Raw genomic sequence first — 101,448 nt, 5'->3', positions numbered from 1 at the left:
GGCTCCTTATCCAATGGTTAAAGAAATTAAAAGTGGCTCTGAAGGCGTATCTATCGTACAACAGCCCCAGGTAGATTTCTTTGCTTGGGGGTGCTCCTAAAGGCAGCCCTCTTGTTGGAAGCCCAAGAGGAGGGGAGGGGGTCCCAGACAGATAGCCCCTGAGCACTGTCCTCTGATAGGCAAACGCAGCTCTGGCCCTGCCCCTGACAGCAAAGGGTAACAGATGTGCTTCCCACCCAAACAGCCTGTCTGCTTCTGCGTCCCTCACTGACTACTTCCCCACCCAACCCCACTCCCGTCTGGTCTCAGCCTCGGCCCAGCCGCCAGTCTGGTTCTCATCACTTTGTTTCTGCCTGGATCCTGGCTTTTGGAGTCTTCCTAGTACCCCCATTAAGGCTGTGTTTGCTGACCGGTTGTCCCCACCCAACGTCCTGCCCCCGACTCTCACCCGAGGGGCTGGGGTCCTGTTGTCTATTGGTGAACTGCCCGCTGAAGCCCCTGTTGCTGTGCTTCTCCCCGATGGAATACCCCAGGACCTTGTCTCAGACTTCAGATGCCGACTTCTTGCCCAGGATACGGATTACTGTTGTGGCATCTTTTGGCTCTTGTGACCTGGCTGCAGGGCCGGGCCACCTCTCAGTGGCTGCGGGGGCACTTGTCCATCCTAATGGATGCATTTTAGTCCGGGTCCCGGCCCGTCTTGGTCACGCTCCTTTCTGCTTTAACAGGATCAAGATGACAACATTCCAAGTCCACTGACCAGGATTGCCTCTGACACCTTTCAGGCATTCAACAAACGTTTACTGAGCACCTACTGTGTGCCATTGTTCTAGGCCCCGGGGATACATAGGTGAACAAAATAAAATCCTACTCTCATAAAGGAGACAGACACTAAACAAGAAATGAGATATATAAATGAGATCGTTTGAGAGAGTGATAAGGACTCTAAGGGCCATAAAATGAGGTAAATGGACAGAAAGTGAGGGAGGTGGGGGGAGGGCAACATATTAGATAGAGTGGTCACAAGAGGCATCTTTGAAGAGAGAACATCTGAGCTGAAACCTAAATGAAAGAAAGCAACCAGCTGTGAGGGAAAAGAACCCCAAGCAGAGGAAACAGCAGATACCAAGGCCCTGAGGCAGGGGTAAAGTTGGTGCATTTGAGGAACAGAAAGGGGGCTGGTGGGGCTGAGCAAGCAGGGAGGAGAATGTCGGTTTATTTAAGTGCAGTGGGAAGCCAGTGGAAGGTCTTAGCATCATCTAGATTCAGTAACCTTTGGGAAGATTCAGCAGGTTTACTGACTGGCAAGAGGGAAAAGCCTCCAGTTTTCTTAGCTCCTCTGAGAGGAATAGGCAGCCTTCCTAGGTGTGTGGGCCTCAGGGCTGTCCCTTCCACACTGGCTGGTCCCCACCTTAAAATCCAGACTTGAAAACTGCCCCCAGACAATTATCTTTTGGTAATTAGTACCGCCAAGGCTCTGGTAGTTTTGCTGCTCAAAGCAGGCACTCACCAATCCTACCTGCCTGTATCTTCTGCAGCTCACCTGCCCAATCCCGTCCCTTCCTGTAGGATGACATTGCTCTCGCTCAGGCACCTGGGGACAGCCAAGAAGTCAGGGGGTTCCCCACTGTGGCCCCAGGAATCCTGAGAAGCTCTGGGCTCCATCCAGTCTCCCAGCCCCAGAACTTCCTGCTGGCAGCAGCAGGGTGGCGTGGTGGCGCCCAGGCCTCCCACAGACTGAGCAAGAGGACCTGGGAATGGGCTGTTCCCAGAGTGCACACTGAGGAAGGGGACTCAGGAGGCCAGAGAACGGTGACACTCTTGTTGCTGTGAGGGTGGTGAGGAGCGGGGGGCTTCAAGAGACGCAGGCTCCTCATTCAGCCTCAGTAAAGCTCTGCAACGATCCATGATGGCCAGTATCTCCCCTCTACAGCCCCCTTTTACTTTCCAGACCTGTACCCTTGAGTGTTCAACAGAGACAGGACCTGGAGAAATAACTACGAACATTTCAATGCCTAGTGGACACCAGACCCTGTGCTAAAACACTTTATATTTTTTCACTAGCTCATTTAATTTTCCTTCAACCCTGTGAGGTAGGGATAATACCTTCCATTTTACTGATAAGAATATGGGTGCTGACCTGTCCAAGGTAGTAAGTGGTGAAGGGAAATTTGTCTTACTTCAAGTCTAGGCTCTTTCTATGATACTATACTGTCTTTCCAGCTGGTTCCAAGCTCCAGGATTTCTCCCCTTGCAGGGATTGTGGGTTTACTCCAACCAGTCCCCCTGATCCACAGAGGCTTGACCAGGAGGCCACTCAATATCTGAGAGGCCAGACGGGGACATTCATCCCTGGATGGGACACCCCTAACCACATCCTCCAGGAAACCCAAGTGGCTGACAGAAGAAGTGTCAGCTCCGGGCCAAAGGAGTCCCCGAGATGTCCTTGGCTTGGACGATAGCTAGGAACCACACAGCCGGCCGGACTCCGCAGCTCAGCCTTTGGGGCCTGCAGGATACTGTTACTGGGACCCCCAGCACCACCCTTCCCCCAATATCGGAGCATTTGCTCAGGCCCCCGATTCAGCCTGAGGACTGGCTCTGGCTGAGTTCAGTGTGGCTGAGAACTGTCTCCGCAGGGTCCTTCAGTCAGAGAGACCAAGACCAAATGCTTCTCTGAGCACCGCCACCTGGAGCGGTGCTGGGGAGGGAGACCCAGGCCGGAATAGCTGGAGAAGCCCACCCCCCAAGTGTAGCTGACTGCAGCCCACCCTGTGTGCATGCGGGGCGGGGATGGAGGGCTTGGAGACGTGCTGAGAGCTCCCTGGAAAGCAAGGCTTAGCTTCTCCTGCAACTTTGAGTGGCAGATGCAGAGAGGGGTCAGTGATTATTCTGTTATAGCATCTGAGGGGACAGAGTTGCTGCCTTAACTTATAGAGACCTCCCTCCACCCACCATCCCTCATCCCCTCACTGGGAGGGGCCTTGCTCCCTCTGGAAGGGCTGGCCTAGGCCCCACTGGTTTCACACCTAGTTCTGACTCCATGACTGTCCATGTCCCTAAGGGCTGGAGCTGCAGCAGCAAGACTGAGATAGGAATGCCAGAGATTGCCCTAGATTAGCAGTTCCGAAACGCTGGTTCACATCTGACTGAATGAAATCCGTTGGCACCGTGTTAAAGTATAGATTCCTGGGGCACCACCCTGGACATTCTGATCTACTAGATCTGGGGGCAAGGCCCAGGAATTTATTTTTTTTTAAATATCCATAGTTGATTCTGACGTGCCTCCAGGTCTTTCTCTCTCCCCCGCCACCCCCAGGCTTCTTGATAAACCCTAAGATCTGCAACTACCTTTCCTGAGCCACGCCTTCAAAATTAGTGGTCTAGTTAACACGGAATCCAGCCTGGTGAGGTGGATCCTTTCCTAGGATAAATGAAACTGTTCCAGTCATACCAAACGTCCTTGGGCTGGGCGTCTGAAACTAGTAGGCAAGAGCCTCTTACCCATGAGAGGCCAATGAAGAACTAATTCGGAGCATAAATAGCTCTGCACTATGAGGACCACTCTGGACGCAAGGTTGATAATTCAATAGAAATTGCATGTCTGTTGTGCGCCCTCTGCTGGTAAAATTAGTGAAGGCTGGAAAGTGTTTACCGGTAGTTTCTTTTTTCTTTTTTCTTTTTTAAACATCTTTATTGGAGTATAATTGCTTTACAATGGTGTGTTAGTTTCTGCTTTATAACAAAGTGAGTCAGGGAAGCAGCTGCATAGCACAGGGAGATCAGCTCAGTGCTTTGTGACCACCTGGGGGGGGAGGAGATATGGAGGGTGGGAGGGAGGGAGACGCAAGAGGGAAGAGATATGGGGATATATGTATATGTATACCGGTAGTTTTTTTAATGGGTGCTGACCATGTCCTGGCAAGGAAGCCCATACAGAAGGAGCTAATCCTGGTCCCAGTTTGGGCACTTAAGACACTGGGAACTAGAAAGGTTACTAATTAAAAAAATATTGAGGTGGACTTCCCTGGTGGCACAGTGGTTAAGAATCCGCCTGCCAATGCAGGGGACACGGGTTCGAGCCCTGGTCTGGGAAGATCCCACATGCCGCGGAGCAACTAAGCCTGTGCGCAACAACTACTGAGCCTGCGCTCTAGAGCCCGCGAGCCACAACTACTGAAGCCCATGCGCCTAGAGCCCGTGCTCTGCAACAAGAGAAGCCACCGCAATGAGAAGCCCACACACCGCAACAAAGCCTGCTCGCCGCAACTAGAGAGAGCCTGCGTGCAGCAACGAAGACCCAACGCAGCCAAACAAATAAATAAATAATTTTAAAAAAATATTGACGTGTAATTGATATATAAAAACAACATATTGACTTTATACAATTTGATGAGTTTGGACATATGCACACACCCCGTGAAATCATCATCACAGTCAAGGTAATAAACATATCCATCACCTCCAAAAGTTTCTTTGTGCTTCACGCTTTTGTGTCAAGAACACTTAAAATTTGTTAAGAGGGTGGATGTCATGTTAATGGTTACTCTTATAAGTAAGCTACCTTCACTAAATCACTGGGGCTTAACTCTCCTAAGGGAAATCTGTGACCCCTGGTGAGAACTATGAGCCTGGCAGCAGAGAGGGAGGGGAGACATTGAGAAGCACCTCACCTGTCCAGGAAGATAGATTTTGAATCTATCCAAGGGAAGTAACCCTGGGAGCCTTAAGAGAGACCCCTGGGGTCACAGGGCGAGTCCCCTAAACCATGACACAGTTGAAGTAGACAGAAATGGATTTCATGACCTGAGCTGACTCTGTGGTTGGTCCTTAGTCTCTTCTCCAGTATTGTGACTGGCCGCGTTTAACCTTTTTTTTTTTTAACATCTTTATTGGAGTATAATTGCTTTACAATGGTGTGTTAGTTTCTGCTTTATCGCGTTTAATCTTAAAGTATTGGAGGAAGCGTCAGGTAAAAGCACAGATAGGAAACCTGGCTTATCTGATCCTTACTCGCCAATTCCAGGTGGAAACCTCGATGCTTCAGATAAAGGGGAAGTACACAGGTATAGTGGTCCTGCCTATCCTTCCAGGGGGATCATTCCATGGGAAGGATGATATCAGATCTAGCCTAATTTTCAATCTCTATACCTCCAACTCAAATAATGACAATTATTAATGGCAGCTAATCTTTATTGTTTACTCTGCACTGCTAAATACTCGGTTATGTGCTTAACATGGACTATCATGCTTGATCTTCACAGTAAACTCTGAGGCACAGAATGATCAAAGCAACTTGCCCAAACTCACACTGTTGCCCAGGGTCAGAGCAGGGGCTAACCCAGGTCTGTCTAACTGCGGAGCCAGAACCACAACGCTAACTTCTCTTATCTCTATTTCTTTCTTTCTTTTTTTTTTTTTTGCGGTAGGCGGGCCTCTCACTGATGTGGCCTCTCCTGTTGCGGAGCACAGGCTCCGGACGCGCAGGCCTAGCGGCCATGGCTCACGGCCCCAACCGCTCCGCGGCATGTGGGATCTTCCCGGACCGGGGCACGAACCCGTGTCCCCTGCATCGGCAGGCGGACTCTCAACCACTGAGCCACCAGGGAAGCCCTCTTATCTCTATTTCTTTCAAGCCTGGAAGGAAGCTGTGCTCCTGGGCCTGAGACTAATGGCTCTACTCCTGCTGCATTCAGGACTAAGTAGTAGATTAGTTGGGAGTTGATCCTAGATGCCAGGGCTTGATCTGGTGAAATCCCTCTTAGCCCAGGGGTAGGTCCAGAACCTGGGAGTAGGGGCTGAGTAGGTACCTGAGGATTGAACTGTCCTCCTAGGAAGAGAGGGCAGGGCAGGGGGATGGAAAGGCTAGGAATGGGCTGGCTCTAACAGTTGGAACTTTAAAAAAGAGATACTTTAGGAGAGCTTCTTGCACCATTTGAGAGATGGGAAGAAATTACTTTCATGAACCTTTCCAGTTCTCCATTCATATGGACAACATCAAGAATAGTGTGATTGTGCGCTAGCTTTTTTCGATGGCCGTACGCATTTTAAGCCAGCTATGAAGATAATGACGTTTTAGGCCTTTGGATAAGGGTTGCTTCCTTGTCTGCAGATCAGAAGTCTGCTTTGAAATTGTGCAGATCTTCCACTAGAGAAAATGTTCAGATTTGACCAAAGCTGGGGCAGGGAGGATGGTGCTTCCGAGTCAGTACTTCCTGATACCATTTTATTTTCAGAATAAGTAACCTGTTTGTTCCTCTGTAAAATGGGACTGAAAATCATCTTTACAGGGATTTTTGAAGATTTAAATAAGATAGCATGCGAAATGTAGTGTACGGGTAAACATTTGTATATTATACTTTATTCAATTCCCCTAATATAAAGGGCATTAGGAAGAAACAAAAATGGAAGACTATTCAGGTTTTTCCAGATCAGTTTTTAAAATAAAGCAGTATTGAATAAATTCTTCTCTTAAATTATTCAGAACTGAGGTAATTTGACCACAAAGCCACTTGAAAGTTACTGAGATAACTAAATCAAGTTTTTAAATTAATTAATTAATGTTTGGCTGTGTTGGGTCTTCGTTGCTGCACATGGGCTTTCTCTAGTTGTGGTGAGCGGGGGTTACTCTTCCTTACAGTGCGTGGGCTTCTCACTGTGGTGGCTTCTCTTGTTGTGGAGCATAGGCTCTAGGCGCGCAGGCTTCACTAGTTATGGCACCCAGGCTCAGCAGTTGTGGTTCACGGGCTCTAGAGCGCAGGCTCAGTAGCTGTGCTGCACGGGCTTAGTTGCTCTGCGGCATGTGGGATCTTCCTGGACCACAGCTCGAACCCGTGTCTCCTGCACTGGCAGGCGGATTCTTAACCACTGTGCCACCAGGAAAGTCCCTTAATCAACTTTTAAAGTCACTTCAAATTGTGGTCTTTAGGACATTCGAGTCGATCAGTAAATAGACAACTGGTTAAATAGCCTAATTTTCTAAGCTTGAGATATTTATTGATTTACCCAAGGATTCTTATGCTTTGAGGCTCTGAAGATTTGCTAGATAGAAATGCCCCATTCTGTTCTCAACATTTTATCAAGAAAGAGAAACTTGTACAACTTCAAATGTTCCTTCTGTTCTATGTTATAATTAATCTATTCAGGTAGATATACTGGAGAAAATGGAGGACAGGAAAGGAGATAAGGGGCAAACAGATGGAGCAATTCCCAGGTTGAATGAAAATATCCCTAACTTCTGAGAAAAGCAGGTACTTTTGAATCATTTCAAAGTCCTACTAAAGGAAAGGCCACTTTACTGCTGGTATTTACAATTATACTTTTTCATAAAATTACTGGTATTAGATAATAAGCTGAGATTACTGGAAATGAATTCCTGGTAATAATCATTTAAAAAATTCCTGTAAAGATGGGATTCTCTCAGCACAAAAGGAATGTTTTCCCCCAAAGCAAATTAGATTCTGTACTCATTTTTAACAAGGCAGTGTCTTTTCATTGTCTTGACAGGAAAAGCCAGAACTACCCTCATTTCCGACATTAGACAATTATACCACATGTAATTGAAGCATTGTGATAAGATGTCATCCACCCTGCAGTCTGGAGGAATGTACTGCAGGACATCTGGACTACAAGCCAAAGTTACGGATAACCACAGTGCTGACGGATTGCCTCTAAAGCTGTCAATGAGAAGATTCCACTGATGTGTAGTTCCCAGGGTCTCCTTCCAGCGGTAGCAATAGTAGTAACAGTAGTAGTAATAGTAGTAACAGCAATGAAAGCAATCACGGCAGGAGCAGCAGCAGGAATGGCCCTAATGTTAGTAGTACTAGGGTAAGCAATGGCATTTATCGAGGGCTTATTTTGTCAGGCCAGTGCCAAGTTATTTATATATATATATTATATAATACACACACACACACACACACACACACACACACACACACACACACTTTTCACTGATGAAGAACCTGAGGCGTGACAAGTTTAGGTAATTCACCCAAGGCTACACAGCTGGCTAGGTTCAAACCCAGGATTTAAACTTAGGACTGTCTTATTTCAAGCCTGAATTCCCTTCATACCACCATATATCCCAGTGGTATCGATAAATAGATATTTTTCAGTATGAAGGATTAAAAACAGTAGAAGAGGGGCACAGTAGCCTCTCCAAGCTGCTTGATGACAACAAGATTTTCCACGTGGTCGAACATCAAAGTGACAGGAGTGAGGCTATGGAAGGATCTCAAAATCAGAGAATCAAGGTGTGTGAATATGAGTATGAGGTGAACCATGGTGTGATCAAGTACAAGGCAGTGTAATTTAGGAGAAATACCCTAATACTATTTATCAAAGACAGTTATGACTCAAATGAACCTAGGAGCGTTCATACACGTTCCCTAAAAATAGAAGTCTGGTGAGCTTGAGACACCAAAAGCTAATGGTATGCCTACCTTTAGTACTCTGTGCTTCAGCCATGATTCTCAAGAGAGACATACTGGGTTAGGAAAAGAAAGTTAACAGAAATGATTGTGAAAGTGGTATTGGAAGGTGGGAATGAAAAATAGGGAGGAGGCTGGTGGGAATGTAAATTGATACAGCCACTATGGAGAACAGTATGGAGGTTCCTTGAAAAACTAAAAACAGAACTACCATATGACCCAGCAATCCCACTACTGGGCATATACCCTGAGAAAACCATAATTCAAAAAGAGTCATGTACCAAAATGTTCATTGCAGCTCTATTTACAATAGCCAGGAGATGGAAACAACCTAAGTGTCCATCATCGGATGAGTGGATAAAGAAGATGTGGCACATATATACAATGGAGTATGACTCAGCCATAAAAAGAAACGAAATTGAGATATTTGTAGTGAGGTGGATGGACCTACAGTCTGTCATTACAGAGTGAAGTAAGTCAGAAAGAGCAAAACAAATACCGTATGCTAACACATATATATGGAATCTAAAAAAAAAATGGTTCTGATGAACCTAGGGGCAGGACAGGAATAAAGACGCAGACGTAGAGAATGGACTTTAGGACGTGGGGAGGGGGAAGGGTAAGCTGGGAGGAAGTGAGAGAGTAGCATGGACATATATACACTACCAAATGTAAAATAGATAGCTAGTGGGAAGCAGCCGCATAGCACAGAGAGATCAGTTTGGTGCTTTGTAACCACCTAGAGGGGTGGGATAGGGAGGGTGGGAGGGAGATGCAAGAGGGAAGAGATATGGGGATATACGTATACGTATAGCTGATTCACTTTGTTGTACAGCAGAAACTAACACAACATTGTAAAGCAATTATATTCCAATAAAGATGTTAAAAGAAAAAAAATAGGGGGGAGATTAGGGTCATTCTATCTGAATAAAATGAAGGTAGAAATAAAATCAGGAAGTTTAGTAATAGACTAACAATAATAGTAACAAAGATGACTTACACTCCTGGGTGCCAGTCACTGTTCTAAGTGCTATATACATGTATTAACTCATTTAATTCCCTCAACCCTGTGAGTAGGTGATGTTATTTGCATTTTACAAATGAGGAAACTGAAGCACAGAGCCCAGAGTAAAATATCTAGTTGCTGGCGGGACAGGAACTCCAACCTAGGTAGTCTGCTGCAGGCCCTGGGCTCTTAGCCACCCCACCGAACTGCCCCTTTAAGGTACAGGGAGGCTTTACTATGCAGTTTGGGATCAAAGCTCGTAATCTTAGTATCAAGGAAAATCTCTTGAAGCTGTTTAAGTAGGAAATAAACTTTACAGCGTAAGAAACTCCTTAATAGATAAAAATTGGCTGAAAATAGTAATAGTTTCAAGAAAAGTAGGCAAATGTGTAGATTTGATAAGCATGAGTTACAGAGAGAAGTTAGACATAATTTCAATAAGAGTCTGAAGCCTCTTGAGTTTGAAACAATGTAAAGTGACCATATACTCCAACACAAATTACTAGTCTCTTCCAGTTATGTATTTCTTATACTTTACGACTACAATCATGAGCACACAAGTTTCTCCTGATATAATTTCCAAAACTATGAAAATGGATATTGCTAGCCTCCAGTTTCATACTCCATCTTACAAATGATTCATGAACGTGAATGAAATGTCTCGAAGTTCATCTTAGTCAACACTCTCACCCAACTATTTTTTATTTCCCAGTTCAGAAAATCTAATGATTATTCTAGGTCAGCATTCTCCATACTGTATCTTATGGAGATTAATGTTTAAAAGTTATTAAGTATTGGGGGTGAAATTCCAGAGTCAAATAAATGTCTGCTAATTTTTTTCTTAGAGAACCATAAACCACATGTAGCATGAAAAATCCCACAATAAAGAATCTATTTAACTGTAACCCAGCATTTCCTAAAATTATTTGACCATGGCACTTTTATTATGCAGATCATTTACAAATTATGGACAACTCTAGACCTAGATCCCTTCTTTTGCAGAAATGGACGAGTATTACTTTTACAAGAGTACATGTAGAGAGTTAACCATGACTAGGAATAATTGGGGTATTTCATTCTCTCAATGTATAAAAACTCTGTTTCTGCTATTGGGGAGAGTGGATGTGACATTCTGAATTCACTTTCTTCTAAGAACAAATTATAAGTGATGTTTAGGTATAACAAAAATACAATAATAAAATCCAAGAACTCCAGAACAAGTTAGTACCCACATTTTAGAAATAGGGCATCTGAGGTCAAGGATACTGCCACTTCCCTGGTGTTCTTCTCGCATCACTAGCCACGCCTCAGTCTCCTCTGCTGATTCCTTCTCATCTCTCTAACCGCTTATTGTTGGAATGCCCCAGGGCTTTATCTGTGGACCTTGTCCGTTCTCTATCTCTACTCTTTCCCTCGGAGATCTCATACCATCTTGTGACTTAAAAAAAAATTTAAATGTTGACAGCCTGGACCTCTCCCCTAAACTCCAAGCTCACACATGAGAATGTCCATGACATCCCCACTTGGATATCTAATAGGCATCTCAAATTCAAACATGTCCCAAATCAAAGTCCTCATCTTCCCTCCCAAATCTACTCCTCTTTTAGTCTTCTCCACCTCAGTTAATATCAACATTATCTTCCCAGGTGCTTAGGTTAATGACTGTGGTGTCCCCTACAACACTTTTTCTCTCACACCTCACATCCAACAAATTCTGTTGGCTCAACTTTCACGATATAGCCCCAGTTGAACCACTTATAAACGTACACTCTTACCATCCTACTCCAAATCCCTGTTATCTTCCACCTGGATTATTACAATAGCTTCGAGCTGATCTCCCTGATTCTGCCCTTGGTCCCCTGCATCTTATTCTCAAGTCAGCAGCTAGAGTGATCCTGTTCACTGTACTTAAGAATTTTTGTTTTTCACTGAGATATAAAACACTCCTGCATTCATCTGGAGAGGGTGTGGAGAAAAGGGAACCCTCCTACACTGTTGGTGCGAATGTAAATTGGTGCAGCCAGTATGGAGATTCCTTAAAAAACTAAAAATAGAGTTACCATACAATCCAGCAATCCCAGCCCTGGGCATATATCTGGAGAAAACTCTAACTCAAAAAGATACATGCACCCCAATGTTCACTGCAGCACTATTTACAATAGCCAAGACATGGAAGCAACCTAAATGTTTACTGACAGATGAATGGATAAAGAAGATGTGGGACACACACACACACACACACACACACACACAAATGGGATACTACTCAGCCATAAAAAAAAGAATGAAATAATGCCATCTGAAGCAACATGGATGGACCTAGAGATTATCATACTAACAGAAGTAAGTCAGAGAAAGACAAATATCATACTATATCACTTATATGTGGAATCTAAAAAAATGATACAAATGAACTTATTTACAAAACACAAATAGGACAGCCCTGGTGGTGCAGTGGTTAAGAATCTGCCTGCCAATGCAGGGGACACGGGTTCGAGCCCTGGTCCGGGAAGATCCCACATGCCGCGGAGCAACTAAGCCCCGTGCATCACAACTACTGAGCCTGCGCTCTAGAGCCCGTGTGCCACAACTACTGAAGCCCGCGTGCCTAGAGCCCACGCTCCGCAACAAGAGAAGCCACCGCAATGAGAAGTCCGCACGCCGCAATGAAGAGTAGCCCCTGCTCGCCGCAACTAGAAAAAGCCTGCACAAAGACCGAACGAAGACCCACGACAGCCAAAAATAAAATAAATAAAACTTTTAAAAATTAAATTAAATTAAATTAAAAAACAAAACAAAAACAGACTCACAGACATAGAAAACAAACTTCTGGCTACCAAAAGGGAAAGGGGGGAGGAGTGAATTTGGAATTTGAGATTAACAGATACACACTACTATATATAAAATAGACAAACAACAAGGATTTACTGTATAGCACAGGGAACTATATTCAATATCTTGTAATAACTTAGAGAATAAGTATATATGTATGTATAACTGAATCACCTTGCTGTACACCTGAAACACTGTAAATCAACTACACTTCAATAAAAAATAATAATTAAAAAATAAAAACCACAACACTCCTTTGTTCAAAATCCACTAATGGCCTCCTCTCCCAGAATAAACGCCAAATCTTCACAATTGCCTGTAAGACTCTATACTACATGGTCCACATTACCTCTCAGGCTCCATCTCCTACTGTCCCCCCTTCTCCCCAACTTTACTGCAGACCCATCAGTCTTGTTGCTATTCCTTGAGCCAGGCATGATCCTACTTCAGGGCCCTTCTTTTTCTTCCTCTCATTATGCTAGCTGTAGATTTTTATTAGGTTTAGGTTAGGTTAAGGAGGTTTCCTTCATATTCCTAGTTTGCTAAGGTTTTTTTTGTAGAAGATTCACATGCCATAGAATTAACCATTCTAAAGTGAACAATTCAGTTGCATTTAGTACATTCACAATGTTGTGCAACCATCTTCTGTCTAGTTCCTCAACACTGTCGTCACCCTGAAAAGAAAACTCTACCTATTAAGCAGTCGCTCCCCATTCCCCCAGCAAACACCGATCTGCTTTCTTTCTGTCTCTATAGATTTGCCTATTCTGTATATTCCATATGTCTAATTATACAATGTGACCTGTGATTTTTTTTCACTTAGCATCGTGTTTTTGAGGTTCATCCACATTGTAGCATGTATCATTACTTCATTCCTTTTCATGCCTAGATAATAGTCCATTTTATGAATATACTACAATTTATTTATCCCTTCATCTGTTTATGACATTTAGCCTGTTTCCCTCTTTTGACTATTGTGAATAGTGCTATGAACATGCATGTACAGGTATCTGAGTCCCTGCTTTCGAGGCTTTTGGATACATACCTTGGAGTGGAACTGCTGGGTCATGTGGTAATTCTGTTTTAACTTTTTGAGCAACCACCGAACTGTTTTTCACAGTGGCTGAACCATTTTGCATTACCATCAGCAACGAATGAGGATTCTAACTCCCCCTTCAGGGCTTTTGCCTTTGCTGTTGTCTCTTTGGAATGCTCTTCTGAGATACCCAAGTGGCTCACTTCCTTATCTCCAGGTCTTTAACTCAGTTGTCATCCTGTCATGGAGGCCTATTCGGATCACCAAATTTAAAACTGCAACCTCCCAACTACCAACCCGTACTCACTATCCTCCTTCCATACTTAATTTTTCTCAAGAGTATTGATCATCATCTAACATACTATACACTTTTCTTATTTTCTATTGTCTATGTTCCAACACTGAAAAATAACCTCCACAGGGGCAGAGATTTCAGTCTGTTTTGCCAGCACCTAGAAGAGCGTCAGGCACATAGTAAGTGCCCAATAAATATTTACTAAACAAATAAATGAGGTCCAAAGAGGTGTTTTGGCAAAGTTTGACAAAACAGAGTAAGAAACAGTCTTTGTAGTTCAGAGGTTATTTTTCTAATAATGGTGATGGATTGAAACTGAGCCAATCCCACTTTTTATTCAGCTGTAACCAAGAAGCATGCGTGTGTAAGATGGCTATTTCTAAATCAGGTGAAAGGACTATTTAGAATAGCCTGAAAGTAAAGAGATCAGACTGTCAAGCTAAAACTCATTAGCACCAATTAAAACTCAACTAACTGCCTATAATAAGTAAGCTTAGTACTCACTGAGATGTTTTATTTAAATGAAGTAAAAAAATGATGCTACGGGATACAGAATTTTAAGAGCATTATACTTTAAGAAAATGAACCTAATATATACTGTAAGTAATAGAATCCTATGGAAGAACACAAAGGTGCAACCCTGCCTAAAATATTCCTATAGCAAGAATGTGGTTTATCGTATTTGTGAACTATGACAGAGGCAGAGAAAATATCTGTACATAAAAAGAGACCCTATGTTAAAACCACAAAGAAGTTATTTCTGGGCAAAAGTTTAAAGCTTGGTGCAATTAATACTGATGAATTATTCACCTGAAAATGGTTAAAATGGTAAATTTTATGTTATATATTTTTACCACAATTTTTGAAAAGTAAAAAAAATGGATAGAAAGATGGTGAATGAAAAAACATCTCAGAGACAGATATGGAAATAAAGACTAGAAATATCGCCAAGTCCACTACTAAGAAACAAGCAACTTTTGGAAATTTTGGAAAATCATTTACAGCAGAAATCAGTCTGGAAAATTGAAACTAATAAATTCAACTCTTTTGACTATGAGTTACAAATAGACTACATAACAAGTGAGCCTTGAAATTGTCTTTCAATATGTTTCTGCTATAGGCTGAATATGTTTCCCCTCCCCCCAGCCAAATTCAAATGTTGAAACCTAATCCCCAATGTGATGGTATTTGGAGGTGAGGCATCATTAGGTGATTACGTCATGAGGGTGGAGCCCTCATGAAAGAGATTAATGCCCTTGTAAAAGAGACCACAGAGAACTCTCTTGCCCTTTCTACCATGTGAGGACACAGAGAGAAGACGACTGTCTATGAACCAGGAAGCAGGTCCTCAACAGACAATGAATCTGCCAGCACCTTGATCATGGACTTCCAGCCTCCAGAAAAATGAGGAATAAATTTCTATTGTTTATAAGCCACCCAATTCTGTTATAGCAGCCCAAACAGACTAAGTTTCAAAGTACAATTCAAGAAGTTCTAATGCTAAGAGGAAAAAAACCACTCATGATTGAGCCAAACAACTTCTGAGCCTGCCCACCTTTATGGTTATTAGGATTACAAAGGGACTCTTGCCACCCTTTAAAGTTCTAAAAATTAGTAAAGTATACACAGTGAGCTTTTAACTGCGCTGAAGCAAAAACCAGAAGATGGATTCAACAGATAAAGCTCTCAGTCTGTAGGCCAAGTAATCAGGCTTCCATGTAAGAAGTAAAGCAATGCTCCTAGTTGTATGACAAAATCTGCAGCTTTTTTTTTTTTTTTTTTTTTTTTGCGGTACGCGGGCCTCTCACTGTTGTGGCCTCTCCCGTTGCGGACGCGCAGGCTCAGTGGCCATGGCTCATGGGCCCAGCCGCTCCGTGGCATGTGGGATCTTCCCGGACCGGGGCACGAACCCGTGTTCCCTGCATCGGCAGGCGGACTCTAAACCACTGCGCCACCAGGGAAGCCCTAAAATCTACAGCTTTTATGCAAAGTTATTTATTAGAAAATAATTCCAGAGGCACTTTAACAGTACAAATTTTATTAAAAAAATAAGTAATAACATCAAAACTCTTCAGCAAATCTATATTCAATGTAACCAAAATAAACAAACACCAAATAAAAAAAAATATACATCTATATATATATGGGCAAGAAACAAGTGCAGTTTTTGGTCCCAATATTTTCTGGATATATTATCTTTATCCAAAGGAGTTACATTAATGGCTAAGAAGACATTATGTGTTAGATGTACAGAAAATGTAACTTTAAAATTTGTTTTAAGGTCTGTAGGAAGTGTTTTTTGCCAATTCTTTATGTCTTTGACCTCACAATCACTAAGATAATGTTAATGATAGTCCCAGGATAGACAGAGGATATAATAATGTCTAATGGTCTAAACAATTACCAAATTAAGAAGTCAATAGGTAGCTACATAAAATCTGTGGAGAATTGTAAGGATTTTTTGGGGAGTTACTAATGAAACAAAACAAACACAAAACAAGTTTTAAAGAAAAGAAATAAAAGAGGACATGACAAAACAGACATTAATAAATTTGGTGAAGACAACATAAAACCAAGATAACAAAATTAAATTAGACTTAAAAAAGTTGAATATTAGTATTGCTGAAAACTCCTAGGGTTTTTTAACACTGGATAAAACTTTAAATGACAGTAAAAATCACTAACTTTAGAAATTTGTTTTCCAAGAACATGGAAATAACCTTGGTTCCCTACATAACCAGTTTTTATATTCCTTGGACTGCATGCATGCTAGAGAAAGATTAAAGGGCAGCAGCCAAAATGATTAAACTTCAACTTGGATGTTGAAGCATTGATTTGATGGGCTTTTTTCTTGGTCAGAATCAACCCATAAGCTTAAGATCAAGAACCAAAGCCCCCAGGGGGAAGTTGTGCTCAATTTGGTGGGCCTTGAGGTCATCTCTGGCCACATTAGCATCAGTCTTATGGGAGGCCAGTCATGAAGGAAGGGACTCTCCCTAAGATCTGATTTCTTAAGGCCACAACCTAGAGGAGGTCTCACAGTCAAACAATTCACATTCCTTGGAAAGAGAGAACAGGCATCAGATGTGTCCATCGAAGGGGGACACTGACCAGGAGTACCCTGGACTTTTTTTGAAATTTCTGTGTTGCTTCTGCATCTGAAAAATACGAAAAATAGAACAATGACAGACAAGGAATGAGGAAAAAGACAGCTATCTGATCTAAAATTGTAAGACTTATAAGAAATTAACTAAGAAACCAGACAAAACAGACAAAAAAAGATGAACAGTCACATCTTTTGGAATGCAATATTCTGAAAGCAAGTATAGCAGAGAAAAACACAAATTATTTTAAGCAAAGCAAGAAAAGACCATAGCAACAAAAGTTATTTTTGAAGAGAGCCAACTGGAGAGAAAAACATATGTTAAGATATGTTAACCTGACACAAAGATAAGGTGGAATAAGACTCTAGTGCCATCTGAAAGCTGAAAAGAGCTGAATAATGAGAACTAGTGTCATGAACTTGGCTGTTTAACCGCCTTCGTATGAGAAAACACTTCAGAACTTTGAACTTAGGAAACTGCCTTTGTGTAAGAAAACACTTCAGAACTTTGAAAATTCCAACTTGTCTTGCACCAGGTTGCACGAGCTCCATAGAGCAGGAATCTATTTCAACAAGCGGCTTTAAAAACAAAAACAAAAACAAAATACTTTAATATTTTTCATTTCTATTAATGATACATTTAAAAAATGCAACAGTGCTAAAATCCATCAAAGAAAAATGCACTAAATGAATATTAAACTTACGCAGAAGTGGATCCAGAAGCTGAGATACTCCCAGGAACTGAAATTAGAAGAGTTTTACATTTAAAATAGAATATATGAGGAATGAAAAGGGGAAAGGGAGGAAGGGATAAATTAGGAGTTTGGGATTAGCAGATACAAACTACTATATATAAAACAGATAAACAACAAGGTCCCACTGTATAGCACAGGGAACTATATTCAATATCTTGTAATAAACTATAGTGGAAAAGAATCTATGTGTATAACTGAATCACTTTGCTGTACACCAGAGACTAACACAACACTGTAAATCAACTATACTTCAATAAAAAAAATTCTTAAAGAATATATGAGGAATGAAACTGTCATTTTAATATGTAAGAGCCGTATTGTGGCTGATCAAAAACACTGGAATAAGTATCAGAAATCCAAAGTAACACAATTATATACGTACCATTCTCTATTATAACTTGGCAAGTATGAGTTTTACGTTGACTTAAGTGTTTAGCCATAAGATCTAAACCAGAAGAATCAGTTAGGAAATCACATTTAAGGCACACCAGAGTAATGCCCCTATGAAAAAAAGAAGACAGAAAGAAAAGGTTTTTATCTTTTATGAAAATCCATATACAAGTTCAATCATTATTTTTCCATGTAATAACTTGACTTGTTTTTTATGTGTCATGATCACCATTTGCAAATTTTGTTATATAAACCCGATATATATGAAATGGTATAACCATGTCTCTAGAAAATGGCATAGCCATGTCTAAATTATGCTAGCATTTAGTGCTCTATAAGCTTGTTCCCTCTGATGCCGGTTTCCAAAAGATATGAGTGAAGAGAACTAAAGCCCAGTCATGACTCCACTAACTTATATAACTTGTGCAAGGTACAATCTTTCCATGCCTTTGCCCACCTGCAAAGCAAGGCTACAATATTCATCCATTCAATACACATTTTCTGAGAACCTTCGTTACATACTCTGTACTACTAGGTCTTATGGATACAAGAGTGAACAAAAAAGGATACACTCTGTGAAGTCTACAATCTAATGTCCTATTTAATTGATGATGAAGTCAGAAAAGAAAGGAGGCCTTAAAAATAAATCATGCAGGGAGTTTCAAGATGGCGGAAGAGTAAGAAGTGGAGATCACCTTCCTCCCCACAAATACATCAGAAATACATCTACATGTGGAACAACTCCTACAGAACACCTACTGAACGCTGGCAGAAGACCTCAGACCTCCCAAAAGGCAAAAAACTCCCCACGTACCTGGGTAGGGCAAAAGAAAAAAGAAAAAACAGGGACAAAAGAATAGGGACTGGACCTGCACCAGTGGGAGGGAGCTGTGAAGGAGGAAAGGTGTCCACACACTAGAAGCCCCTTCGCGGGCGGAGACTGCGGGTGGCGGAGAGGGGAAGCTTCAGAGCCACGGAGGAGAGCGCAGCAACAGGGGTGCAGAGGGCAAAGCGGAGAGATTCCCGCACAGAGGATCGGTGCCGCACCAGCCCGAGAGGCTTGTCTGCTCACCCGCCGGGGTGGGCGGGGCTGGGAGCTGAGGCTCAGGCTTTGGTTGGAGCGCAGGGAGAGGACTGGGGTTGGTGGCGTGAACACAGCCTGAAGGGGGCTAGTGCACCACGGCTAGCTGGGAGGGAGTCCGGGAAAACGTCTGGATCTGTCTCTTTTTGAATTATAGTTTTCTCAGGGTATATGCCCAGTAGTGGGATTGCTGGATCGTATGTTAGTTCTATTTGTAGTTTTTTAAGGAGCCTTCATACTGTTCTCCATAGTGGCTGTATCAATTTACATTCCCACCAACAATTCAAGAGGGTTCCCTTTCAGAGCCCATATTCTTAAATGTGACATGACACCACCTCGCCACCTTAACCCAGGTTATCTTATTAAATCAGTGTTAACTACTGCAATAGTCTTAACCAGTCTATGTGCCTCATGTAGCTACAACTCACCTTGTATACCCCTCCAAATTGATCTTCTTTCAGTACCCTTGATTCTACACAAAACCGCAATGGCTTTCCCAACATCCTCAAATTAAAATTACGTCCAAATTCCCCAGCCTTTTTCAAGGATTCCACAATCTGCATCTCAGCTCAAAACCATTTCCCCAGACTCTGAACTTAATGCTATGTTACATGAACTTCATGCTCCATTCAAACTGTACTACTTGCCATTCATTGTGTATGTCTTCTGCTTTTTTCCTGTCTGCATTTTTATTCATGCTATTTCTTCCAACTAAAATGCCCCGTGCCTCTTCTTCTAAGTAGAAAACTTTCTTTCTTTTGAAATCAGTAACTCTCATTGCACTTATTACAAACCTCTTTGCATTAATTTCTGTAGTTATTTATGTTCACACCTTACTGTAAATGGTACATTCCTTGAAGGTTGGTACCAAGCCTTCTTCATCACTGTCATCTTTATAGGACTTGCTACACTGTGTTATACATAATAGATGTACAATAAACAGTTAAAGAATGAACACTGCATTTTAACAAAATATTAATTACAAAATTTATTTTGTAAAATTACAAGTATGAAACCTCCCATACACAGAAAATAACCAATTTTCTGTTTAAATTTGAGATCCACCCAAGGTAAGAAAAAAGCACCTCAGATCTTTAAAGTCATACAGTTAATTTAAGAATCAAGCACACAACTGTGTTTGGCAATAGTGAGGTAAAAATCAAATTAAATTCTCATCTTTACAAATCCTTTTCATTACTATAAAAATTTTTAGTACAGGTTAATACCTAAATATAGTTTATTAGAATCTTCTAATGCCCTGAATTTAGTAATATTTTAAAAATAGCACTAATATATTTTAAAAATGGAATCAAACTTTCCTCTGCCTATGAGCTATTTGTCTATCGTCCACATACTCCACATATGTCACTTTCAATATTAATTTACTCAACAAATATTTATGGAATGCCTATCATGTGCCAGGCACTATTCAATGCCCAGCAAATGTCTGGCATAGCTCAGTATCTGAACTACACACATTCTAGTGAGAAGATATAGACAATAAACAAGAGGGTGAAATACACAATATACAATACATTGAACAGTAAAAAGCTGCCATGAAGTAAAAACAAAGCAAGAAAGGGAAGAGAGGGAGTGCTGGGGGTGGGGCCTGGGGAAAGGATGCTACTTTATTATTATTATTTTTTATTTTTATTTTATTTTTTGCAGTACACGGGCCTCTCACTGTTGTGGCCTCTCCCGTTGCGGAGCACAGGCTCCAGACACACAGGCTCAGTGGCCATGGCTCACAGGCCTAGCCGCTCTGCGGCATGGGGGATCCTCCCAGACTGGGGCACGAACCCGTGTCCCCTGCATCGGCAGGTGGACTCTCAACCACTGCGCCACCAGGGAAGGCCGTATGCTACTTTAAATGGGGCGGTCCAGGTAAGGCTCACTCATTGGAGGAGAGACCTAAAGGTAGCTACCATGGGAGCTAGCTACCCATACAGATATCTGGGGAAGAGGAAATGAGGCAAAAGGAATAATAAAACACAAAGGTCCTGAGACACAGCATTCCCTCTTCTACTTTTCCACTAACCCAAAGCATCAAAACAACTATTGGCTAAACTTAAGTCTATGTCTTAGCCTCCTGCTACAAAGATCTTGACACTGGTATTTCAAATAGCAATGAGAACACGAACAAAATAATTAAACAAAGGAATATAGAGTGAAAAGGAATTAGAAGAATGTGAAAAAATGGTTCTTAGTGGATTCTGAGCTAAGTGTGTGTGGTATAACCAAAATGAATTATCAATGCCTTTAGAAATGTTTACAATTCCTCTGAACAGTAAACAAGTTGTGTACTTTTATTTCAAAAATAAAAAAGCCCCAAGGATTATGAAGGCTATATACTGATCACAACCAAAGTAGTGTTAGTCACTTTACTAGGTATCTTAAAAGTCTTAAATTTTCAAATATTGCTGGAGAGCCTTATTTTTTTAATTTTATAATGCAAATTCATGAAAGTTTCACCTTAATGCCTGACATCACTGAAACAAGTTTAGCTAGAGAATACAGGCAATCCCCTCTTTGAGGTAAGGATATAAAGTACAGAACTCTATTATGTCTAGTAGCAATCACTTCATTTTCCAAACTAGGCACTCCAGCATCAGGTTAAAAAGCTACTATAATTTTTCAGTAGAGAGAATGAAAAAAGATCGAGTAGGGCTTCCCTGGTGGCGCAGTGGTTGAGAGTCCGCCTGCCGATGCAGGGGACACGGGTTCGTGCTCTGGTCCGGGAAGATCCCACAAGCTGCGGAGCGGCTGGGCCCATGAGCCATGGCCGCTGAGCCTGCGCATCCAGAGCCTGTGCTCCGCAACGGGAGAGGCCACAACAGTGAGAGGCCCGCGTACCGCAAAAAAAAGATCGAGTAGTTACCTGAGAGTTCCAGAATGCTTCTTAAAAAGATAAAACCGTTTAGTTGGCTGGTTGCTATGAGAGCTGGAGAGACAAAAGACAAATGAGATTTTATTATACAATAAGTCATTAATTTTATGATCAGTTTTCAAGCCTATGCTTAGTTTTGAATAAAAGACCATGATTTAAATTATAAAACTCTATTAGCATCTCTGTTTAATTCAAGATTTTTATCTTACATTTCATTTTCCCTGTGTGTTTTCGAACAACATATTTCCCTGAGAATAATCTTAAATGATCATACCTCACCATTATAAAAAAAAAACCTTTAGAGTTAAAAATGCAAAGAGCATCAAGTTAAGTTTTTCAACTGTTAAGAGTTGAGAACAACTTAAAAGGTATTGGCTAATAATGTATTTTGCTATAATATAAATTGTTATGAATAATAATTATTACTTTCTAATCTTGATATACTTAGCCCAGGGGACCAATCTGAATGATCTTGGAAGTAAATGTTTCTTGGGCTAAATGACATTACTTACCATCAGTAAAATGAAACATTTAAAGAATCTTTTGCAATTACTAGGAGAGCTTTTAAAGAACGCGAATTAAAAACAGAGCTCATGAGTTAAAACAATACTTTCTCTCCGCACAGAACAGAAAACCACTAACCAAATTTTGCAGCCAATGCTAATAGCTTTTATACCCCCTTTTAAACTGATAAGGAAAGCTTTCCTGTATTAGAAAGTCAGGCAGAATTAGCTGGGATTAGTGTAGCACAGTATTACTCAAACTGTGGTCCATAGACCAGCAGCATCCGTATCACCTGGGAGCTTATTAGGAATACAAAGTCAGCTCCCACTCCAGACTTACTGAATTAATCTCTGGTGGTGGAGCCCAGAAATCATTTTCAACAAGTTTTTCAGATGATTCTTATGCAAGATAAAGTCTGAAAAGTACTAGCCCTAGCTTGCACTGACAGACCCAAACCAGACAACACATCAAGTCAATGGTTACCCTTAGACACACAGTAACTATCATCAGCATACCATGTATACATGGGAAAAGAATGGCTACCTATAATGCCAAGAAAAAAATCCTCAGAATAGGTGCTATGGTGAATACAAAGAACTGCTCTCTCAAGTAGGTAAGACAGACATGTATTTAATATGAGGCAGAATAGCTGAGTAGTACAGAACTCAAAGAAACAACTGATTCCTACGAGTGGCTGTGGTGATCAGATACTTCACAGAAGGTAAAATGAAAGGGAAGGAGAAGGGCATTCCAAAGAATTAAGGAAAAGTCACTTTAGATATTGAATATGGGACAAACTATACATTGGGGAAGATTAATTAATCTGGGAGGCTTGACTTCTGTATGATTACAGAGTTGGTATGGGCTGAGAATAAAGATACTCAACCTCTGAGAAAAATGAAGCTTCTGTACGTACAGAGCTTAATCCTATGACAAAAGTCCACACGGGTCGGAGTGAGGGTATCCAATTAACGGAGAGGTACTTGAGGCAACCAGGGAAGCAAGGCACCAATGAAGTAGGGGAAACAGAAGAGAGAGCTTCAAGGCCCTTAGAAGAGTAAAAGTGGAAGATTTCAGTTCTGTATGAGGCTAACGATGAGTAAGCAATCAGTGTGTGTGATGACAATGCAGTGCAGGGTTGGGGCTAACTGGAAATTAGAAAAAGGCTATGAAGGAAGCCTGGAGCCAATTGGGAATATTTTGGGATAGAATGGGGTTAGAGGTCCTACAGGACAGTTGAGGAGCCTATGGAAAATGGGAAAGGAGAGGACAGAATGATCCATGGGTTTAAGAAACACCAAAGATAACTTCCAATTTAATCTCTTGGAAATTAGGGGCAGAATTAAACCCCACTGGGGCAGCCATGTGTTAGGCACAGAATAAGAGACCAGCATTCTCCCCAGCAGTATACCGAGAGAAAGGTTGGCTGTGGTCTGGTTTGGAACAACTGAGGTATGGGTGCAGAACCACTGCAGTAGTTGTGAGGCAGAGTGGTAAATTACAGAAGATGGACTTTCAGGAAGCCATGATGAATGGTGGCAGATCAAGAGAACTCCATAGGCTTCAGAAACTTAAAGTCTATTATTTCCAGGTGATGCTCCACATTTATGGAAATAATGCGTGGAGACAGACTGAGCTTAAAGGGTATTGGGGTGATAAGAGTTTGGATCCTAGACAGACAAAAATGTTTGACTTATTTGTGTCCTGTATAAATGCCAGTGAGTTAAAGGTGAAAATATCTATCAAATAGTTAGAGATGAAGAGTTGGATCTCAGGAAAACTCAGCACTGAAATTGGAGGATTTACAGTTGAAAGGTAAAAGATAAAACTCTGAGACTGGTTGAAGTACCAAGAAAAGAAACGTAAAGAGGCAAGAAGAGCTGAAGAAAGAAAAGGTAATGAAATAGAGGAGTAGCAAACAAGAAAAAAATGGTGGTAATAGTTTAAGAGAAGTTGAGAAGAGTTTCAAAAGTGAGTGATCAAAAGTATCAAATACTCTAAAGAAGTCATGGAGGAGTAAGAATGAAAAGCAGTGAGTACACTGAGTGATTAGGACATGACTGATAACCTTCAAAGGGGCAGCTTGAACTGATAGATGGGGGTGATACTCAAATTACAAAGGGTAAAGAAACGACAAACAAGACAGTAAAGAATACTCTTTACAAATGTTGACAGTAAAAGGAAGATAAGAAAATATGCAAAGTAAAGGCAAATCTCCCTCATCCTAAAAAAAAAGAATACCTGAAAATATTTGCAGGCAGAAGGAATGTGGTAGAGAGAAAAATGAAATGAAGGTGCATAACATTATGGAGGAAATGGAGGAGATGAGGGGCAGGATTAACTTTGAAAAAGAGGACATATCTTTTTCTGAGATTAATGTTTGGATGAAGGAGAACAAAAACGAGGTAGAAAGAGGTTAACCTTGGGAAAAATGAAAAGGATGACCTCTGAGTAATTAGTAGGCAAGGTTAACAACTGAGAGACTAGAATAAAATCTTGAAGGTACTGAAAAGGATTTAAACATGTTGTAGACAAAAACAAAGAGGTATTTTTTAAAAGACAGGACCACATTAAAGTTAAAGATCAGGAATTCAGAGCTGACTGAATCAAGCACAGTTTGGTGGTCTAGAATTGAGCATAGAAAAAGATCAAAAAGGATAAGAGAGTCAAGGATAGCAAGGTTAAGCATGATTGAAGATGTAAAGGATTCTAGAACAAAAAACAAAGCAACATTCAAAACAGATGAACTTGAGGGTGAAGTTGACTATACAATTGGATTGGTGATGCTGGACTGGAAAGAGGGGTCAAGACTGAAAGTCCTGGGGTAATGAGATTTCAAAATGAATGAATATTGTATATGATGAGGTAAAACTGGATGGTGGTAAAGAAGGGGGTACAACACCTCAGAGGTGGATGTGAAGTGCTGGCATTAAAGAAGTCAAGGCAACATGATGACAGGCTGATCATCAAGGGGAAACAAAAAAACTGAGAGCTAAGTTCTGAAGGCATTAAAAAATGTGGGCAAATCCTTGAAAGTGGTAGTTAACTATGACCATAAAGTAACGCAGAGGTCTTGGTATGATTTGCAAGAGAACCACTTTTATTGGTTATACCTTATTTCTGACTGAAAATAAATGGAACTACCTCAATCTGAATAATCAACTTATTTATATCTGAATAATTTTTGTCTATTAAAAAAAATCTATCCCGAAGGCATAAAGTACCAATGAGGTTCAAATGAAAGTAATGAGGGCTCTGAAGTCTTTCTCTAGCAATAGAGTACACGGTAGGTGCTCAAATAATGTAAATAGAATTGATATATGAAAAGAAATTCCAACAGTAGCGTCATGACCGGAATATCCCTGTACTCTCTCATTTCACATTCATCAAATGAATGCAAAGATAGATGGCTTGAAAGACAAATGGACAGACAGACGGATATGAGAGAGAGAGAGTGCAAGAGAGTGAGCATGTGAGCACCGATGATGTTCCTAGTGTCTTTGACAAAGCTGAAGTCTCTAAAAGTTGACTGCTTTGAAGTGGATAACACTCACGTGGTTCCATGTATTTATTTGATAAATATTTTGGAAAAATTTTAAATTTTATGGACCACTTTCTGAAAGACTTTGAAAAATAGTTTCCCTAACAAACCTATTCTAATTTCATTAGTCTAACTGTTCTTAAAATTTTTGTTCCACTAATTTCATGAGTTATTATGCTGGAAAACAGTATTGGGTAATATCCTAGAAGTTCCCTGTTGCTAGATCTTTTTAGATCCTTGATGTGACAAACTGGCTTTGTTTTCAAAAACCAAATATCTAAATATTAAAAACGCATGAGAAATATTTTTAAAAAATAAAACAAACAAATAAAAAAAAAACCCCAAACCAAATATCTTGAATGGCAGTTTTGACTGGCAGTGTACATGTTTAACTCACCTCACCGTATGATTTATAAAGGCTTTGTTACAGTTTGTTTTGTATCTGCAAAAATTACAGTGGATATATATTGAAAAGTGGCTTGCAAAATCTTTTATTTTGGAACGACACTCAATGCACTTGTGAACTCCCCGAAGACACCTTATGGAGACAGGAAAAAATATATTGTAAAACAAAATAATATGGTAAAGCCTTATTAATGTTTTATTAATTGAAGCCAAGGTGTTTAAATTAAATCTTTAAATAGAGACTTATAATTTGAAAATCTGCTTGGAAACAACAAGCTAGAATAAGTAAAAAAGTCTAATACCAGTTAATGTTTCCTTGGAATAAAAAGGATCACATTAACAATTCAACTACCACAAGATATAAGCATAAAATATAAGATTAGTGTAAAAGATGACAATTATACAATAAACTCAGTAATTCAAGTTCTGTTCAGCAGTTGTAGAAAGTACCTTTTTATTATCTTCTTGGCCTACATGCCAGATAAGTGATTATCATGTAAATGTGCATACCTAGTGATATGCTAAGCTATATTAAAATAACCTTTAATATTTAATATCAAATTAGGATTGTATATCAGGAATAAAAGATATTACCTTAAGTTCTTCAAAACTATGCCGATTTTATTCTTCTTGTTGCACTCTTTCTTTTGCTTGTGATAGGTTTTTGCTTTATATTCAAATACATCTCCACCTTGACTACTTGCAGTGGACGTAGTTGCATAAGACTTTCTTGTCTTATATTTACTTTCATAAGGTTTTGTAGGATCTTCAGCAGTTTCACTTGTAGACTTTGAAGGTGAGACCTGAAGAGAAGAAGTGCTTGGAGTATCCTTGGAAGATGTAGTTGATAGACTTGAACGAACAGGTCCAACTGAAGCTCGAATAGTAACCTATAAAAATGAAGGCAATATATATTTTTAGAAAATTAAGCATCACATTAATATTAAAAAGATCAAACATTATGCAGGCCATAATTGGTTTTTGACAAGGATGCCAAAACAATTCAGTGAGGGAAACAATAGTATTATCAACAAATGGTGCTGGGACAACTGGATATCTACATGCAAAAGAATGAATTTGGACCCCTACCTCATACTAAATACAAAAATTAACTCAAAATGTATCAAAGACCAGACTGTAAGAGCTCAAACTATAAAACTCTTAGAAGAAAACATAGGAGTAAATCTTCATGACCTTGGGTTAGGCAATGATTTCTTAAATATCATACTGAAAGCACAAGCAACCAAAGAAGAATAGATAAATGGACTTGGTAAAAATTAAAACTTTTGTGCTTTGAAGGACACTATTAAGAAAGATAAAAGATAACCACAGAATGAGAGAAAATATTTGCAAATCATATCTCTAATAAGGGACTTGTATACAGAATATATAAAGAACTCTTACAACTCAATAAAAAGACAAATAACCCAATTAACAAATGGGCAAATGATCTGAATAGACATTTCTTCAAAGAAGATATACACATGAAATAAGCACATGAAAAGATGCTCAACATCATTAGTCATTAAGGAAATGTAAATCAAAACTCCAGTAATGTATCACCTCAGACCAACTAAATGACTATAATGAAAAAGACAGGTAGCAGCACGTGTTGACAGGATGTGGAGAAACTGCAGCCCTCATATATTGCTGGTGGGAATGTACAGTGGTGCAGTAGCTTTGGAAAACAGTTTGGCAGTTCTTCAAAATGTTAAACGTAAGAGTTATTATATAATCCTAGGCGTTCCACTCCTAGCAATTCCACTCAAGAGAAATGTACACACAAAAACTTGTACATGGGCTTCCCTGGTGGTGCAGTGGTTAAGAATCTGCCTGCCAATGCAGGGGACATGGGTTCAAGCCCCGGTCCGGGAAGATCCCACATGGCACGGAGCAACTAAGCCCGTGCATCACAACTACTGAGCCTGCGCTCTAGACCCCGCGAGCCACAACTACTGAAGCCCGCATGCCTAGAGCCTGTGCTCCACAACAAGAGAAGCCACCGCAATGAGAAGCCCGCGCACCGCAACGAAGAGTAGCACCCGTTCACCACAACTGAAAGCCCGCGCACAGCAACAAATACCCAACAGAGCCAAAAATAAATAAATAAAAATAAATAAAAATTAAAAAAAAAACAAACTTGTACATGAATTTTCATGAGAGCATTATTCATTACAGCCAAAAAGTGGAAACAACCCAAATGCTCATCAACTTATGAGTGAATAAATAAAATATGGTATATCCATACAATGGAATAATATTCAGCCATAAAAAAGAATAAAGTACTGATACCCAAGTACTAATACAGCCTTAAAAAGGAACAAAGTACTGATACAAGCTACAATATGGATGAACCTCAGAAACATTATGCTAAGTGAAAGAAACCAGTCATAAAAGACCACATATTGTATGATTCCATTTGTATGAAATGTCCAGAAGAGGAAAACCCACAGGGATGGAAAACAGATTAAAGTTTGCCTGTTGCTGGTGGAGGGGAAATTGGGAGTGACTACTAATGGTTATGGGGTCTCTTTAGGGGGTGATAAAATGTTCTAAAATAGATTGTAGTGATGTTTTCACAACTCTGTGAATATGCTAAAAATGCTAAAAACCCCTGAATTGTATACTTTAAATGGGTGAATCGTATGGTATATGAATTACATGTCAATAAAGCTGTTACCAAAAAAAAATCACTGCAATACAAAAAGTTAAACATCAGGGTATAAACTACAATCAGGTAAGTCTCGCATTTATTCTAAATGGTCATACCAATTAAATGAAATTTACCCTCAGTATTTATTTACTGTTGTAATACTAGTTTTGTATTGATAGCATTTATATGTTAACACAGATAGTAATGGGTCAGAAGAGCACATTCCATGGCTATTTTATGCTCTGATATAACTAAATAGCTTTGGTAAATATAGAGGTCAAAATTTAAATCTCAAATCCTGAAATAACTCTTTGGTAACTATAAGACAGATCTCCAGAATCACTGTTAACACCTGAAACTTATATAATATTGTACATCAACTATACCTCAATTAAAAACAATAATGCACCCCCCCAAAAAAACCAGATCTCCAGTAAATGTGACCTCTCTCTGGGGGTTCTTTGGGCAAAGGTTACTGCGGAGGTTACATCAATTCATCATACAGCATGGAGAATTTAATAATATTCAGAATTTTCTTAGAGCGAACTAATATAAAATTTCTAATTTAATATTCAGAAAAAGAAATGTTTGATTATACCCATTGGTTGATAATGAAAAACAGTCACCTATATATTTGGTATCATACAAAAAGCACTGAACTAGGAGTCAAAAGACCTGAGGTTAAATTTCAGTACTACCTCTTCCTAGCCATGTGACCTTGAGTAAGTAACTTATCCTCTCTAAGCCTCATCTGTAATATGGGAATAATACCTGCCTTCTCTACCTCACTGGTTTGCTACAGGGATTAAATAACAGAATGTATGAAAAAGCACATGGAAAGCTTAATTCTGAAGTGCTAACAAGACATTTAGTCTCATTTATTAATAATATCATAATTATAGTATATAATTATTACCATTATTATTAATAAGGGAAGATACGAGAGAGGATTGCACTGCTTATGTTAGTATTCTGCGTGTCTTGTTCCAGCATGGAATGAATGGACTACAGGGAAGGATACTGGATAGCTTCTCTCCCTCTAGAGCTTCAGAGCATTGCTTTACATTATTTTAATGAACTCAAATAGCAGACATACTCACATCAAAGTTTAGTACTCAAATATAAGTACTAAATGTTTGGGAATTATTTCACTTTGGATTGTGCATCCCTCTACTGGAGCAAATAGTCAAAAGCTGACTTTACATAGAAGAAGTCAAAGAAAACAGATGTACATAAGGCAGAGGGAAAATGAAATTTGTCGTCAGATGTGTGTTTGCTCACTTAACAGTGCAATGCTAATTAAGAGAATTTGCTTCTCTAAGAGTTGACTCAGTAATACCAACTTCAACAAACTACGGCATTCAAGGCATTATGACAGATGTTGGAGACACAAAGATAAACATGATTCCTCACCAGCTGAAGCAGACATGTACGCTGCCAACTGAAAAAGCTCAAAAACAGACTATAGAATATTTTAAGTATTTTTAAAAATTAATTAATTAATTAATTATTTTGCTGCGTTGGGTCTTTGCTGCTGTGCAGGCTTTCTCTAGTTGCAGCGAGCGGGGGCTACTCTTCGTTGCGGTGAGTGGGCTTCTCATTGCGGTGGCTTCTCTTGTTGTGGAGCACGGGCTCTTAGGTGTGTGGGCTTCAGTAATTGTGGCTCACGGGCTCTAGAGCGTGGGGTCAGTAGCTGTGGCGCATAGGCTTAGCTGCTCCGCGCATGTGGGATCTTCCCGGACCAGGGCTTGAACCCGTGTCCCCTGCATTGGCAGGCAGATTCTTAACCACTGCGTCACCAGGGAAGTCCCCAGACTATAGAATATTGGAACAACACAATAACTCAGTCTACAGTTAATATAGTTGCACTCACTGCAAAGGAATATGCTCCAATATAGCACATTTCAATCAACTCAAAAAACAATGGATAGGGCTTCTGCCTGCCAATGCAGGGGACACGGGTTTGAGCCCTGGTCCGGGAAGATCCCACATGCCGCGGAGCAACTGGGCCCGTGAGCCACAGCTACTGAGCCTGAGCGTCTGGAGCCTGTGCTCCGCAACAGGAGAGGCTCCGACAGTGAGAGGCCCGTGCACCGCGATGAAGAGTGGCCCCTGCTCACTGCAACTAGAGAAAGCCCTCACACAGAAATGAAGACCCAACACAGCCAAATAAATAAATAAATAAATAAATTTAAAAAAAACAATGGATAAAAAATTTTCTTTCCAAGCATAAGAATGATAAAACCTAAAATTAAAATTTTAATGACAACCAGAAGTCAATTTTTAATATTATATTGAATAGATTAAAACAGGCAGGGGTTTATTTCTATTATCATACAATGTTAAAACACAACATATTTAAAACTCACTTTTGTACCAGGAGGCAATCCTTCTAGCTCTTTAGGCTTTATAAATGTCCGATGCTGGGTCCTGTGATCCAGTTTCTCTTTGTAGGTCAAAAATTGTAGTCTGCATTTTGTACAACGATGAACTCCTTTCTTCTGTTTACAATAAATATTAGAAATAATATTAGAAAATAATTTCTGCCACCACAAATCCCGAGGCCTGAAATTGCTCTTAATAGCTAAAGAATTTTAAAACCAGAATTTTACCACATCCTATCATAAATAATTCCAAAATATTTCATTTTTTACAAGTACTTCTTGCATTAGTATTTGAGTTTCAAAAGTATTTGTTATCATACAGGCAATCAATATGATAATTATATCAATTAGATTACAATGGGACAAGTCCTATACTATTTGTAGTGTGAGTTTACTTAATTATTAATTTGAAGTATAAACTATTCAAACATATGATATCATGAAAATGAGCTATATTATACTTTTATTCTTGGAAAGATCAAATAATTTGTTATTTCCATTTGTTTCACAAGTTGGTAACATAAATTGAACTTTCTAAAACCAAACAAATTCAACCAGACACTCCCAAGAAAGTTATGTTATAGAAATGGTTGTATATGTCAGTGTTTGTCCAACAGAACTTTAAACAGTGATGATAATGTGCTATACTGCACTGTCTGATATGGTATCCACTGCCACATGTGGTTACTGAGTGCTTGAAATGTGGCAAGTGCAACAGAGAAATCGATTTTAAAATTTCATTTAATTTTAATTTTAAATTAATTTAAATTTGAATAGATGCATGTGGCTAGTGACTGATATTGGACGGCATGGTTACAGAAGCATAAATCAGAACAACTGATCTGAATTTACTATTTGAGAACCCCTTGACTATGTTCCTTCTGAAACCTGGTCATATTATTACTTTACCAATAGGAAACAGGACCGAAGAGAGATGTAAGGCACTTGGCTCATAGCTAGTTAGTGTTCTTTCTACTACATAGTAGCAACTGCAGTTTTTTTGTATATGCTGTCATCAATTAAAATATGTATTGTACATTCATCGGTAAATTTGGAACAACGTACAAATATAAAAATGTTTTCTCTAAAGCTGTATCTCCACAGGTTCATCACTATTTGCATTTAAAACACAAATAAACATTTAGGAAAAATCAAATGAGGTAACATACATTAAAGTACCTAGCCATTACTAGTGCACAGCAGGCATTTGATAAATAAAAATTCCTTACAAAGTTCAAAGCAATAGGTAAATATAATGTACTTGTATTACTATTTTAGTTTCATCTTAAGAAGTATGGTTAATTGGATCATATCATAGGTACAGCCAACATAAACAGATTCACCTATATGTACTCAAGAGAGGGGAAAGAGGGGGGAAAAAAACTCAGTCAAGAAGCTGATAGCAAGGTAACATGACAGAAAGTTCCCCAGATATAGGTCCCAGAAATCTTTTCTCTACCTGTACCTATATCTCATCCAGTTTCATGACTTTAAATAGTATTCATCCAACTGCCTACTCAACATCATTACTTGATATCTAACATGCACTTCAAATCAACATGGACAAAATTAAACTCTAGATTTTCCCCCATCCACCCTTAAAAAAAATCTGTTCCTTCCATAGTCTTCCCAATATCTCAATATATGGGAACATCATTCTTGCAGCTGCTCAGGATGAAGGAATTTGGTCACTCTTAACTCTTTCTCTCACACCCCACTGATAAAACCTTTCAGCTCTACCTTCAAAAGCATAATCTTTCCACTTGTCATCACCTCCGACCACTGCCACCAGATGAGTCCAAGTCACTCACCCGCACTCTCTCACAATAGCCTCCTACCTTCTTGTTTCCACTCTTTCCTCCCAACAGTCTATTCTCTCCATAGCAGCCAGAATAATCTCTCACATGCCTAAACACTCCAATGGCTTCCCATAACCCTCAAAAATCCTGACTCTGGCTTACAAGGCCATATACTATCTTCCCCGCATTCTGTTGCTACAACCTCATCTCCTACTACTCTTTCTCCCACTTGTTTACCATGCTCCAGCCACACTGGCCTCCTTGTTGCTTCTTGAACATCTAGATATATGCTCACCTCACTGCCTACTTACTGTTCCCTCTGCCTGGAACATTCACTCCCAGATAGCCACATGGCTTAATCCCTTATTTCCTCTGGAGAGACTTCTTTGACCACCCCACATAAAAAAACAGAAGCTACTCTTTCACCTCCTAAGCCCTGGCATTCCCTATCCTCATGTATTTCCTCCCTATGGTACTTATTACCAGCTGGCATACAGATACATTCAGACATAATACATATTCTCATTCTCTCTCCCACCTGCCACTATAATGCAAATTCCAGAGAGCACAAACTTTGTTTTGCTCACTTCTGTAAAACAGTCCCTGGCATATATTAAACAGTAAATAAGTATCTGTTTAATAACCAGTAAGGCAGGCAGCAAGAGACTGACAGAGAGTGCACATGAGAAGCAAGCACAATTAAACTAGTTCAAAATGTCTGCCATTCCATTCAATGAGCATTTGCCCAGAGCCCTGAGATGGGGACATTAACCTACTATTCCCTTAGATGGACTCAAGTCTTTCATATCTCTCTTATGCATGCATACCTGTGATGTGCTGAGAATAATACAGTACGTTTTTAAAATAACATGATGTTCAACCAAAAAAATGGTGACCTATTCCAAGGATAGAGACAAAAATTGTGTTGAACTTTTTGACAAGGATACTATATCTTTTGGGCGATTTGAAGGTTTTCAAGGCTAATTCTGACTCTCTGTAATATCTGCCTTTAGACCTAATGTCAGTGAAGAATGACTCTGAGGTAAAAGCTTGGGCCCTAGGTCAATTTTTGGCTCTGCCAACTATCAGCGAATGTGACACTCGGCAAGGTAACTTACTTTCTATAAAGCTTTGTTTCCTTATCTATGAAATGGAAATGATCGCATACCTGCTTTGTAGAGTGGTTGTAAGGATCAGACAAGATAATGCAAGTAAAAGCACTAGTGGCTGTCGTACAGCAAGTGATTAGTATATGTTAACTGCTTGTTATTACTATAAAGATCTAATGAGGCTATTTAACACATCTGAAATCCTTCATCCTTTCTTAAAAGTTGTACAAACTGTCCTGTTAGCTCTGAAATCACTCAATACATAATAATCTATTCTTTTAAGGAAAAGGTTACAACCAAAGTCTTTAAAAAGAATAAAATGAGCCACAGACTCAACAATTCTTATGGTCTAAAATTGCCCTAATATCATCTCAATTACAAGCTTATAATCTTGCTCAGCTATGGTTTTTGAGTCTTTTGTGAACAATTATATTCAAACTGAGAGTCTTCCTCTATTGATTGCTGACTGCCTACCTCTTAGGTACTCCAAACTTACAAAAAAATTGGGCACCCATGGTGTGTCAGTAGTCCCAAGACTACTCTCCGGTTTGATGATTCAATAGAAGGACTTATAGGGCTTAAAAGCTGTTATACTCACAGCTCTGATTTATTACAGTGACAGGATACAGAACAGGATTAATAAAGGAAAAAAGTGCATTGGGTGAAGCCTGGAGGATACTGGCACCAGTTTCCAAGTGCCCTCTCCCAGTGGAGTTGCATAGGACATGCTCATCAATCCCCCAGCAACTAACTGCAGCAACAGGTATGAAGTTTTTTGGTTTTGTTTTGTGTTGTTTTATTTGGTTTTCCAGGGAAGCTCTCTTTGAGTCTTAGAGCCCAGGTTTTTCATGGGGTTCAGTCACCAAACCTTCGGACTCCAGAAGAAAAGCAGGCATTCACCATAAACATATTTTTGCACAAGACCTAGAAAAGCTGGTACCACATGGCTCAAGGTTCCAGGCGTGTAAAACACTCATCAATTAATAACAAAGGCTCAGTTTCCAGAGTTAGCCAAGGGCTAGTTATGCAAGTAGACTCTTCTGAAAACGTGCATATTTGAGCAACTCAGACCTGCTGGGTTAACGCTTTCCTATATATGTGGCAAGTTAAGACATACAACTCACGGTATGAAGAGTGACTACAGATCAGGTTAAACCATTTAGGAGACACAGTCCACATAGCAAGCCCATCCATCTCTTTCTTACCTTTCTAAGCATCTATTACTCCCTCCACATCTACACCTCACTCTGGAGCTTAGTAAAGCACAAGAGAAAGAATTACGTTAAAAGCTTCATAATAAAATAGAGCTACTGCTTTATATCTCATTCTTTCTTTCAAAATCAAAGGTCAAAGGATGAAATACAGAGTACCAAGATCAGTGTTTCAAAAACTCTATTCCTAAAGAAATGTTAGTATGTGTTGTGCAAATAAAGGATTCAATGGTCAAATAAGTTTTGGGAACAACATATACAATATCACTTGCTTGGAGATTTATGATCTTTAAAGCATTTTTTAGCATGTTAAAAGCTCTGAAAAATCCTATCAAAAAATAAACAAAAAACTATTCATTTTGTAAGTGCAGCCATTTACTGAATTTCTTTTTCCAGGAACAATTTTAGAGTAGAACATCTATTTGACGTCTGATGGAACATGGGGGAAACTCTAGAATAGAAAGATTTTGCCAGAGTTTAACAGTGAGGTGACATACCAGGATAAAAAAATAAGCATGTTGCCATAACACAGGTGATCTTGAATGCATCTGGATATTCTATATTTATGATTTTTTCCAATTAACAACTATAAGTTGATTTCATGATTATCTAATGACTGGAACTGAAAGCAATGTTAGCACAAGTGCTGAATAAAATGGCCATGATAACGCATTCAATAATAAGGAAATGTAATGAGCTGATCAGTGAGGAGGCAAAACCTCATTACATAATCAGATTCAGTAAATTCATTGACTTCTGATTTTGGCAAATGTATGACTGCTCTTTCAAGCACTCAAGAATAGGCTCACTGTTATCAAGTTTTCAGCCCAAATAAAGGATGGTCTAATTGTGTCAGGAAAAGAACCAGCAAGCATAAAATGAAAATTCAAGGGAAAGGTGCAAGCACTAGTACTGATATTCCAGAAATTACAAAAGCAGGACTGGTAAAAGTCATCTAAGAAACAAGTTATAACCTAAACACTGTTCTTTGGCATAGTTCACATATCTAGAAATGTGTCATTGCTGTTTACTTTGTCACTGTCTGCTGCAAGAGACCATCCTGGATCACTGATGACAACCACATGTCTTCTCATAATAAAAAGTGGGCTAGGGAATTCCCTGGAGGGCCACTGGTTAGGACTCTGCGCTTCCACTACAGGGGCCTCTGGTTTGATCCCTGGTCAGGGAACTGGGATCCACAAGTCGTGGAGCGCAGGGGTGGGGGGGGGGGAGGTGGACTAGAAAGTGGAGATAAAGTTTGAAGAGAAAGAGGAAAACAGAAGATTGTGAATCCTCAATCTTATCTTCCTTAGTTCAAACTTATCCTTTTCCCTGCTCTTTAAAATCATTCCCATTCTCACCACTCTTAAACCCTTGAAATGTCCAATATAAATATTCCACTCATCTTTCCTCTTCCCCTCCACACTAGGCTCCTATTTGTACCTACCTTTCAGAATTTTCACTATCCATGAGCCTCATCATCACCAGGAAGCAGACAAGGAGAAGAAGTGGAAGTTTCACAAGTATTTCAGCATAAATTATGAATTAATGGTGTCATTTGGAACAACTTTGCTTTCCTTCTAGAACAAATCTAACCAATGTTCTAAGTTTATATATATAACCTTTTCACTAAGACAAAATGAACAAATAAGAACTGCTAAACCTCACCTGATGCTTCATGTAATGATTCATGTAGGGGGTTGCCATTCTACTAACTTTGAGGCAAAATGGACATAGCAAGTTCTTAGTATTTTCATGGGATGCTCTAAAATGAGTTTCTACATCAGAAAATGTTGATGATCTAAACTGGCAAACCTAGAAATATAAAGAAGATTTAATTTAACTTGAAAATTTGTAACCGATACGCAATTATATCAAAGTAGCCACAATAAGTCATTTGTTTAGAGTAACATGATGTAGTACTAATTCAGCTCTGCTGCCTATACAACCAAGGATCCTGATACTGCAAGTAATACAGATAATCTCTGAAGCAGAAAAGTTGTCTTTCAAAGTTTAGGGATATTCCTAAACATCAGTAGATTCCCTTCTTTTCAGATCTACTACCCCCCATCCCCATCCTGACTTGAATTTTCAAAGTCTGACACCTCTTGACCGATAAAGTTTTTCCTGTTACATCAAATGAGGATCCTCTTCTTTGGATTTTAAATAGCATCCAGGCTGTAACAGAGGCAATTTATCTTTATCTTGCTATCTTACTGGGGACCACTTGAAATTCTGGAAAAATACTGGCCCCAAAGCCTTTAGTTGAGTTCCCCGTAACTAACAGTATTTCCGATTTCTCTAACACGTCTATATTCTTCCCTACAGGGTAAGAAAGTCAATATGTTTGTCTTTCTCCAGCAGGGCTTTTTGTTTGTCTAGCAGAGGGGTCAGCAAACTATGGCCCACAGGTCAAATCCAACCCACCACCCACACATACATGAGTTAAACCAAGAGTTTCAACTATTGAAGAGGGTCTTCATTTTAGTAATTCATTTTTATTTAAAAAAAAAACAATACTATTTCATGGCATGTGAAAATTAAACACCTAAATACACAATAAAATGTGTGTGTACCTGGCAAACATATGGCATTTCACCGGGTTTATGAGTGTCCTTCATATGTTGTAAAAGAGTATGTTCTGTTTCAAATGATAATTCACAGATTTTACAAATAGCTGAAAGTGGAAAAAAACACATTACATCATTTTAAGGATGTATAAATCAAAGATTCAGTTTGCACATCCATAACAACAGCAGCAACAAGTAATAATAATAATAGTGGTGATGGTGGTTCCAACAATTCTAGTGTGGTTAACTTTGTAACGCTGTTCTAAGGACTTTTACTTAGTATTAGCTTGTTTCATTCTCATACCATCACTGAGAGCTGTACTGTTAATTTTTATCCCCATTTTTTCAGATGAGGAACCTGAGGCACAGAAAGATTAATTAAGTTGACTGACATCTCACAGCTGTATTAAGAGGCAGAGCTGGGATTTGAATCCAAGCTAACTCCAGACTCTGATTTTAACTATCACTGCAGTTACTTTTCTTATTAGAGTGTAAATGAAGACCATTAATTTTATATTTGCAAACCAGGGAATCTGAGTTTTGTAATTTACTTCCTACATACAATGCGTAAGTTATGCCAAGAAGTTTCAATTTACAAGAGGGACTTCAATTTTAGTAAGTAATTTTATTGAAAAGTTTATACAAGTTAAAATATGCTTTCAACTTTGCCCCCAAATTACAAAATCTATTTCTTATTCTTATTTTTCCATCAGAATTCTTAAGGATTCCTCATAGGTTAGATAATCAAAATCATTAATGTTCAGGATTTTAATAAAATTGTGACTTACTAGAAAACTCATGGGGAGTGTGTGTGCTCTCAATGTGACACTGCAGCTGGAATGGTGTGGGATACTGACGGTAGCAGTGCTGGCAGGTGGTGTGGTTTTCCCAGCTCTCAGTGTTCTGCTTCTCAAGTTCCAAATGATGTTTCATGTGGTTCATAAACCTATAAATTATTGTGAACAGGTTCAAATATTCAAATTTATAACCAAAGACAAATCTCACAAATAAGTACCTGAACCTAAATGTTAAAAATGCAGTTGTATTACTCAAAATAACACCTCTAAAGCCATATAGTCCTCTGGAAAAGTGTGCAATTCAAATGATCACTTTCATTAAGTGCATCAGTGAACATTCTTCTTTGCATCTTTGTTTTAAAATAATCCATTAATATAGTTAATATGAAATACTGCTAATTTGCTTCCTCACCATTATTTCAGATTAAAAATTTTTTGTAAAGAAAAACAGCAGGCTTCTTTTCCATACATGAAATACTATTTACATTTTAAAATAAAATACTTAAAGGAAACTCTACCACCAAGAGCAGCTACAGAATCATGAGAGAAATCTTTTGACGGCCTTGTGATATACAATAGCTTTCAGCTGCTTAAAAGACAAATTGTTAGTATTTTTATTTGTGTCTTGGTTTCTACATGCATGTAATAGCAATTTTAATACCTATAATTACAAGAATCTTTTATTTAATGATACAGGTTTACCGTTAGCACAAACAGTTCATTTTAACTCACAGACTGTGCCCTTTGTAGCACAGTCCATTTTTCAGTTCTACATTCTGCTATGTCAGATTCCCTAAAAGGCTTCTTACGAGAAGGAACTATGACCTTTAATGGCAGAGAGTACAATATAAACAGGCATATCTATTTCAAACGGCTTACTGAAATGTTTTACTGAATTTCAAAGTAAAGTTATTTAATCAAAATTACAATCTCAAGTCTGGGTCAAATATTAATAGCTAGTCACTATGAGTCCCTAAAGGAAATAATCTTGAAATGAAGTAATAATGTCAGCAACCTAGGCAGCACTTATTACAGAGGTTTTAACATTTATCTCTTCACACCTCCAAAACACCACTTATCTTTAGAGCTGCTTATGGTACACTTTGAAATATCTTTTTCCCCCTTTCATTTTAATATCATCTCTATTAAAATCTATTTAAAAATCCTAGTCTTGCCTAAATATTTACATATAAAGGTCATGAGCCATTAACCTTTCAGCTCACAACTTTAGTAAAATGTATTTGTATAAAATAATCTGTTAACTACCTATCTCTCAGTTATTACCCTGCCCCCATCAGCAGCTCACACCTCTTAAACCAGTAGATGGAGATGTGGAAAAAAGGAAACCCCTCACAAGACTATTCTCAGAATAAAATAACCCTAACTGGTTTTGGTGACACTCGATGTAGGGAAAAATATACTACAATATGTTGACAGGGCTGAGAGGAGAAATCTTGAGCTATTAGGGTCTACCATCCCTTAAAACCACCACCTTTATCACATCAGATAATTATAATTTCTTTTTTTATGGTAGGAATAATTAAGATCTAGTCTCTTAGCAACTTCGAAGTTTATAACACAGTATTGTTGTCTATAACCATTATGCTGTGCATTAGATCTCCAGGACTTATTTATCTATAAAAAGTTCCAAGTTTGTGCCCCTAAATAACATATCCCCAATTCCCCCATCCCTGGTAACCACTGTTCTACTCTGTTTTTATGAGTCACAGAGTTTTTTGTGTTTTTTTTTGCGGTACGCGGGCCTCACACTGTTGTGGCCTCTCCCGTTGTGGAGCACAGGCTCCGGATGCACAGGCTCCGGATGCACAGGCTCAACGGCCGTGGCTCACGGGCCCAGCCGCTCCGCGGCATGTGGGATCCTCCTGGACCGGGGCACGAACCTGTGTCCCCTGCATCGGCAGACGGACTCTCAACCACTGCGCCACCAGGGAAGTCCTGAGTCACAGAGTTTTATCGTAACATTGTTTCAGTGTTACATAGCAAATAACAATTTCTCTTCTGTTAAGCTACTGGGACCATTAGCAATTGATGGCTGGTAGGGCTTGATAAAAGGAGGTAATGAAGTGTGAAAACTCATATGAATAATATAAGTGAAAGGTCTTTGAAAACTATAAAACGCTACCATAAATGTAGCATTCACAAGTGTTTTAGGCTTATATTACAGAGTATTTCAGTGTTTTTCTATGTACTTCATTTTGGACCCAAGAATTCACCAGGAAAAATAAATGCTGAGCTTAGAAATGACCTACCTATAGAATGTTTAAGAATGCTAGTTATAAATGATGGTTTTCAAGGGTAAATATTTTTAAAAGTTTATAAGCGTGTTATGTGTCACAATATAGGTACAGACATACATATGCATATATGTATCTGACCTAAGGGAAGTGCATTGATGTCTGCAATTTACTCTGGAAAGTATAAAAAACTCAGATGGATCTATGGATAAACAGATATGTAGTAATGCAAGTAGAGTAAAATATTAATGCTGGAATTGAGGTGGTAAATATATAGAGATGTTCACTGTAAAATTTTCTCAACTTTGCTGACTATTTGAAATTTTTTATAATAAAATATTGGAAAAGCAATGTCAGGCTATATAGCCAATTAAAAAATACCAATCAATATATCCCGTTACTTTGTTCTTGTTATATTTCACTTAGGATGATAGATATGTAATATGCCATATAACTCAAAGACTGCAAAGTATAAGCTCCTAAAATTTGAAGCATACATGTATAACTCCTCAGAATTCCATTGAGAATTGAATCTCTACTTTGAAAATCTGTTAAATTATAAAATCAAAGCAGACATGTTGCACAGAACTGGTACTTCTGGGCTTCCCTGGTGGCGCAGTGGTTAAGAATCTGCCTGTCAATGCAGGGGACACGGGTTCGAGCCCTGGTCCAGGAAGATCCCATATGCCACAGAGCAACTAAGCCCGTGTGCCCCAACTACTGAGCCTGCGCTCTAGAGCCCGCGAGCCACAACTACAGAGCCCACGTGCCACAACCACTGAAGCCCGCGTGCCTAGAGCCAGTGCTCTGCAACAAGAGAAGCCACCGCAATGAGAAGCCCGTGCACCGCAACGAAGAGTAGACCCTGCTCGCCGCAACTAGAGAAAGCCCGCATGCAGCAACAAAAACCCAACACAGCCAAAAATAAATAATAAATTAAAAAAAAAAAGAACTGGTACTTCTCTAGATGATCCAAAAAAATCACTTCTTCTGTAAGGAAAATGTACTAAAATTATAAATATGAACTGTAAAAGAGAACATTAAATAAAACAAACATGGAGGAGGTAGAATTGGATAAAGTGGTTCTTCTTGTGATAGGAAAAATAAGATTCAGAAGCAGTTAAAATTTTAATAAAAATATCTCACGGAAATTCCTAGTTCAATGATAAATACAGAGAAAAGAATGATTTTCCCCTAGCTTAAAATAAATTTTGTCCTTTCTTAAGCTATCTGAAAGAAATACAACTAAAGTGGATCCAAGTGTCAAACTCCTAAAAATACAAGAAAAGATAAAAGCTTTTCAACATGAAAATCTGCCTTTATTCTTAGTAGAAAGTTAAAATTGCTTATCTAGGATGGCACAGAAAAAGAAATACAATATTTACATCTGTAGCATCCCAATTTTCAAATAGAAATAGAAATAAGTATTTACATACCTAAGATTATTTTTAAGAACTTTCAAGCAACTGAAGCATTTAAATGTTGTATAAGTCTTCTCTTCCTCATCAACAGCTCCTTCATGTCTTCCATAGTAAAAGTCACTAACTAACATAATCAATTTTCCTTTCTCTGCACCAGTCTCATTTTTATCTTCAGTACTGGAAAGTTCCACTTTAATCATTCCCAAAAATGCATTTACCATGTCTGGACAACAACGCTGAAAGAGAAAAAAATATATAAGCCTTATTTATATTTCTTTAAAAAATTAGACACCAAAAAATGATTCTGTGTTTATAACTAGGGCCAGCTCATGTGGAAAGACAGTCTCACATAGTTTTAATCACAAACAATAAATAAAAGCTACATTTTAGAAAAAGTCTGTCACTTTCTCCAGGTGCAGAAGTATATATAACATGCTATGATTTGTGTATATTAATAGATGGAAAATAAGAACATTCATGTGTGCTGGTATATGCAGGAAGAAAATCAAAGAGGATACAAAACAAGTTAATAAAAAATGATTCCTTTGTGAGTTGTATTGAAAACTAGGCAAACAGGAGTCGGGGTGAGATTTTTTCACTGTATTCCTTCTTATACTTTTTGAATCATGTGACTATAATTACCCCAAAATTAAATAAACTAAAGATAACTAACAAACTCATTCCTTTCTTTTCTCTATCTATGATGCAAAACATAAAAACATCACTTGATTGTGTATCTCTACACAATATTACATAAATAGGAAACCTGAAAGCATTGTAGAAGTTACTTCTTACTTTTAAAACCAAAGCCCAAAGTCCAGTTAACAGAAGTCACACTCAGGGAGACGGAAATAGTGATAGATCAAATACAGTTTTGCCCAAGAATAAAGAGACTGTAACTGGAATTCCAGGATGCTCCTTTTCTTTCTACATTTTTTTGTAAAATGCTGAATTTCAATGAAAAAATTGCCAATCTTTGAAATAGTGAGCAATAACTTTTACTAAATAGTTTTCTTTACCTTGTATTCTTCTCATCCCTTCTTTTCTGCATATATCCTACACTACCTTTTTTCTTGCCTCCTTCCCCCCTTCCTGCCATTTATACTAGGCATACAAAAAGAATATGGACTATCTTTCCACAGACACAAAGGACACTGTAGTATCTACTAAAATATTTTAAAATATTTTCATTAGTACTTTGAAAATTACCTAAAACCTAATTACAAGAGCTTCTTACACCAATATAAATCTAGAATTAATTTATAACAACTACACATACTATATTCTGGATTGAGTTAAAACTATCATTTCATATGAAATGCTCCACCATTAGGAGTTTATGTCTAAGTGCTAAAAATTAAAATGCAAGGCTAAGATTTTCATTGAGTAATGTGACATGCATATATCACCATGGACAAAAAATAACATAAAAAAAGAAATTAAGTTACATGAAAGATTAAGCACCTAATAAAATGCCTGCTTTACAAGAAGTTTGAAGAATGGCATGACCTAGTCAATAAAATATCCTGATTAATATATTATTTCATTAAAAATTAAAATATAATATGTAGTGTTTGTAAACTTAATTTTAATAATTTAATGATTGGGAAGGATTTTAAAATCTCTTATAAAGTTAATCATTATGAATATCAATTTTTACTTAAGTTATATGAAAATACCAATGAGAAGATTTCTTATCTAAATATCTGGATAAACTAGCATTTACTATATATCAATCCTTAATATTTTAATATTAATATTTTCAGAGATTTGTGAATATTTTTAAAAATCAAATTTTGAAAAAGTTTTACCTTCATGTGAAATTTCAAAGGATCCAAAAGATTGAACTGAACATTGCACTTTGGACAAGATCTTACAAGAGGTGTTGCAGTTTTATGGAGAGTTGGTGAGGTATTTGTACCTAAAATAAATTAAGGAGTTTTATGAGTCAAATTCTCCTTTTTTAACCTTAAACCCAACCAGTAATAACAGTTTTAAACTTCATCACAATTTCTGAAATTTATGTATAAATAATACCATTTCTTTTTTATACACCAGATTCATATTTACCTTTCGATAGCAAGACAGGGGAGGATGTCACTGAAGGAGTGTTCATTAAAGACAATGAAGCACAAGGACTTATGTCAGAAACTCCTTCGGTGATCTTTGGCTTTTTTGGACTAACAACGTTTTGTTGAGAAAGAGAACAATATTCCATTATTATAGGCGGAGACTCTTCTAGATCTACAATGATTAAAATAGTGGGAAAGATATTTGAAATTGCTTTAGTATAGAATATTGTTTACAAATGCTACTAAAATGGCCTTACATTTAAAATTCAGTAAGAGTACTTTGGAGATAAAGGTAATATAATTGAATTACCATATCATACAACTGACAATAAAGAATGACCAAAATTTATATGATCAATAGGTAGAAAGAAACCGCACAAATAACCATTATGGACAACACAGTTTGAACAATTCATGAAATAAACTTTTTATGCAAGAAAATTCTAAAGATGCTTTCAAATTAATATATAAATAGGTATCATGAAAGAAGTCGGACCAAAAAAACCCAAGCCACCCCCCCACCAAAAAAAAGGCAGAAGAGAGAATACTCTAAAAGCTCAGTTCCAAAAAATGAATTTCTCTTCAGATGCTTCAATGCATTTGAGCTTGTAAACAAAAACAATTTATATTCTAATCTAAAAACTTAGAGAAACTCCTTAAGATACTTGAAAAAAAGTCCTAAGATATCTAATGGAAAACCAAGTTGGTTCTTTTCCCACTTAACAACCTGATGGGTAGTTTAAATTATCTATTTAATTCCTACATGCAAAGTAGAAACAACTAATCTTAAATATCTTGAATGACAATACCTCACTTATTCATATGAAAAGGTTTGGAGTTAGTATGATGGCTTTCAAACTATGTTCCCCTGAGCCTAATGGTTCTGTTTTAGGGAATTCAGTGGGCATGTCAGACAGAGAAATTCTCATTTTACTTTAAAAAAAAAATGAGACTTTTACATAAAATTCTGTTTGAATAGAGATTTCATTGCTGAAAATAGTTTTGAGTTTGAAAACCATCACTTAAAGGCTAAAGAATTATGCAATTCAGGGTATTTGCAAGAGAAGTGGGGCTATTTAGGCTATAACCAGACCCAGAAAAAGTCCCTTTTGAAAATAACACACAATTGTACTTTGTGATAAAGATTCTAAAACTGCACATGTTTTAATGCTCCCAACTGTATACTAATAGGAGAAGCAGAATAGGTATATGCCAGGAAAATAAGAGTATTACACCAGTGGGCTCCTCTGTCAAATCTGCGTTTCATTCTTTGAGATAACACAGAAATGATTTTTTTCCATCTTCAAGCACATGATTACTGACAGCTATATTGCAGACACTTAGGACTGATTTCTGGGTAATCACACTAACATTCTTCTCAGTTGCTTAGGTTCACTGAACAACCAATGAGTGCTGGTATTTTGGACTAGGCAACTAGTTATCTAATAGGCTGTTTTATATATAATTTTTAAAGCATGCATAAATCTCCAAGTTAAATAAAATCACTCTGAGCTCAATAGTTTTAAATTCTGATTCTTCAACTTATTTATCTGTGTTGCCTTTGGCTTGTGCTGTTCGCTATCCTCAACAGTGCCAATAAAAATCCCATTCTCCTTCTTTAAAATCAAGTTCAAATCCAGCCATCTCCAATATCCTATGATCATCCTAGACAGGAGTCCATTAATCATGCTTCTGAACATATAGTCCATATTACTATTCATAATTATCATGCTAACAATGTTTATTGTCAAGTCTTTCAATGCTTTAATGAATTTTTCACTTCTCACTTATCTCATTTGAGCCTCAAAAAAGCCCTGAGATAAACAGAGCAAGAATCAAAATTATATAGCTAAATGGCTGATTTCAGGTCTAGAAAATGAATGCATTATGTGAGAAAAATAAAAATATCTATTTTAATAATATGAGAAAATTGAGGTGTAAAGAGGTTAGGTGATTTAATAAAGGCTACAAAAATATTTAGAATAGAGGCTCAAGCCTATATCTTCCTAATCAACTATAAACCTATTTACCATTAGGGCAAAGTTCCACTCTTTGCAGTATAACAACTTAGAGAGAGAGGGAGAGTGGAAGCTTCAAGAATTCACAGATTTTTTCTATGAATAAAGACTGTGTGCATTATAAAATCAGATTTCAGACATCTATTTCATCTTATTTATTTTGGTTCTTGGTTATTTTACTCACTAGATAAGTGGCACCTAGATAAGTGATTATCAAACCAAATATTATCAAGGGAAAATGTTTTTGGCGCACATATTACTATAAATTTCTTTCTATTTTGGTTTTGTAAATATATACTAATTTGTGAGTAAACAATTTAAATAGTCACAAACATTTTTGTGTACCTTTCTCCAGTTAGTGAAATACATCAAATTTGCTAACATAGAAACAATAATTGCTTTGGTAACAGGGAATTTTTCAACTAGATAAAACTTCATGGCATACTATTTCAGGTTAATGAAGAACTTTGTTATGGTATACAATCAAAGAACTATAATTCTTCTTTAACTGGAAATTTTCATTATTCCTTCAATGGATATTTACTGAGTAGTTACTATGTGCAAATCACTTATTTCTTTAGTATTGCCATTTTATACTACTACCCTATAACCATATTTAACTATCACATCTACAACATTTTGATAGAAAGACTCTAGCCTATTAAGAAATCAACTATAACCATGCATTTTTTTCTCATACTAATTACCAAGTAATTAATACTTTTTTTTTTAAAACCATAGTATTAGGGTATCAGGGGACTTCCCTGACTCACAGAAATTATATTAAGATTTTTCAGTGCATGGCTGGCTCCAAGTGAGAATGAGCTCAAAGAATATGTTAGTCAACTTAATAAAAAGAAATAAAATATTCTATCATTAAATACGATTTTATATAAAATCACCCAAGAAAGACATTCAGGAATGATTAGCTTCCATTTTACAATATATGAAAAACATAGCATGAAGATACAGGCTTCAAAATAGAAATCCATCGTATATATATATTCATCAAGTCTCTTTTTATTATATTTATAAAAACTGCCAAACCAAACCTATATAAACTGTTGTTCCATGTTTGCGTAGTGGTGTTGAATCCTGGGTCAAGTCTAACACCAGATCTGAAGAATCATCCGATTCATCTTGTGATGAAGTCTTTATAAAATCCTGTAATAAGTTATAATTATTTTGTTTTACAAAGTTTTATAAAGGTAAATTTAACTATATGTCAATACTATAAAGATAACCTTAATGATTCAATTACTAATAAGTTATAAAACACAAAGATATTTATTACTTGCTGTCAAAATCAGCATCTACTAGGTAAAGGGTACATGAGAACTCTCTGGATTATTTTTGTAATTTTTCTGAAAATCTAAAGTTAGTTTTAAATAAACAGTTAACATTTAAAAATAATGATAATATTACTAGCAAAGTAGAGGTTATATTTTGGTACAACTTTTCTGCAAGAAAATTTTGGGAGTATCTATCAAGGGCTTTAAAAAGTTCATATCCTTTGATCCAATTATTCTAAATAGTCCACTTCCAAGACTTTATGCTAAGGAAATGAAAATATTTAATGGAGAATTATTTATAATAGCAAAAATTAAAAACCTGTATGTCCAACAATGGTGGAACGGTTAAATAAATTAAATAGACTATCATGCAACATTTTTTCAGAAACAGCCAATGACAAAGAAATGTTTCTAATATAAAGTTCAGTGGAAAAAAGAGGACCAGACACCTGTGTATAAAATATAGTCCTGATTGATGTACTCTATATACCACACTAACCATCTGCAGAAAACAAAATTTTCTTCCGTTTCTTTTCAACCCCTGTCCCGCTCTGCACCAAACCCCATACATATTACCTTTATCATGGGAATATAAGGATCCTGCTTGCGTGTTTTGTGCTTACAAGTTGAGAGAGACAATCATGTATTAAGAATTTTACTTTGCTACTAAGTCTTCTGTTGACAGAGACTTGTTATGGAGACAGATATTGAAGTGACACAAACCATTCTATTCCTAGAATTTGAGGCATAACAGGCAGATTTCTGCATTTGAGCTTTACCATGTATTATATAAAATCAATAATAGCTATATGACTTAATTGTAACCAAGCACAATCTAACTACAAGGTAAATATTTTCTCCAAATATTTGCACTTAAAAATGGAAAATATTTACTAGCAATTCCCAAAATAGTTCTTTAACAGAAGTTCCTCCAAACAAACTTAACACTTTACTTTAAATCCTTTCCTAGGTGATAACTCTGGTCAATTAAGTACCACCGTTTCAGAAAGCAGATATATTATTAAACAAATAACTTGTTAAAATAATTCTCCAATTGGGATTTTTTAATATCTCATAAAGTAGTTCAGAAAGATACCAAATACAATGGTAAGGTACAAAAGGTGATAGACTAGGATTCGGAAGACTTGTCCATTTATTTAACTATGGAACCTTGGGTAAGTCACTTATGAGATTCAAGTTATTCCTTTGCAACTGAAATAGTAGCCACCAATTATTGTCTGTTTAAAATGTACTTGCCTCTTTCACAGTACACATGGTCCCAGACTTTCGATGGTTCAACTTACGATTTTCCATATTACGATGTTGTGAAAGCGATACGCATTCGGCAGAAATTTTGATCTTTTCTCAGGCTAGTGATATGTGGTTTGATACTGGGCAGTGGCAGCAAGCCACAGCTCCCAGTCAGCCACGTGATCACGAGGGTAAGCAATCAATATACTTACAACCATTCTGTTTTTCACTTTCAGTATTCAATAAATTACATGAGATATTCAACATGTTATTATAACACAGGCTTTGTATTAGATGATTTTGCCCAACTACAGGCTAATGTAAGTGTTCTGAGCATGTTTAACATAGGCTAGGCTAAGTTATGATGCTTGGTAGGTTAAGTGTATTAAATGCATTTTTTTTTTTTTTTTTGCGGTATGTGGGCCTCTCACTGTTGTGGCCTCTCCGGTTGCGGAGCACAGGCTCCAGATGCGCAGGCTCAACAGCCGTGGCTCACGGGCCCAGCCGCTCTGCGGCATGTGGGATCTTCCCGGACTGGGGCACGAACCCACGTCCCCTGCATCGGCAGGCGGACTCTCAACCACTGCGCCACCAGGGAAGCCCCAAAATGCATTTTTAACTCAGGATATTTTCAACTTACGATGTGTTTATCAGGATGTAACCCCATCAAAGAAGTCAAAGAAGATCTGTACTACATGTATTCTGTTAAGAAGTTGTCACAGCAGTACTAATGAAGACCTAATACGATCTCCCATTTTATAAACAGGTAAGCTAAAGTTAAGTATGGTTAAGTAAGGTTCCCAGTACAACCCAGCTTGTTACTGATGATGAAGCTGGAATTAGAACAAAGGTCGGCCTTATTACAAAGCCTGTGCCTTAAGCTATATCAGACTTACTTTAAAATGGATAATAATAATTATGTCCCTGCCTGCTGAAAAGAGTTATTGAGGTTAAAGAGAATGAAAAAGTTTAAGAATTTCAGAGAAAATTCCCTAACATAGGATTCTCAATTCATTTGAGAATATATGTCATCCTCAACTGTGGCTGCATAACAGAATCACCTGGAGATTTTTCTGTTTTAATCTATTATGCCCAGGTCTCACCCAAGACCAACTGACAAAAATCTCTATTTTTAAAAAACTCTCTAGGATTGGGAACCTGATTGAGTAACTTTGATGAAACAACCATGCCCACAGAAACAAAAAATTCTGAGTTTGGATGAGCTCTAGTTTCTAACTTTTCTAACACGAAAGATATCCCTCCTCATTATTCTTCTTCCCTGGGTCCAACATAGAAATGATCTTCATCTATCTGTATTTAAATAATGATGTTTCCTTTATTGTTTTTCCTTTTTTCCCCCCTTTTTTTTGGCCTCACCACATGGCTTGTGGGATCTTAGTTCCCCGACCAGGGATTGAACCCAGGCCCACTGCAGTGAAAGCGCCGAGTCCTAACCACTGGACTGCCAGGGAATTCCCTGGTTTGTTTTTCCTAAATGCCAGACAGCTTATTACAGTATGAGGAAACCACTGAGTTAATCTGATTCCAGCTAAAATCAAATAATTTTTGCATTTCTTGTAGCCTGCAATTATCAGGTGCACCTATTAAGTTTATAAAAACATTAAGAACAGCCTGTGGATACTTAGAGAATCCAAGTTTGAGAGCCAGTGGTCTGGGTAAAGGTTGTCATTTTAGAAATGAAGAAAGTGAGGCCCACAGAGGTTGTGAAAATGCTCTACTTAGGAACAAAGACAGAATCAGCATTCAAGTCTCATTTTCAATCCAGGTTTCTTGGACCATTAGTCCAGGGCTATGATTGATAATAATCTCGGAATACAGATATAGGTTTTCCAAAATTGAATTTTTTGCTTGAAAGCTCAAATTTTATCACTGGCAAGAATAGTATCAGTTTTCTTCCATGATAGGCATGCTTTGTATATTTCTGAGTACTGAAAAACTGTGTGTGGCAGATAGACTCTAAAGGTGGCCCCCATAACTTCCTCCTGATATTAAGACTTGTATAATCTCCCCTTGAGTGTGGGCGGGACCTGTGATTGCTTCTAACCAAGAGAATATGGCAAAAGTGACGGGATGTACATGATTATGTTACATAGGCCATCTTTCCCTTGCTGGCTTTGAGGAAGCAAGCAAGTCATGTTAGGAAGGCCTACACAGCAAGGAACTGAGGACGGTCTCCAGCTGACAGCAACAAGAACTGACACCTTCAGTCTGACAACCCACAAAGAACTGGATACTGCCAACAACAATGTGAGCTTGGGAGCAGTATTAACTGATACTGCAGCTCTGCCTGACACCTTGATTGCAGCCTGGCCCAGCAGAGGACCCAGTTAAGCCATACCCTGACTCCAGACTCATAGAAACCATGAAATAGTAAGTATATATTGCTTTAAGCTTCTAAGTTTGTGGTCCTATTGTTAAGCAGCAATAAATAATTACTCCATGGTGCTTTATCAGTCATCCTTTCAAGTAAAAATGGCATTCTATTTAAAAAAAACCAGCTAGTTCAGCTTGCAATTCAATCTCACAAGTGCTTTTCCTCAAGAAAAACTCTATACTGCAGATAGAGAAATGCTTTATGATGTATACTACCCATTTCGTCACACAGAATATTTAAAAAGAAGTGTATTCAAGGGTTGAAAGTTAATAAAATTAGAAACAATTTATTATTTCCTCAAGAATATTCTTAAGTGAAAGTGAAATTTTTCTACTGTGAGTGCTTGGTGGCCACCGATACAAAAACTACTAGTAGGGTTGGGTGGCACTGCCTTGACTCATATTAAGGCACCAGCAGTTTCACCCTCCATTGCCTTTGTACCACTAGTGCAAATGTTAACAGAGTGAAAAGGGCAAATGTCTTACTGTTAGTATGACAATGGTTTTGACCTCACAGACTACTGAGAGTCTCAGGGAACCCCAATGGTCTGTGAAATACACCACTGCTCCAAGGCAATGCTTCTATTTTTAAAAGCACATACTTAAATGTATGTATGATGTGTGTATGTGCATATTTTAAAAACTCTGGGCTAACCTGGATTGAAATCCCAGATCCATCATTACCAGCTGTGTGGCCTTGAGTGAATCATTTAGACTCTCTGAGCCTCAGTTTCCTCAACTATAAAATGGGGGAAATAACTGCGCTTACCTCATAAGAAAGTCATAAGAATTAAAAGAGATTAATTTATATATAGCATCTAGAACTAAGACTTACCCATGTTGACAGACTAACAAATGTTAAATATTACCATTATATATTATTTCTGTTAAAAGTTTTAAAAACTAAACTATGAAAGTATGTTTTCAAAATAAACAGCAATAATGACCTTGGAAAAATCTTCCCAATTAAGAATGCCTGGTTTAAGGGCTTCCCTGGTGGCGCAGTGGTTGAGAATCCGCTTGCCGATGCAGGGGACACGGGTTCATGCCCCGGTCCGGGAAGATCCCACGTGCCGCGGAGCGGCTGGGCCCGTGAGCCATGGCCGCTGAGCCTGCGCGTCCAGAGCCTGTATCCCACAACGGGAAAGGCCACAACAGTGAGAGGCCCGTGTACCGCAAAAAAAAAAAAAAAAGAATGCCTGGTTCAGTTTACTGTCTTAAGAATTTTGCCATTATGCAATTTTCATTACTGATTATACTTTTTTACTCACCTTTCGATAGCATAGTTTTCAATATTACACCTATTTAATTTAAGCATATTACCTGATTTATTGACAGGTTGGATAGTTAGTTCCTGCAGCTATTATTTTGGGTATTGGCTGAGCCATCATAAGGATGGTGACATTTTCTTTTTTTATACTCTAATAAAGATGTTAAAAAAATGGTATATATGTGTTAATCCCATTCTCCCAATCACAGACTCCTTGTTTGTAATAGCCCTTCCACTTTCCCTTGCTCCTTTTTTTTTTAACATCTTCATTAGAGTATAATTGCTTTACAATGGTGTGCCAGTTTCTGCTTTATAACAAAGTGAATCAGTTATACATATACATATGTCCCCATATCTCTTCCCTCTTGCATCTCCCTCCCTCCCACCCTCCCTATCCCACCCCTCTAGGTGGTCACAAAGCACCGAGCTGATCTCCCTGGGCTATGCGGCTGCTTCCCACTAGCTATCTATTTTACGTTTGGTAGTGTATATATGTCCATGTCACTCTCTCACTTTGAAGATGGTGACATTTTCTGATAGTGATTATGTTTCTACTGGGTTGGTGACTAACTATGATAGTCCACAATTCTGACTGGGTATTATAATATCCACTGTGTCCCTGATCTAATTCTGTAGTTTTAGAATCACTTACAGGTTTAGACATGCTCTGAACAGTATCAGAGCTATGTGAAGATTTAGATTCAGGATGAAGTCTAGGCAAGGCAGCCACTGGATCTGATGTCGGGTGTTTGTAGAATTCACTTGTAGGCTTGAAAACATCAGTAACACCTGTATTTTAAAATTACAAAAATATTGAATATTTCTCTACACAACCAATTTTGTCAAAATATTTCACTTTAAAATTAAAATAATACAATAATACTATACCTTGACTGACTGTCTTTAATTCCTTTGAAGATGAGCTGGGAGTACCTCTGTTCAAAATATCTGTAAAAATTATATTTATTTAAAAAATTTTTATTTGAATGAAATATATATTAAGATAATAGAAAAAACTTTCCAAAAATATATCCATATATAACCAATAGTTGAAGTATATTTTTTTCTCTTAATGGTGACAGGGTTGTATATAGACCTGGGTTATTGTGACTGGAAATCAAGCCCTTCCCCAATCTCCATGCCACATTCACACCCCTAAAAGCCTGGAAGCTTCATTATGGGCAAGCTGATGGATTATCTGTACCGTTACTCTTGACTTCTGAAAGGGATACCATCAGAGACTGCAGACTAAATTGAATCTAGAGTTTACAAAAGTATCTCATATCTACCTACTACACCAAAAGTCAATTTGAGCCTGACATGACCTTCTTTCTGTATCAGTTTAATATTGCTCACTCGTATACCCATGTGAACCCATAACTTCTAGGTTATTGAGAAATCAAATGAAAATTTAGAAAACTGCTAATCAGGAGAAGATACAAAGCAGACCAAAAAATCCCATAAGACATCAAAAAATTTCCTTTTTCCCCTCCTAGTAGAAAAGAACCAGATCTCATAAAATAATTCTATAAAGGGTCACACAAAAGTAGGGTTTCTGACTAAGCACTACAGAAGTCTTCTAGGAGAAAAATCTGATCATTCAAACAACCTGGTATTGTTTTTGTTCAGAAATTCAAGGTAAGTATTTACCCAAACCAGTAAAGAGCTATTCCTATAGTACTTTTTGGTGACTGCAGTGTATCAAACACAAGTTTTTATCCCCCCTCTTACAGTGGTTCTTTTTAAATATTTAGCTCATGTTCCATATGCTAAAATATTTTATGGCTCACACATAAAACATCAATAAAATCATTTAAATTCTGAGTTATTTAGAAAAGAAATTTCACTGGGGTCAATTTTCTTTCTGACAGAATCACTTAAAACTAATACAGGACTTTCTTGGTGGTGCAGTGGTTAAGAATCCGCCTGCCAATGCAGGGGATAAGGGTTCGAGCCCTGGTCCCGGAAGATCCCACATGCCGCGGAGCAACTAAGCCCGTGCACCACAACTATGGAACCTGCACTCTAGAGCCCATGAGCCACAACTACTGAGTCTGTGTGCCACAACTACTGAAGCCCGCACACCTAGAGCCCGTGCTGCACAACAAGAGAAGCCACTGAAATGAGAAGCCTGTACACCGCAATGAAGAGTAGCCCCTGCTTGCTGCAACTAGAGAAAGCCCACACGCAGCAATGAAGACCCAATGCAGTCAAAAATAAATAAATTAATTTTAAAAAACGGATATTAAAAAAAATACTAATACACATTATTCTAGTTGAGTACTAGTCATCTATAACTGATATAAATCCAATGTGAACTGTCATGCTTTCAATAAGATGATTTGAATAATATTGAAATATGGCAATATTTCAGTATAAAAATAATCACAGTGACTAGGGAACATTAAGAGAATATTCTGTTCCTCTATCGGCAGCAAATATGCCAACATGCCTACTTCTTTGAAGTTGCACTCCACTTAGCATCTCTCAATTTGCCACAGGAAGTGATACCGAGAATTAAACTAAATTAAATTATTCTACCTTTTATAAAACTGAATAGAAGTGCTATTCTAAGTTCAGAGTCAAGAGAAGTAAGAACTAGGCTTTCAGAAAGTTACAAACTTTTCTCTAAACTACACTATTATGCACTGCCATAGTAAGTAAAAAAACACTGGTATGCTGGCTACATTCTTTGGTAAATTCTCCTAGCTTAACAAAAGTAAGTATAATGAGAAAGAATCTGTTTCCTCATTCTCCACTGAAACTCAGTATGTTGTTCCTCTGCATTTTACACATTTCTGATTGGACATCATTAATATCTTCACTTTAACATTATAACAATGTCAAGTCTAATTACTCTACCAGAAATCCACAAAGGTACTGGACATATTCTCCTAGAAAGTGTGGATTAAGGATTAAGTGTGCTGACTGCCTGCATCATCCCAATATAGCAGCTGAAGATCAGGCCACTGTATATTCTTCATGAATATACAGTAATCAGGAGTTGCTGAAAGATGGGTGTGGCCAGAAGCTAATGGCCATGTTGGTACACAGACCAGCACCTTTTAATTTTTGTAGCCATGAATCAAGATGACTCTGATGAGGCACTTGCCTGGGTGTAAGAAACTCCATCAGAGACTAACACAAACTTATTTAGTAGTCTGATATTTTAAGCAAAGCATTCCAACACTTCCTTTTCCGGGTACATTTGGGCTTAAGGGAAAAAAAGAAAAATTAACAAATAAACAAGTAAATAGGCTACTTGGCTCCAATAAAATTATGATTTCTAATCTCAAAAGGCCTACAATGTTGTTAGGTAATCTTAACCTTTAGGTAATTTAGTTAACATTTTCCTTTTCTCTCATATGATATTTTTACCTCTCATATCTCCTTATTCAAGTCCCCAACCACATTCTCCCTCTGATTCTCACAAATTCTTATTGACCTCTATGCTCTCTCTCTCTCACCTCCAGCTCCTTATAGAGTAACAAGGACATATAAGACAGCCCCAGGTTTTCCATTAGAAGCAACATCTTATAAAACTTTGCTTCACTGAAAGTGAATGCTTACTTGAAATGGCTGGTTTTGAACTTTGTATCTCTCCAACAAAGATCAGCTCATCATCATCTTCATCCTCAATTCCTTCTACTTTCTTCTGCCATGGTTCCAGATCTTCTTCTTCACATTCCATGAACAGTTCTGCCATTTTGGAATTATCTAATTTTTCAAAAAGAGAGAATCAAATTTTATTTTTTAAATACGTTTTTTTGCAATACATAGTATGATATTTAAGATGTACTTTAATATTCTGATAGCAATTACTGAACTGATATTTGTCAGTAAATGGTAACAGCAGTATGAAACTTGGAACTCAACCTCTAATATCTAAACTAGTAAAATTAATCTAGCTAGATAGATAATGGATGACAGTAGTTATTTACAGTGGCTAATAAATGTTAGGAACAATCAAATCCAATCAAAGTGAGTTTCAGTTTTATGACTAGAATATGATTATATCCATGAAAGGATTGTACCTATTATCTGAAAACTCCCCACAAACTTCTGTATTAACAAAAGGGAGATAAACTGATAATAAGAAGCAACAGGTGGGAGATATGCTAGAAAAACTGAACCAGATTCAGGGATACCAGGCACAGGACAAGGCAGGGATGAAATGCTGGAACGAAAATAGGATAATTAAGTGAGGTTTATTCCATCCCAGAGCAGATTACGCATTTCTCACCTGAAGAAACTAAGTAAAGAACATACTGTGGATACCACCAGCCTACAAGTGCTGACCAATCACACAGAGCTACCAGGAAGCATTTTAGTGCCTCATTCTTAAATATGGATAGACACCCAATAAGCCCCAGAAATATGACTAAAATCTCCAATGTGAAAGACTAAAGTAATAAAATGGACCAAAAGATATTAAAGAAAACACAGATAATACAGAGAACAAGAGAAAACATTAGAGACTGTAATTAGCATTTTTAAAGAGATAAGATAAGAATTTATAAAAAGTAATATTCTCAAAGCAAAAAGATTAAAAATAAAATAGCCAAAATTCAGTAAAGAAAAATAAAATGCCAAAATTGAGTAAACAGCCCGTAAGTGGAACTAAAAGTCAAAAAGTATACATATACTAAATAGAGAAGACAAGTTTGTTATAAAATCAATTTCAAAGGTACAACTCACGTAATAACGGCCCAGAAAAGAACAGAGAAAAAAGGGGATATAATCAAAGGAAAAATACAAGAAAAATTCCCAGTTCTAAAGGACATAAATCTCTAGATGGAAAGGATCCACCAGCACCTAGCACAATGATCAAGAAAAAAACCTACAGTAGATGGACAAATCATGAAATTTCAGAATGCTGGAAATAAAGAGAATATCCTGAAGTCTGAGAGAGAGAGAGAGAGAGAGAGAGAGAGAGAAGAAAGTTGGAATAATGATTTCAAAAGTCTTAGTAAAAATAATTTTCAATTTAGAATTCTATACCCAGCCAAGATTTTCGTCAAGCATGAAGTTACACATTCTTTCATCAAGAATAAAGATCCATGGGACTTCCCTGGCGGTGCAGTGGTTAAGAATCCGCCTGCCAATGCAAGGGACACAGGCTTGAGCCCTGGTCCGGGAAGATCCCACATGCCACGGAGCAAATAAGCCCGTGCACCACAACTACTGAGACTGCGTGCCACAACTACTGAAGCCAGTGTGCCTAGAGCCTGTGCTCCGCAATAAGAGAAGCCACCACAGTGAGAAGCCAGCGCACTGCAATGAAGCATAGCCCCCGCTCGCCGTAACTAGAGAAAGCCCATGCACAGTAACAAAGACCCAACACAGCCAAAAATAAATAATGAATAAAATAAATAAAAACGCAACCTTTAAAAAGAAAAAAGAATAAAGACCAGCAACATCACACAAAATTTACCTCCCATTCACCCTTTCTATCTTAGGAAGACCCCCATCAAAATATGAGACTTAAGGAGGAAGACAGAATGCAGAAAACATGACATTCAACACAATACAAAGACAAAGGGAAGTCCCAGGACAATAGCCGTTCAACAGGTCTAGAGAGCAACCAGCCAGAGTAGAGACGACCATTACTCCCAGGAGGAATGTCTCTAGGAGACCAAACACACACACACACACACACACACACACACACACACACAGATTAACAATCAAATTGTTAGATTACCTGACAAGTTTTACCATATAGAAAATCAACTTAAGAGGCTACAGAAGGGTGTGAGAAGACTTGGCTATAAATTTTAATAAAATTTAGCAAATTTTAAAAACCAAAAAATTTAAATTGCTGGATATAAAAAGAAAAAGGAAATGTATCCATAATATATTATTACCATCGTGTCAATACTATGCTCATCAGCAAACAATATTTGTTATAGTCATCACAATAAAAACATCAAATATGATTTAACCAAAAATTGAGATATAACTACATTGGGAGGTGCTTGGGGGTGGTGGTTAAGTGTATGAAAACTAAAATCCTCCTATTTCTTAATGGAAAAATCATTAGATAATGGCAAAAACTGATGATTCAAGAGACAGCAGTACATATTTCAAAAATTTAGAAATATGAAACTAATTATTAGAAAAACAGCTAAACTATTCAAAGTGGATGCCTTGAAAAAATAGGGAGTACGTAGGCCCAAAACACACGCACACCTCTCTCTTGCTTGCTCTCTTACTTTTCAAGAATCTGTGGGTATGCAACCTATAAATTTCTGATTGTCTTTTTTAAACTATGTATTATTTTTAAAAATGCACCCAAATTAAAATAATAGCAATGAAGATGGATATAAGTGGCACTAGATATATGGAGTAAGATGTGGATGGGGTAACAACTTTGAAAAAATAAAAACAAAACAAAATAATAGCTCTAGAGTTCTGGCTTAGACAATGATATCCTTTTTTTATTAGACAATGATATCTAAAATTTATCTTTTAAATTAAATAATTTCTAAAGGTAATTTTACTAGATTAAAACAATGTCATTTCTACTTTTGACTCAAAATTAAAAGGTACTATGTGAATATAATGATTTGGGGATGGCATACAAAAGAAACACGTTAATAAATTGGTGCTATTTTCTAACAAATTTTTAAAATGTAGTTTCCCCTTCTATACAAATAATTTCTTAGCATAGTGTTGTTTAATGCTTAGTAGTTCACCTACCATAAAAGAAAATAAAAAAATCTTCCACCCTCCCAAATGTAACCAATTTTAAGAACCTATCTCTTTTCTAAACCTTACTTAAAAAAATATATACAGAATGCTCTAAGTGAAATAATTAAGAGTGTAATTCATAGTTTAGCATTTGCATATTGTGTCCCTCAGAGCCCTCATTTGTATTGTTTTTTCCATCTAAAATACCCTTCCTCCTTACCTTATACTGTCCATATTATTCAAGTATAGTAGAAAGAGCATGGACTTGACATCAAATTGAATAGCTCAAATCTTCATTGCACCATTTCTAATGTAACTCTGGAGAAATTACTTGAATCTGTTTCCTCACCTAAAATATGGGTGTAATATCTACCTAATAGAAGTGGTAATGTAGATTTAGGGAAAAGCTATATAAGTATCTAACTTCAAGCAATACTCAACAAAATATTAATTCCCTACTCCTTCCCAACTCTTGGTTCAATTGTAACTCCTCGATAAACTATTAGACCCTGTTTTTCTTCCACCTTTTACTACACTGACAGCCTATGCCAGGCAACTCAGAATATACTATATATAATCTCAAACTGCTATTTCTTAATGTGTCTTAACTGTGCATGTCTAACTCCAAAGTAAGCTCCTTGAGAGTAAAGAACATATTTTCTTCTTCCTTTACATTTCCTTTTACACACAGTAGTCTACTGGATATGCAGTATGCACTTAACATATGGTAATCTAAGGGCTAAGGAACTAGGCAAAGTCAGGCAATGCCAAATTAAAAAAAATGAGAGACCCATGTATACTGATAATAAAGAAATTTATATCTACGTTAATACCATGGTCTTAATGCCATGTTGATACATAGGTCTTCCTCATTCTTTTTAACTGGGTACCAACACTGTCAATATATTCAAGATAGATGGTTGAGTAAAAAATTGTAAGGGCACATAATAGCATATATAGTATGATCTTATTTAGAAATAATTTATTTTTTGTCTATGCATAGAAAAAAGTCTGTGATTATGTATACCAACCCAATAATAGTAGTTATCTCTGGAAATGAGGAAGAAACACTTCATTTCTACTTTACTGACGTTTTTATTGTATGTATTTCTTTTATACTATGGTATTACTTTAATAAATTTAAGTGTTTTTGTGTGTTTTTTTAACGTGCCCACCTCTGTCTCTCTCACCTTTCCTCATGAAGTAAGGTTATCAGTACAAGACCCAAGTACACTAGTATCACTTGCAGCAGCAATACTTACTTTTTGGTTGAAAAGGGTTGTCGTTGTCCATCAAGTTGCAGAGTCACCTATGCATTAACACATGACATCAATCAATTTTATGAGTCACTTTAAGTAACACCAAATATACTGAAACATGATACTTGGGATTCAGAAATCTTGGGTCTAATTTCAATCTCCAGAAACTCACCATGTGACTCCAGACAAGGTAGCAAGGTAGCTCTTAGTTTTCTGCCCTATAAAATAAAGATACTTACTATTAGGGTGGATTTATTAAATTAAATGTACACACATTAAATATTTTTCTCTACAAAAAGTTTACCTTTTGAGTTTGATATACACATGCTACTCACTTTCCATAATTGGTTCATTCCTGAATGAATGCAAATTTTGTAAATAAAATGCTGAATGTAATAAGCATTTATTATTTGAAGAAATCTGAAACTATTAAACTACAAATAATTTTTGAAAGACACCCTTCTGTAAATGAGTAATCACCCTGTAATACATGCCTTAGTAAATCTGAATTTTGAAATGCTAAGTAACATTGACCTTTAACTGTTGCTCTTTACATTTTAGAAATAAATTAATATTATAAAAAAACACATTCAAAGAAATTTTTAGGTTTTGTTTCTTATCAACGCTAACTGAAAGGAACAGAAAATTAGTTGGATACACTTTATCATAGATTAACTCATTAAAAATAATTACTCATTGCCTCTGTACTCAATGTAATGTGCTCAGTTCTAGGGAAAAAATTAAGATGAATAAATCATAGTCCTTGCCTTCAGAAGTTTACAATCTAATGTCTACGTTTCTTTGGGCTTTTTAAAAAGCTGTTACATTAAACATTTTCAAAAAAACATTTAAATTGCTTTCTTTAAAACAGGAATTTCTGTTCTGAATTCTCATGCACATACACATTTTTTTACATACAAGATAAACATGCTTAAAAAACTATTTCAGCTATTTTAAAAAGTTAAAACTTAAACATCAATACTCTAAAGTATTAAGATAAATAGAGTTAACCCAGTTTCCACATTTGTCATAATCCTCAGAGTAGCAAAAGCAAGCTTTCTTGCTTTTTCCAATTCCAAATCATTTAGACTGAATTAGGTCAAAGGAAAAAAACGACTTTAACTCCAGAAGAACTTACTGGTATAAATGTTTGAATTACTATTACAAGAATCTAGTGAATTCTGTACTTAAGTAAATTCCCCTATTTCTGAGGTTTGGCTAATTAAAACCTCTGAACTTAATTATCTGAATAGTTATTGCTTGTCCCTAAACGAGAATTAAGGTAATGCATATGTCAAGTAGATAAATACACAACAATTCTTGCTCAGCATTAAGGACCTACTGCTACGAAGAATATAGAACATTTTTAAAGTCACAACTGTACAGCATTTGAGACTCATATAGAATCCTTTTATTAAATGATCATATACAATATCTATTGGTACAAATACCCTAAATTGGTACTAAATGTACGAGTAGTCTATATAAACAAGTCATATCCACTGCCCATGACTACAGCAGTACCTTTTGAGGCTGATAGCAGCCACCAAGGAGCCTCAGTTGGTACATTCATAAACACTCTCAGATGCCATTAGATCCATAACTTCAGTCTAAAGCTGTGCTATCCAATAAGGTAGTTGAGCCCCCCCAAAACTAACAGTTTTGGTGGCAAGGCAAGGAATTCCATGGGACATTAAATCATCTGTTAGAGAAATGGAATATCTAGCAAAATATGCAAGAAGTAGCTTAGAATCCCTGTAAGGGCAACTCCAAAGGGTCTCTAGGTTCTGCAACTCAGAGTTGGCACCAAAATAAGCGGAAAAGAACTCTCCACCTCAGCTACTGACAAGTAACTGACTAATTCCAAGTAACTGACTAATGAAAGACCTCCTCCAGCACAACCCATTCAGTTTTTGGAGACTGCATGTATAAATAATTATAATTTACATACATATATTTTGTTTCAGCTTTTATACATCTAAAATTCAACTATCTTTTAAGAGTTAATTCTACAAAAATTAAAAAAAACATTAGTGGATTAAAATAGTTACAATAGTAAATTGTATGTTATGTGTATTTTACCACAAAATAAAATATTTTAAAAATAGATACAATTTCACACCCACTAGGATGGTTATAACCAAAAAGACAAACAATAACAAGTGCTGGCAAGGATACGGAGAAATTGGAACCCACATACACTGTTGGTAGGAGTATAAAATGGTGCAGACACTGTGGAAAACACTTTGGCAATTCCTCGCAAACTTAAAGTTACCATATGACCCAGCAATTCCACTCCTAGCAAGAGAGAATTGAACACGTATGTGTACACAAAAACTTGTAGATGAAAGTTCATAGAAGTATTATTGATAACAGCAAAAAGTAAACAACCCAGGGCTTCCCTGGTGGCGCAGTGGTTGAGAGTCCGCCTGCCGATGCAGGGGACACGGGTTCGTGCCCCGGTCTGGGAAGATCCCACATGCCGCGGAGCGGCTGGGGCCGTGAGCCATGGCTGCTGAGCCTGCGCGTCCAGAGCCTGTGCTCTGCAACGGGAGAGGCCACAGCAGTGAGAGGCCCGCGTACCGCAAAAAAAAAAAAAAAAAAAAAAGTAAACAACCCAAATGCCTGATTAATGGAGAAACAAAATGTGATATATCTATACAATGGAATAATATTGTCATAGAAAGGAATGAAGTACTGATATATACTACCAAATGGATGGATGGACCGACCTTGAGAACATTATACTAAATGAAAGAAACCAGTCAAAAAGACCACATATTGTATGATTTCATTTATAGGAAATGTCCAGAAATGGCATATCCATAAAGGCAGAAAATAGAGTAGTGGCTGCTTAGGGCTGGGAGGGTTGGGGGGAAAATAAGTAGTGACTTCTAATGGGTATGGGGTTTCTTTATGGGGTGATTAAAAAAATGTTTTTTTGTTTTTTTTAAAAAATAAATTTATTTATTTATTTATGGCTGCACATGGGCTTTCTCTAGTTGCGGTGAGTGGGGGCTACTCTTTGTTGTGGTGTGCAGGCTTCTCACTGCGGTGGCTTCTCTTGCTGCAGAGCTCGGGCTCTAGGCGCTTGGGCTTTCAGTAGTTGTGGCTCATGGGCTCTAGAGCACAGGCTCAGTAGCTGTGGTGCACAGGCTTAGCTGCTCTGTGGCATGTGGGATCTTCCTGGACCAGGGCTCGAACCTGTGTCCCCTGCATTGGCAGGCAGATTCTTACCCACTGCACCACCAGGGAAGTCCGAAAATGTTTTAAAATTGATTGTGGTGATGGGTGCACAACACTGTGAATGTACTAAAATCACTGAATTGTACATTGAATGGGTGAATTGTATGTTATGTGAATTATAGCTCAATAAAGCTGTTAAGCATATAATAAGCTGGTAGGATATAAGCCTGGTGGTGATGGAAGTCCCTACGTGGAGAAAGACTACCTAAGAAAGACGCCAACAAAGAGAATAGCAAAACCATAAGATTATGGAGTAGAGAAAAAGAGGGTAGGACAGGGAGACATTCAAGTTCTTTTGCTACCATTTAAACACCTAAGCCATGCTTGGAGGCAAAGTACCTACTAGAACTTTTCAGTTAAGAGAGGGAATAATTGTTCATTTCTGGTCAAACTACTTTGAGTTAAGTTTCTGGTACTTACATTGAATTCAAGATTAATAATACACTTTCCAACAAATTACCCCAACATTTTTGAAACTAACAGACCTCTGGGAAAATACTTATATTCCAGATGGTACAAGAAAGCTCTAAAACAATACATTGTTTTGCTATCTAAAATATTAACATAAGCATACTCCAAGGATCATCTGAATGACTACCTTAAAATGAAGCTCAGTTACATAATTTCAGTACTCACATTTTTAAAAACTGAGATATAACTGACATACATTATATTAGTTTCAGGTGTACAACACAATGATTTGATATATGTGCATATGCAAAATTATCACCACAGTAAGTCTAGTTAACATCCATCACCACATATAGTTACAATTTTTTTTCTTGTGATGAGAACTTCTAAGCTCTACTCTCTTAGCAACCTTCAAATATACAATAGTCTTATTAACTGTAGTCACCACACTGTATTACATCCCCAGGACTTACAACTGGAAGCTTGTACCTTTTGACCACGTTCACCCAATTTTGTCCCCCTCCCCAACCACCAATCTGTTCTCTGTATCTATGAGGTGTGTGTGTGTGTGTGTGTGTGTGTGTGTGTGTGTGTGTGTGTTTAAAGATTCCACATACCAGTGAGATTATATGTTATTTGTCTTTCTTTGTCTGGCTTAGCATAATGCCCTAAAGGTCCATCCATGTTGTCGCAAATGGCAGGATTTCCTTCTTTTTTATGGCTGAATAGTATTCCACATTTTCTTTATTTGTTCATCCAAAGATGGACACTTAGGTTCTCCCATGTCTTGGCTATTACAATAATATTATAACATTATATTACAATAATGCTGCAATGAACATGGGAGTGCAGATATCTTTTTGAGTTAGTGTTTTTGTTTCCTCTGGATAAATACTCAGAAGAGGAACTGTTGGATCATACCAGTACTCATTTTTTTGTCTGTATTTACTACTGCATTGTCATCAAGTACTATCACTTTTACTGCTGCTGGCTAATAATAAAAGAACAGAGGGAGGGAATATCTAAATGATGCATTTATACTAAATGCAAGGAAAATGACAGTATTTATGGTTAGCTAGAGAAATGAAGGTATTGAAAACGTTTAAACAGAAAAATCTTGCTACTGTTTATACAGATATGAATCATGGATATGAAAAACTCAAAAAAGTAGTCAGTGACTTTGTTTCACCAAAATACATTATTCAATGTATTAAAGTTGATTCGAATGGCACTGATTTTGCAGTTTTGATTATTTTGTTTTATGATTGTACAAGAACTCGAATAATATTTAAACATTTTAAGTAAGAGGGTGTCTGTGAAAATGTTTTCCTTATAATAGGAATTAATTGGTACCGTACTCAAATCCAAGAAACACTGGATTATACCTTGGTTTCTTAGACAATTTCACTGGCACCTGAACAATTCAAACTCTCAAACCAGGTTTTGGGAATAAATCACATATAATTTAGAAGGAAAATATAGACTCATCATCTTTTCTTTGTCCAAGAAGCTTTTATATTGTGGAAATGATTTATTTTTTTGAAAGCCTGAACACACGAAGTCCAGGTACATTTTGGGCAGATTTTTAATAACTCTACTATTTCCCCCCTAATTTAAGTTCTCAACTTTTGTCTGTTGACTTTCATACTTCATCTATATGTAGAAAATAGCTAGTTGACGCTAAGGTTTAAAATTCATTAGCATAATACTTTGCAAAGATTGTCTATATTTTAAAACATTTTAAAATTAGCTCTTGGGATGGACCACCCCTCTAATAAAATTTACTTTCTGCAAAGTAATTTTTAGATCATATTCAGGGTAAAGATTTTATCTATAAGATGTTTTTATTGTAATTGATATGTAAAAGATATAACCTGGAGAAAAGACAAATGCATAATTGGCCTTTCAAAGACGAACTATATAATAAATGTTTTAATAAGTTTCCTAAGCTATTCTTTAAAAAAATTATTTATTTATTTGGTTGCACCATCTCTTAGTTGCGGCAGGTGGGCTCTTTAGTTGCAGCACGTGAACTCTTAGTTGCAGCATGCAGGTGGGATCTAGTTTCCTGACCAGGGGTCGAACCAGGCCCCCTGCATTGGGAGCACAGAGTCTTATCCACTGTGCCACCAGGGAAGTCCCTTTCATAAGATATTCTATAATCATTAATTCCTAAAGTAACTTCAGGGAGTATATATTCTTAATTAATTCACATTTTAGAGAAGTAAAACTGATCCACTGGGAAAATATCAAGTAAAAATATGGAGCACAATTATGGGAATACTGGACATAGGGGCTGAATGACTGAGTGGGAATTTGAAGTCTACCACTTTCTGGTTGCCAAACCTATAGGATATTTAACTGGCCTCTTTGAACTTAGTTTTTCTATCTGTAAAATGAAAACAGTAATACCTTCCTTGCAGCACTACTGGAAGGTTAAATGAAGCACATGAAAAATTATTGTACAATACTTTGTATTATTTTGCTCAACTTTTCCTTCTTTACTGAAAATCATACAAGTTGATGAATATAAGCACTAAAAAGAAACAAAATTCTAGTTCATGTATAGAACTGTTAAATACTGTCACAAATAAAGAACACCAGATCAGCAGTTCTCAAACTTTTTTGGGCTCAGGTCCACTCTTCATTCTTAAAACTTATTGAGAACCCCAATGAGCCTTCTGTTTATGTGGATTATATCTATTGATACTTACCATATTAGAAATTGAAACTGAGAAAAAATTTAATATATATTAATTTACTTAAAGTAATAATAATCCCATTACATGTCCATATAAATATTTTTTAATTAAAATAACCAATTTCAAAAACAAAAAATTTAAGGAGAAGAATGACAACGATTTACATTTTTGCAAATGTCTTTAATATCTGTCTTAACAAAAGACAAGTGGAGGGCTTCCCTGGTGGCGCAGTGGTTGAGAGTCCGCCTGCTGATGCAGGAGACACAGGTTCATGCCCGGTCCGTGCCTGGTCCAGGAAGATCCCACATGCCACGGAGCGGCTGGGCCCGTGAGCCATGGCCGCTGGGCCTGCGTGTCCGGAGCCTGTGCTCCGCAACGGGAGAGGCCACAACAGTAAGAGGCCCGCGCAAAAAAAAAAAAACCAAAAAAAACAGTGAGAGGCCCGCGCAAGTGGGTTCTTTTATCAGCTTCTGGAATGTATTTTTTGTTCTTCTAAGTATATACAAAGACGTACACCATGTCTAAACACTTATTAAATACCTAATAAAACTGGTTTCACTATTTCTTTATTCTTATGTAAATTATTTCTAAAATGACTTATAAAAGATGAAATAAAAATTGTCCATTGGACCCAGATGGTACATAGGGATGACTACTTTTCCTGATATACTATTATTTAAAACACTCCTTAAAAGAAAACTGCTTTGCAATGAATGAATTTCAAAAGTCTAGACACATGTTTGATACAAATTACTGAGTAAAACAAGTCTTCTGGGGTCATTATTTAAAACAACCTGACTGAAAATCATATATATTTTAAGTCCTTCTCTGAAGCAAGAAGAAAAAATATTCAGGGCTACGTATTTAATTAGTGAATATGTCAAATATTTCTGATCTTTGAAAAGTCACTTTTGAAATAAAATACATTTTCAATATAAATTTCCAATACCCTATCTGTCACTAAAACTATGGGTTACTTTCTATTCACAAAAATTGCTATTCATTTAGGTATTGCCCCTGTCCAACTGGTATAACAAGAACGACAGAAAAATTTCGGTATGGATCTAAATGTCCTCTTGAATAAAGAAAACAAATTGGATAGAAGAGGAGGTACAGAATTATATATCCTTTCCCCTTACTCTCCTCTTCCACTAAGAAAGCTGATGCTGAGAAGTAAAACCCTGGGCTGAAAAAATCAGATTGGACTAGAAAACTTAACTGGGGAAAAGGGGTTGAAGAGAAGAAGCTGAAATTTGGATCCCTTCAACGTAGAACTTTTTTCAACTTTTCAACATGCTTGGAAATAATAACAATATTATTTAAATACTAAAAAAGTTGAAAAGATATGAAGTCTTTAAAAAATATTTTACTGAAGTATAGTTGATTTACAATGTTGTGTTGATATGAAGTCTTAAATATTTTAAATATAAAGGAAAAGAGAATTGAAAAGTGTTACTTATATATTTTAGGTGAGTCTCCATGCTTATTCTCCTTGACCACCTCACTCTCATAAAAAATGGATCACAATATAGTGAATTAAGCACTGGGTGAGGAGTCAGAAGACCTAGGTTCGAGAATTGGTTCTATCACTCCTAGCCACATGACCTCGGTAAAGTCTCCTCCTTGAGGTTGTTTCCTCACCTTCTAAACAGTTCTATCAACACCCCACAGCCCACCTCAAAAGAGGTGATAGCCATGAAATATACAAATGCAAGATACAACTGCAGTGGGACTTGTACAAATGTTAAAACATCAAGGGCACACAGCCTTAATTTTATAAGCAACCCAGTGTCTTCATAGGCTTAGTAAAGCTTCTGCTTAAGGAGACAGTTTGAGTTTTCACTGTAACCCCCCAAAGCAAGACACATCACAAATGCTAAGACCAGACCTCTGTAGTTAAAACTCTACTTCTTGGTTTTAATTTTATGTTTAATGGCACTAAAAGGCATTAAAAATCACAGTTCAAACCTGAAAATAATAAAAGCAAAATTTAAGTTCACAGATTAAAAAATCTTTGCAAACAAAGAGAACTCCTTGGATGTAGACCTCCTGTGCTTGTAGAAGCTGGTTCACTTGACATTTTCTGCTCTGATTTCTCCTTTTTTAAAAAAAGCATTAAAACTTGGGATGAGTTAAGAGGAACTCCCTCCGTGTCTAGAGAAGGATAAAACCTCAGAATGAGATAATTTTTTCCGTCTCATTAAGTAAAACCTGCAAAGATCACTGTTAAAAAACTGTCTCTCTAACTCCACGTTTCTCCTCAGGGCTCTTCTCTAGACAATAACGGAATGGAGCACGATTTCTATGACGGAGGAGCGAAGTCCCTTTGGCAAGAACAAGGGTGTGAGCATTGAATGACCAGTAACCTGGGTGGGGGGGAATCAGGACAGAAAGGAGGGGCCCAAGAGACCAGAAAGTTCGGAACCCTCTCTGGTCTCTATTCCCATGACTGAAGAGCCGTGGGGATGGGCGGGTCTCGCCAAACATCGGCATCATATATACAAAAGACCAAAGGGAGTTGCCTCCAGAAAGAAAAGCCAAAACCAGGCTGGGACCGACCGACACATAGGCCCCGGAAGGTGAGGAGGCAGCAGTGGCAACCGAGTGACCCCGGCCCTCAGGCCGCCAAACGCTGCCGCCAAGCAGCTACCTTTCCGAGATGCCTCCCCCCGCCGGACTGGTGCAAGATGGTGGCCCACCCGCCACCGCGCCGCCAAGTCCGTCCCCTCCCCCGCGCCCTGGGCCATCCTGGCAACGCACGCCAGCATCCAGACCCTCGACCTGCAGTCCTCACGGCCGGGCCACCTCAGCTGCCCTCAGAGTACGGTGGCCATAGCCTCGCGGGAGAGCCCCTGCCTGCTTCCGCGCGGCGCAGGCGGGGGCGGGGGACACTTACCGCGAGCGGAGCAGGTCGGCCTGACTGGGACTCGGAGGAGGAGAAAGAGGAGGAGGAAAGGGAGGAGCGTGAAAACATTAGGCGGCGTCCACAGCCACAGCCTGGGGCGACTCTCAGCGCGGAATAAGCACCTCAGAAGAGGGTAGAAGTATATAACTACGCGCGCTGACTCATGGGTAGACGCCAGCTTCTCCCCCGCCCCCCAAACATCCGGGTTTCTTTTCTAACTGACCAGGGAGGGCGGGCGCGGACATGTGCGTGGCCTTACACATTCTCGAAGGCAGCGGTGCTCTGCCTGCGGGTGGTGGGCTGTGGGCCGCAGTCCGCGGGTCAGGGCGAGGGTCTGGGCTGATGCCTATCTCCTCGGCCAGACCACTGTCTAGCCCGTGTTGCAATCCCGAAATCAGGGCTACACATGAAATGTGAGCACATGGAAACGTGAATTCTGGGTCCTCCCAGTGTGTAAGGGCTAGAAGGACCAATTAAAAAAAAAATACTGTACCCAACAGGTGAAGACATAAATCAGATGAGTAAAAGGAATAAAAATCAGGTTATTTTAAATAATTGGTTAATTTTACCAGATTTGTTTTTAAAAATATGATTTTGGTTGCATCTCTGTTATTCCTAACTCAGTCATATAGTCGTCTGTAATAGTTATTAAAATGTTAAGAAAAAAATACATTTACAAGAAAAACACTTGCAAGATACTGCTTACACAAACATATTCTAAACAATGTGTACTAAACAGTATAGAAAATGTTCTCTCCCAATTTTCCTCACAAGGTCTATGGCACTAGTGTTCCTCCTCTCAAGACTTAAAATCTTGCCTCAGTAGTTCCTTAACACACATGTAAGTTCAATCAGCCACTGAACTCTACCAATTCTTCTATTTGAGCTAGTTTCTTCTTTCTCACCTATACTGCTCTTTGCTACTGGCCCTGATAGACAGAGAATGATCAAAATAACAAACTTGGAAAGTTTAAAGTTCCAAAATCTTAAAGTATTCATAGATTGCTCCCCACTTCTGGACAGGCTGATAAGAAAGCCCAGCTCCCTCTTCCATGTTGTCAGTAGCAAACTTAAAACTAGCAAATTTACAGTCCTGGCGCCTTCACCCTCGCGGGAAATTTCTAACTCGCAACTCTCCAGCCTGACTCCTCCTTGGGCGCAGGTGGGAAATTTAAAACTTGCAAACCTACAGCTAATGAGGGAGTGCTTTTCCCCAGTCCCCTGCCTAAAGACTATAAAGGCCCAACGCACTCCCTCTGCTTCTGTCTCAAGACAGTCCTGACCATTTTGGCCCCCCTGCTTTCCGTGGGGATAAAATTTCTCTCAAATTCTGTGTGTAGTGTCATAAGCCTGCACATCTGAACTAAAATTAGGAGGAGGAAGAGTCAATCTGCCTCAGAGGGAGGACCAGAAATTGTTTATAAAACAAACAAAAATCCCAATCCAATTTATTCTTTCTTCAGGAAAAATATAACAGCCAAGAAGACTGGAAAACTCTGGTCAGCAAATTTTCTTTCAAAAGGAAATGTATATGAGAAGCCAAATTATAATAAAAAGGACGCCTGGTGAGAATGGAATCAGCACAAGGGAAATTGTTTGGATGATTTTGACTACTCTATCCTTAAAACTCCTCTTGACTAACTTGTCCACGTGGTCTTTTTTTTTTCCAGGACCACCATTCATCAGGATTTACTCCTGTATAGCCTTTTGTGGGCAATTTTTAATTGAGATAAGTTAACATAAAAATACACCATTTTAAAGTGTAAATACAGTGATTTCTAATATACTCACAATATTGTGTAACTATCTCCACTGTTTAATCAGAACATTTCCATCATCCCCCAAAAGAAACCCCATACTTATTAATAGCCACTCCCAATTCCCTCCTACCCACACACCGTGGCCTTTTTTAACCAGTGGAGGGAAACAGAATCAAGGGTATCCCACAAAAGATGCAACACTCACATGTTTTTCTACTTGAGTTTGGAATAATTTTTTATCAACTTTTTATCAACCAATTTTGTGTCTCTACAGATCTGCCTGTTCTGGACATTGCACATAAATAGGATCACAGTATGCAGCTTTTTGTGTCTAGCTTCTTTCACTTACCATAATGTTTCTGAGGTAGCTTCATCTATGTAGTAGCATGTATCAGTAGTTCATTCCATATTTATGGCTGCATAATATTTTATTGTATAGATATACCAATTTTTGTTTATCCATTCTTCAGCTGATGGATATTTGGGTTATTTCCACTTTTTGGCTATTATAAATAATATAGCTGTGAACATTGGTGTACAGACTTAAAAAAACAGCTTTATTGAGATATAATTCTCTATTGAGATATAGACATATATTCAAATGAAAATAAAAAATTATTCCAAACTCAAGTAGAAAAACATGTGAGTGTTGCATCTTTTGTGGGATACCCTTGATTCCATTTCCCTCCACTGGTTAAAAAAGGCCATTTCTAAGCAAAATGGTGATACTGTGAAACAAGTTTGTCTGCTACTCCTTTTCCTTCTTCCCTTTCCATGTTTCTTCCCCTACTGCCAACACACTCCAGTACCCTGGAAATTCATGATGCCTTGGTGTGTTTATGATACCTACCTGAGCTTGCCTTCTCCAGAAAGTGTCTCATTCTATTTCTTTTTATTCTTATCTGTTGCCCTTATTTTTCTCTGAAACCTTACTTATCTCTAGCATAACCCTCAGAGACTTGCTCTTTGCTAGGTAGCTATTGTAACTGACTGACCTGGGCTAATGGACTGGTTTTGCTCCTAAAGAGTGGTTGCACACAGAAAAGTATGGCAAATTTTAACCCTTGAGAGTTGGCCATGGTAGGAAAATTACTAATCAGGGCTCACTGGTTCTAGGAGAACTAATTTACCAACACAACACTGATTAAATTCTGTGGTCTCAATGCCTGTGGCCCAGTGCTTAACTAAGAGGTGCCTCAGGAAGCGCCTCATCTTCTTTTTAACCAAAGGAGCAACTACATGTTTATATTTTGAACTCCTACCTAATACTTATGTGAAGAACAGTTTCCACTGATATAAAATAAATAATAAACATTTGAAAACTACTGTTTTAGGCCAACCAACTAATTTTGAAGATGAGTCAATGGAAAATTAGAACGGTTAAAAAGAGTTGTTCAATATCACACAAAGGACAAGAGAAAAATGGCAGGGCAAGTACTATAACCTAGGTTTCCCTATTCCTAGTCTAATGCTCTTCCTACTTTTACTTAATGGTCCCACATTAAAATTTCCCTGTTTTGTTTCTCATCCCATGAAAAAAACAAAGATGTCAAGTAGTGTATCTGATAGAATAACCAAAGTTCCCAGTAATGTATGCTGATTATGAGTGGGGCCTTCTAGAGAAAATGCCCCCTCAGAACATTTTAGTGAATGGAAGAAACTGAATGCAAGAAAGAAAGGAGAAGTAGCAGTAGAGGCACTGGGTATACAGTAATGATTACAATTGTAATTTTAAAAATTATAAAAAATTATATAGCACTTAGTATGTGCCAAACACTGTTCTCAGTATTTTATAATATTAATTACTCAATACAACAATTCTATCAGGAAAGTACTCTTTTTATCATCCCCATTTACAGATGGCACAAAGATGGTAAGTACTTTGTTTGCAGTCGTACAACTAGAAAGTGATAAAGCCAGGATTTGAACCCAGGCATTCCTGCTCTAGCATCTAGAATCTAAGCCATTAGACTGACTTATCTCTTCAGATGTTCAATAAATATATGTTGAACGAATAAGTGACTGAATAGATAGTAGATACTGGGATCAGAGATTCTTGGGGACATATCAAATAACGGGAACATCAAACAATGCTGTCTTCACGTAGAATAAGTGCAACAGAGTAAGTCGAATGAATCTTTTATTAAGAAAAAGTCACTCTTGTCATAAATTTTGGTGGGGAAAAACAGGTTTAATCAACTAGGCCTCTAGGATTCTAGTTAAGCCTTTCTATGTCCCTCACATTTCTGATTGAACCACTTAGCAGTAGAGGGCTCTTGAATAAGTCTCAAGGATGATCAGCCCACTTATATAATTTCTAGGAAAAGAGTCTTCCCACTCCTCTGGTAACTGTATACAGAGACTGACTTAGCCCTTCAAAGTTGAAAGGTTTAAAATTTTGTAATCAGTACTTTTCATTATGCTATATGTTAAAGGGTGGGGGGGGATAAGGAAGTATACAACATAGACCCTTCTCTTATGGCATTACAATCTAATTGGCAAGCTAGGCTCAACACCCCACAAATGATTAGTGAGCAATGCAAGAACACTTATAATCAAGTGTGTGATTCAGACTGTCAAGCAGAGTGAGAATTTAGAGAAATGGGATATTAGAGCAGATGGAAATAGATGTGGAAGGCCTGGTCTGAAACTGAGTTTAAACTAAGTGGGGTCTTGCAGGATGAACACAACTTGATAAAGCAAAGAAGAGCATTTTAGGTAAGAGGAGAGACATGAAGGAAACCAACCATAGATAATGCTTCTATGACTCAATAAATGGACCACTTTGATTAAAGCAGATATTGTGCATCAGGGATAAGGGAACTGAGGTTGGGTATTTATTCATTTACTCATTCATTCATGGAGCAAATGCTAAGTGAGCACAATGTCATGTGTTGGGAATACTGTGATAAATGGGACCCAATCCTGGCCTTCAAGTTGCTTATATTCAAGTAGTAGAAACAGATTCATAAGCATAATAGTGCTATGATAGAAGTATGCTCCAAGTGGGCTCCTGACTCAGCTTGGCTGTGTCAGGGAAGGCTTCATGGAGGAAGTGATGGCTGAGCTTAAATTATTGATAGGATTCAACCAATCAAAAGTGGGGAGGACAGTAAGAGTGGCAGAGAGAAGCATGGGCAAATCCTACATGAGTAGGATCATGTAGCAGCCATGGCAATAGTCTAATCAGATCTTCCTACGAGAGTACCTGCTGTGGAGATCACTGATGACAGACTCTAGCTACAACACCCTTGAATCCATTGCAGTGTTCCCATCAGGCCATGCTTCCCCCCAGGGAATTCTCAGACAAAGACTGGGCATAGCAGGGTTACTAGTATCAGTCCATTTTTTGCCCATTGTGGGATTCTTTTAATGGGCAACTTTTGCTTGGGTACTCCCCGTCAACCTTGTCCAAGACTTTAGAACTTCATTGCAGTATGAGGCTCTTCCTACTCAATCCTTCTTTCCTCTCTTTCACAAGTGTCAGACCTGCATCATGGTTTCTAAGCTCTTCCCAACTACTGCTGCTCCCTCTATCCTTTACAAATGGTTCTTCCAATAAATATTTTGCATGTCCAATCCTGTCTTGACCTCTTCTTTTCTGAGGAATTAAACTGACACAAAGCATCAAAATATATGCAGGAGAACAAAACATCATGCAGTATTACTTGTGGGTAAGGGCCAGTGGAGGGAAATCAGATGGAGAGGTAGATGCGGGTGGGGGTGGGGCAGATAACTGAGGGCGCTGAATACCTTGCACAGGAACTTGGACTTTAAGCCTGTGGACATAGGGAGCCACTGAAAATTTTTATGGAAGAATGAAGTGCAGATTTGTGATTTAGCTTTGATCTCTCTGGACTCAAAGTGGAAGAGAGACTTGAAGGAGTTAAGGCTAGATGCATGAACAAGAGACCTGATTTTAAATCCAGCCTCTCCTACTTATTATGCATATTTGTAATATGGTAGCATCTGTAGTATTTGTAAGTAATTTACTCTGACCCTTTGTTTCCTCATCTTTAAAATGGGGGGAAGATCTACTCTACAGAATCATTTTAAAATAAAATATGATAATATAGTTAATACATGCCTAGCATAGTACCTGATACAGAGTAGAAGCTCAATAACTGGTATCTTTTTTCTCTTTTATTATTATTTTACACTTGTAACTTAAAAAAATTAAAGTATTGGCTAAGGATAACAGAAAAAAAGGCTAGATGCACGGAGACTAATTAAGATGCCTTTGTGGTGGTTTAGAAAGTAGTAAAAACGACAGTGACAATAGGAAGGAAGAGGAGAAGAATTTAATTAATATTTAGGCAGAAAAACTGGGGGGACTTGGTGAATGTCTGGTTGTGGGGATTAAGTGTGAAGGTGGAATCTAAGATGAGGCCCAGTTCTGTAGTGTGGGCTTCTGTGTAGAGAATATGAGAGGAATCGTCAGCTTCAAGTTCCATTTAGGATATGTTTGGGTTGTTGCTCTATGGATCATGTATGGGACATTAAGATGTCCAGCAATTTGTCATATATGGAAGTCTAAAACTCAAGAGATAATTCTGAGTTGGAGATAAAGATTTGGGATAGGTTAGTGGGTATGTGAACTCACCTAGTGGAATGTGTCAAGTAAGAAGAGGAATGAGCTGAAGATGAATTTAAAAGTGGCACCCTTTGTATAAAAATATATGTTACAGAATACTCTTGGAAATATACTCAATGGAATCTGAATTCAACAGGGTTTTATATTCACCACCATCCATTTAAAAAATACCAGGAGACCCAGCCATTCCATTTCTAGATATCTAAGAGCAATGAGTATATACATCCACCATGAGATATGAACAAGAATATCCATAGTATTTTACTCATAATAACCAAAACCTAGAGAAAAACCAATCGTCCATCAGGAGTAAATAAATAATGGCACATACATACACTGGAATATTATACAGCAGTGGTTCTCACAAACCCTTTACACTCTTAAAACTTACTGAAGACACCAAGGAGTGTTTATTTCTGCAAGTTACTTATAATAATTTTTTTGTATTAAAAATTAATGCTGAAAAATTTCAAAATATTTATATATTAATTAATTTTAACAATAAATCTATTACGTTAACATACATTACATAATGCATACACAGCAATGATAATTATGGCTAAAGGTTGTCACCACAGATTCTACAGACGTTAAAGGTTAATAGGAAAGCACTGTGAATGACATCATGTCAACATATTCAACAACATGGATGAAAAGGACAAATTTATTGAAAAATACAACTTACCAAAACAGACACAAGAAGCAGAAAGTCTGAATATCCCTTTATCTATTAAACAAATTGAATAGTTTTTTTGTTAAAAAAACTTTTCCAAAGGAAAACTGCAGGGTGGTCGCTGCGGCGGGGTCTGCTAGCACTCTAATTGGCACAGAGTTTACAACTTAAAAACTGGTTTATATAAGTCCATGCCTCTCTCTCGCTTTGTCACAGCTTACCCTTCCTGCTTCCCATATCCTCAAGTCCATTCTCTACTAGGTCTGTGTCTTTATTCTTATCTTACCCCTAGGTTCTTCATGACATTTTTTTTCTTAAATTCCATATATATGTGTTAGCATACGGTATTTGTCTTTCAACTGATTCACTTTGTTATAAAGCAGAAACTAACACACCATTATAAAGCAATTATACTCCAATAAAGATGTAAAAAAAACTGGTTTATACACTGTATAGTTTCTTTAGAGCTGCAAACAACAGCACTAAAATATTTATAAATATTTATAAATAAATCTAATTAAATTCCTCTACGTGGAAATTACAAAACAGAGTTGAGAGAAATTAAAGAATACCTAATACAGAAATATAGCATGATTCAATATTGTTAATGTGATAATTCTCCCCAAATCTATAGGTATAACACAAACAAAACTCCAGCAAGCTTTTTTTTTTTTAATGCTTAAAATACACCATTGAGAAAAAGAAAAGGCAAGCCAGATACTGGGAAAAAATATTCACAATACATACATCAAACAAAGGACTTATATCCAGAATATACACACAGACACACTCAATAATAAGAAAAAAAAAACAGTAATGGGAAAAAGATTTGAACATACACTTGACAAAAAGAAGACATATATATATATATATATATATATATATACACGTATAAATGGTCAATAAGGTCATGAAAAAATACTTGATGTCACTAGTCATCAGGGAAAGGAAATTAAAAGCCACAGAGATACCACCACATACCCATTAGAATAGATAAAAAGTTAAAAACTGACCATATCGGGACCTCCCTGGTGGTGCAATGGATAAGACTCTATGCTCCCAATGCAGGGGGCCTGGGTTCGATCCTTGGTCAGAGAACTAGATCCCATATGCATGCCACAACTAAGGAGCCCGCCTGCCGCAATTATGGAGCCCACGTGCTACAACTAAGGAGCCCTGGAGCTGCAACTAAGGAGCCTGCCTGTGACAACTAAGACCCGGCACAACCAAATAAATTAAAACAACAATAACAAAACTGACCATATCAAGTGTTAGCAAGGATGTGGAACAACTGGAAATCTTATACTCTGCTGGTGGGAATACAATATGGTACAAACACTTTGGAAGACAGTTTGACAGTTTCTGAAAATTTTAAACATAAACCTACCATATGACCTAGCAATTCCACTTCTAGGTATTCACCTATGAGAGGTGAAAACATGTTCATATTAAGACTTGTACACAAATGTTCATAGTAGTTCTATTTGTAATAGCTAAAACTGGGAACAACCCAAATGTCTATCAACAGATGAATGGATAAACAAATTGTGGTATACAATGGAAATTGGGGTATACCCATAAAATGGAATATAGCAATAAAAAGGAACAATTATTAACACAAGGAACAATATAGATGCATCTTAAAATCATCAAGCTTTGTGAAAGAAGCCATTAAAAAATTGCATAGTGTGTGATTCCATTTGTTTAGAAATGCAAAGTAATCTATAATGACAGAATGCACAGAATCGGTGAATACTTGAGTTGGGGATGGAAGGAGAGATTCACAAGGTTGAGGCACGAGAAAACTTTTGGGAATGATGGAAATGTTTTATATTTTTCTTTTTTCCCCTTGAACTTATATTTCCATTCTACTTCTCTACAGAATTTTATCTTAATAAAATATATTTCTATTTTTGAAAGTAATTAAACATCCTCGAATACTTCTATGCAATAAAATCAGGGGCATATTCTTAATCTGATAAATTTTAGGGAAGAATTCAAAATGAAGCAGAGAATCTGGAAATTCTAGTTTGAAGATGATGGACTATAACATTCATTTGGCATTTACTACATTAAATTACTACATAACTTATTATCTATATGCCTTATTTGACTAATTAGTTCGTTGAAGGCAGGGATGCATCTCAGATCTTCTGTAGCACAAGACCTGTATAGTATACAGTAGATGGCTCATTGATTTATTTTCTTATTCATCCATGCAACAAAGATTTCTTGAGCATTTGTATATAAGGTGCTTACCAGGCCTTGGGCATATAATGAAGGGTACATGCAGGGCTCAGTAAATTCCTCTTGATAATTGATTGATAATTATTAGGTGCATCTCAGAAAGGGTGTTCTCTTTTCTTCTGTAAGTACAGGTGCATCACAGGTCCTATTAACCCTGTTGTAAAATCAAGGACTCTAAGACACAGAGATTGAGTGACTCACTTAGGGTCATGTGCTTCGTTGTGAGTGAAGCAAAGATTGAGACCCTTACAGATTCTTTCCTGAAGCAAGGTGCTAGAGGAATTCATTCAGATTGACTGGGGTTCACATTTCATTAAAACGCTCTCATTTCACTTCTGCTACATCCACCTTCTCAGACTCATATTTCTGAATTGCTTTACTTCCACTTTAGACACTGTCAGGATAAATTAGACACCAAGGGTCCATGATATCCTCGGAAGCAGAACTGCTATAAAACAAGGGAGTTTTGTATTTCTATATAGTGTAGCACTTTTTTGGAGATTTTTTCCCTAAGAGCAAAAACGGAAAAGACAACTTGGGTGAATTTTGAAGCATAAAAAAAGAAAATAAAATTTTACTTTACTACATATCCTCCAGCAAGTGTAGCCAAAGGAGTGTAAGTAATAGTAAATATTTTATCGTCTGACAGTGCATCTACAAATGCTGAATAATCTGATAGATTTCTGACGATGAGCAGAGAAAGGAGAATGACTCTGATGATACATAAACTTGGATCAGATATAGGCTCCGTTTTTGCTGTTATCATCCATCCATGGCCTAGCCCACTCAGTTGACATGGCATATTGTTAATAAAGCATTAGTACCACAAGTACATTGCCCTACACTGTGTTTATCTTGTTGGAAGCTGTAACTGTGTGAAACACTGGCCTCAGTGAAAAATGTAATATGTTATGAATTATATAAAGATCAAAATAATTTAGACTAATAATAGTAGTTGTTCGTGAAGGATAAAAACATGGGTTATATACTGTGTAGAGTTTACAACTCAGCATTGCTCTTAGGTTTTGTTTCCATTCTAGTCCCTTGAGAGAGCCATGAATTTCAAGCCGAGCCTTGTGGGAGAAACAAAGTTCCCCGACCAGAATGTGAGCTCCATGAAGGTGGGGAACCTGATTTATTTAGCAATATCTTCCTAGCACATTGTTCTTAGAACAGAGTTTACTATTTGTTGAATGAATAATGCATAAATGGGAGTGTAAAAAGAAAAACAACTTTCAGTTTCAAGCTAAGTCATTCTCTGATTTCCTCCAGGATGAGACACAGAAAATTAGAGTGAACCCAATCTCCAGGGGACTGTGGCTGGTGGGGGTGCAAGGGAGCTGAGGATACCACGTGGCACTCCTACATCCCAGAGTGGGACAGAGAATCCTTGCGTATAGAATCTTGGTAGGAAACAATAAAGCATGCTCTTGGCCCTTGCCTCCCTGCCCCCACTCCTGCCCCACCTCATAGAGTTTGAAAGAGTTCTTGCATCTTTAAATTCGGATTCCTCTGGGACTAAGAAAAGGGCTTCAGATCTCGCCTGATTCTCACTAATTAGTGCCAGGTGGGAAAGCCTGCAGGTGTGGTTCAGGGATCACTGTAACGGGCTAGAATAAGAGCAAGGTCAAGGATCAATCAGGTAGACTGATAGAGGGTCAGGCTTTGAAATGGATGGAAATTACCTCTCTGAGATAGTTCAGAATCTGGGTGAAGATAGAACAATTCAGAGGTGATTAAAAGGGAGCAGATACAGAAACATTTTGCAGTAGAAGGGAGTATGTACAAACATTTTGAAGTACAGGAGAGGGAAGGTGAAGGAACTTGTTGGGACCTAAGCCACAGACACCTTTCCTTATTTCTTTCTGGTAAAATTTCACGTTTGAGCCTACTGTGCCACATGTTCTGGGAAGGTGATTTTCCTCCTCAGCATGAGGGATGGATTATGAGTATTGTCATTACCTTGACAAGGAATGAGTTTAGGGTGGGTGTGTGACACAATTTTGTCCAGTGGAACCCAGGGGCAATTCTGCTACAGGGGTCCTGAAAGGGTTTTTCTTCCTTTGGGGGTGGGGGGAGAGAGAGAGAGGAGAGAGAGGAGAGAGAGGAGAGAGAGGAGAGAGAGGAGAGAGAGGAGAGAGAGGAGAGAGAGGAGAGAGAGGAGAGAGAGGAGAGAGAGGAGAGAGAGGAGAGAGAGGAGAGAGAGGAAGGGAGAGAGAGGAAGAGGGGGAGGGGGCGGGGAGGGGGGAGAGGGGGAGAGGGGGAGAGGGGGAGAGGGGGAGAGGGGAGAGAGAGGGGGAGGGAGAGGGGGAGGGAGGGGAGGGAGGGGAGGGAGGGGGAGGGAGGGGGAGGGAGGGGGAGGGAGGGGGAGGGAGGGGGAGGGAGGGGGAGGGAGGGGGAGGAGGGGAGGGAGGGAGGGAGGGAGGGGAGGGAGGGGAGGGAGGGGAGGGAGGGGAGGGAGGGGAGGGAGAGGGGGAGGGAATATCCCCAGTCTTTGCTGGATGCCTTCATTTGCATGTGACATCAAGGAATGCTGAAGCCATGGTGTAGCCTTGCCAGGAACTGATAGGAAATATACCATCATTCTGAGGATGGCAGAGCAGGAAGAAGAAATCCACTTGCATCTTCAATGACATACTTGAGCTACCCAATTAACCAATCTTGGAACCATCTTCCCCCAAACTTATTTTATGAGCTAATACATTTCTTTATTTTTAAAAAGTCACTTCTAGGGACTTCTCTGGTGGTCCAGTGGTTAAGAATCCACCTTCCAATGCAGGGGACGCGGGTTGGATCCCTGGTCGGGGAACTAAGATCTCACATGCCTCGGGGCAACTAAGCCTGTGCACTCTGGAGCCTGTGCATCACAACGAGAGAGAAGATCGCTGTGCCAGAAGGAAAAGATTCCGCATGCCACAACAGAGATCCCACGTGCCACAACTAAGACCTGACAAGACCAAATAAATAAATAAATATTTTAAAAAAGATTTATCAGAACACAGCCATTAAAAAAAAGTCACTTCTACTCAGGTATTCTGCTGCACTTGTACTGATGCCTTCCTTGATCCCTTGGAGTAAAGTAAGAAGTGAGAGTATGTGTGATAACTATGAGGTGTGGGATTTGAAAAGTTTGAAACAGATATTTCAGCTTTCACCTTGGCCCCCCTTCCCTCACACCATAGCTACACCACCTCCCACTGGACTCAGACAAGGGCCAGGAAACACAGGACTGGAGTCAGAGGATCTCTCTCTTCTGATGACCTGGGCTCTGCTTTTGGCTCAAGCTTATTGTGTATGGCTCCTTCTTCCTTGAGGACATGTTCTCTCCCAGGAGGCTCCTCAGTCACTGAGGTAATCGGACATGTCTGAACCCCAAATCACACCTTAGGCTCAAGTGGGGGACCCCAAATTCAGCACCATTTTCTGCATTATCTAGAATGCTCTGCTGCCTTTGAGCATGAAGAGAGTGAATGAAAACAGCCCAGACTCAGGGTTGGGAACTGGCACAGCCTTGGGAGAAGGTCAGAGTATGCAGGAATCAGCGTGGCTCCACTAGATTATAATGTCTATGAAGGCCACATACCACACAGCCCAAAATGCTGCATATACAGAGTTAGTGCTCAACAGATGTGGACTGAATTTATTTGAAGTTGACTGGTTTCTAAACTGAAGGTCAAAAGGCTTCTTTCTACTGAATCTTCATTCAGAGTGCCTTTTACCTGCCACTCCTTTCCCTCCCAAAAAAGAAACCTTCAATATTTTCACGTCACATATGTTTATTTTATGACATATTTGTGAGATACGGAAGGATAAGAATAGTCTAATTTAATTTACGAGAAAGCAGCAAAGACACAAAGACTTGATCTAACTTGGCCAAGGTCCCAGAGGGTGTCTGTGGCCAAGCTGGAATCGCCCACTAAGTCCTCAGGCTCTCAAGCCATTGTACTGATGGCCCTGTACGTAGTTCTTTTTTTTTCCTTTTGTACTTTATTGGAGTATAGTTGACTTACAATGTTTTCTTAATTTCAGTTGTATAGCAGTGATTCAATTACACATATACATATATTTTCCTTCTTTTTTTTCAGATTCTTTTCCCATATGGGTTATTATAGAATACTGAGTAGAATTCCCTGTGCTATCTAATAGGTCCATGCTGGTTATCTATTATATATATAGTAGTGTGTGTATGTTAATCCCAAGCTCCTAATTTATGCCTCCAACCCACAATTCCCCTTTGGTAAATATAAGTCTGTTTTTCAATTCTCTGCAGACAAGCACACTGAAGTTTTACTGAGCTCGGCCCACCAGACCAACCCCAGCTATACCCACCAACACACCTTCCCATCAGGAAACTTCCGCAAGCCTCTGAGATAGCCTCATACATGAGAGAGTAGACACCAGTAGCAAGAAGAACTACAATCCTGCAGCCTCTGGAACAAAAGGCACATTAAAGGACCTAGAAGAACTAAACAGCGAACAAACACCGAGGAACAACACAATAGGTGAAATTAAAAATTCTCTAGAAGGAATCAACAGCAGAATAACTCAGACAAAAACGAATGAGTAACTTAGAAGGTAAAATAGTGGAAATAACGACTGCAGAGCAGAATAAAGAAAAAAGAATGAAGAGAACCGAGGACAGTCTCAGAGACCTCTGGGACAACATTAAACGCCCCAGCATTCGAATTATAGGGGTCCCGGAAGAGGAAGAGCAAAAGAAAGGGACGGAGAAAATATCCGAAGAGAGTATAGCCGAAAACTTCCCTAATATGGGAAAGGAAATAGTTAATCAAGGCCAGGAAGCGCAGACAGTCGCGTGCAGGATGAATCCAAGGAGAAACACGCCAAGACACATATTAATCAAACTATCAAAAATTAAATACACAGAAAATATATTAAAAGCAGCAAGGGAAAAACAGTAAATAACACACAAGGGAATCCCCATAAGCTGAACAGCTCATCTTTCAGCAGAAATTCTGCAAGCCAGAAGGGAGTGGCAGGACATAGTTAAAGTGATTCAGGAGAAAAACCTACAACCAAGATTACTCTACCCAGCAAGCTACCACCTTTTAATTCATTGTTTGCAAGCCCCTCTCTAGAAGCAGACATCTCTAACAGGTGAATGACGCACACCAGTTTATGCGTCACGCCCTAGCTGGGTCAACTGCCTAGGCTTTTAAAAAATATTAAATAATAGAGAAAACAATTATAAGGGCATCATCACTCACTTCCATATACTATTTCTATAAAACATCTCAGTATTTAATTTATACTACAGAAGAGTTACAGAAACTTCCTAAACTCTTTCCCTCCAAATAGTGGACTGGCTAAACTAAGAACTGGTACATCCAGAAGATGCAGCCATTAAAAATCATCTTTGCCAGCTCTTTTCGGAGATACAGCTGACCCTAGGATTGGAGCAGAAAACTACAATATGATTCCGGAACATCCTGTCATATCAGAAGTTAAATATCAAAGATGACTGGATCATGCTGACAAGGACTCAGGAAGCAGAAAAGTTACCTGGGCTAGGCCGGGAGGCCAGGCGCGCCGCGGCGCGGGGAACGGGCTCCGGGGCGCGTCCTCTGCTCCGCTGCGCGGAGGCTGGGGCGTGGAGTGGAAGCCGCAGACGCGGGCCGCTCGCCGAGCTCCCCGCTCCCTTTTGCAGGAGCCACGGGCACGCCTCAGAGAACACGCCCAGGGGTGGCGCCCGGCCAGGCTCGGCCGCCTCGGGACTTCAGGACCGTTACTCGCCGCCAGGGAGGGAGCGCCGCGGGGAATTCAGGACCGACCCGCCGCGGCTACCTTCTCTATCTATCCCGGCGCAGAGGCGCGCTGAGACTCCGGGCGTCCTGTGCTCGCTGCGCGGAGGCTCGGGCGTGGAGAGGAAGCCGCAGACGCGGGCCGCTCGCCGAGCTCCCCGCCCCCTTTGGCAGGAGCCAGGGGCGCTCCTCAGAGAACTCGCCCAGGAATGGCGCCCGCCCAGGCTCGGCCGCGGGACTTCAGGACCCTCGTGCCGCGGCTGCCTCCTCTACCCGGGCGCTGAGGCGCGCTCCGAGTCCACGCCCCCAGACCCTTGCCAATCTCGTGAGCCTTTAGATTTCCACTGAGATTTCCGCCTGGCTGTCTATCCCCCGCCCCTCCCAGACGCACCGCCCCCCCCCCGACCCCGCCCCCCGCCGCCCAGGTCGGGGCACGGTGTTCCCGGCCTTCAGCCGCGTGGCTGGCAGGGTCTAGGGGCTTCCGCCAGGTGTCACGCCTGTGCCTCTGAGGTGGGAGAGCCGAGTTCAGGACACTGGTCCACCAGAGACCTCCCGGCTCCACTCCACGTACTATCAGACGGCGAAAGCTCTCCCAGAGATCTCCATCTCAACGCTAAGACACAGCTCCACTCACCGACCAGCAAGCTACGGTGCTGGACACCCTAGGCCAAACAACTAGCAAGACAGGAACACAACCCCACCCATTAGCAGAGAGGCTGCCTAAAATCATAGTAAGGTCACAGGCACCCCCAAAACACAACAGCAGATGCGGTCCTGCCCACCAGCAAGACAAGATTCAAGCCTCATCCAGCAGAACACAGGCACGACGAGTCCCCTCCACCAGGAAGCCTACACGACCCACTGAACCAACCTTAGCCACTGGGGGCAGACACCAAAAACAAAGGGAGCTCCGAACCTGCAGTCTGTGAAAAGCAGACCCGCAAACACAGTAAGTTTAGCAAATGAAAACACAGAGAAACACACAGCAGATGAAGGAGCAAGGTAAAAACCCACCACACCAAACAAATGAAGAGGAAATAGGCAGTCTCCCTGAAAAAGAATTCACAGTAATGAGAGTAAAGATGATCCAAAATCTTGGAAATAGGATGGAGAAAATACAAGAAACGTTTAACAAGGACCCAGAAGAACTAAAGAGCAAACAAACACCGAGGAACAACACAACAGACGAAATTAAAAATTCTCTAGAAGGAATCAACAGCAGAATACCTGAGGCAGAAGAACAGATAAGTGACCCGCAAGATGAAATAATCGGAAATAACGACTGCAGAGCAGAATAAAGAAAAAAAGAATGAAGAGAACCGAGGACAGTCTCAGAGACCTCTGGGACAACATTAAACGCCCCAGCATTCGAATTATAGGGGTCCCGGAAGAGGAAGAGCAAAAGAAAGGGACGGAGAAAATATCCGAAGAGAGTATAGCCGAAAACTTCCCTAATATGGGAAAGGAAATAGTTAATCAAGGCCAGGAAGCGCAGACAGTCGCGTGCAGGATGAATCCAAGGAGAAACACGCCAAGACACATATTAATCAAACTATCAAAAATTAAATACACAGAAAATATATTAAAAGCAGCAAGGGAAAAACAGTAAATAACACACAAGGGAATCCCCATAAGCTGAACAGCTCATCTTTCAGCAGAAATTCTGCAAGCCAGAAGGGAGTGGCAGGACATAGTTAAAGTGATTCAGGAGAAAAACCTACAACCAAGATTACTCTACCCAGCAAGCTACCACCTTTTAATTCATTGTTTGCAAGCCCCTCTCTAGAAGCAGACATCTCTAACAGGTGAATGACGCACACCAGTTTATGCGTCACGCCCTAGCTGGGTCAACTGCCTAGGCTTTTAAAAAATATTAAATAATAGAGAAAACAATTATAAGGGCATCATCACTCACTTCCATATACTATTTCTATAAAACATCTCAGTATTTAATTTATACTACAGAAGAGTTACAGAAACTTCCTAAACTCTTTCCCTCCAAATAGTGGACTGGCTAAATAAGAACTGGTACATCCAGAAGATGCAGCCATTAAAAATCATCTTTGCCAGCTCTTTTCGGAGATACAGCTGACCCTAGGATTGGAGCAGAAAACTACAATATGATTCCGGAACATCCTGTCATATCAGAAGTTAAATATCAAAGATGACTGGATCATGCTGACAAGGACTCAGGAAGCAGAAAAGTTACCTGGGCTAGGCCGGGAGGCCAGGCGCGCCGCGGCGCGGGGAACGGGCTCCGGGGCGCGTCCTCTGCTCGCTGCGCGGAGGCTGGGGCGTGGAGTGGAAGCCGCAGACGCGGGCCGCTCGCCGAGCTCCCCGCTCCCTTTTGCAGGAGCCACGGGCACGCCTCAGAGAACACGCCCAGGGGTGGCGCCCGGCCAGGCTCGGCCGCCTCGGGACTTCAGGACCGTTACTCGCCGCCAGGGAGGGAGCGCCGCGGGAATTCAGGACCGACCCGCCGCGGCTACCTTCTCTATCTATCCCGGCGCAGAGGCGCGCTGAGACTCCGGGCGTCCTGTGCTCGCTGCGCGGAGGCTCGGGCGTGGAGAGGAAGCCGCAGACGCGGGCCGCTCGCCGAGCTCCCCGCCCCCTTTGGCAGGAGCCAGGGGCGCTCCTCAGAGAACTCGCCCAGGAATGGCGCCCGCCCAGGCTCGGCCGCGGGACTTCAGGACCCTCGTGCCGCGGCTGCCTCCTCTACCCGGGCGCTGAGGCGCGCTCCGAGTCCACGCCCCCAGACCCTTGCCAATCTCGTGAGCCTTTAGATTTCCACTGAGATTTCCGCCTGGCTGTCTATCCCCCGCCCCTCCCAGACGCACCGCCCCCCCCCCGACCCCGCCCCCCGCCGCCCAGGTCGGGGCACGGTGTTCCCGGCCTTCAGCCGCGTGGCTGGCAGGGTCTAGGGGCTTCCGCCAGGTGTCACGCCTGTGCCTCTGAGGTGGGAGAGCCGAGTTCAGGACACTGGTCCACCAGAGACCTCCCGGCTCCACTCCACGTACTATCAGACGGCGAAAGCTCTCCCAGAGATCTCCATCTCAACGCTAAGACACAGCTCCACTCACCGACCAGCAAGCTACGGTGCTGGACACCCTAGGCCAAACAACTAGCAAGACAGGAACACAACCCCACCCATTAGCAGAGAGGCTGCCTAAAATCATAGTAAGGTCACAGGCACCCCCAAAACACAACAGCAGATGCGGTCCTGCCCACCAGCAAGACAAGATTCAAGCCTCATCCAGCAGAACACAGGCACGACGAGTCCCCTCCACCAGGAAGCCTACACGACCCACTGAACCAACCTTAGCCACTGGGGGCAGACACCAAAAACAAAGGGAGCTCCGAACCTGCAGTCTGTGAAAAGCAGACCCGCAAACACAGTAAGTTTAGCAAAATGAAAACACAGAGAAACACACAGCAGATGAAGGAGCAAGGTAAAAACCCACCACACCAAACAAATGAAGAGGAAATAGGCAGTCTCCCTGAAAAAGAATTCACAGTAATGAGAGTAAAGATGATCCAAAATCTTGGAAATAGGATGGAGAAAATACAAGAAACGTTTAACAAGGACCCAGAAGAACTAAAGAGCAAACAAACACCGAGGAACAACACAACAGACGAAATTAAAAATTCTCTAGAAGGAATCAACAGCAGAATACCTGAGGCAGAAGAACAGATAAGTGACCCGCAAGATGAAATAATGGAAATAACGACTGCAGAGCAGAATAAAGAAAAAAGAATGAAGAGAACCGAGGACAGTCTCAGAGACCTCTGGGACAACATTAAACGCCCCAGCATTCGAATTATAGGGGTCCCGGAAGAGGAAGAGCAAAAGAAAGGGACGGAGAAAATATCCGAAGAGAGTATAGCCGAAAACTTCCCTAATATGGGAAAGGAAATAGTTAATCAAGGCCAGGAAGCGCAGACAGTCGCGTGCAGGATGAATCCAAGGAGAAACACGCCAAGACACATATTAATCAAACTATCAAAAATTAAATACACAGAAAATATATTAAAAGCAGCAAGGGAAAAACAGTAAATAACACACAAGGGAATCCCCATAAGCTGAACAGCTCATCTTTCAGCAGAAATTCTGCAAGCCAGAAGGGAGTGGCAGGACATAGTTAAAGTGATTCAGGAGAAAAACCTACAACCAAGATTACTCTACCCAGCAAGCTACCACCTTTTAATTCATTGTTTGCAAGCCCCTCTCTAGAAGCAGACATCTCTAACAGGTGAATGACGCACACCAGTTTATGCGTCACGCCCTAGCTGGGTCAACTGCCTAGGCTTTTAAAAAATATTAAATAATAGAGAAAACAATTATAAGGGCATCATCACTCACTTCCATATACTATTTCTATAAAACATCTCAGTATTTAATTTATACTACAGAAGAGTTACAGAAACTTCCTAAACTCTTTCCCTCCAAATAGTGGACTGGCTAAATAAGAACTGGTACATCCAGAAGATGCAGCCATTAAAAATCATCTTTGCCAGCTCTTTTCGGAGATACAGCTGACCCTAGGATTGGAGCAGAAAATTACAATATGATTCCGGAACATCCTGTCATATCAGAAGTTAAATATCAAAGATGACTGGATCATGCTGACAAGGACTCAGGAAGCAGAAAAGTTACCTGGGCTAGGCCGGGAGGCCAGGCGCGCCGCGGCGCGGGGAACGGGCTCCGGGGCGCGTCCTCTGCTCGCTGCGCGGAGGCTGGGGCGTGGAGTGGAAGCCGCAGACGCGGGCCGCTCGCCGAGCTCCCCGCTCCCTTTTGCAGGAGCCACGGGCACGCCTCAGAGAACACGCCCAGGGGTGGCGCCCGGCCAGGCTCGGCCGCCTCGGGACTTCAGGACCGTTACTCGCCGCCAGGGAGGGAGCGCCGCGGGAATTCAGGACCGACCCGCCGCGGCTACCTTCTCTATCTATCCCGGCGCAGAGGCGCGCTGAGACTCCGGGCGTCCTGTGCTCGCTGCGCGGAGGCTCGGGCGTGGAGAGGAAGCCGCAGACGCGGGCCGCTCGCCGAGCTCCCCGCCCCCTTTGGCAGGAGCCAGGGGCGCTCCTCAGAGAACTCGCCCAGGAATGGCGCCCGCCCAGGCTCGGCCGCGGGACTTCAGGACCCTCGTGCCGCGGCTGCCTCCTCTACCCGGGCGCTGAGGCGCGCTCCGAGTCCACGCCCCCAGACCCTTGCCAATCTCGTGAGCCTTTAGATTTCCACTGAGATTTCCGCCTGGCTGTCTATCCCCCGCCCCTCCCAGACGCACCGCCCCCCCCCGACCCCGCCCCCCGCCGCCCAGGTCGGGGCACGGTGTTCCCGGCCTTCAGCCGCGTGGCTGGCAGGGTCTAGGGGCTTCCGCCAGGTGTCACGCCTGTGCCTCTGAGGTGGGAGAGCCGAGTTCAGGACACTGGTCCACCAGAGACCTCCCGGCTCCACTCCACGTACTATCAGACGGCGAAAGCTCTCCCAGAGATCTCCATCTCAACGCTAAGACACAGCTCCACTCACCGACCAGCAAGCTACGGTGCTGGACACCCTAGGCCAAACAACTAGCAAGACAGGAACACAACCCCACCCATTAGCAGAGAGGCTGCCTAAAATCATAGTAAGGTCACAGGCACCCCCAAAACACAACAGCAGATGCGGTCCTGCCCACCAGCAAGACAAGATTCAAGCCTCATCCAGCAGAACACAGGCACGACGAGTCCCCTCCACCAGGAAGCCTACACGACCCACTGAACCAACCTTAGCCACTGGGGGCAGACACCAAAAACAAAGGGAGCTCCGAACCTGCAGTCTGTGAAAAGCAGACCCGCAAACACAGTAAGTTTAGCAAAATGAAAACACAGAGAAACACACAGCAGATGAAGGAGCAAGGTAAAAACCCACCACACCAAACAAATGAAGAGGAAATAGGCAGTCTCCCTGAAAAAGAATTCACAGTAATGAGAGTAAAGATGATCCAAAATCTTGGAAATAGGATGGAGAAAATACAAGAAACGTTTAACAAGGACCCAGAAGAACTAAAGAGCAAACAAACACCGAGGAACAACACAACAGACGAAATTAAAAATTCTCTAGAAGGAATCAACAGCAGAATACCTGAGGCAGAAGAACAGATAAGTGACCCGCAAGATGAAATAATGGAAATAACGACTGCAGAGCAGAATAAAGAAAAAAGAATGAAGAGAACCGAGGACAGTCTCAGAGACCTCTGGGACAACATTAAACGCCCCAGCATTCGAATTATAGGGGTCCCGGAAGAGGAAGAGCAAAAGAAAGGGACGGAGAAAATATCCGAAGAGAGTATAGCCGAAAACTTCCCTAATATGGGAAAGGAAATAGTTAATCAAGGCCAGGAAGCGCAGACAGTCGCGTGCAGGATGAATCCAAGGAGAAACACGCCAAGACACATATTAATCAAACTATCAAAAATTAAATACACAGAAAATATATTAAAAGCAGCAAGGGAAAAACAGTAAATAACACACAAGGGAATCCCCATAAGCTGAACAGCTCATCTTTCAGCAGAAATTCTGCAAGCCAGAAGGGAGTGGCAGGACATAGTTAAAGTGATTCAGGAGAAAAACCTACAACCAAGATTACTCTACCCAGCAAGCTACCACCTTTTAATTCATTGTTTGCAAGCCCCTCTCTAGAAGCAGACATCTCTAACAGGTGAATGACGCACACCAGTTTATGCGTCACGCCCTAGCTGGGTCAACTGCCTAGGCTTTTAAAAAATATTAAATAATAGAGAAAACAATTATAAGGGCATCATCACTCACTTCCATATACTATTTCTATAAAACATCTCAGTATTTAATTTATACTACAGAAGAGTTACAGAAACTTCCTAAACTCTTTCCCTCCAAATAGTGGACTGGCTAAATAAGAACTGGTACATCCAGAAGATGCAGCCATTAAAAATCATCTTTGCCAGCTCTTTTCGGAGATACAGCTGACCCTAGGATTGGAGCAGAAAACTACAATATGATTCCGGAACATCCTGTCATATCAGAAGTTAAATATCAAAGATGACTGGATCATGCTGACAAGGACTCAGGAAGCAGAAAAGTTACCTGGGCTAGGCCGGGAGGCCAGGCGCGCCGCGGCGCGGGGAACGGGCTCCGGGGCGCGTCCTCTGCTCGCTGCGCGGAGGCTGGGGCGTGGAGTGGAAGCCGCAGACGCGGGCCGCTCGCCGAGCTCCCCGCTCCCTTTTGCAGGAGCCACGGGCACGCCTCAGAGAACACGCCCAGGGGTGGCGCCCGGCCAGGCTCGGCCGCCTCGGGACTTCAGGACCGTTACTCGCCGCCAGGGAGGGAGCGCCGCGGGAATTCAGGACCGACCCGCCGCGGCTACCTTCTCTATCTATCCCGGCGCAGAGGCGCGCTGAGACTCCGGGCGTCCTGTGCTCGCTGCGCGGAGGCTCGGGCGTGGAGAGGAAGCCGCAGACGCGGGCCGCTCGCCGAGCTCCCCGCCCCCTTTGGCAGGAGCCAGGGGCGCTCCTCAGAGAACTCGCCCAGGAATGGCGCCCGCCCAGGCTCGGCCGCGGGACTTCAGGACCCTCGTGCCGCGGCTGCCTCCTCTACCCGGGCGCTGAGGCGCGCTCCGAGTCCACGCCCCCAGACCCTTGCCAATCTCGTGAGCCTTTAGATTTCCACTGAGATTTCCGCCTGGCTGTCTATCCCCCGCCCCTCCCAGACGCACCGCCCCCCCCCCCGACCCCGCCCCCCGCCGCCCAGGTCGGGGCACGGTGTTCCCGGCCTTCAGCCGCGTGGCTGGCAGGGTCTAGGGGCTTCCGCCAGGTGTCACGCCTGTGCCTCTGAGGTGGGAGAGCCGAGTTCAGGACACTGGTCCACCAGAGACCTCCCGGCTCCACTCCACGTACTATCAGACGGCGAAAGCTCTCCCAGAGATCTCCATCTCAACGCTAAGACACAGCTCCACTCACCGACCAGCAAGCTACGGTGCTGGACACCCTAGGCCAAACAACTAGCAAGACAGGAACACAACCCCACCCATTAGCAGAGAGGCTGCCTAAAATCATAGTAAGGTCACAGGCACCCCCAAAACACAACAGCAGATGCGGTCCTGCCCACCAGCAAGACAAGATTCAAGCCTCATCCAGCAGAACACAGGCACGACGAGTCCCCTCCACCAGGAAGCCTACACGACCCACTGAACCAACCTTAGCCACTGGGGGCAGACACCAAAAACAAAGGGAGCTCCGAACCTGCAGTCTGTGAAAAGCAGACCCGCAAACACAGTAAGTTTAGCAAAATGAAAACACAGAGAAACACACAGCAGATGAAGGAGCAAGGTAAAAACCCACCACACCAAACAAATGAAGAGGAAATAGGCAGTCTCCCTGAAAAAGAATTCACAGTAATGAGAGTAAAGATGATCCAAAATCTTGGAAATAGGATGGAGAAAATACAAGAAACGTTTAACAAGGACCCAGAAGAACTAAAGAGCAAACAAACACCGAGGAACAACACAACAGACGAAATTAAAAATTCTCTAGAAGGAATCAACAGCAGAATACCTGAGGCAGAAGAACAGATAAGTGACCCGCAAGATGAAATAATGGAAATAACGACTGCAGAGCAGAATAAAGAAAAAAGAATGAAGAGAACCGAGGACAGTCTCAGAGACCTCTGGGACAACATTAAACGCCCCAGCATTCGAATTATAGGGGTCCCGGAAGAGGAAGAGCAAAAGAAAGGGACGGAGAAAATATCCGAAGAGAGTATAGCCGAAAACTTCCCTAATATGGGAAAGGAAATAGTTAATCAAGGCCAGGAAGCGCAGACAGTCGCGTGCAGGATGAATCCAAGGAGAAACACGCCAAGACACATATTAATCAAACTATCAAAAATTAAATACACAGAAAATATATTAAAAGCAGCAAGGGAAAAACAGTAAATAACACACAAGGGAATCCCCATAAGCTGAACAGCTCATCTTTCAGCAGAAATTCTGCAAGCCAGAAGGGAGTGGCAGGACATAGTTAAAGTGATTCAGGAGAAAAACCTACAACCAAGATTACTCTACCCAGCAAGCTACCACCTTTTAATTCATTGTTTGCAAGCCCCTCTCTAGAAGCAGACATCTCTAACAGGTGAATGACGCACACCAGTTTATGCGTCACGCCCTAGCTGGGTCAACTGCCTAGGCTTTTAAAAAATATTAAATAATAGAGAAAACAATTATAAGGGCATCATCACTCACTTCCATATACTATTTCTATAAAACATCTCAGTATTTAATTTATACTACAGAAGAGTTACAGAAACTTCCTAAACTCTTTCCCTCCAAATAGTGGACTGGCTAAATAAGAACTGGTACATCCAGAAGATGCAGCCATTAAAAATCATCTTTGCCAGCTCTTTTCGGAGATACAGCTGACCCTAGGATTGGAGCAGAAAACTACAATATGATTCCGGAACATCCTGTCATATCAGAAGTTAAATATCAAAGATGACTGGATCATGCTGACAAGGACTCAGGAAGCAGAAAAGTTACCTGGGCTAGGCCGGGAGGCCAGGCGCGCCGCGGCGCGGGGAACGGGCTCCGGGGCGCGTCCTCTGCTCGCTGCGCGGAGGCTGGGGCGTGGAGTGGAAGCCGCAGACGCGGGCCGCTCGCCGAGCTCCCCGCTCCCTTTTGCAGGAGCCACGGGCACGCCTCAGAGAACACGCCCAGGGGTGGCGCCCGGCCAGGCTCGGCCGCCTCGGGACTTCAGGACCGTTACTCGCCGCCAGGGAGGGAGCGCCGCGGGAATTCAGGACCGACCCGCCGCGGCTACCTTCTCTATCTATCCCGGCGCAGAGGCGCGCTGAGACTCCGGGCGTCCTGTGCTCGCTGCGCGGAGGCTCGGGCGTGGAGAGGAAGCCGCAGACGCGGGCCGCTCGCCGAGCTCCCCGCCCCCTTTGGCAGGAGCCAGGGGCGCTCCTCAGAGAACTCGCCCAGGAATGGCGCCCGCCCAGGCTCGGCCGCGGGACTTCAGGACCCTCGTGCCGCGGCTGCCTCCTCTACCCGGGCGCTGAGGCGCGCTCCGAGTCCACGCCCCCAGACCCTTGCCAATCTCGTGAGCCTTTAGATTTCCACTGAGATTTCCGCCTGGCTGTCTATCCCCCGCCCCTCCCAGACGCACCGCCCCCCCCCCGACCCCGCCCCCCGCCGCCCAGGTCGGGGCACGGTGTTCCCGGCCTTCAGCCGCGTGGCTGGCAGGGTCTAGGGGCTTCCGCCAGGTGTCACGCCTGTGCCTCTGAGGTGGGAGAGCCGAGTTCAGGACACTGGTCCACCAGAGACCTCCCGGCTCCACTCCACGTACTATCAGACGGCGAAAGCTCTCCCAGAGATCTCCATCTCAACGCTAAGACACAGCTCCACTCACCGACCAGCAAGCTACGGTGCTGGACACCCTAGGCCAAACAACTAGCAAGACAGGAACACAACCCCACCCATTAGCAGAGAGGCTGCCTAAAATCATAGTAAGGTCACAGGCACCCCCAAAACACAACAGCAGATGCGGTCCTGCCCACCAGCAAGACAAGATTCAAGCCTCATCCAGCAGAACACAGGCACGACGAGTCCCCTCCACCAGGAAGCCTACACGACCCACTGAACCAACCTTAGCCACTGGGGGCAGACACCAAAAACAAAGGGAGCTCCGAACCTGCAGTCTGTGAAAAGCAGACCCGCAAACACAGTAAGTTTAGCAAAATGAAAACACAGAGAAACACACAGCAGATGAAGGAGCAAGGTAAAAACCCACCACACCAAACAAATGAAGAGGAAATAGGCAGTCTCCCTGAAAAAGAATTCACAGTAATGAGAGTAAAGATGATCCAAAATCTTGGAAATAGGATGGAGAAAATACAAGAAACGTTTAACAAGGACCCAGAAGAACTAAAGAGCAAACAAACACCGAGGAACAACACAACAGACGAAATTAAAAATTCTCTAGAAGGAATCAACAGCAGAATACCTGAGGCAGAAGAACAGATAAGTGACCCGCAAGATGAAATAATGGAAATAACGACTGCAGAGCAGAATAAAGAAAAAAGAATGAAGAGAACCGAGGACAGTCTCAGAGACCTCTGGGACAACATTAAACGCCCCAGCATTCGAATTATAGGGGTCCCGGAAGAGGAAGAGCAAAAGAAAGGGACGGAGAAAATATCCGAAGAGAGTATAGCCGAAAACTTCCCTAATATGGGAAAGGAAATAGTTAATCAAGGCCAGGAAGCGCAGACAGTCGCGTGCAGGATGAATCCAAGGAGAAACACGCCAAGACACATATTAATCAAACTATCAAAAATTAAATACACAGAAAATATATTAAAAGCAGCAAGGGAAAAACAGTAAATAACACACAAGGGAATCCCCATAAGCTGAACAGCTCATCTTTCAGCAGAAATTCTGCAAGCCAGAAGGGAGTGGCAGGACATAGTTAAAGTGATTCAGGAGAAAAACCTACAACCAAGATTACTCTACCCAGCAAGCTACCACCTTTTAATTCATTGTTTGCAAGCCCCTCTCTAGAAGCAGACATCTCTAACAGGTGAATGACGCACACCAGTTTATGCGTCACGCCCTAGCTGGGTCAACTGCCTAGGCTTTTAAAAAATATTAAATAATAGAGAAAACAATTATAAGGGCATCATCACTCACTTCCATATACTATTTCTATAAAACATCTCAGTATTTAATTTATACTACAGAAGAGTTACAGAAACTTCCTAAACTCTTTCCCTCCAAATAGTGGACTGGCTAAATAAGAACTGGTACATCCAGAAGATGCAGCCATTAAAAATCATCTTTGCCAGCTCTTTTCGGAGATACAGCTGACCCTAGGATTGGAGCAGAAAACTACAATATGATTCCGGAACATCCTGTCATATCAGAAGTTAAATATCAAAGATGACTGGATCATGCTGACAAGGACTCAGGAAGCAGAAAAGTTACCTGGGCTAGGCCGGGAGGCCAGGCGCGCCGCGGCGCGGGGAACGGGCTCCGGGGCGCGTCCTCTGCTCGCTGCGCGGAGGCTGGGGCGTGGAGTGGAAGCCGCAGACGCGGGCCGCTCGCCGAGCTCCCCGCTCCCTTTTGCAGGAGCCACGGGCACGCCTCAGAGAACACGCCCAGGGGTGGCGCCCGGCCAGGCTCGGCCGCCTCGGGACTTCAGGACCGTTACTCGCCGCCAGGGAGGGAGCGCCGCGGGAATTCAGGACCGACCCGCCGCGGCTACCTTCTCTATCTATCCCGGCGCAGAGGCGCGCTGAGACTCCGGGCGTCCTGTGCTCGCTGCGCGGAGGCTCGGGCGTGGAGAGGAAGCCGCAGACGCGGGCCGCTCGCCGAGCTCCCCGCCCCCTTTGGCAGGAGCCAGGGGCGCTCCTCAGAGAACTCGCCCAGGAATGGCGCCCGCCCAGGCTCGGCCGCGGGACTTCAGGACCCTCGTGCCGCGGCTGCCTCCTCTACCCGGGCGCTGAGGCGCGCTCCGAGTCCACGCCCCCAGACCCTTGCCAATCTCGTGAGCCTTTAGATTTCCACTGAGATTTCCGCCTGGCTGTCTATCCCCCGCCCCTCCCAGACGCACCGCCCCCCCCCCCGACCCCGCCCCCCGCCGCCCAGGTCGGGGCACGGTGTTCCCGGCCTTCAGCCGCGTGGCTGGCAGGGTCTAGGGGCTTCCGCCAGGTGTCACGCCTGTGCCTCTGAGGTGGGAGAGCCGAGTTCAGGACACTGGTCCACCAGAGACCTCCCGGCTCCACTCCACGTACTATCAGACGGCGAAAGCTCTCCCAGAGATCTCCATCTCAACGCTAAGACACAGCTCCACTCACCGACCAGCAAGCTACGGTGCTGGACACCCTAGGCCAAACAACTAGCAAGACAGGAACACAACCCCACCCATTAGCAGAGAGGCTGCCTAAAATCATAGTAAGGTCACAGGCACCCCCAAAACACAACAGCAGATGCGGTCCTGCCCACCAGCAAGACAAGATTCAAGCCTCATCCAGCAGAACACAGGCACGACGAGTCCCCTCCACCAGGAAGCCTACACGACCCACTGAACCAACCTTAGCCACTGGGGGCAGACACCAAAAACAAAGGGAGCTCCGAACCTGCAGTCTGTGAAAAGCAGACCCGCAAACACAGTAAGTTTAGCAAAATGAAAACACAGAGAAACACACAGCAGATGAAGGAGCAAGGTAAAAACCCACCACACCAAACAAATGAAGAGGAAATAGGCAGTCTCCCTGAAAAAGAATTCACAGTAATGAGAGTAAAGATGATCCAAAATCTTGGAAATAGGATGGAGAAAATACAAGAAACGTTTAACAAGGACCCAGAAGAACTAAAGAGCAAACAAACACCGAGGAACAACACAACAGACGAAATTAAAAATTCTCTAGAAGGAATCAACAGCAGAATACCTGAGGCAGAAGAACAGATAAGTGACCCGCAAGATGAAATAATGGAAATAACGACTGCAGAGCAGAATAAAGAAAAAAGAATGAAGAGAACCGAGGACAGTCTCAGAGACCTCTGGGACAACATTAAACGCCCCAGCATTCGAATTATAGGGGTCCCGGAAGAGGAAGAGCAAAAGAAAGGGACGGAGAAAATATCCGAAGAGAGTATAGCCGAAAACTTCCCTAATATGGGAAAGGAAATAGTTAATCAAGGCCAGGAAGCGCAGACAGTCGCGTGCAGGATGAATCCAAGGAGAAACACGCCAAGACACATATTAATCAAACTATCAAAAATTAAATACACAGAAAATATATTAAAAGCAGCAAGGGAAAAACAGTAAATAACACACAAGGGAATCCCCATAAGCTGAACAGCTCATCTTTCAGCAGAAATTCTGCAAGCCAGAAGGGAGTGGCAGGACATAGTTAAAGTGATTCAGGAGAAAAACCTACAACCAAGATTACTCTACCCAGCAAGCTACCACCTTTTAATTCATTGTTTGCAAGCCCCTCTCTAGAAGCAGACATCTCTAACAGGTGAATGACGCACACCAGTTTATGCGTCACGCCCTAGCTGGGTCAACTGCCTAGGCTTTTAAAAAATATTAAATAATAGAGAAAACAATTATAAGGGCATCATCACTCACTTCCATATACTATTTCTATAAAACATCTCAGTATTTAATTTATACTACAGAAGAGTTACAGAAACTTCCTAAACTCTTTCCCTCCAAATAGTGGACTGGCTAAATAAGAACTGGTACATCCAGAAGATGCAGCCATTAAAAATCATCTTTGCCAGCTCTTTTCGGAGATACAGCTGACCCTAGGATTGGAGCAGAAAACTACAATATGATTCCGGAACATCCTGTCATATCAGAAGTTAAATATCAAAGATGACTGGATCATGCTGACAAGGACTCAGGAAGCAGAAAAGTTACCTGGGCTAGGCCGGGAGGCCAGGTTGCTCGCTGCGCGGAGGCTCGGGCGTGGAGTTGAAGCCGCAGACACCGGCCGCTCCCCGAGCTCCCCGCTCCCTTTTGTAGGAGCCTCGGTCACTCCTCGGAGAACACGCCCATGAATGGCGCCCGCCCAGCCTTGGCCGCGGGACTTCAGGACCCTCGTGCCGCGGCTGCCTCCTCTACCCGGGCGCTGAGGCGCGCTCCGAGTTCACACCCCCAGACCCTTGCCAATCTCGTGAGCCTTTAGATTTCCTCTGAGATTTCCGCCTGGCTGTCTATCCCCCGCCCCTCCCAGACGCACCGCCTGCCGCCCCAGTGTGGGGATGGTGTTCCTGACCTTCAGCCGCGTGGGTCGCAGGGTCTGGGTGCGTCTGCCAGGCGTCACGCCTGTGCCTCTGAGGTGGGAGAGGCGAGTTCAGGACACTGGTCCTCTAGAGAGCTCCCGGCACTGATGAAAGAAATTAAAGATTATACAAAGAGATGCAGAGATACACCGTGTTCTTGGATTGGAAGAAACAACATTGTGAAAATGACTATACTATCCAAAGCAATCTACAGACTCAAGGCAATCCGTATCAAATAACCACTGATTTTTTCACAGAATTAGTCTAAAAATTTTCACAATTTGTATGGAAACACATAAGACCCTGAATAGCCAAAGCAATCTTGAGAGAGAAAAACAGAGGTGGAGGAATTAGTCTCCCTGACTTCAGACTGTACTACCAAGCTACAGTACTGAAGACAGTATGGTACCGGCACAAAAGTAGAAATATAGATCAATGGAACAGGATAGAAAGCCCAGAGATAAACCCATGCACATATGGTCACCTTTTCTCTGATAAAGGAGGCAAGAATATACAATGGAGAAAAGACAGCGTCTTCAATAAGTGCTGCTGGGAATACTGGACAGCTACATGTAAAAGAATGAAATTAGAACACTCCCTAACACTATACACAAAAATAAACTCAAAATGGATTAAAGTTCTAAATGTACGGCCAGACAGTATCAAACTCTTGGAGGAAAACTTAGGCAGAACACTCTATGACATAAATCAGAGGAAGTTCCTTTTTGACTCACCTCCGAAAGAAATGGAAATAAAAACAAAAATAAACAAATGGGACCTAATGAAACTTAAAAGCTTTTGCACAGCAATGGAAACCATAAAGTAGACGAAAAGACACCCTCAATATGGGATTAAATAGTTGCAAATGAAGCAACTGACAAAGGATTAATCTCCAAAATTTACAAGCAGCTCATGAGGCTCAATATCAAAAAAACATACAACCCAAGCCCAAAATGGGCAGAAGACGTAAATAGACATTTCTCCAAAGAAGTTATACAGATTGCCAACAAACACATGAAAGAAGGCTCAACATCATTAATCATTAGAGAAACGCAAATCAAAAGTACAATGAGACATCATCTCACACCAGTCAGAATGGCCATCATCAAAAAATCTACAAACAGTAAATGCTGGAGAGGGTGTGGAGAAAAGGGAACCCTCTTGCACTGTTGGTGGGAATGTAAATTGATACAGCCACTGTGGAGAACAGTATGTAGGTTCCTTAAAAAACTAAAATAGAACTACCATATGACCCAGCAATCCCACTAGTGGGCAGATACCCTGAGAAAACCGTAATTCAAAAAGAGCCATGTACCACAATGTTCATTGCAGCTCTATTTACAATAGCCAGGACATGGAAGCAACCTAAATGCCCATCGAGAGATGAATGGATAAAGAAGATATGGCACATATATACAATGGAATATTACTCAGCCATAAAAAGGAACGAAATTGAGTTATTTGTAGTGAGGTGGATGGACCTAGAATCTGTCATTCAGCGTGAAGTAAGTCAGAAAGAGAAAAACAAATACCGTATGCTAACATATATATATGGAATCCAAAAAAAAAAAGGTCATGAAATACCTAGGGGCAGTACAGGAATAAGGACGCACACGTACTTGAGAATGGA

At 40.4% G+C, this 101,448-nt stretch overlaps 1 protein-coding gene across 1 annotated transcript; it reads right to left on the bottom strand.

Annotated features, from left to right (window-relative positions):
- Positions 1-15,705: 15,705 nt before the first annotated feature.
- ZNF280C (zinc finger protein 280C) lies at positions 15,706-70,110 on the bottom strand. The gene is made up of 20 exons (XM_060137453.1): positions 69,974-70,110; positions 60,891-60,936; positions 60,722-60,768; positions 56,337-56,483; positions 53,655-53,714; positions 53,419-53,555; positions 47,612-47,723; positions 44,540-44,713; positions 44,281-44,390; positions 42,485-42,705; positions 38,785-38,942; positions 38,003-38,103; positions 37,095-37,241; positions 31,293-31,424; positions 26,865-27,160; positions 26,263-26,403; positions 21,812-21,874; positions 17,845-17,963; positions 17,412-17,448; positions 15,706-17,286 (listed from the first exon to the last, which is right to left on the bottom strand). Exons 3-20 carry the CDS (start codon positions 60,750-60,752, stop codon positions 17,271-17,273), a joined length of 2,202 nt encoding a protein of 733 aa, XP_059993436.1. The 5' UTR covers positions 60,753-60,768; positions 60,891-60,936; positions 69,974-70,110; the 3' UTR covers positions 15,706-17,270.
- Positions 70,111-101,448: the final 31,338 nt, after the last annotated feature.

This window comes from Lagenorhynchus albirostris, chromosome X (assembly GCF_949774975.1).
Source record: "Lagenorhynchus albirostris chromosome X, mLagAlb1.1, whole genome shotgun sequence".
Lineage (NCBI taxonomy): Eukaryota > Metazoa > Chordata > Mammalia > Artiodactyla > Delphinidae > Lagenorhynchus > Lagenorhynchus albirostris.
This window is presented reverse-complemented; position numbering and strand designations above follow the sequence as displayed.

Bases quoted from the DNA above. Each gene is read 5' to 3' on its own strand.
- ZNF280C (XM_060137453.1), bottom strand. From the start codon at position 60,752: ATGGACAACGACAACCCTTTTCAACCAAAAA. The intron at 44,714-47,611 runs GTTTGGTTTGGC...TAATCATTGTAG, and splicing joins TGGAACAACAGTTTATATAG to ATCTAGAAGAGTCTCCGCCT. The intron at 17,964-21,811 runs GTAACTACTCGA...TTTTTTTCATAG, and splicing joins AAGCATTCTGGAACTCTCAG to GGGCATTACTCTGGTGTGCC.